The sequence below is a fragment of the Monodon monoceros genome, unplaced genomic scaffold (assembly GCF_005190385.1).
Source record: "Monodon monoceros isolate NGI ecotype Baffin Bay Population unplaced genomic scaffold, NGI_Narwhal_1 Super_Scaffold_12, whole genome shotgun sequence".
In the NCBI taxonomy this organism is placed as follows: domain Eukaryota; kingdom Metazoa; phylum Chordata; class Mammalia; order Artiodactyla; family Monodontidae; genus Monodon; species Monodon monoceros.
The window spans coordinates 97,658,619-97,802,797 of NW_021703768.1; positions in this window are offsets into that span (position 1 = coordinate 97,658,619).

Genomic DNA, 144,179 nt, shown 5'->3' on the forward strand with positions numbered 1-144,179 from the left:
CAAGAACAAATTCTTCCTCCTCCAAGCTTAATGGTTTTAGCAGATATGCTTCCCCTGTCCTGAGGTTTTTATCCTTAATCTTCACCCTCATCAGCGTTATCATTCACTTTCTGTCACTGCTAGTGACCTCTTCAAAGTTGGAGCAAAGGCCAACATGTACTTGGCCTGGAAATAATCATCACTGTACCCAGTATTTATGAAGCGCTTCACAATTTTTTCAAAGCACTTTCCCAAGCTTTATCATTTTTAATCCTCATAACCCTGTATGGTACATACTTCAGCTGCCCAAGTTTTTTTTCCAGGATTGCATGCTGAGATCAAAAAAAGGCCTCTGCCACATTTGTACTAATAGGAAGAAGAAAGATTAAAATTTACTAAAGAACATGAAAACATCACGATATATCTGTGAACATATCCCCCCTTGACCACACCTTTGTATTGCAAACATAAGTGATGTGGTGTATTCATGCTCTGCTAAGAAATGAATCCTGCTTCAATAAAGTGTTCCATTTTATCCATTATCTTAAATGATGGGCTCGTGAAAGCGGTCAGTGAAGTCGGCTCAACATTCCAGCCTTCAATGAACAGAATAAAAAGTGACATCCTCTTGATTAGAATTTCTTTGCCATGGAAGAACATGCAATATCCATCTCCCTAATGGTTCTAAAGTCCTTGGAATAATGGATAACACAGTGAAAGTAAATAAACAATGTTCCCAGGAGGGGACTAAATTTTTTCAAGCTAAAGTCAGAAGAGCTCTGGAGAAAAAACAACTCCTAAATACATACCAGACAGACAATGTTAGTGGCGAAAAGCACCATCTTCAGTAATCTGATCATTTTTAATGCTGTTAACCCAGGATATGGGATCCAAAAAGCTAGTGTGTACAGGCCACACATTTACCCCAAGCCCCACTGGGTGGGCTTGAATAAATCTCTCTTTAAAAAAGACATCTAAAAGATCACCTTCTTTTAAAGGTTACTAGTAAATTTCAACTGCAGGGTACCATGTGGAAGCTTAATGACCTTAAGAGTTAATGTATCTCTCTAACCATCCATCACCTTAATCACACAGAATAGTTCGCTCACCTTACCTGACCTATCAATCACATATTAACCTTTCCAACCACAAATTACTGTTTGAGGGGGGAAATTCTTAATGGTTCTCGAGTAGTTATGTAAGAAAATCCAGTAAATTCTTTGCCTCCGTTATATGAGTTCAAATATACAAATGTCAACTCTGGTCTTCAACCACTTCTCTTCATTCCTCTATTCTCCCATGTCCAGCACATTCCTTGGCTTCTTTTCCCAAATGCTGAGTCACTGTGCCCACCCATTTTAAGGTTATCCTAAGTAAAATGTAGAAAACAAAACCTTCTGGGAAATGCCCCTTTCTGAATCACAAAATGATATTTTAATATATATGACAAAAAGATGTGTTGATATTATTAATATATAAAGAGGTCTTAAAATCAATGTGAATAAAGCAAATATCCTATAGGAAAGACTTGAGCAGATGACAGAAGCAGACAGTACACTGAATAAGATGTGTACATTGCTGATAAGCATGCGAAAATCATTCAACATTTTAAGCAATCAAATGTGAATTTTTTACAGTGAAATAGCATTGACTGTCTATTAATTGGCCATTCTTTTTTAAAAAAATAAGAATTCTCAGTGTTGGCTATAGTATGGGGACACAAATTCTCATGATATGTTTGTGAGAATGAAAATGGGTATGACCTTTATGGAAGGCGACTTGGCAATATATATAAGAATCACTGTAATGAGCTACTCAGTTGTTAGAATACTTCTACTCTTAAAAATCACCCTGAAGCAGTAGATTGCACAAAAGTTGCTATAAATGGTTATTCATATTACAGCATTATTTATTATGCTATAAATTTGGAAACAATCTAAATGTCTATAATTAATGAATTGGTTAAATAAATCGAGTTATATCAACATGGAATGTGATCAAACAAAAACAGTAGTGCAGAAATATACTCATTAATAACTAAAACATAAAAATGGAAGGAAAATAAGAATTTTAAATATATAAATTATATCATAATATATAACATATATTTCTGATATATATATAAGCTGTAAGAGTTTTCCCTTTGTACTTTTCCCACGGATTCCAAATTTCTATAATAAACATATACAGTTTTCATAATTAGATTCAAGGCATATATAGCATGTTACTGGAGCAGCATCAATGCCCCAGACACACATGCATTAATCAACTGTTTAGTACCATAGCTATTTTTAAAATGCTATATCATAGGAATGCCAAACCAAATTAATGCACTCCTGTGTTAGATTATCAGAATTGTACTCATTTCATCCCTAAGAATGGTCCACCTAAGCTAATGATGAGTACTATAGATGTAAGGTAAGCCCACAAGTGCTAACCTGACACACCAAAGCTGACTGCCCAAAGCAGCGAAAGAGTATGAGAATAATCTCTATGGAAGATTCTGATACTTAAAGGATTCAAGCATCTTCATAAACGAATCAACAGGTCACTGGATGCAGATGTCCTTCGGAGTCAGAGTCGTTCATTCTACACATATAACCCATGGCTTGAATACCAGACCCCACTCCAGTCTTAAATTATTTTATTAAGGACTTACATAATCTGAAGCAGTGATTCAGATATATGGCCGTAATGGATGAGTACTGGGAGACCACGTACTCAATTTCCTTGTGCCACTTCTCCACTAAAACCATGCGCTGAGTAGTTTTCTAAAGGGGCCCAAGAGAATTGGGCAATTCATTGAATTTGCTCTGCTTCATTAAAATAGCAGTCCATTGGGTACTACTTATATTTCCTTGCAGAGATCAATAGAGCACGCCATTCAACTCAGAAGAAATCCAAAGTCATCTTTCTTTTGCACCGGACTTTGAGTCAGAGGTCAGTTTAAATTTTATTCCCAAGTATATGGAGAATTCTTCATAGGATCACCTAGTCTTTGGACACTGATCAGACTGTGCCACAGAAAGGAAGGAAAGGAAAGGGCTGCTACGGTCCTGCTGTCCTTTCCGGAAAGGCAAGTACGGTTTAGAAGATTGAAACACACCACGCACACAAAAATAATCTGCTGTCCTCTTGTTCTTCAAAATGATTAAATTTACAAATTTCTATATGTGATGACTTTGTTAAAGAAAGAGTTGGGGATATAAGTAAAAGTCAATAAATGCCTTTAATATTAGTAGGACTCTTTTTGAGCTTGAAGCTGATTAGCCAACTGAATTTGTTCGGGCCTAACGGTGCCAATTTTACTTGTCCAGAATAACTGGTCATGCCTGCAAGAACGGATGGTACATTCATTCTTAAATGTGGTTGTAAATGGTGGCCAAGTATATGTGCTGAAATCTGTGTCTATTTAAAGTAACATTCTTGATGATTCATAATCTCTAAACATGTCTCATCTTTCCTCTTCAATACTAGTCTGGTTTAGAAAACAAGACCAAATGTGAAGCAAAATTGAGACCTAAAACCAAGAAAACCATGTCTTAGGGAATCAGCTAGTTCTCAAACACTGTATTCTTTCATTTCAGCTAGTGCTGATCTTGGTTTTGACATTCAGATAGGATGTTTTACAATGATGGAGATCTGAGGCATGAATACTTGAGCAGCGACAACCCCCCAAATACACGTACACTATGCTATCAATTGTATATTTTGCTTTCAGGCAGCAGCTCTCAGCAGCCCATCTTTATTTCAGGGGAAATGGCCGAACCCAATTTCACAGGTAAAACAAAGTCAGTTTTCACCACACTGTACCTATTTATAAACAGGATGACCAACCTTGAAATAGAAAGTGCTTTATTCTTACACAAAAGGTCAGAGACATCTGGCATCAATATAGTTTCATGTTCTGTTGGCAATAAAACATTTTCTCTCTTTGAAAACTTAAATGTTGAGTACAAGTTAGGAAAATTGCCAATCTTGTCCTAGTTAACTGAGCTGAAATTTATTCCTAATATTTGTTCTCTTATAATTTAATAGCAGTCTAACAATATCCAACTTCCTCTTAGCATTTTGTATCAAAGTATAATAAAAAGATATGGTAAAAGGCTTTTAGCAGGGGATAAAAACTTTATGAGCATGAAGTCTCTAGTTAAATGCTTGTGGTTGCTTATTTAGCTGTTTTTCTTCATTAAATATGAATTATAGCTCTTTAAATGCTGATTTGGAAATCAGGAAGGTTTAGTTTTACTCTACTGCTTTATATCCACAGGCGACATAAATCTATTTACAGGCTGATTTAAGAAAGCAACTTGGGGAAGCGAATTGCTGGTGATTTGATCCCTTGAATTTTGAATGCTGCATAATCAGAATCAGGTTGTACTGAGTACCAAAAATATTTATTTGAATGTGACTGAAAAAGACAATTATTTCCTAAAAGGCATAAAATGGGTAGTAGTGAGGTTCAGGGCCTCCTTGCAAAACTAAACACGTGTGGAGTATTTAGACTCAAGCAATGCCCCATCAAGGACACACAGAGTTAAGCAGAAAGCCTAATGTGAGACAATCTACCTGAAGGCAGGTTTTTTAAAATATCCCTATGCTGGCTCCTTTATTAGAAAATATTGATAGCTCGTAAAATTACAACCACAAATGCAAAAATACATCTGAATTATAATTTTAATACTGAAAGCAAACCGTTTTTGTTGTTGTTAATACAGCATTAAACTAATAGTTTAAAATAGGACAAGATTTTATCACATACCATATTTAGCAATGTGGTATCGTGGAGATCAAGGTTAGCCTAACTCACCAAGCCACTACTTTCAAATCTTCCACAGGCCAAAGTAAAGAAATGAGGACAGACATCACATTGAGACTACCCTACGATAACATACTATCCAAAGTGACATCAAGAATTGATGGAATTGAGGACTTCCCTGGTAACACAGTAGTTGGGAATCCACCTGCCAGTGCAGGGGCCACAGGTTCAAGCCCTGGTCCAGGAGGATCCCACATGCTGCAGAGCAACTGGGCCCGTGCGCTACAACTACTGAGCCTGTGCTCTAGAGCCCATGAGCCACAACTGCTAAGCCTGTGCGCCAGGAGGCCATGCTCCACAGTGGGAGAGGCCACCACAATGAGAGGCCCGTGCACTGAAGCAAGGACTGGCCCCCACTTGCCACAGCTGGAGAGGGCCCGCACACAGCAGTGAAGACCCAACAGAGCCAAAATAAATAAATTAAATAAATAAATTTAGAAAAAAAGAATTGATGGAATCGGAAGGTACTCTATAGTATCCACAGTGCAGTTCTAACGGTTTTCTCAACCTAAGTGACACAAACTTATTCACTTCCCATTTGCCTGCAAAAGAAAAACTGACTTTCCATGCACAATGTACTAACAAGCAATATCTCTCCCCACTTTGCCACTACAAGCTGAAATAAACACATGAAAACAAAGGAAGAGAGATATTTTTTAACATATTTATTGGAGTATCATTGCTTTACATTCTTGTGTTAATTGCTGCTGTATAAAAAACTGAATCAGCTATACGTATACATATATCCCCATACCCCCTCGCTGTTGCGTCTCCCTCCCACCCTCCCTATCCAATCCCTCTAGGTGGTCACAAAGCACGGAGCTGATCTCCCTGCGCTATGTGGCTGCTTCCCACTAGCTATCTATTTTACATTTGGTAGTGTATATATGTCAGTGCCACCCTCTCACTTCGTCTCAGCTTACCCTTACCCCTCCCCATGTCCTCAAGACCATTCTCTACGTCTGCGTCTTTATTCCTGTCCTGTCCCCAGGTTCATCAGAACCATTTCTTTTTTTTAGATTCAACATAAATGTGTTAGCATACAGTATTTGTTTTTCTCTTTCTGACTTACTTCACTCTGTATGACGGACTCTAGGTCCATCCATCTCACTACGAATAACTCAATTTTGTTTCTTTTATGGCTGAGTAATATTCCATCACATATATGCGTCACATCTTCTTTATCCATTCATCTGTCAATGGACACTTAGGTTGCTTCCATGTCCTGGCTATTTTAAATAGTGCTGCAATGAACAATGTGGTACATGACTCCTTTTAAATTACGGTTTTCTCAGGGTATATGTCCAGAAGTGCGACTGCTGGGTCATATGGTAGTCCTATTTGCAGTTTTTTAAGGAACCTCCATACTGTTCTCCATAGTGGCTGAATCAATTTACATTCCCACAAACAGTGCAAGAGGGTTCCCTTTTCTCCACACCTTCTCCAGCATTTATTGTTTCTAGATCTTTTGATGATGGCCTTTCTGACAGGTGTAAGGTAATACCTCACTGTAGTTTTGATTTGCATTTCTCTAATGATAGTGATGTTGAGCATCCTTTCAAGTGTTTCATGCCAATCTGTGTATGTTCTTTGGAGAAATGCCTATTTAGGTCTTCTGCCCATTTTTGGATTGGGTTGTTTGTTTTTTTGATATTGAGCCACATGAGCTGCTTGATATATTGGAGAATAATCCTTTGTCATTTGCTTCATTTGCAAATATTTTCTCCCATTCTAAGGGCTGGCTTTTCGTCTTGTTTATGGTTTCCTTCGCTGTGCAAAAGATTTTACGTTTCATTAGGTCCCATTTGTTTATTTTTGTTTTTATTTCCATTTCCCTAAGACGTGGGTCAAAAAGGATCTTGCTATGATTTATGTCATAGAGTGTACTGCCTATGTTTTCCTATAAGAGTTTTATAGTGTCTGGCCTAACATTTAGGTCTTTAATCCGTTTTGAGTTTATTTTTGTGTATGATGTTAGGGAGTGTTATAATTTCATTCTTTTAAATGTAGCTGTCCAGTTTTCCCAGAACTTATTGAAGAGGCTGTCTTTTCTCCACTTTATATTCTTGTCTCCTTTATCAAAAATAAGGTGACCATATGTGCGTGGGTTTATCTCTGGGCTTTCTATCCTGTTCCATTGATCTATATTTCTGTTTTTGTTCCAGTACCATACTGTCTTGATTACTGTAACTTTGTAGTATAGTCTGAAGTCAGGGAGCCAGATTCCTCCAGCTCCACTTTTCTTTCTCAAGATTGCTTTGGCTATTCAGGGTCTTTTGTGTTTCCATACAAATTGTGAAATTTTTTGTTCTAGTTCTGTGAAAAATACCAGTGGTAGTTTGATAGGGATTGCACTGAATCTGTAGATTGCTTTGGGTAGTAGGGTCATTTTCACAATGCTGATTCTTCCAATCCACAAACATGGTATCTCTCTCCATCTGTTTGTACCATCTTTAATTTCTTTCATCAGTGTCTTACAGTTTTCTGCATACAGGTCTTTTGTCTCCTTAGGTAGGTTTATTCCAAGGTATTTTATTCTTTTTGTTGCAATGGTAAATAGTAGTGTTTCCTTAATTTTCTTCCAGATTTTTCATCATTAGTGTATAGGAATGCAAGATATTTCTGCACATTAATTTTCCTACTTTACCAAATTTCCTCCTACTTTACCAAATTCATTGATTAGCTCTAGTAGTTTTCTGGTAGCATCTTTAGGATTCTCTATGTAGAGTATCATGTCATCTGCAAACACTGACAGCTTTACTTCTTCTTTTCAGATTTGGATTCCTTTCTTTTTCATCTGACAGCTGTGGCTAAAACTTCCAAAACTATGTTGAATAACAGTGGTGAGAGTGGGCAAGCTTGTCTTGCTCCTGATCTTAGAGGAAATGGTTTCAGTTTTTCACCATTGAGAATGATGTTGGCTGTGGGTTTGTCATATATGGCCTGTATTACATTGAGGTAAGTTCCCTCTATGCCTACATTCTGGAGAGTTTTTTCATAAATGGGTGTTGCATTTTGTCAAAAGATTTTTTGCATCAGTTGAGATGATCATATGATTTTTATCCTTCAGTTTGTTAATATGGTGTATCACATTGATTGATATGCGTATATTGAGGAATCCTTGCATTCCTGGGATAAACGCCACTTGATCAAGGTGTATGATCCTATTAATGTGCTGCTGGATTCTGTTTGCTAGTATTTTGTTGAGGATTTTTGCACCTATGTTCATCAGCGATGTTGGCCAGTAGTTTTCTTTTTTTGTGACATCTTTGTCTCATTTTGGTATCATGGTGATTGTGGCCTTGTACAATGAGTTTGGAAGCGTTCCTCCCTCTGTTATATTTTGGAAGAGTTTGAGAAGGATAGGTGTTAGCTCTTCTCTAAATGTTGGATAGAATTCGCCTGTGAAGCCATCTGGTCCTGGGTCGTTGTTTGTTGGAAGATTTTTAATCAGTTTCAATTTCAGTGCTTGTGATTGGTCTATTTCAATTTTGTATTTCTTCCTGGTTCCGTCTCAGAACGTAGTGCTTTTCTAAGCATTTGTCCTTTTCTTCCAGTTTGTCTATTTTATTAATATAGAGCTGCTTGTAGTAATCTCTCATGATTCTTTGTATTTCTACAGTGTAAGTTGTTACTTCTTTTTTTTCATTTCTAATTCTGTTGATTTGAATCTTCTTACTTTTTTTCTTGATGAGTCTGGCTAATGGTTTATGAATTTTGTTTATCGTCTCAAAGAACGAGCTTTTAGTTTTAGTAATCTTTGCAATTGTTTCCTTCATTATTTTTCTTTTTTTCTGATCTGATCATTATGATTTCTTTCCTTCTGCTAACTTTGGGGTTTTTTTTGTTCTTCTTTCTCTATTTGCTTTAGGTGTAAGGTTAGGTTGTTTATTTGAGATGTTTCATGTTTCTTGAGGTAGGATTGTATTGCTATAAACTCTCTTAGAACTGCTTTCACTGCATCCCATAGGTTTTGGGCGTCGTGTTTTCATTGTCATTTGTTTCTAGGGATTTTTTGATTTCCTCTTTGATTTCTTCAGTGATCTCTTGCATACTTAGTAGCGTATTGTTTAGCCTCCATGTGTTTGTATTTTTTACAGTTATTTTCCTGTAATTCATATCTAGTATCACAGCGTTGTGTTCAGAAAAGATACTTGATACGTTTTCAATTTTCTTAAATTTACCAAAGCTTGATTTGTGCCCCAAGATATGATCTATCCTGGAGATTGTTCCATGAGCACTCAAGAAGAAAGTGTATTCTGTTGTTTTTGGATGCAATATCCTGTAAATATCAAGTAAGTCCATCTTGTTTAATGTATCATTTAAAGCTTGTGTTTCCTTATTTATTTTCATTTTGGATGATCTGTCCATTGGTGAAAGTGGGTTGTCAAACTCCCTTACTATTATTGTGTTACTGTCAATTTCCCCTTTTATGGCTGTTAGTGTTTGCCTTATGTATTGAGGTGCTCCTATGTTGGGTGCATAAATATTTACAGTTGTTATATCTTCTTCTTGGATTAATCCCTTGATCATTATGTAGTGTCCTTCTCTGTCTACTGTAATAGTCTTTATTTTAAAGTCTATTTTGTCTGATATGAGAATTGCTACTCCAGGTTTCTTTTAATTTCCATTTGCATGGAATATTTTTTTCCATCCCCTCACTTTCAGTCTGTATGTGTCCCTAGGTCTGAAGTGGGTCTCTTGTAGACAGCATATATACAGGTCTTGTTTTTGTATCCATTCAGCCAGTCTGTCTTTTGGTGGGAGCATTTAATCCATTTACATTTAAGGTAGTTATCAACATGTATGCTCCTATTACTATTTTCTTAATTGTTTTGGGTTTGTTATTGTAGGTCTTTTCCTTCTCTTGCGTTTCCTTGGTGGTGCTGAGTTCTCTTAGCTAATGCTTGTTTGTAAAGGTTTTAATTTTTCTGTCAAATCTGAATGAGATCCTTGCTGGGTAGAGTAATCTTGGTTGTAGATTTTTCCCTTTCATCACTTTAAATATATCCTGCCACTCCCTTCTGGCTTGCAGAGTTTCTGTTGAAAGATCAGCTGTTAAACTTACGGGGATTCCCTTGTATGTTATTTGTTGCTTCTCCCTTGCCACTTTAAATATTTTTTCTTTGCATTTAATTTTTGATAGTTTGATTAATATGTGTCTTGGCATGTTTCTCCTTGGATTTATCCTCTATGGGACTCTCTGCACTTCTTTTCCCATGTTAGGGAAGCTTTCATCTATAATCTCTTCAAATATTTTCACAGTCCCTTTATTTTCTCTTCTACTTCTGGGACCCCTATAATTCGAATGTTGCTGTGTTTTATGTTTCCCAGAGATCTCTGAGACTGTCCTCAATTCTTTTCATTCTTTTTTCTTTATTCTGCTCTGTGGTAGTTATTTCCACTATTTAATCTTCCAGGTCACTTATGCATTCTTCTGCCTCAGTTATTCTGCTATTGATTCCTTCTAGAGAATTTTTAATTTCATTTATTGTGTTGTTCATCATTATTTGTTTGCTCTTTAGTTCTTCTAAAAGTTTCTTGTATTTTCTCCATTTTATTTCCAAGATTTTGGATCAACTTTACTGTCATTACTCTGAATTCTTTTTCAGGTAGACTGCCTATTTCTTCTTAAATTGTTTGGTCTGTTGTGTTTTTACCTTTCTCCTTCATCTGCTGAGTATTTCTCTGTCTTCTCATTTTGCTTAACTTACTGTGTTTGGGGTCTCCTTTACACAGGCTGCAGGTTCGTAGTTCCCATGGTTTTTGGTGTCTGTCCCCAGTGGGTGAGGTTGGTTCAGTGGGTTGGGTAGGCTTCCTGGTGGAGGGGACTGGTGCCTGTGTTCTGGTGGTTGAAGCAGGATCTTGTCTTTCTGGTGTGCAGTACCACGTCCGGTGGTGTGTTTTGGGGAGCCTGTGAACTTATTATGATTTTAGGCAGCCTCTCTGCTAATGGGTGGGGTTGTTTTCCTGTCTTGCTATTTGTTTGGCATGGGGTGTCCAGCACTGGAACTTGCTCATTGTTGAGTGGAGCTGGGTCTTACCCTTGAGACAGAGATCTCTGGGAGAGCTCTCCCCAATTGATATTATGTGGGGCCAGGAGGTCTCTGGTGGTCCAATGTTCTGAACTCAGCTCTTCCACCTCAGAAGCTCAGGCCTGACACCCAGCTAGAGCACCAAGACCCTGTCAGCCACACGGACAGGTACATGGGGAGTTTCTTGCCTTTTGGGAAGTCTGAGGTCTTCTGCCAGCATTCAGTAGGTGTTCTACAGGAGTTGTTCCACATGTAGATGTATTTTTGATGTATTTGTGGTGAGGAAGGTGATCTCCACGTCTTACTCCTCTGCCATCTTGAAGGTCCTCCTCAAGAGAGATTTTTAAAATTTGTTTTCTTTAAATTATCATTCCAGGATGATCAGAGACAGAGTCTAATTGATTAAACAGTCATGTGTCCAGTTGTGGGTCTTATGAGACCCTGTCAATTTCAACTATTTAGAAGAAGAATATTCTATGACAGCAATTTCTGACAGCTTTGCATTTGGCTTACACATAAATCACCTTTGCCAAACCACAATATAATACAGAGACATCAGGTACATCTTTTCGGAAATAAGCAAAAGATAGAGGAGGCACATTTTCAGAGCCTTCCATTTTTTACTAGTAAAAAAGAGTCAATCATTCACCATTAAATCAATTCTATTTTGCTTCAATTTTTTTATTTCTTTGAAGGGGAAGGAGAAATTATATTACCCAGTTGTTCATTCACCAAAGAACTAAATTTTTAGGAATGGCCACCTGTTCAGAAATCAAGCTGGAAAAAAACTGTTTGCAAGGAAAACATGCAGACTTATGAATCCAATTTTGTAACTTATGAATCCAATTTTGTAACTGGAAACCAAGGTAATCTTAAAGTGAAAGTTGTGTTTGTATATAAGTGATTCTGCTGAATAGAAAGCCATTCAATTGGTGGGTATGATGGTTGAAGTTATTTCAGTAAAAAAAATAAATTTCTCCTTTCTGTTCAATCTAAATCACTCTGCTCATGTTTCAGAAGAAAATTCAGACTGATTTACATGTCAAAATTAGATACATACTGACTAAATTACTACTAAGTTTAAGACAAAGAACAGAGAAACCAAGTTTCAGGGAACACAGAAACTAAGACACGAAAAGAAATGGGCTATAAGCCACTACTTTATAAATCACTGAAAAAGAACTACTATTTAATAATGATTATTATTATAATATAATCACTAAATACTGATGCCAATTACCCAGGTTAACTAAATAACTGGTTCTTTGACCGTTCAGTCCATTCCCCAAATCCTCCCAGCAAAGAGTGGTTTTTATGGAGAGCCAAAGATAAAAGAAGGCACTGAGTAGATTCGCAAAGGTTATGTCAGTCATACTGGAGTCATTTGGTTAACTCTGTAACAGTAGTGAGAGATTTTTCGTAAGTTACTCACTGGTAGGGGCAATAGATTGTTGAGGAAGAGGGAGGGGAACAAAGACAGAGACAGAGAGAGACATAGAATTATCTCAGGCCAATCATTTAATGCACTGTTCTACATTAGGAAAAAAGAAAAAATTATTTTTCTTTTCAGGTAGCTATCCCACCTTCCTTCAGATCAGCAGAGGTGTCTCCTGAACCAGTTCCCACTCTATCTACTGAATTCTGTCTCTCATTATGCTGAATCAGACTCCCTGTTCTTATGGAGGCATCTCTACCTAACGCCACTTTCGACTGTGATTCTTTGGTCCAAATCTGGTTTCTTTTTTATTTCTGTTTAAAAAAAAATAAGCCTCTGATCCGAATATCCAGCTTCCATTAAGGCACAGCTCACAGTTCATTCCATCAGTGTATTCATTTACAGATCTAAGAGCTTCATCTGATTTACTCATATTCTTGCTTTACTCCACAAAAAACCTGAGGTAACTATGAAAGTTTACTATAAGCTGGTATTTCCTAAATTTTAAAAACATTCAACAGAGCCTGAAATGTGCTTATTACTGTACACAGATTATGTATATATCATACATAATAAAATATGTCCTATTATTTTGGGGGAGTTAACTGAGGCCAGAAAAAAAGAAGCAATAAGGTGGAAATCAGTAGAGAATGAGAATATATCCAGGCCCATGCTGCTGAGGACAGTGAATCAAGTGTAGTGCTGAATTTCACTTCCTTCTCCAACTTGCTCCATTCCTTCCAAGTGAAGAATGCTGACAGTAGAGTGTTAGATTGGTTGGGGGACCAGAACATTATTAAGGATAGGACTTAAGTGGAAATGGTAAAGGCTTAGCCAATCCATATCAGCACTTGCACATTTCACAGTATCTTTGAGCCATTTTGGTACGTAAAGAAAGCTCACTGGACCTATTATGCTTATTTCTTCTTGCATCTTCCTGGTCACATTATGCACTGCATACTACGAGAGTAAATTGCAAAGAAAAGAATGTTGTATAGCAAAGAATTTTGCTTATTTCTGGATCTATAGCCTCAATTTTTTAAAGTGATTCAGAGTGCCCTCAATTTATTTATTTACTTATTTATTTTAACATTTATTGGAGTATAATTTCTTTACAATGGTGTGTTAGTTTGTGCTGTATAACAAAGTGAATCAGCTATGTGTATACATATATCCCCATACCTCCTCCCTCTTGCGTCTCCCTCCTTCCCACCCTCCCTATCCCACCCCTCTAGGTGGTCACAAAGCACCGAGCTGATCTCCCTGTGCTATGCTACTGCTTCCCACTAGCTATCTATTTTACATTTGGTAGTATATATATGTCCATGCCACTCTCTCACTTTGTCCCAGATTATCCTTCCCCCTCCCCATGTCCAGAGTGCCCTCAATTTAATTCATCAAGTTTAATGAATATCTAGAATATACTGTGTAAAGTCAAGTCCCTTGTTGAGAATAGAGTTTCAACAAGCATAGCATTTAATGTAGATAGAACACTACAAAAAGACCCAGATCCTGTCAAAGATATATAAAGTCTAAAATAGTATACATAAGTCAAGAACAAAAATGTTAATTCCTATATCATGAGAACAGGTTAAGTCTTGTAGATGAATATTAATAATGATTTGCAATAATGTAGGGAAGAGAATCATTTGACTGGAGCAAAAGGCAAATCTACATGTCAAAGACTTCTTCATGGAGACAATATTTGAAAAAGGAGAAAAGGATGAGCTGATGAGGGGACATGAGATAAGAGGACTTAAAAAAGATCCATGAAAGCAGGATGCCTATGTTTTGTGTGGCAGTCGTTAGGGCCACTGACTGAACATTGCAGTGACCTTTCTTAAGATGTACGATAGGACTGCATTCAGAAGTTGGGCTTAACCACATGACTGTCTTTGACCAGTGAAATATGCACAGAAGTGATATGAATCTCTTACTAGGTAGAAGCTTTAAGCACCATTTTATGATTTATCACATTCTCTTGTCCTTGCCCTGGAGATTTTGAATGTATGTGTTGAGGTGGATCCCCCGCCCATCAGCTTGTGTTCATGAGTGACCATGAGAAACAGAAACTCCAGCTAATCTGTGATGGGCATATAGGTTGAATGAGACATAAAATTTTGTTGTTACAAGCAAAAAAAAAAAAAAAGTCCATGGAAAGGTAAACATATGAAAGGCCTAAGAAGGAAAGAGAAGCCAGTAAATAAATGAGCAAAAATGATGATTTAGGGCTTCCCTGGTGGCGCAGTGGTTGAGAGTCCGCCTGCCGATGCAGGGGACACGGGTTCATGCCCCGGTCCGGGAAGATCCCACATGCCGGGCAGCGGCTGGGCCCGTGAGCCATGGCCGCTGAGCCTGCACGTCCGGAGCCTGTGCTCCGCAATGGGAGAGGCCACAACAATGAGAGGCCTGCATACCGCAAAAAAAGAAAAAAAAAATGATGATTTATAAAGACAGAGGAAAACCAATATGAAAGGCACAAGGGAGAATTTAAAAAGAAGGAAGTTTCAAACATTCCAGAACTGCTGGCAGAGAGAGAGGAGGAAGAGGAGATAGAAGAGGACTGAAATAAACCAGAAAGTTGTGTCTAAAAGGTCATCTATGATCAGTGAGAGAGGAGATTGTGTGGCATGGGAGTCACAGTGGCAGGACACAGCATGTCACAAAGGGGAGATGGAGAGTTAGGAAGACCAGAACATGGGGACTACCTTTTAAGGTAAAGGCATAAAATAGAAATAGTTTGAGGGAGAAGGAAGCACTTTTTATTTATTGTGTTTATAAAACATAGAAAAATATAAGCATATTTTGAAGTAGAAGGGAAATTATTAAGAAGAGAGAGAGAGATTAAAGGTGAAAGATGAGAAAGGAGCAAGGTCCCAGAGAATTGAAAGCAGACAAAGTAAAAAAAAATAGGTTGCAGTGTTCATCTCAGAAGATTTGTGGAGAAATGGAGACAAGCATGATGGAGAGGAAAGACTTTGAGGGAAGCCAACTCAGGTGATCTGATCTTCTCATTAAAGTAGGAAGTCAGACTGTTCAGAAAAAGGCAGGAGGGAATGGGCTTGAATGAGAAGGGTTAGAAAAGCCATTGCAGAGAACGTGGCAGGGAGTCCATCAGTGGTGGGAAGACAATATAAATGCATAGTCAATCGACTGAGTGCTGGTTTTACAATTGTCCTTCATACTGGGATAATATAATTCTTTGCAGTAACTGATCAATGACTCAGTGCTCTACCCGTTCAGCCCCAGTGACTGATCTGGTTTACATATCAACTGAAGTATAATTCAGGATTTATTCATAACTCCAAGTCATTTCTCAGTTAACTTGCCACTCTCCAGTAAGGATTCTCAGACTCCACATGTCTAGTTAACAATTAACATTTGTTCCCCACGTGGCAAATTTGAATTCTTAAGAAAACACTGAATTATATGATATGTAACAGTTGAACAAAGGGAGGCTGCCTGACTTAATCAAGGTTTCACGGTAATAAGTCATACAGCTAAAAATGGAACTCAGTCTATATTCCCCGAGTCCAGAATAAGAAGCAATATTTCTCCTCAATAAACATAGAAATTGATGATGACTATGAGCCATTTATTTAAAATATAAAAAAAGGAATGAGCCCCTTTAGGAAAATTCATATAATAATTTCTGATGAAAAATCCTTCCATGCTGAGGATCTGTATGAGTCAGAATGGCAAGGGGTGAGGGTCTGCCTTAGACCTGAGTATATCTCTTGGGCCACAGTAGTTCAGACTCTAACTCCTTGATCTGACTGAGGTGAAACTGAAATGCCTTGTGTGATGGAGCCGTGGTGGGATGGCACGGGGGAATGGTGAACTTTTCTAACCTCTTTTTAGTTCTTAGCTGAAGAACACAATTGAAACAAAAGCAAAAACAAAAGAAGAAATACAATACCTAATAGAAAAGTCCCACCCTTCCCACCCAACTCTGCTGGTCTCATGTTTGCTTCATTAGGATTATGAAGAAAAATGAAATCTCTTGGAGCCTAATGCAAAATTGTGTGCCAGACTTGTTTATCCCTTTGTAGCTGTATCAGGCACTGCTCAAAGGAGGCGAGCAAAACAGCATTTTGGAGTTTATGAGGAAAATCATTCTCCAATTTTCTCAGAATTCAAATGAAAGCTGTGGTTTGAAGCCACTGAAACAGAATTAAATGTGAAGTTTAGAAGGGATTAATTTCATAAATTTCTTAAGTTGTTGATGGAACCATCTGGCAGTTTGAGAGATAAACCATTAAAGTCAGTACAAGAAAATTTCTTTCTGTAAAATTATAATGACTGAATATTATAACAGCAGGAGAAAAGGAGCTAATGCATATTTTATCATTGAAAACAAATGCTTTGGACTTTAAAGTCATGGGGGATTTCTGCTCACTTCTAAAGGAAAGCAACTAATGTGTGATGCCCACCTTCAAGTACCACAGAGGTACCCCTTCCTTTGATCTTTGTGGAGGGCTGCAGAAGAATTTCCACCTGCACTTTTCTGAGGAAAAACTGTGACCCAAAGCATTTAGGTGATATTCAACGCACTATAGAGTGTAACCTGCACACAGCTTTGAACTAAGATCATCCTTGCTCAAACCCTGTATGCTTCCCAACTGCACTGCCTTCTTTATCAAACGATACTGTTTATCAAGTAGTTACAGGTGAGCACCAGGGACTTCATTGTAATTAACTACCTAGGTGTTTCTGGCCAGTCTGAGAGTTCGTGATTTGCCAAGTGTTTTCATGTGTGTTCTCCCATTAGTTTCTCAATCCAGTCCTGACTAAACTTCATTATCATTACTATTTTATGGAAAGGAGTATGTTTCATTACAAGGCAGTTGCCTCACAGGCAAAAGCAATGGTCCTTAATTGGATATTCAGCAAAATCCCGAGAACCAGGGACACCTGCAGATACTGGGCAAAGAAAAATGGTTCCTTGAGGTTGGGCCCACGTAACTATTTTAATCAAGTCCCCAAGTGTTTCTGATGCCTATTAAAATTTGAGATCTGCTGAAATAGTGTGGTCTCAACGTAGAGCAGTGGTCAAGCAGCCTACTCAGACTATCATGCCTGGGATTGAATTCCAGCTCCAGCAAATGTGGGTTGTGTAACCTCACACAAGCTATTTAATCTCTTCCTAGATTAGTTTTCTCACCTGCAAAATGGGAGGAGTTAATAATACCTATGTCATAAGATTCTTGTGAGGACAAATGAATTCATACATTCTGGGAGGAGCATCCGGTGCTCCTAAATGCCTCATAAAAAATACAGTCATTCATCCAATACTTCATTTAAGGAGGCTCAGTTTAAGGGTTTTGTGATGCTGCCAGAGTCAGGTAGCCACTACAAGCTCTCAGCCCCTCTTCCAAAGCAAGGCCACTTCCCACAGATGTGTCCACCAGGACTCAAGAGATACATGAGCTACCAGGCAGGAAGAGGGTTTTTAATTACCTTAGTTATGCAAATAAGGCCAAAATGTTATCTGCTACTGAGGATGACCCCAGCCATGATTTTCCTTGTGCGGTCCCCTTTATACCTTCATCTCAGCTTTTCTGCAAGTGCCTACTCTAATATCTCAGCCAACTTCCTCCACAGCTCATTCACAACACAGCTCTAGCAAGCAATGTCAATATTTTCTTTACACAGCTATCATGAGTGATTTAAAATGGCAATGTAGCATATGACTCATATCTTAGGCATTTCTCTAACACAACCTCTATAAAATGTACAAACGGTGATACCAGGAACCAGTCTCAGTCACTCTTGCCCTAGAAACCGGGGATCACACGAGCTAATGTGACAAAGGTCACACAGCCAGTAAGCAACACCACTGAAACTCCTGAACCGTGCACTGGAGGGCAAGTAGACCACAGGAAGGGGCAGCCCACTCCAAGTTGGTTGCTGGTGGCCGTTTTCATAAGCAAGGGAAGTTACTCACCAGGTTTGTCTTGGGCAGTCGAAAGACAGGATCTCCGAACCTTTTACCAAACCAAGTTGCTCTTGCCTGACATCCCCTAAGCCAAAACAGGCAGGGAATGAAACGGGAGAATGAATCTCGAATCTGCCTCCCTGAAGGCAAGGTATTTGCGTCATAAAGAATGAAAAAGCAGCGTGGTGGGAGGATCTCAGGAAATGTAACTGGGAAAAGGTGCAGTAATCGTCCTTCTGCGCAGGCGTAACTAGGCTCCAGGCGTCCGCACGTTCTGAGGGCGGAGTTTTCAGCCCTCTGAAGTCAAAAGGGCCTCAAAGACCCTCGTGCATACCCAGTTGAAAGGTCAGGGGTCCTAATCTAGTCTTAACCAGCGCAGCCACTCCAAGTTCTTGGAAAATAACTCAAGCAAACATCTTATTGTTTCGGCAACAGGCTGCTTGGAGGGCATGCGAGTCTTAAGACGACCTTGATTAGCGAAAGCAGGTGAAATGGATTTAACCCATGGTTTCAAACCCACATGCCAGAATCTTTAAAGTTTATGTGGGGGCCTTACCTGGGTTCAGTCACATATACCATCCAGATGGCCTCAACAACACATTGTTCTCTCAAGCCTTCATCCTTGAAATGGCTGCTAGCATGGGAATAGTAGAACAGACAGTCCAAGGACAGGGGAAGGGGTCCAGCTCTCAGGTCAACCACTTTCATATCCTCTGGATGACCTCCTCCAACAAATGCATATGCTATACTTTGCCCAGTCCAGGACAAATCCCCTCAGCTGTTCAAAGAACTTCTCTGTAATGCTTTGACAAGTTTCACCCATGCTCTGTACATCTCATCCTCACTTCCACCTCTGATCTGCACAACCCTGCCCTGGCCACCAGAGTTCTGTAACATTGGTATTTGTTATGAAATTGGATGCCAAGTTTGTGATTGGTACTAACAGACTCTCCAAATTACTTCCTCTCCATCTTTCCAAACTCATCACCACTCCACAGCCATTCTCAGATCAGACACCCTCAGATTCCTGAAATCTCCAAACTGCACCCTTTTGTCTCTCCTCTTCCTGCATTATCTGCCTGGAACTACTGCCCACGTTGACCTTTGATCTGCAGTGCTAACTCCTATTCTTCAAGACCTTTGATCAGCCGTGCTAACTCCTATTCGTAAAGACATTTCCAAGAACAATTAACAATTGTCTACGGAGGCAAAAGGCAGGGTCTCCATATTCCTTTGGGCGTTAAATTATGAATTTATGTTGAATGAATAAATAAATGAACCACTCATTTTGGTTTTCAGTAAGATTTTCCTAATATAAACCAAGAAATGACTTTGGGCTTTTTTAGACAAATGATATCTAGGGCACACCAGAGTTAGTGACTGGCACAAGGAAAACTCTGTACTACTCACAGAATGTGGTTACTAAAAATCACTACATTTATTTATTCATAATGGAGTTACTCAGTTACATACTTAGCAAACATCTATCGAGTGCCTTCTGTATGTCAGGCACTGTCCTTGATGCTAGGGTACCACCTTGAAAGCCAGACATGTACTCTACTCACATGGGGTATACATTCTTGCCAAAGAAACCTGAAAAGAAAAAGGAAACAAGTAAATCAAAATGTAATGCCTGTTACTTGTAAGGGATATGGAGAAAATAAAAGTATAATAATAGTGAATAAGAGATGCTAATTTAAAATGAGTAGATCAGGAAGGCATATCTAAGAAAGAGGTGTTTGAGCTGAGGTTTGAATTCTGAAGAACCACCAAAGCAAAGAACTTTTGTGGGGGTATGGCGGAGCAGGGGGGAAGGCAGGTTACTTCAGGGATGGGAAAAACAAGTCTGAGGTAGAAACAAGTTTGAATTCTTGGAGAAAAATATAATAGGAGGCCAGGATATCTAGATGATAATGAACAGGTCTCAGAGTTGTACAAGATGATGTCAGAGAAATCAGAAGGAGGCAGACACTTCAGGGCCTTGAGGCCAGGATAACAATTTAAAATTCTACAGAGTTTACAGCGACAATGATCAGGCAGATTAAAAAACAACAACAAAAAAGAATATTAGGTCTACTATGTATGTGGGGAAAGAATCACAAACATGAGCGTGATAACACAGAGGAGGCTGCTGCAATAGTTTATGAGAGAGATGATAGCATTAATCCTGAACAAACTACATTCCCTCTACAGAACCAATTAACAACAACAACAACAAAAAAAACAGAAACAGAGCATGATTTGCAGGAGTACATGTTGCTATGGCTTCCACTTGCTTTGCCCATTACTTGAGTGTGAGGACACTCTGTACAAGAGCTCTCACAAAGCCCTTATCCTTTTCCACCAATTTTTCTGAATCTTTTCAAGGAGAAACAACAATTGGATTAGATCAACCAGGTGCACTCCTAAGTGGCATTAATTCCCCACGGGTAAATCAGCTCACCCTTGAACTTGGGACCCTCCTTGTATTTTGTCATCTCATTGGCCTCAGTACACCTGCTCCACTGTTTCCATAAAGTACTTATTTCAAGAAGGGGAGAGCCGTTACAGTGCGTTCTCTGTGCGGGGAACTCTGTGAGTGACATCTGAGACATGGTGTCATGAGCAAAGCCCCTTGTGAGTGCTGACGTTTTGCAGCTGTACCCATTCCATAACAGGTTTGAAGAAAAAGTGTTTCTTAGCGAATTTCTTTGAAAAAATTCCTTCCCTCCTGGCAGCAATGATCTATTTCTTAACTGTCATCAACTTATCAACATTTTAGCTAAATGGGAGTACAAACTTCTAAGTTTTTTTTTTGTTTTTTTTTTGTTTTTTTTTGCGGTACGTGGGCCTCTCACTGTTGTGGCCTCTCCCGTTGCGGAGCACAGGCTCCGGACGCGCAGGCTCCGCGGCCATGGCTCACGGGCCCAGCCGCTCCACGGCACGTGGGATCTTCCCGGACCGGGGCACGAACCCGTGTCCCCTGCATCGGCAGACGGACCTTCTAAGTTTTATTAATGCCTACATGTAGGGTAAACATATCAACTTATTAACACTCTGTGGTAAATAATGAGGACTAATAAGATGAGAGCTAAAAGTGATATTATATAAAAATTAGGGTTCTCTTTTGCCTACTTACTACTACTGACTACTTAGTAGCCAAAGAAAGAATACAATTAGCATTTATTTTTTTTATTCACAGAATTCCAGAACTGGACAGCATGCTATGAAAATCTGGCTACATTAAGAGTCATGTTTGAAACCTGCAATGCAGTAATGCTGATACTCCAGAGTTCTAAAGAAGATGATGCATAAATTAAAACCCAGATTTTACCGAAAACTATTCTGCCTGCTTAATTCAAATGAAGGCAAGTGAGATGTTTGTGAAAGAAGCTAAATAGCAGAGCAAAAAGAGACTAAGACAGAAAAAGTTACTTAAATATTAATATAGGACTTTTAGATCATTTGTTTACCTGCTTAAGAGATTCATTTTTACCTGAAGGTGAAAACTATTTTAAGTAATAAGATAATTGTCTGTAATTGAGAATAAACTCTTACAGAATTCCTAACAGGAAGTAAAGCAGTCTTTACCAAAAATGAAGAGAATTTAATATCAAAACAACATCAGAATGTCATGTAAACATTGAAAAATTTGTTGTTGTATTATATTCATTCATTCATTCATTTTTTATGCTGAAAGTCTGAACAAAGTACGTTAGTAGAACTGATTAGCCATCGACTATTTGGTAAAGGTAAATAATTACACTATTTATTATTACCAGAGAAGAAAAGAGAACTAACTGGAGGCAGGGGAATCTCAGAAACATGTTTACAAATACACTTCTCAAAGGTTTAAAAATATTCTCAAGTCAAGAATATAAATTAGAAAATGCTTTAAGATACAGTGAAAGAACAATATTTATGACTTGAAGCCGTTGTAATACTGAGAGATATATTAACAATCTCTCTCATGAGCTATTCATTTCTTTTTTTCTTTCTTCCTCCCCTCCCTCTCTCTCTCTCTCTCTCTCTCTCTCCCCCTCCCTCTCTCTCTCTCTTTCTTTCTTTCTTTCTTTCTTATGCACCTTGGTTAAGGAATACTCTTGGAGACTGAGAATACAAAAGGGAATGAGATGAGAAATTTCCCATCAAGGATCTTTCTGTCCATGGTCGTTTTCCTTAACATATGCACGCATACACATACACAAAATCTGTAATTACTTTCAGAGCGCTCTCAAAAAGTCCAAAACCCATCCATGGACTAACATACAGTTGTATCCTGGTTTAAGAAATGACAAACTTGAAGAGGAAAAAGGCAAAATGCCACCATCCCAACAACTCTACATTCCAATGCTCCAGAGTACTCCACTGATCTTTGATGGATAGTTGTCTTTGAACTAGGCTAGAGTTTCAAACAAACACAACCTGGCCAACCTTGTTTGTCTACCGGTTACAAGAAGGAATAAATACTATCAAGCAAAGAAACCATCCTCCCAGCCAAAGACCCTGAGGGCCCACAGAGCTGTCCAAGATTTTGACTTCCTCTGGGTCAGCTTGGTGCCTGGGCTACAAAACTTATACACACCTATATTTTGAAAGCCAGCTAGCTTCTCCCAAGCTAAGCTTACACTACCCTAAATGTCTTAGAGCATTTTTGGTCTAAAGATAAAATATGATCATATTTCTAAAATGAACCATCCCATGCTGTGGGTATGTCTGAGTGTGATGTATTGTCTCTTCACTCCTTTTCAACTCTTTAAACTGTACATGCATAGTGTGTGAGTGTGTGTGTGTGTGTGTGTGCGTGCCTGGCCCATATTTTTTAAATAAATGAAAGTAATCTCAATGACAAACTTATAAATCCATCATGTGTTTTCATTTTCACCTTTAAACAATACAGAAAATAATTTTCTAGACTATCGTTGATGCTAGATTCTTTAGTACATACATTCCTGTTTTAGTCTGTCCAGGCTGCTATCACAAAATACTACAGACCGGGAGGCTTATAAGCAACAGAAGTTTATTTCACTCACTTCTGGGGTCTGGAAATTCAAGGTCAAGATGCCAGTAAGGTCAGGTGAGGACTTTCTTCTGAGTTGTATACTTATTGTATTCTCACATGGTGGAAGGGCTAGGGGGCTCTGTGGTATGTCTTTTATAAAAGCACTAATCCCACTCATGAGGGATCCATCCTCATGACATAAGCACTTCCCAAAGGTTTCACCCATTACTACCATCACCTTAGGGGACTAGGATTTCAACATATCAATTTGGGGGGTGGGGCCCACAAAAATTCAGACATAGCATTTTCTCATATCTCCCAAGTATAGAGCCTTATGAATTTATAGTATAACTGAAAATTTTTCAATTTTATTTCTAATTTTAAAATATCTCTGTAAACTAATAATAGACATATAGTTGGATAACATAAAAATGAAAAATATCCTTCAGCAAATAATTAACTTCAAAAGAGATGGTCACTAACTCTATTATTATGTTAACAAATGTTGAAATTTCTAGCTAATGCAACAGAACAAGAAAATAAAATATGAAAATAAAACATTTAAAAAATTAAAAAGGAGGAAGAACATCATCATTATTAATAAATGTTATGATACTCTTTCTGGACACAGAAGGGACAACAGAAAAAAAATTAATAGGATAGTTCAATAAGACAGCCTGTTACTAAAATTATATGTAAAAATCAATCACTTGGAAATGTGCAAATAATAATCAATTAGAAGATATACTGAAAACTGGATCATATTCACAAATGACATAAGGCTTAAGATTAAACAAAGTAAGAATTATAAAGTCTAGCAAATATGAAGAAAACTACAAAAATATACTGAAGAACACAAAAATTATGACAACCAGTGCTATTCTGTGATCCTAAATAGCAAAAGTATTTCTATTTTGTAGAAATGTAAATTCCCCAAATGTTAATCTATAGCTGTAATGTAATTTCAGTAAAACTTTTAACAGTACTGTAATTTGATGACATTTCCCCTAAAGAAAATAAAACGAATTATCAAACTCTTTAGAAAACTAAATAAGGAAGAAATTGCCCTATCAAATATTAAAAGCCACCATAAAGATAGGATAATGTAAACCTACTGGCTTATATATAGAAAGTAGGTTAAAAGATTTTTTTAAATGCCATATGTGAAATATCACATAGATTAAAGAGTAAAATAGAAAGTGAGGAAGCATAAAGAAATTAAAAGAATAGTAATAATATAACATATTACAATAATAATAAGAAAATGTTGATGAATATGTATCTAATCTCAGGAAGGGGGAAGATTTTCTAAATCAACATACAGAGTCAAAATTTACACACGGTCATTAATAATTTTGATGGCCCAAATTTAAATTTGTCATCATAAAGAAAGCATGAACAATATTAAATGGCAGAAGCCAAAACAGAAAATATGCCTTCCAAACATATGGCAGACAAAAGTTAATATTCTCAATAAGCATATTAATCCCTAACATGGTTTTTAAAATGTTCTTTAGACCTCTAACTGGAACATTTCTTGTAGATGCTGTTACACTGCTATGACATTTTGGACTCACTGAATGGCACTGAAAATCAACTTTTCTTGAATTATAATAAAGCTTACGTGAAAAATATATATAAATATTTATATTAATAAAAAATAATAAACATCCTAATAACAAAGTGATAGTGAAAACAAATAAGAAATTTATAAAAGAAAAACAGAAAATTATCACATTAGAAGTATTGAATATCAACAGTACTCACATATACAAATTAAAATGAGATACTTTATTAATTCATTTAACAGCTATTTATTAGGCACTTATGATACTCCAGGAATTTTCTAGTTCAGTGGTTCTCAAAGTACGGTCCCTGGACTAGCAGCCTTAGTACCATTACGAACTTGTTAGAAATACAGATTTTTGGATCCTACAATATACTTATGAATCAGAAACTCTGGTAGTGGGGTCCAGCAATGTGTGATTTAATAAGCCCTCCAGGTGATTCTGCTGCATACTAAAGTGTGAGACCCTCTGGTTTAGGTGAAATAAACAGACAAATATCTCTTTCCCTGGGGAGCTGGTAAAACAGACAATAAACAAGAAGCAAAATGAGTGAATAATATATTTTCACCAGAGTAATGGAAAAAGCAGAGCAGGAGAAGGAAATTGGGAGTATCAGGCAAGGACCAACTTACAATTTAAAATAGGGTGCACAGGGTAGATGTCATTGAGAAGGTAGCATTTGAGCCAGTGACTTGATAAAGATGAGGGATCTAGCCACATAAGCATCTGGGAAAAGGAACATTCCAGACAAAGGCACAACCTATGCAAAGGCCCTTGTGTATTTGAGGATTAATAAAGAAATTCATGAAGAGTAGAGTGAGAAAGGAGAAGAGAACTGGAGATGAGATCAGAAAGATCATGGTCTAGAGGCCAAACCATGTAGAAGCTTACAACTGATTGACAGGCCTGGCTTTACTCTCAGTAAGACCAGATATCACTTTAGGTTTGTGAGCAGAAGTGGTATAACTTGTCTTGTATTCTTAAAAATCCCTCCAGTTACTATGTTGAAAGTAGACTATAGGGGTTGGCAGGTGTCAAATTAGAAGACCAGGCTGCAGACCAGAGGAGTAACCAGGTGAGAAGGGCTGATGGCTTAGATCAGGATGGTAACAGTGTGGTGGTGATTGGATGTGACATAAAAAAAAAAAAAAAAAACCCACAAGGAAAAAAGTGACCTCAAGGTTTTAAGCATAAGCAATTGAAAAGACAATTGTCATCAACTGAGATGAAAGATTCTATAGGTCAAAAAGGATTTGGAGAATTAGTTCAGTTTCAGACATCTAGAGCTTGAGATATTTACATATCAAGATATATAACAGGAAGGTGTAAAGTTCATTAGAGGGGTCTGTACTAGAACTATGTATTGGGGAGGCTTAAGTACATATGATGGTTCTTAAATTCATGAGAATGAATGAGATCACCAAGGGATACCTTAGATAGAGAAAAACATAAAGGAATCTGAGCCCAAAGGCATTCCAACAATAAAAGATTAGGGAGAAAAAGCTGTTTTTTCTTTTTTTGCAAGGGAGAAATGACTTCCAGACAGTGGTAGCCTCCAAGTACACCACTAGGCAGCTATTCCAAAGGTCATGAAACAGAATGGCTCACAAACCATATAAAGATATTCAAAGCATTGCTTTATTCAATCAATTAAAACATATAATGAAAAGCAAGGTGGAAAACAAGGCCTATTAATGGTTAGGATAGGATGCAAACACGCTATAAACACCACACTACCCAAATCTAATATTATGTAATGTTTACACTACTTTCTCCCGGCCATGTCAGCCTTCCTGCGGACTGTGGATATGAGGACTAAAGCTAAAAGAAAGCAAGAAGCTCAGTAGATGGAAGATTCCCAGAGCAAACACACATTTCCTCTATTCAAAGGTTTAGAGGCTTTTACTCCTGGCCATTATCTTGCAAAGAGAGTTATCCTTGTTTGTTTTTTCTCTAGTTTTTTTTTTTTTTAATGCTAGTATTAGATATTCTTAAATAGCAAAGGAAAAACATACTGCAACCAGCAAAGGAGACTAACAAGAGTGTTACAGGAGCAAAACCAAACATGTATCAATATGTTACCCTGGAAGCCAAGTAAAGAAGGTGTATCAAAGAGGAATGATCCATTGTGTCAAATGCTGCTGATAAGACAGGTAAGAGAGGACTGAGAATTAACTACTGGACTTTTCTTTGTGTGGTCTCTGGTGAGTTGACAAAAGCAATTTTTAGGAAAAGGCAGAGGTGAGAAACTGAGTGGAATGAACTGAAGGGGAATGGGAGGAGTGAAATTGTAGACCACGTGTATAAGCCTGCTTAAGGAATTTTGCTATAAAGGGGAGCAAAGAAATCGAGTGTTAACTGATGGAGAAAATGGAGTAAGTAAAGAGGTTTTTTTAAATATTGGCAAAATTACAAATTAGTGTACTCAGGAATGATCACATAGAGAGGGGGAAATTTATGATGTAGGAGGGGGGAGAACTGTATGATGTTCTTGAGTGAATGAGATGGGATAGATTTTGTGCACAAATTTAAGGGACGTGCTTTACAAAGCACTTCAGACAGTTCTTACTTTGAAAAGTGAGAAGGCAGAGCATGGTGCTGGGAGGCTGTGAAATATCTCTTCTGACTATTTCCATTTTCTTAGGGAAATAGGATGCAAGGACATCATCTGAGAAGGGAGTAGAATTGGGAGGTTTGAGGAGAAGGGAGATAGTATAAAACATGAGGGAAAGTGGGACAAGTGCTAGACCCAGGCACGAGCCTTTAAAGTTTGCGGTCATTGAGAAAGGCAGCAGAGTTGTGGCTTTTGTTTTGTTTTGAGTTTTCTGAAGCCACATTCATCTACGCAGTTGCAGGTACACAGCAGAGTGAGAGATTTTGCCTGGATTGTAGTTGTACCAAATGAGTCTGACAAAGCAAGAGAGATTGATGGGAATCAGGGATGTTTGCAAAGGGATCATTCTAATGATTGACTATGAAGTTTACATGAAAGGAAAGACATGGAGAGAAGTACACGTACATAAATATATGCTATAGGAATAACTTGAACTCTGACTCTACTTCTATATGAGATATCTTTTAAGAACAAATATTTATTCATTTTTTTCCAACATAGAACTAATACTAGATTATTCCTATATTATAACCTTCACAGAATCCATTTGGAAATGCCACTCTTGGTTTGTGATACGCATTTATTTCCATTGAAACTCCTCCATGCAATCAAAGAGGTCAGCCTACAAGTATTACAATAAAAGAATTGCTCCTTTTAAAAACAGCCATGCTCAATTTCTGGAAGACACTATATTTTCCTTCTCTTCATTTAGAATGGAGTAATATTTACCAATGTTTTCTCCCTAGAGATAACTTTGTACATTTCTTTGCCATGCTTCCAATCTTTTTCTTTTCATTTTTTTGACTGCAAAGTTGTTAACAGAAGTTTCAATAACTTTTTTTTCTTCATTGCACACTGAGAAGAGATCACAGAAAAATGGTCTCATCACATAAATACACCTCATAGTATCTAATCTTGTCAGTTCTCAGTTACCGAGACCACAGACCTGGCTACACATAATATGGCTGCTGCTCACATACATCCACCTGTGTAGTAAAAGCAGCTTATCTCCCCAAGGGGGGATCTGATTCAGAGTAATGGGGCCATGTTCACATGACGCCAATGCGTTATCAGAAATATCTTATGGGACTTAAAAATATTTTAACACATTATACTTCAGAAAGTTATGATATTCATGTCAGATAGGTAGATAGACAAAAGAGAATTTCTTGCATTCTAGAATTGCAGTTCAGTCCTTTTGAAGTTTTGATGTTGGCTTCTTTTTCTCTTTCCTTCTAAACAATCCCTTATGCCCATATGTGTTTACGGCACAAATCTATTTGCGTGTAATGTCTCCCTCTGCTCTACTATAAAACTGCATATGTTAGATAACAATGCCTGTGTGCAGGAAAGATCTCTGTGGACTGGACTAGAACTGAAATGAACTTTCACGCTGAGTCCATGATGGGAAAAGATCCTCATTGTTTAACAGGAAACAATCAGCTCTAGACTGCACTTTATCTGTTTTAACCTAGAAAATCTTTGGTGCTGGAGCCTGTTCAAAGAGAAAACTAAGAAATTGTTTGGCTAGTTCTTTTTAGACTATGGATGTTACCTAGTTCGCTCATGGTACTGGGACTAAACATACCTAAAATAAATAAAATCAAAACATTATAAAGTCAACTAAGGTTTAAAGAAAAATCAAACTGGCCTCTCCTTTTTCGACTTAAGGAAAGATGGATGTTTGGTGACAAGGCTGAGACCTGGGGGGTGAGGAGTGACTGGAGTGCACTTAGCAAAACAAGCACCGTGATGAACATTCTCCACACTGTTACTACGCCGCTGATCAGGTTGTAAGCTAATTTCAAGTGTAAAATGTAGGTTTGGGATTTATGCCTTGTATAAAACATAATCAACTTTCATTATTTCTGTGAGTCATAGCATTTTAATCTTTTCTAATTAGATGTAATTACTATTCTTTCTCACAGCAGGATAGCATAGAGGCATAAAAAATTCGAGGTGCCACATACATAAGGGGGAAAAAAACGACAAAAAGGAAAAATATAGGCATCATTATTAAATAAGAGAGTTTTTTGTTTTCAGGTGACACTGGTCATTCCCTTGGTGGGAAAAATGGACACCGTGACAAAGCGTGTAGGTAATTATGATCTTTTTATAATATCCTTTTGTAACAAGTGGGGCAAGTTCCAAGGACAGAAATAATTTCCATGTGGAGAACAAAATTTTAATGTCAGAGTTTGTGCATTTTAATTAGGGCAATTTAGCTGATCAGAATAAATTGTCTTTTAAATATTATGACTCATGTACTTTTCCATCTCATAATTTTTCATTCCTTCTATTTTTACCTTCTGGTAAACTAAAACAAGATTTTTATATAGAAATCAAATAAGATATCTTCCAAATCTAAAAGGATCAAAGGTGCATGGTTCTAACTGCAATGTTGAGAACTGTTCCCCAAAAGAGCCATCACAGAAGCAGAAGTGTACATGGAAGATTCCAGATAGCCTTATTCTCCATTTAGGAAAAATTTTAATCAAAATTATTTACTCACATAAAGAAATCATTTACACATTTTGTGAGTTCTTCAGTGAGCACTTTTTCCCCATGAAGATTCTGCAAAATTAGTTGTTACGTGGGCAATTGGTGAAATTAGGCTCAAACAACAGAAATTTAACAAGTTATTTTACAATTATACAGTCTGTTCATCATACAGATCATACAATTCTTTGAGGGAAAACAATCTGTTTTTGAGACCTGGAATAACTACTTAAGCTGTCTACATTAATCAAATCAACTGGTTAAGTGTTAATTTTAATTTTCCTCTTTACCTTATATTGCACAGAAAGAAAAAAGTTAATAAACCAATATAATGAGTTTTACTAATTAAAATGATAAAGATTCACCTTTCAAATGCTGAGTTTTATGTTGCTTCAATCTGTAACACATGAAATTGAAAATTTTACACAAATATATTAGACAACATAAGGGAATATCCCCAGGTCATTATTCTATTTCCAAATTTATGGCTGCCAAACTCAGATAAATCCTGGACAAGCAACATAGATTACAGATTACCAAAGTTTTCCTAATTGGCAATTCATAACTTCCAGCTGCTCTGAACAAAACCTATCACCCAATGAAATGTTGACATTTTTCTGCCTCATTAAAATCTTCTGCAATATTCTGTGTGAAAATATTGTTCAATTAGCCATTATTCCTGAAGATATGCAAGGAGGTGATAAATGATTAGGATACCAAATGTAATTTGTGGCATCAAAGCAAGCCTGTGCTCACCTGCACATTTAGACAATATTGGACTCAATATCATACTGGGCAGGAAGAGAGTTTTATCCCATGGAGCACATTACATTTTGTACCTTAACATGTAACTGTGTTATGGTTTCAGTGTTTCCATGAATTCATCATTATTCTGTCTCATATATTTTCATAATTACTAATTCATTTTAAGGATTTTCTAAAACAAAGTTGAGAGATCTTGTTACAAATCCCTTGATAAAATATTTATGAGTTAAAAATAACTTTAATTGGTCAAAATTTTTATAATGACAATCCACGGTTTTATCCTTTGTGCATCCACTGTGTGAATCTCAGCTGTGTAGAATCTCTGCATAGATTTGCGCAGAAAATATGGATCACTAATAAGTAATTTCTGGATTCTTGGTCTATACCATAAAATTTAACAGAGAATTTCAAAAAAGGAATTACAATTAAAGAAAGTCTTACTCATGCAAACCCAATCTGTTTTTCTCTATTAAAAACAAATATTTCATCACATATCAAAATTAGTAAAATCAAGACAAGTGAGTTATATTTTAGACAGAAGTGTCTGCTCTCAGTTACCATAAACCCACAGCCCATAGCCTGACACATATGGTACCAAGGTGAAATATGTCCGCAATATTTAAGGTGTGTACATGGTAGTTGTTTTTTTCCTGAGGAGTGAAATATTGCAATTGTTATAATGTCTTAGAACAAATTGAACCATAACATATTCCATAATTACATAGTATGCTTAGGGCAGTTATAAACATTCCCCATAGCCTTGGAGAATGTTCTACACTTGTTCACTTCTATGCTAATGTTTTAATAGCAATAGTAACCACAGTAATTTTTGTCGTCATACATTATTGACAAGTTTATTTTTTCTACCATGTTTCTGGGGGCCCTTTATCCAATCCCCTTTGGAAGGAGTTAATGTAGGACTCTGAAGACTCTGAAAACATGGAACATAGATAATAATACAACAAACAATAATATTTAAGTCTCAATTGCTGAGTTCAGCTTGTCCCTCCTTAAGTTTTAGTTCTACTAATAAAGTCAAACAAACTCTAAAGGCTTACCTTTCCCCTCAGCATCTTTTTCAAGGTATGTACAGGGACATTAACATATTTCTTAGAACAATACAATACAGATATTATAACATGGATATTTTAAAATCATCTTTTTGTTTATAGCTACTCTATTCATAATTGCTAAAACTTGGAAGCAATCAAAATATCCCTCAATAGACGAATGGATAAACTGTGCCACATCCATAAAATGGAATGTTACTGTTCAATAAAAAGAAATGACTTATTAAGCCATGAAAAGACATGGAGGAAGCTTAACTGCACATTGCTAAGTAAAAGAAGCCAATCTGAAAAAGCAGCATACTGTATGATTCTAAACATAACAACATTCTGGAAGAGATATAACTACAGAGACAGTGAAAAGATCACTGGTTGCCAGGGCCTCAATCGAAGGGAAGGAAAGATGATTGGTAAATTACAGGGAATTTTTAGGGCAATTAAATTATTCTGTATTATCCTGTGGATACAGGTAACAGGATACATATGTTTGTCAAAACCAATAGAATGTACAACACAAAGCGTGAACCTGATATAACCATGGACACTACTGGTAATGTATTGGCTCATCACTTGTAACAGATGTACTACACTAATGAAAGGTATCAATAATAAAGCAAAAAAAATAAAAATAAAATTTTGCTGAAACTTTTAGATAAAATTAATCTATTTCACACAAAATATTTATACTTTACACCACCTTAATGTTAACCACATTGTAATGGTATAGGGGCATATTTGGATATTGAATGATGAAGTGACTTTTTATATGTGGCTCTAGAAAACCATTCTTCATGATTTTTAGTCCCAGATCATTTCCCACACATTTTTATTATCTATGTTTTGGCTCTAAGTCATAACTATCAAAGCTAGTGCCTGGTAGCTATATTGTGTTACCTTGCTATTTAACCCAGGGGTCCCCAACCCCCGGTACCAGTCCATGGCCTGTTAGGAACCAGGCCGCACAGCAGGAGGTGAGCAGTGGGCAAGCCAGTGAAGCTTCATCTGTATTTACATCCACTCCCCATCACTCGCATTACTGCCTGAGCCCCGCCTCCTGTCAGATCAGCGGCGGCATTAGATTCTCATAGGAGTGCAAACCCTACTGCAAATACAGATTATCTGCAAATAATCTGTGGCTGCAAATACAGATTATCATTAGCAGAGAGGTTTGACTGAACAGAGACCATAATAAATCAATTGCTTGAAGACTCGTATCATAACCCTATCAGTGAGTGGCAAATGAAAACAAGCTCAGGGCTCCCACTGACTCTGCATTTTGGTGAGTCATATAATTATTTCATTATATATTACAATGTAATAATAACAGAAATAAAGTGCACAATAAATGTAATGAGCTTGAATCATCCCCAAACCATGCCCCCACCCCCTCACCCCTGGTCAGTGGAAAATCTGTCTTCCATGAAACCGGTCCCTGGTGTCTAAAAGGTTGGGGACCTCTGATTTAATCTGCCTACAAATAATCTGCCTTTCCTCTTTCCATTGATCTATATTGCAATGCAATGGGACATAAACCTTATTAAACTAAACAGTACAATAGATAGCTCCAAAAAGCCAAACCCTGAGGACTCATAAAGAAGCTCTCTCACTAGGCAGCTCTTTGTTATCAACCTGGAAGCCCCAACCCACTGTAGAGGCTAACCAGCATCCAGAGAGTTATACTCTGGTTTCAGGTAGCTGTATTCTCAGGCCCTTCCCACTCAACAAACATCTCATCTGGAATCTTCAAAAAAAATTACAGCTTTATTGCGGTATAACTGGCATATACAAAACTGCACATATTTAAAGACTACAGTTTGATTAGTTTTGACATATGTACACATTCGTGAGAGAATCACCACAATTAAGATGAGGAACATAACTCTTATCTCCACAGTCTCTTTGTTCCCCTTTGTTATGCATCTCCCCCCAACCTTCCATGACTTACCCTCCTCCCAGGCAACCACTGATCTGTCTTATTTCATATAGATTAATTTTCATTCTCTAAAATTTTATATAAATGGAATCATATAATATGTATTCATTTTTGTTGGGGGGGGCAACTGGCTTCTTTAATGCAGCATAATTATTTTGAGACTCATCCGTGTTGTTGTGTTTGTTAAAAGTTCATTCTTTTTTTTTTTAATCAGTTTTCCATTATATGGATATACCACAAAGTGTATATCCATTCATCTCTTGATGGATATTTGAGTTATTTCCAATTTTTAGCTATTACAAATAAAGCTGCTATGAACATTTATGTAAATCTTTCTGTAAACAAAAGCTTTGATTTCTCTCGGATAAATGCTTAGGAGTAAAATATCTTGGTCATTTGGTAGGTGTATGTTTTCCTTTTGAAGAAATGGGCAAACAGTTTTCTAAAATGTTTACTATTTTACATTCCCACCAGGGTGTATGAGAGTTCCAGTTCTTCCAAGTCCTTGCCCACTCTTAAAATAATTAGTGTTTTAGTATTACTGACTCTAGAGGCTATGTGTGAGTAGTTCTTTGTGGTTTTAATTTACATTTCCATAAAGGACTATTGATATTGAGCAACTTGTAAAATGTCAATATGATATCCACGTATCTTCTTTAGTAAAGTGTCTGTTCAAATCTTTTGGCCCTTTTTAAATTGGGTTCTTTGTCTTATTAATATTGAATTATATAATATTTAGCTCTTTGTATAGTCTAAAAACAAATCCTTTGTCAGCTATATATTTTGAAGATATTTCTCCCAGTCAATGACTTCTCATTTCATTTCTGTAACAATGTCTTTTAAAAAGCAAACTTTTCAATTTCATGAAGTGCTATTTAATCGCTTTCTTTTTTCTGTGAAGTACTATTCAATCACTTTTAGTTCACGCATTTGCTGTTCAATTTAACATACCTTAGCTAAACCCAAGCCACTCTAGCTTTCTGTTGATTAATGCTTGCATGTCATATATTATTTCATCCTTTTACTTTTAACCTATTTGTGCCTTTATACTTAAAATATGTATCCTGTAAGCAGTTTATAGTGGGAACTTGCTTTTTGAAGCATATGACTCTGCCTTTTGAGTGGAGCATTAAGTCATATACATATTATGTAGTTATTAGTACAGCTGTGTTTAACTCTACCACCTTGCTTGTTATTTTCTACTTGCTCCACTTATTTTTTGTCCCATTTTCTCTCCTATTCAACTTTCTTTTGGATAAAATATTTTTATGATTCCTTTTTATCTTCCTTATTGTCCTACAGGCTATGCCCCTTTGTAGATGGTTTTTGTTGGTTTTCTTTTGTTGTGTGGTTTCATTAGAGATTTTTGCATACTTCTTTAACTTATCATAGTCTCCCTTCAATTAATGTTAACCTACTTCCCATGCAATAAAAGAGCCTTACCACATTATACTTACATTTCTCCTCTCCCAGCCTTCGCTCTATTGTGGTCATTCATTTTACGTCTACATACATTATAAATTCCACAATTCAGCCTTGTTAATTTTAAACACTCAATTATATATATATTTTTAACATCTTTATTGGAGTATAATTGCTTTACATGGTGTGTTAGTTTCTGCTTTATAACAAAGTGAATCAGCTATATGTATACATATATCCCCATATCTCTTCCCTCTTGCGTCTCCCTCCCACCCTCCCTATCCCACCCCTCTAGGTGGTCACAAAGCACCGAGCTGATCTCCCTGTGCTATGCAGCTGCTTCCCACTAGCTATCTAGTTTACATTTGGTAGTGTATATATGCCAGTGCCACTCTCTCACTTCATCCCAGCTTACCCTTCCCCCTCCCCATATCCTCAAGTCCATTCTCTACATCTGCATCTTTATTCCTGTCCTGCCCCTAGGTTCTTCAGAACCATTTTTTGTTTTGTAGATTCCACATATGTGTTAGCATACGGTATTTGTTTTTCTCTTTCTGACTTACTTCACTCTGTATGACAGTCTCTAGGTCCATCCACCTCACTACAAATATCTCGATTTCGTTTCTTTTTATGGCTGAGTAAATTTGCAAATGAAGCAACTGATAAAGGATTAATCTCCAAAATATACAAGCAGCGCATGCAGCTCAATATCAAAAAAACAAACAACCCAATCCAAAAATGGCCAGAAGACCTAAACAGACATTTCTCCAAAGAAGATATACAGATGGCCAACAAACACATGAAAGGATGCTCACCATCACTAATCATTAGAGAAATGCAGATGAAAACACTCAATTATATATATATATATATATATATATTTTTTTTTTTTTTTTGCGGTACGCGGGCCTCTCACTGCTGTGGTCTCTCCCGTTGCGGAGCACAGGCTCCTGACGTGCAGGCTCAGCTGCCATGGCTCACGGGCCCAGCAGCTCCACGGCATGTGGGATCTTCCCGGACCGGGGCACGAACCAGTGTCCCCTGCATCGGCAGGTGGACTCTCAACCACTGCGCCACCAGGGAAGCCCTCAATTATATTTTAAAGAGATTTTTTTAAGATAAAGTAAGAACACAGGCCTTTTTAAGCATTTTCCTATTTCCAATTCTCTTCCTTTGTTTATGCTCCGATTTGTATCTGGTAACATTTTTTTCTTCTGTCCAAAGGACTTCCTTTGTCATTTCTGTAAGTACAAATCTAGTGATCAATTCTTTTAGCTTTTGTATATCTGAAGGCAGCTATCTTTTATCTTCCTTCTAAAAGATATTCTCATTGGACATAGAATTTGAGGTTGACCAGTTTTTGTTTCCCTCAATATTTTAAATAAGTTGCTCCACTTTTTTCTGGCTTCTATTACTGCTGAGAAAATGTCTGCTACTGCTCTTATCTTTGTGCCTCTGTACATAATGCATTTCTTTTAGTGCTTTTAAGATTTTCTCCCTATCACTAGTTATAAATAATTTGACTAGGATTTTTGTGGTACAGTTTTCTTTGTTTATTTTTTTAATATTTATTCCCTGTTGAATTTTGTGGACCTCTGTCTTTATCATTTTTAACAAATTTGGAAAAATTCTGGCCGCTGTGTTTTAGTTAACAAACTTCACTTTTTGGAGAAGTTTTAAGTTCACAGTGAAATTCAGCAAAAAGTACAAAGAATTTACACTGACACATCATTATCATCCAAAGTCCATAGTTAACATTAGAGTTAACTCTGGGTGTTGTATATTCTATGGGTTTTGATGAATATATAATGACATGCATCCACTGTTGTAGTATCATAGAGAACAGTTCACTGCCCTTAATATCCCCTGTGCTCCACCTATTCATCCCTTCCTCCCCACAACCACTGGCAACCACTAATCCTTTTACTAACTCTATAGTTTTGCCTTTTTCATAATGTCATATGGTTGGAATTATACAGTATGTACCCTTTTCAGATTGGCTTTTTTCACTTAGTAATATGCATTTAAGTTTCTGCCATGTTTTTTCATGGCTTGATAGCTCATTTGTTTTTAGTGCAGAATAACATTCCATAGTCTGGACCTATCACAGTTTACTTATTCATTCACCTAATGAAGGACATCTTGGTTGCTTCCAGTTTGGGGCAATTATAAATAAAGCTACTGTAAACATTCATGCAGGACTTCCCTGGTGGCACAGTGGTTAAGAATCCACCTGCCAAGGCAGGGAACACAGGTTCGATCCTTGGCCCAGGAGGATCCCACATGCCACGGAGCAACTAAGCCCATGAGCCACAACTACTGAGCCTGCACTCTAGAGAGTACACCAGCCACAACTACTGAGTCTGTGTGCCCTAGAGCCCACGCGCTGCAACTACTAAGGCCCGTGTGCTCCAACTACTGAAGCCCATGCGCCTAGAGCCCGTGCTCTGCAACAAGAGAAGCCACCGCAATGAGAAGCCCATGCACCTTAATGAAGAGTAGCCCCCGCTCACTGCAACTAGAGAAAGCCCGCACGCAGCAACAAAGACCCAACACAGCCAAAAAATAATAATAATAATAATAATAAATTTTTAAAAATATATATATAAAAAAATTCATGCAAGGTTTCTGTGTGGAAATAAATTTTCAGTTCATTTAGGTAAATACCAAGGTTGAAACTGCTGGATTTCATGGTAAAAAGTATGTTTAGTTTTGTAAGAAACTGCCAAACTATCTCTTAACGTAGCTGTACCATGTTTCATTCCCACCAGCAATGACTGAGAGTTCCTACTACTCCACATCCTCACCAGGATTTGGTGTTACCAGTGTATTGGATTTTGGCCATTCTAACGTGTGTAGTGGTATCTCATTATAGTTTTAATCTATATTTCCCCACTGACATGATGTCAAACATCTTTTCATATGCTTGCTTGCCATCTGTACATCTTCTTTGATGAGTGTCTGTTCAGATCTTTCGCCCATTTTTTAATCAGGTTGTTCATTTTCTTATTGTTGAGTTTTAAGAATTTAAAACTAATTAATTTAAAATTAATATTTTGGATAACAATCCTTTATCAGATTCATCTTTTATAAATATTTTCTCCCAGTTGGTGGCTTGTCTTCTCATTTTCTTGAGCCATTATTTTTTAAATAGTTTCTCTGCACCACCCTCCTTTCTTTTGGGGACTCTGCATTACACATATATTAGGACACTTGGAGTCATCCCAGAGCTTACATAGTTTGGGGGAGTTTTTTTTGTCTTTTGTCTTTTCTCCTCTATGTTAAATTTTGGTTAGTTTGTTTTATTATGTCCTCGTATTCGCTTATCTTTTCTTCTGCAATGTTTAATCTGCAGTTAATCTGCTATTAATCTCATCTAGTGTATTTTTCATCTCAAACATTGTATCCTTTTATCTCTAAAAGTTTAAATATGGCCTTTTTCATATCTTCCATATTCCTCCTTAATATGCTCATTCTTTCCTCTACTTTCTTGAATATATGGAATATATTTATAACTTACTTTCCTTTTCTATCAATTCTACCATCTGTGTCATTTCTGTTTCTTTCTATTGACTAATTTTCTCCTCATTATAGGTTGCATTTTCTTGCTTCTTTGCATGACTAGTAATTTTAGATGAGAGGCCAGACTTTGAAAATTTTACCCTGTGTGTTGTATATATTTATATTCCTTTAAATATCCTTGAGCTTTGTTCTCAGGTACAGTTAATTTATTGAGAAACAGTTTAATCCTGTCAAGGATATAGTTCAAGCTTTGTTTGGTGGAACCAGAGCAGTTTTAGTCTAGGCCCCGCTTGGCCAAGCACCCTTTTGAGTGCTCTGTCTGGTGTCCCACGCTTTACAAGTTTTGCCCATGCTGTCTGGAAGAACATGAACCCTTCCTGTCCCTTCCTGTGCAAGCTGTGTGGATTATTTTTGTCTGCCCTTACGAGCAGTTCTTTCACAGGGCTTAAACAGTTTCCTCATGAACTGATCAGTATCAGCTGGAGACTCGAGAGAAGCTCTGAGAGGATCTCCAGAGCTCTCTCTCTTTGTGCAGAAATCTCTAGAGTATTCTGCCCTGCAAATTGTAGCCTCCTTGGCTTAAAAATTTTCAGCCTTGTAGTTAGGGAGAAGCAGGACTGGAGGCCTGTTTGCCTCTTCATCTATCAGCAAACCAAATGCTGATGTTGTCATAGCACATATAGGTCAATTTCTTTCATTACCATCACATTTGTCTATCAAGTATTTTTTAAATAATACAAGTAAATTGTCCAAACTTCAAAGAAATATAAAGCTGAACATTAAAGGCATCCTCAGAAACACAGAAACATTGCTCAGGTATCATTTTATAGACTTCCTATCTTATATAGTATAATATGTAGGATATATATGTGTGTGTTCATGTGTGTGCACACACATTTATACACACTTATTGAATTTTTTTTCACTTAACCTTGTTTTGTGACTATTTAAATAGTTGCATAATATAACATTCATTGATGGGCATAACAAAATATAGTCAAACATTCCTCAACAGTGAAATATTTCTGTTGTCAAAATTTTTTGTGTATCACCGGATTATGCCAAATTAAAATTTGTATGCCAAATTAAATTGGATAAAATCTTCTACACGTGCTTTGTTATACTATTTGAATTCATATCTTTTCATTGCTATGCTTTTAGTCAGTCAGTCCACAAGTCTGTTAATGTTTATACACCCTGCAGATGTGAGAGAGGATTGGCTGGCAGGTTGTGCATCTGTGTGTGTGTGTGTGTGTGTGTGTGTGTGTGCGTGCATGTGCACACTACTTGTGGCACAATGGCCAGTTCACTGTTACCTGAATCAATATGCACTCCAAGAGTTGTAGGGAGCCACTCTCTACTTAGCTGGCATAAGTTGTAGAGTTATAAAAGGACTCACTAACCAAAATATCTCCTCTTGACTGGTCTGTCAGAAATTTCTAATTTTTCTGTCACTCCTTGAAGACCTTCTAAAGGTGCTGGGCATTTTAACTAGCCTAAAATTGACTTTTACTTGAGAAGAGTAAAATTATCAGAGATTTGTCTATCAAATTATTCCATTAGCACCCATCATCATTTAAAAGAATACACGGTCCTAAGGGAATGACACTTAAGATAGACAAGCTTTGGGCTTCCCTGGTGGCGCGGTGGTTGAGAGTCCGCCTGTCGATGCAGGGGACACGGGTTCGTGCCCCGGTCCGGGAAGATCCCACATGCCGTGGAGCGGCTGGGCCCGTGAGCCATGGCCGCTGAGCCTGCGCGTCCGGAGCCTGTGCTCCGCAACGGGAAAGGCCACAACAGTGAGAAGCCCGCTGTAGACAGACAAGCTTTGACTGCAGCAGAAGGGCTGAGACACATGGTGGTGATGATGCAATGTTAGGTGCAGGTATGTGGTGGGGTGCTGGTGGGTTTCAGGCTGACCATCTGTGAGAAGCATTAAGGACAAATATCAAATTAGCCACATCACGTCCACAGCCATGTCAAAGGGTTGTCCAAAGGCCATGTGCCATATGTGTCTGCAGCTGTACAGACATTAAAAACACATCTTGAAAGTGATCTGGCCAGGAGAAGACTTAGAATAGATAGAACCAGGGATTCTACCTTTTTCTTTTCTGGAGCTTCCTATAGTGCATATATCCTGGCGCTGAAAATTAAACTGTTGAGACTTCTCTCGCTTGGCCATAGAGCCAAGCGAATTCTCAAGTGGTGTCAGAACATACCAGGAAATACATGACTCGGTGTGAAGGGCAAAGTTTCGTATTAAATTCAAGAGGGAGGATACAGTCATTGTTTGTGTATTACAACATGAGCTCTATTGTTACATAAGCAAAGAATAGTAACAATTAGTAATACAATCTCATAAATGCTTTCATAAATGATTATCAGATATTTTTCTAATGCTGAATGCACACTGAGATGGCCCAATACATGAATAGTTTCTTTTCCATGTAGAGAAGAAACAAATGAAGCAGGGGTCAAACATAGATATACCCAGAGTCAGAAAACCTATTCATCCCATCAATAATTGATTCAGAGCAGCAAAATTACAGAAAGCAATTTCCTTACCACTGAGGACTTTCCTCTTTTCCCCTAAGTTTTTCTCACAAAACTATTCAATATTTCTTGCTTGTCTGTTAAAGTGCCAGTTGCACACATAAAATTACCAGACTGGTGAACTTAACTGATATTACATTTAATTTTGAACAGAGAGTTAGACCAAAATCACCTAGCTATTTTGATACCTTATGGGTATGACTGTGTTAATTAACTCTACTATTCCATTTCTTACTAGGATCAAAAATGGACAAAAAACAGGGAATAGGAATGGGAATAAAACAGAATGGTGGTTCAGCCTGCCATCTTAAGACTGATTAACTCTATAGTAAACATTTTGGTACATTTAGCTGGAGTTAATTTTGTTAAATAGTTGTAGCATAGAGGCTAAGCGAACAGGTTATAGAATCAGAATGGCGAGGTTTACTGGCTTCACCCTTCACCAGCTGTGTGACCTGGACTAGTCACTTAAGTTTGCTGTACCTCAGTTTTCTAATCAGTAAAATGGGATGATGGTAGTGTCTCCCTCACAAGATTGCTCTAAGTAACACATGTAAAAGCTAATAGAAATATGTCAGAATCATGGAAAGACCTTCATGAATGTTAGCTACTCCTATTCCTTCTACTACTACTACTACTATTATTATTATCATCATTATCAACTGAGTACTTAAAAATGCTGCCGCTATTAGGAGAATGGAAGCAACATAATACATGGTCTCTGTTCCCAAAGACCTTCAGTCTCTTGAAGAATAAAAACACCACTGAGGAAATAGTGAGATGGCAAAGGTGCTATAGTTTTTAATTCTGATAATTAGTTCAATAAAAGCCCCCAGAAAGTCAGGATTAGCTTGGGCCTCCTCTGCTCTAATAGGATTCTTGGGAAAACAGGCATACAATGCTGGCCTTGAAGAATTAGTAGGATTTTAAAAGTTGTTTTAGGGTCGCCCTTGGACATGTGGTCCACAGATGTGCTTTGTTTGGCTTACACAGCATTTTTATAACATTTTAATTAGTTGCCAACATTTAACATTAGATCATCATCCACCCTGCTTCACCCATTTAATTACCTGCCTGGTTCCTGTCATTGTTTGAGTTTGTAACCCCTAATCTATGGACTTAACTCTCGTTCTCATTGTCACTGGTATCTATAAGCTTTGGTAAATATATTAGAATGATTTATTTTCTTCATACAGTGCCACAAGTTCTGCACCATGCATACTAACCAGGGTTCATAAAAATTATGTTTTTAAAGAATAGTGTTTCTTCTTAGAAAGTGATTTCTAACCAGTCCAGTTTGAACTGGATTCAAGGAATAGTCATAAAAAGCATTATAGTTTCTTCCACTGTTATGTCTCTATTGTTCCCTTTCTATTGGACTATCGGATTTGAACTTGATGAACTATCTTTTACAGGTAGAGAAAGAATAGTAAATTGCACTGCATTGGGAGAAGTCCCACAAATCACTGCAAAAACTGGCAATAAAACGAAAACTTCCTAAGAGACTAACTCCTGATTTGACCTTGGTTTAAAGCTGAGAGGAGAAGGATAAGGGCAGCACAGGAGTTTATATCTACATGCTATTCTCATCATCCACCCACACCCCCCTTACTCTTTTGGGGAAGGAGGGATCTCAGGCCCTGAAAGATCTGAGATGGCCAAATACAAAACACCTTACACCGGACAGATAACATCAGCACTTTGTCACACACTCAGCCTCGGGGGGCAGAATATCGCCTGCCGTGCTGGGTCACATAGGGCTGCACTTGAGAGCAGAGTGAACCAGCAGGGCCTGTGGGAGACAGGCTTTGTAGTGGCAAGAGGGTGAGGTGACCCTGGTTCCCACGGGGGGATGGGACTGGCCTGTCTGAGTAATTTCTCTGGCTGGCAGGGAAGGGAAGTGCAATCTATTATGTTGAGGTCCCGGTGGGGTGCAGCTGGTCCAGGTGACAGGAGAACTAGCTGAGTGGGAGCCTTTCTCCCTAGGTAGGGGCAGAATTGACGAGAGCAGGGAACTCACAACTAGGCATTGGGGGGCCTGTGAGGCTCAAAAATGTCAAGGCAGTGCATGGAATTTCAGGCCTTCCAGTGCACGTGAGTACATTTTTTTTTTTTTTTTTTTTTACTGTTTATCCTGATACTGATAAATAGTACGGAACACTGTAAGTTTCTGATGAACGGTTTTTATGTATGACTATATCTCTTTTAACATTAAGGTGTTGGATTTTCAAATACACTTTTTTGATGGACTACTATCATGTAGAGTTCTTTCCCATTTAAAATATTGTACTATGAAAGTATCCTTTCTGTAACTCTGTATCAAGTCAACTCAGACCATGCCTCTCCATGACATCTATTTTGTTTTTTCAATAAATTCCCAAAGGCCATACTTGATAAGTTCAAAGATACTGTTTCTGTGGCCCAAACCTCAATTCGCTTTATTATTTTCTGGTTCCTTATACAATTTCTGTCAAAACCACCTTGGTTCCACTATTTCAAATTGCCTTTTATGATGTATAGGAGTTGATTTACACTCACATTGTGTCTATCTGAGAGTTGGACACCCTCCACAGAGAGGTGGCCAGGTGTCCACAAAGCCATCCCAAAGGGAAGGTGTAAAGGAACACAGCATCAAGAGGGGTAGATGATAAAATGGTTTTCTTACGAAAACCTTATGAACTACTTCCCTGAAGCCCTGAGAACCTGAGGATGCTTACTGGATAGATTTGTACATTGGTCCTTTTTAAGGTGAATTAGGTAATTGAGATCTCTTAAAATTTAATTAAGAACAAGTTTTCTGGAAAAGGTACTTCAGAAAAGCAAAGATAATACTATTCAAAGGAACAAATTTGATGTCAGGAAGATCCTGTGTGATTAAAAAGTGAATAATTTACAACTGTGGCTATATATTCTCTGAACTTTTCATTTGATGTCAGAATTTCTTCTGTCCTGTATTTGCCTCAGCCTTGACTACTTCAAATATACAATTGCGTGGTACAGTATATATTTCCTCAAAATGAATTCTTATCCTAGATATGAAAAGTAAGACATTGATTTCTCAAGAAATATTTCTACAAATTTTCATAGAATTTTTTTGACTGGCTCTTTAAAACTATTGTTTTTTCACACTATATAAAAAGTAAACAGTGACACGTATTTGTTGTTTTTTTAAAGAGGCACGAATAGTGTTAACCATCACAATAACAATAACTACGCTTTCTGATCTACAAGATAGTTTAGATATCCTATTCTTTCACATGCAATCTTTGCCTAAATGTTATCTTTTAGAACACATTTTCTTAGAAGTTCTGATTGTCACAAATAATGAATATGCTGATCCTTGAAGAAAAATTCTTCCTCAGATAGCTGTCTCACTTATCTACAGGAACCACGGTACACTCACTGCAGGGTCAGGGCAGAAGCCTTTCTTTAAAAGACTCTTAAAAATTCTGAATATAAATTTAAAATCAAGAAAAGGATTTCTGACTTTCCTAATAGGGCTCTTAAACTGATTGCAAATAAGAAACTAAAGGCAGCAACCTAATGGAGGATTTTTTTTGACAATGATGTAAGCTTCGCTACACATCCATCATAATATTTCCTAAGACCTTTTTTAATCAACTAAAGGAACCTGAAACACGTTTCTCCTGAATTAAAGATTTTTCTGAAGAAAAGTTTCTATGCTATGCTCTAATATATCTGAAAAAGATTATTTATTATTCTGTCAGAATTGTCAGCCTGAATGAAAAGAGAGTATCTTCTATAATCACATAAACATTGATAGATCTCTTAATTAACCTCCTGTCAAAAATCAGTCAATAGATTTTTATAATTGTCTATATTAGATGTTCTTCCTTTAATACTCTTTTATTGACCATTACAAAATAAATAGGTTCTCTGAATGGTACATCAGATTTTCTGAAAATAACCAAGAATCCAGGAACTGTATTCTATTGTTGCACTGAAAACTAGATGACAAAGTTTTCTTTACTAGTATTTGTAATTGCATAAGTAATTTGTCTAAAATTATTTATCTAACCCATATATTTTTTTCTATTTTTATAAATCCAAACAGTGAGAAAGTTCTGGATCTTATTTCTTTCTGCTTTTGTTTTAGGATGCTCAGAACAAATGAATGAATTGTATACATTTTATAAATGTGTGCACTTCAAGATGTGCCTCCAGTCTGCCTCAGGCCAACAATATCTATAGCAATAAGTTGATAATATATCCTAAATTACAGACATTGAAAAATTATTAATGTTTTCACTTTCTGTAAGTATACGAGTCAACAGACACTATACTGTATCGTAACTATGGGATAAATATGGTCCTATCATTTCTTTTTTTTTCACATTATATCATTTATGAAAAAAATTTAAACACAAGTTTATTACATATTGTTTATGGATAACCCAGCAGCACATTTACCCACCTAATAGACTTCTTGACTGATGCTAGGGATGACATATCCATGTTTTATTTTAAGCCAATCCTCCCATAAGTATAAAAGATCCTAGCCCTTTTCCCTACTCAGGGACTTTGCTCCAGTAATTCTCCCCTCTCTCTTCTGCATCATCAATTTTTCCCTCTTTTCTGGAGCAGTTCCATCATTTTAAAAAAATCTGTTTGGGCTTCCCTGGTGGCGCAGTGGTTGAGAGTCCACCTGCCGAAGCAGGGTACACGGGTTCGTGCCCCGGTCCGGGAAGATCCCACATGCCGCGGGGCAGCTGGGCCCGTGAGCCATGGCCGCTGAGCCTGCGCGTCCGGAGCCTGTGCTCCGCAATGGGAGAGGCCACGACAGTGAGAGGCCCGCGTACCGAAAAAAAAAAAAAAAAAAATCTGTTTATCCTACTCCTCCCACTGCTAGCTAACATTTCATTTTCCTGCTCCCCCTTGCAGCAAAATCCATAGAAATCTCCAATGCTCTTCCCTCATCCTTTTTTTTTTTAATATATTTATTGGAGTATAATTGCTTTACAATGGTGTGTTAGTTTCTGCTTTATAACAAAGTGAATCAGTTATACATATACATATGTCCCCATATCTCTTCCCTCTTGCATCTCCCTCCCTCCCACCCTCCCTATCCCACCCCTATAGGTGGTCACAAAGCACCGAGCTGATCTCCCTGTGCTATGCGGCTGCTTCCCACTAGCTATCTATTTTACATTTGGTAGTGTATATATGTCCATGCCACTCTCTCACTTTGTCCCAGCTTACCCTTCCCCCTCCCCATATCCTCAAGTCCATTCTCTAGTAGGTCTGTATCTTTATTCCCGTCTTTCCCCTAGGTTCTTCTGATCATTTTTTTTTAAGATTCTATATATATGTGTTAGCATACGGTATTTGTTTTTTTCTTTCTGACTTACTTCACTCTGTATGACAAACACAAGGTCCCTCCATCTCATTACAAATAACTCAATTTCGTTCATTTTTTATGGCTGTGTAATATTCCATTGTATATATATGTCACATCTTCTTTATCCATTCATCTGTTGATGGACACTTAGGTTGCTTCCATGTCCTGGCTATTGTAAAAAGAGCTGCAATGAATATTTTGGTACATGACACTTTTTTTTTTTTTTTTTGCGGTATGCGGGCCTCTCACTGTTGTGGCCTCTCCCGTTGCAAAGCACAGGCTCCAGACGTGCAGGCTCAGCGGCCATGGCTCACGGGCCTAGCCGCTCCGCGGCATGTGGGATCTTCCCGGACCAGGGCACGAACCCGTGTCCCCTGCATCGGCAGGTGGACTCTCAAGCACTGCGCCACCAGGGAAGCCCCAGTACATGACTCTTTTTGAATTATGGTTTTCTCAGGGTATATGCCCAGTAGTCGGACTGCTGGGTCATATGGTAGTTCTAGTTTTTTAAGGAACCTCCATACTGTTCTCCATAGTGGCTGTATCAATTTACATTCCCACCAACAGTGCAAGAGGGTTCCCTTTTCTCCTCACCCTCTCCAGCATTTACTGTTTGTAGATTTTTTGATGATGGCCACTCTGACCTGTATGAGGGGATACCTCACTGTAGTTTTGATTTGCATTTCTCTAATGATTAATGATGTTGAGCATTCTTTCATGTGTTTGTTGGCATTCTGTATATCTTCTTTGGAGAAATATCTATTTAGGTCTTCTGCCCATTTTTGGATTAGGTTGTTTGTTTTTTTGATATTGAGCTGCATGAGTTGCTTGTACGTTTTGGAGATTAATGCTTTGTCAGTTGCTTCATTTGCAAATATTTTCTCCCATTCTGAGGGCTGTCTTTTGGTCTTGTTTATGGTTTCCTTTGCTGTGCAAAAGTTTTGAAGTTTCATTAGGTCCCATTTGTTTATTTTTGTTTTTATTTCCGTTTCTCTAGGAGGTGGGTCAAAAAGGATCTTGCTGTGATTTATGTCATAGAGTGTTCTGCCTATGTTTTCCTCTAAGAGTTTGATGGTGGTTCCTATCATTTCTAATTAAATTAATATTTTGAAGTTGCAAATTTTAAAGTATGCATACTGATTTTTATAAGAATAACAATAAATGGAGACTGGCCTTTAAGAGATTAAAATATGCTATAAGAGTGCAACAATTAAGTGTGTGATACTAATACAAGTATAAACAATTACATCAATGGAAGAAAATTAGGAAAATCTATAAAATTAGGGAGGTATTACAAGTTGATAGAATACCGGAAGATAATTTCAACAAAATATTCTGGTAAGCTTTTAGGGCTATCTGGGAAAAAAGACTCCATTTAATTCCTCGGGACATACTTTATATCAAAGAATACAGATGGATTAAAGATTTAGTATTAAAAAGGTAACAAATTAGAAGAAAATGTGAATAAATATCTGATTACAAGTTGGAATAACCTTTCTAAGCACATGTGGAAAGGCAGAGTGCTCAAAGAAAAGGTTAAATAAAAATTCAAAACTTTGCCACAAATATAGGAAGAAAAGGTTACTACCTAAATAATATATTTAAAAATTTAGCCTTCCTTTTCCATTCTAATGGGGTCCATTATTTGTACCAACTTTTCTCCTAAGGTAAATTAAATAATGTATTTAAAAATATACTTTAAGAGCTTTGAAGAGCCGCCCAGATAGCAAAGAGCTATCAGGCCAAATTCTGGGAGAAAGCATAAACCGAGAGGGGTAGGCAGAATTCTAAGAGAACCAAAGCGGCTTGTGCCCTGAAGGCATTTTCATAAATCTTCCAATTTGTGCTGAAGTTAGGCAGCATCATCAAGTTACAAGGGCAGAAATAATGACCTAGAGTCTGCTCAAGGTGGTGAGTGTCAGGATATCCACCCTGCCTCAAGCTGGGACCCCCAAAGGGCTGGACACTGGATGAAATGGTCCTTGTATTTTCCAGAAAGAGAATAAAGATATAGATTAACCTTAGGTGTTAATGTTAAGAATGTGTGTTGTAAATTTAGGATCTGCTAAAATAATAAAAACTGAGTATGTAACATCTAAACTAGTGCAGAAAAAAAGTGAATGAATAGTCATTCTACAAGCAGGAAAACAATGAAAGAAAAAAAAAAATATATATGTATAATTGAGGAACACAAAATAAGACACTAGATTAAACTCCAAATACATCAGTAATTATAGTCAATATAAATGGCCTAAAAGTTCCAGTTAAATAACAAAGATTAATAAACTGGATGAAAAAAATGGGTGTGCCTGTATTAATAATTATAAAAGGTTTAATTGACCAGGAAGATATAACAGTTATAAATGTGCTTATTCTTAAATAAAGAGCCTCAAAATATACAAAGAGAAACAGAAAGATCCATCATCATGGATTATGGAATTTAACACATAATTTAACACATAATTCTCAGTAACTCATAGGAAAGAGAGGGGGAAAAAAGGATATAAAGGAACAAAAATAACAAACATAATTGACCTACTGGATATACATAGAAACTTGCAGAATAAACATTAGTTATAATATAACTAATATATAATATAAGCAGATGTAAAACAGTTTTTTAAACTGATAATTGAAAATATTAAGTTTAAAGCAAAATTCAGCAAATTCCAAAGTACTGAAATCATACAAATAGCTAGAAAATCTCTTGGAAATTAAGAAAACTATTCATAAATAAGCCATAAGTAAAAAAATAAATTAAAACAGTAAACAGAAAATAATTTGAACTGAATTTTGGGAAGAAACAAAGTTTGAAAATTAATGAGTTTTTATCTCAAGAAGGTATTGTAAATCAAAGAACAGCAAAAGAACTTCAAAGAACATAGAGTAAAGGAAATACTGACTATAACAAAAGATAATAAACTAATAGAAAACAAATATACAATAGAGGGGAATAGCAAAGAAAGAGGTTAATTTAAAATATAAATAAATATTGAAGGGAGTGGTTATGAAAAAAGACATACATAAACCAATATCAGGAATGAAAAAGAGATTATCACCCTTTATATTACAGACATTAAAATGATGTGGGATATTTTTAAACTTTATGATAATAAGTTTGCAATTTTAAGTGAAATGGACAAGTTTCTTTAAAAAAAATAGTTTACCAAAATGAGAGAGAGAGAGAAGGGAAGAGAGATTCTGAATTATCCTATAACCATTAAAGAAATAGAATCAGTAATATTTAAAAATAAGGCCTTTTTACAAAGAAATCTTTAGTCTCACATGGCTTCACTGAAAATTTTCCAAAAGTTAATAGATAAAAAAATTTCCTGTCTTACATAACCTACCAGAAAACAAAAATTGAGGTAATACTCCCAGCTCATTTTACAAGACCATAATAACCTTGAAATCAAAATCCAACAACGAAAAAATGAGAAAGTAAAAGTACTTGTCATTTTCACTTATGAACGCACATGTGAAAAATCTTAAAAACAAAAAATAGCAAATGATATTCAACAATATAGAAAAAGCTTAATATATTATAACCAAATTGATCGTGTGACAAGAAGACAAGGTATTTAAATATGAGAAAAATCAATTAATAGTTATTTGATTAAAGAGAAAATTATCCTATCATCTCAACAGATGTGATAAAAAGTGGTAAAATTCAAAATTATAATGAATATGCTATTAAAAGAATAAACAAAAAACCTCTTATCAAACTAAGAATAGAGCCAATTCCTTCATCTGATAAAAGCTAACTATTTTTTAAACTATATATCATACTTAATCATTAAATAGTAAAAATATTTTCCTTGAATGCACCACATGAGGATCTCATACTGGACATTCTATGCAGTTTGGTAATGGAATGAAAATTATAGGGATTAGATAAGAAGGAACAACAGCCTCATTACTTCTGGATGATGTGATTGTATATGTAGGATTTCTAAAATATACACATAAGTATTTTTATTTAATAAAAGAGTTTATTGAGATTGCTAGATTCAAAGTAAGTTTACAAAAATAAATTTTATTTCTATATACAAGTAATAAAAACGAAATGTAAGAGATACTATTTATAATGGTATAAAATATATAATATCTAGTAATAAATACAACAAAACATATATAAACCTCTGCAAGGAAACTTATAAAAAGTTTACTGAGAAACATTAAAGCAGGCCTTAATAAATTGTGAGAGGTACCATATTTACAGATTGAAAGACTCACTATTTTAAAGATTTCCATTCTTTCCAAATCAATTTATAGCTTGAATTTATTCCCAACCAAATCCCAGCCAATTTTTATTGTTATTGTCATATTACTCATCTTGACGAGTTAGCTTTAAAATGTATATAAAAGTGCAATGTCTTCGAGACATCCTTGAAGAAAAAGAACAAGATGGGAATTTCTGTAATACCAAATATCAAGATTTATTTTAAAGCCCAAATATTTAAGACAATGTGGCATTAACACAAGAATAGACATAAAGAGAAGCAGAACAGAAACAGACACACACATGCATGGACTTAATATACAACAGAGGAAGTGCTGCAGATCAGTGGGAAAGAATAGACTTTCCAATAAAATTCTGATTCCTTATCATGGTCTACAGCATCTTACACCCAGCTACTCCTCTAAAGGAATTTCCTACTGTTACCCATACCCCTCACTCTCTACCCTCTATGCCATCCTCCTCACAACTGCTCAAATGTACCAGACGTATGCCTCCCTCAAAGCCACTGTCCAACTGGTCCTTCTGCATGGCATGATTTGCCCCCAGATGTTCCCATGGCTTATCCATTCACCGCATTTATATTTTGTTCAACTATCATCTTTTCAGAGTGGTTTTCCTTGACCTGTCTTTCAAAAATAGGCATCTACCTTATATTTTATCTCATTACCCTGCTTCATTTTCCTTTGTCATCTACACTCTCTAGATGAGATGAAGGACTTTTTTTGTCCCCTCGTGTCCCTAGCTCCTGGTTCATTACCTGAGACACAGTATTTCCTCATAAATATATGCTGGATATATGAATAAAATATACGAAAAATGTTCACCCTTACTGGTATTCAAAGAAAACACTTCAAAGAAGATACCATTTTTCTTCTCTTAAATAACGAAGAGTTTGAAATTTAAATACTCAACATCATTAAGCAAGGAAGGAGACAGGCCCTCCTGTAAACAGCTGTATAGGAAGACTCCTGGTACAAAAACTGTCAGATAAATTAAGAGCCTTTACAATAAATTCCTGGCTTAATATTCTATAACTAGAAATCACACCCAAGAAAATAATTTTAAGATGTAGTTGTTACATGAACAATGTATTTATCATGGCATTAATGATAAAAACAAAATAGAAATAATGTAAACATCAACAAGCAGGATAATAGCTAAGTTAATCTTATACATTCATAGGATGCAATGTAATGCGTCATTTAAAATGAAGTTTACCAATAGTTTAAGTTATGTGGGAAAATCATATGATAATATTAAGTGAAAAGGGTAGATATAAAATTACTTGCATAATAGAATATGAAGAAAAGAACTAAGGTATACATAGAAAAACAGAGGAAGTAAATATATCAAAATGTTAATAGTAATTATATATACTATGAGTGATTTAATTTTAAAATAATTTTCTGTGTTTTCCTGGGAGGGAAAACACAGAGAATAAAGTCCTTGATCACAGCATGTTCTTCAGCATGAGATCTTTTGTTTTTCTCCAGTATTTTTTCATAAATTGGTCAAGCACATGTCAGTTGTCTTATGAGGGTTCAATGCTCTCTATTAGTGGTATTATGCCACTCACATCTCCTTGTTGGACCACTTGACACTCTTTAAGCAATTCATTTTACCAAAGAATTCTTTTCCTATCCTATTTTGCTTTGACCTGCTTCAACCTGGATATCTTTCCTTACTGTCTTACAGCCATACACACTTTCTTCTCTGAAGCAGTTGTGATTCCAGAGATATGCCTCTGACTGAGTTTTCCCTGTCATGTATGATCTCATCCCACCTTCCCTGCCTCCTGTTTCTATCCACCTCCTCAGTCACCTGCCCTGCTGGCCCTGCTGTCGTCTTGTCCAGCATCTCCAGGTGTTGCAGCTTCTGCTTCTGAGGGGCAGCCTTCACTATTCTTGGAGGATAAAGCATATTTACTCAGCTCACAGACTGTGGGACTGGGAGATCAGGGGCTGGTACAGCCTCAGGGCGTCCAGGCAGTGCACTGCTTCACAGCCAGGAATTCAGGAGAAGCTGAAAGGAGACTCAGCATGTGCAAGTTTGCTTCAACAACTCTGGAGTCCACTTCCCCAGACTCACAGGATTCTGCGTACTCTGAAAATTCCAGAACCACTTTTATATCACTGTTGGATTTCTACTTACTTTATTGGTCTACAGAGGAATCCAGAGGCAAAAGTTATACCCATCCTCCAAGTCAGTGTGAGAAAGGAGAGAGAACCCACAGGCTGGACTCACCAACAATAGGCAATCAAATTTGGGTAAAGGAAGGAAGAGTCTATTTTCTATTTCTCAGTTTAAGGTGGTTCCATTTCCCCAGTGTGTGACCTTATACACTTGGATAGCTTCTTTCTGCAAAACACCATGATGTACTTCATCTGTGTACCTGATATGTCACTATGGAAGCTTAGCTGAAGCAGTACAGCAATTTTGTATGTCTTCTGTCATCTTCTGTATTTCTCTTTTGCTTTGCCCATCAGTTTATTTTCCTCTTGAGCAGCTGAGAGCACAAGGAAACTCCTCAACAAACTGTGCTAGGGAAGCAGAAGCTATGTCTCTCCCACTCTTACCAATGTGTTACCCTGTCATGAACACTTCATGGGAGATCTCTGCTTGCTATTAAGATCTACACTTACAGCAAGCAAGACATGGAATAATTTCTCTATTGTTCTGTATCAGTGCCTTTGCTTTCCCAATAACTAATAACTGTGGAATGTACTAAAATTAGGCATTTTAACCTAGCCTTAACCTAACCATGACACATTCCACTGCCAAATGTCTCTCAAGATCATCTACCCAGAGTAGAGATTAATAAGCCTTCAATCAGGTGAACTATATATCTAAAGACAAGTTTTTGCCAATATAACACAACCAAACCATCAATATTTTCAAAGCTGAAAATACTTATATCACTCCTTCCTATATCAGTACCCTAGTGGCTAAGACACTGAAAAGAGTAAGTCAAGTATGTCTGGTACATAAACTATTGATCATATTAATCATATTTTCAAATTGTATTCAAAATTATAATTGTTGATGGCCTTTTTTTCTGATTTAACCAGGCCAATTTACTTTAATTCATGTGGTATTTCTCAAAGAACTGATAATCCTGATATAGTTTCAAAAATAGAAACTCACCCAAGTAAACTTCAGGAGTTCATCTCCTGATCTCTTTATCAGTCCCTTCTCAATAGTCTGTCAAAAGAATTTTCATGCCCATAAATCAAGAATGACTATCAGCAGAAACAGTCACTCACATTACCAAATAAATTTATTTTTAAACATATTTCTACATATTCTAATACAGTCTTTATTGTTTGTCAGTAGATGATAACATACATGGCTTTCACAAGTTCATGAAAATTGCACAGTTGGTAAATTTTAGAGTAAGACTTTAATACTGGGAGATAAAAGTTTTTTAGAGTAAGGGATCAGGATTTTATATGCTAAGAATGACCTTTCATCCCATAGTGGGACTAAGACTAGGACTCTGTAGTCACACTTTGTAGATCAGGTTTGAGGAGTGAGAGAAGACCGAAGGACCAAGGGCAATGACATCATTCTTGCATGGTTTGAAAGACCCAAAGACCAAGACTAACAGTCCAAATATAAACCTCATGAGAACCTGATGAGAAAAAAAAATAGGAGCATAGAGGAAATAAGAGGGTGGCGATACAAGTACCCAAGGCCCTACTTTCAATCCCCTTAGCAGCCTGCTGGCACATTAAAGGCCACTGAGGAGCTACACAAGAATCCCCTCTTAGGAAGTTTTCCAGGTTTGTATGGTAGCAGGAGATCTGTGATCTGAGAGGAAAAAACAAAGTCCTTTGATACGACTGGAGCCCTTCCCCAAGGCCCAGTAGAAGGCCCAAGGCAAACAAGGTACAGGCACCCCAATGTTCACTGCAGCACCACTTACAATAGCCAATATATATATATATATATATATGTATATATACACACAGTAGAATATTACTCAGCCACAAAAAATAATGAAATAATGCTATTTGTAGCAACATGGATGGACCTAGAGATTATCATACTAAGTGAAGTAAGTCAGAGAAAGACAAATATCATATAATATCACTTATATGTGGAATCTTTAAAAAAATGATACAAATGAACTTATATACAAAACAGAAACAGACCCACAGACATAGAAAAAACAAATTTATGAAGGTCGGAGTGGGATGAATTGGGAGATTGGGATTGACATATACACACTATTGATACTATGTATAAAATAGAAAACCAATGAGAACCTACTGTATAGCACAGGGAACTCTACTCATTGCTCTGTGGTGACCTAAATGGGAAGGAAATCCAAAAAAGAGGGGATATATGTATACATATAACTGATTCACTTTGCTGTACAGTAGAAACTAACACAATATTGTAAAGCAACTATGCTCCAATAAAAATTAGAAAAGAATAAAAGACAACAAACTTATGGTTACCAAAAGGGAAAGGCGGGGAAGGAATAAATTCGGAGTTTGGGATTAACATATACACACTACTGTATAAAAAATAGATAAACAACAATGTCCTACTGTACAGCACAGGGAACTCTACTCAGTATTTTGTAAAAACCTATAATGGAAAACAATCTGAAAAAGAATCTATGTATAATATATATTATATTTTATATGTATAATATATATTTTATATATATAATATACATCCAAATCATTTTGCTGTATACCTGAAACTAACACAACATTGTAAATCAACTACACTTCAATAAAAAAATAAAAAAATAAAAATGAGAAGTAAAAAAAAAGAAGGCACTTCTCTGCAGCCCACACTGCACTCACCTCCCTGCATTTTCTGCAGGAGAGTGACTGCCCTCCAGGCTAAGATTTCTCTCATAGCCTGCCACAGGCAGGCTCTCTAAAAGGTAAAATTAACATCTCCAACAACTTTTCCCATTTTTTTAAATTATTGCTCTTTTATGGAATTGCATTGTTTTCTTGTGAGTTAAAGACACTTCTAAACCAAACTGGACAAACCATAGTTTACTTAAACACATGTTTTCCAAGCAGTTTTATTCCATTATCTAAGAATTTAGCACCACTCTGCAGTCCTAAGTGGCATCAGAATACACTTTCACTACAGAATTGTCAAAATATAATACAGCCTGCAATAAAACCTAGTAAGTAAATAAAGTAACAAAACCAACTTCCTTTTCAAAGGGCCAGTGCAGTAATATTTTAACATGTATTTCTGATGCAAGATACTAATATCTTACTAAATACATTTATTTGCAGTTTATATATCTTATTGCCAGGCCCATAAATTATTCGGTTTTAGTTGTGATTTTTGTTAACAGTATTATCAAACTCAAAAATAAAAGGAGAAATTTGGCCAGTTGGGAAGGAGCTGAAGTAGAATCATACGCCTAGCACATCGTAGTGATTTTTCTGGAACATACTAAAATATTGCCAAAGAACTGTGGATTACTGCAAGTAGACTGTTATCAATTTCTCTATACTATGGGGGTGACTTTCAAGATGGGGATTTTTCTTTTTTTGTCTTCTACTATAAATGTATATCCTTTTCTTTTTTTTCTGTTTTTTCTTTTTTTTTTTTTTGCGGTACGCGGGCCTCTCACTGTCGTGGCCTCTCCCGTTGCGGAGCACAGGCTCCGGACGCGCAGGCTCAGCGGCCATGGCTCAAGGGCCCAGCCGCTCCGCGGCATGTGGGATCCTCCCGGACCGGGACACGAACCCCTGTCCCCTGCATCGGCAGGCGGACTCTCAACCACTGCGCCACCAGGGAAGCCCTATCTTTTTCTTTTATTCCCGCTTTCTTGACCCAGCTTTTCTGAAACAACATAATCAACAATTTATTTTTCCTTGGGTTGCTTTCTGTTTGTATATCTTTCAACTCAGTGTATTTCTTGAGGTAACTACATGTGTCTCTTGCTTTGTTCAAGGCACACAACTGAATTCATTTTATACACGAAACAAACAAACAAAACATGGGATGGACATTTCTAAAAGGTGACATTCCATCTTGGTTCAATAAAATAAAAATAATTCTCTTTTTAAAGAATAATCTTTCTCTGTGTATTAGATTTGGGACATGCATACAAATAATAAGAAAAAAGAAAATATAGCAATGAGAATGTGAACTTCTAGAATACTTTAAAATGTTGGTGGAAGCCTTGTCATTTTTTTCCCACATATACCAGCATAAGAAAGGCATTGAACTCATAGGGCTCCTCTTCTAAGCCATCGGTGGGAACTGTATGGCCTCCATGTAGCTAAAGGGATACCTACTAAGATCCAGATCAACTTGCCATCCTTGTATTTGTTCCACTTCAAAGATACTCTTCAAAATTTCTGAGTTAACAGCTACTGCTTAGACAATTTTTTAATCACTTTGACAGTCACAGTTTCCGTCATTAGTAGGGCAAACTGACAAATTATCAATGACATATTTACACTAGCAATGGCATCCCCTGGCAGCCAAGATGCTGGAAAACATACTTGAATAGCAACATGTATAGAAAGTACTAGCTTACCATCTGGTTGTTTGGGTTGAGAGCTGGAGAGAGTTCTTTTGTTTGAACAAGGCAGTGTTGAGAGTGTGACTGGTTCAGTGAAATTCACGAAATGAAAGTTTCTGTTGCTTGTCAAAGTAATATTTTCCCCATGGAAGGCTATGTTGCTTCTCAACAAGAAGCAAGTGAATCCTGTTTATATGGCAGTTCTTATCCTTCCTGGGATGAGTAAGCCTAAGTTACCAGGAAAATTATGTGTATTTTCCCAAATGTCCATTCCCTGAAAGCTATGAATGTCTCCAAAAATGTCAACCAAGCATATGATCCACATCATCTTTGCATTCTTACACAGGTGTATTCTTTCCTTAGACTAAGGTCATTTGTCAGCAGTAATAACTTTACTAATATTCAGACAAGTTATAGATCAAGTAAAATGATTTGCATGTTCTACAGAATCACTTAATGTATGGGCCTTTAGCTTGCCTCATATGAAGTCTGATACGTCACATCAGAAGAATATGGAAAATATTGTCCACTTATGCATATAATGGTTATCAGCATAGACAATTGTCAAAATTTCCGGGTTTGAATCTCAGCTCTGACACTATCTGTGTGTCCTTGGGCAAGTAACTTAACCTCTCTGTCCCTTACTTTTATAATCTAGAAAATGGTTATGTTAATAAAGCTTCCCTGAATGGGTTGTTTTGAGGATTAAATGAGGATACATATGTACAGCACAATTTTCTGGCATTTTATAAGTAATCCATACATGTTAGATTTTATTATTACTATTGTTATTATTATCACTACAAATAAAAAACTGATTCACTTTGCTGTACACCTGAAACTAACACAACATTGTAAATCAACTATACTCCAATAAAAATTTTTAAAAAAGAAAGGAAATGTTACCCACATATCACTTTGCTGTTCTGCACAGAGCTTATTTGCATGAATGACACTGTTCATATGAACCACTTCCCCTCTTCTAGATTGGACCTTCTTGAGGATGAACGTCTGTGAGCTCTTCTCTTCTTAATTCAACACCAATCACATGTGTTAATCATGGGCCCTGCCACATGCACCACCTCTTCTGAGGGAAGCTGCCCTGTCTCCTCGGGTCCCATAAGCTTTGCTCTACGAAGCTGTAAAGCCAAACATAGACCTCTCCTAGGAATGCAAACCCTGTGATATGGAAAGAATCAGTGGGTCTGCAGTAGCTGAGGGTTTGTATCAAAGGGAGGACACAGCTACAACAGGGCCATGAGGGATCAGAGTGGAAATTTATATGAATTATGAGAAGAAAGAAACACAAGTAGGAAAAAGCTGCAAGGAAGAAAAAAATCTAGAGTAAGACGGTGAGGCAGTCCATGAGAAGTGGGAAGAAGTGGGCAGAGAGAGAAGGGGGCAGACAGAGCAAGAGATGGAGGATCTGAGAGTGTCTTTCAACAATCTTCCAGTCTCAGCCCCCTCAGCCCTCTTATCATCCAGGCCTGACATTGTGATTTTACCTAAAGTTTCATATACCAAGGACCCTCATTCTTGATCTTCCCAATAAACACCTCTGTTAATGGAGTTATTTAAGGGGGATTTTGAACAAAGGAAGGTATATTAACTATACTCCTTTGTATTCTGTAATTTTGATGCTCTGCTATCTGGAGCCTCAATGACCCCAGAGGGACTACCCCTCCCAGTACTAGCTACTTCCTAGAGATAGTAAAACAACTTGCCTGGGAACCCGTAGAGCCCCTAGAGCCCAGAGCCCACAGCAACCGTGCAAACTACCCCAAATCCTACCTCTGCTTCCCCTACTTCTCCTCTTTCCTCCTGAGGAAACCACAGGAAGAGTTCAGCCTACTACCCGCTCTCTCTCTGCCTGCTCATCTCTCCTCTCTGCTTCCCATGAGACCCTGCATGCTGTGCTATGCCTGTCTCCAGGGGACTGTGAGTGTAATAACAACTTCTGTCTTCATGACAATCATTTCTATGTCTGTGTGTCTTACCATATCTGATTAAAACAAATCCAGCTACCGTTAAAAGAGAAGGCCAGACTCACATGTGAGCAAGAGTAATACATACTTGAAAATGGTAGGAACCTCAAGGGGACAGATTCAAGAGGCCAGGGACACCAGAGTGTAAATAAATGATTTCTGGTTGTAAGCAGCAGAAAATGCTTAGAAGGAGTAGCATTTGAGATGTATGCTGAATGACAGACAGAATTTAGACATGAATGATGGAGCAGGGGAAAAGACCATCAGAGGGACTGGTCTGAGCACAGGTGGAGATGGGTAGAATGTATAGTGGAAAGGAAGCCTGATGAGACCCGAGGAGGCCAGGCCTGGAGGAAAGCTCAGAGCAGAGTTCACATTTATGTTTCCTTGAACTATTAGCCTTCTATTATAGCTGTAATAGTTAGAGTAGGTGCTATGGACTAAATTGTGCCCACCCCCCTGCACACGCGCGCGCGCACACACACACACACACACACACACACGCCAAATTCATATGTTGAAGCCCTATCCCCTAATGTGTTGGTATTTGGAGATGGGGCTTTGGGAGATAATTAAGTTTAGATGAGGCCCTCATGATGGGATTAGTGCCCTTATAAGAAAAGATACCAGAGTGTTTGTGCGCTCTCGCTCTCTCTCTCTCTCTCTCTCTCTCTCTTCCACGTGAGGACACAGCAAGAAGGTGAACCTTTGCATAGCAGAAAGTTAGTCTTCACCAGGAAACCAAACTAGCTGGTACCTTGATCTTAGACTTCCCAGCCTCCAAAATGTGAGAAATAAATTCCCGTTGTTGAGGCCAGCCAGTCCATGATATTTTGTATGGCAGCCCAAACTGACTAACACAGGAGGGAAGGGCTCAAGCAAAATGCCAACTCCCAAAATGAACTTTTGAAAACCTAATTTTGTCATTGCCTTGTCGTGTAGTTGCTAACTTGATGAAAGCTGGTGTCTGGCAGGAGAGGACGTACATACAGATAAGGTAACGATAATGACGCAGCTTCTGAGGCTGCTTGCCTTTATGGCCTTAACACCATTTCCAGGAGTAAATGTTTCCATCACAGTGTGACAAATGTAATAGGTTTTGGAAGGCGCATTTTCAAAAATTAATAGTACATATGCTGCGTGAAAACATTATGTTCAGAGGCATGTTTTCACAGTTTCTAATAGAGTATCTTAAAGAAATCATCCTAAAATGAAGTCATAAACTTTCACAATGTGCGATTCTAGGAACAGTGCATGGGAAATAGATTTATAACTGAAGGGCATGAGAAGGTAACAAAAACCTGGGGTATCGTCAGTGTTTCTGTTCCATTATTTTTTTTAAATTACTTTAATCATATGCTTTCCCCAGAGTACAATGGGGAATCAGTTAGTAGGTGTTTATGAAGAACTGAGAGGGAAAAAAATACTCAAACAACATAAGTTATAAACCAGAGAGGAAAAGCTAGCTTCTATTCCCACCAGGTCTCATTCAGAAAACCTGGTAAAAAATAATCTACTTCTGTATACTGAATTCAAGGGAATATTTATATTCATTCACTTCACAGAGGTTGTTTAGAAGTTACTAGGATTGGCAGTTGTTTGCTCATTTGTTTATTTCTAACCTCTAGAAAGGTCAAGAAAGAGAACCAGGTACAAACACATGAAGCCAAATGTGAGTGTGCCATCTTTAACATATAAAGATGAAGCCATAAACAGACAAAATACTTGGAGTTTTTCCCAGTGGTGACAAATGCTCCTGATACATTTAGTTTTACTCTTACCCATGTCTCCCTGTGACCAGGTAGACATTTGCAAAGTAATCACTGGTTAAAAGCACAAGCTTTGGAGTGAGATAGCTCTGATCTTACTTCCTAGCTTGGTTACTTACTACGTATGGGAACTTGGCCAAATCGTTTGCCCTCCATGAGTCCAGGTGTCCTGACGAGTGAAGGGTATGTGAAGGGTACACTCAGCTCAAAGGGAAACTGTGAGGATTCATTTAGACGAGGCATGTGAAGCACCTGATATTTAGTAGGTACTGACAACAACAACAAAATCCACTATTCTTGCAAAAAAGCCTGACAGCTGGCTCCAGCCATGGAAACACATCGCCAAAGGACGAATGACCCTCCCTGCTGCCTCCAGAACTGACCGATGGCCTCATTACCACCGGCTGAGCTAACTGGCCAACAAGCATGGAAAACAGGAAGCGCTGAAGGCAAATCACTACCTATGTGACTAAAGAAACATCAAAAAAGAAGGAATGGGGAAATTGGCTAGAAGAGGTCAGATCGATCAAGGAGAAAACAGACCCCCACTCTAAGGTCATGTGGAGACTGACCTGTAGATGACTTTGCTGAAAATGCTCATTCATAAGCAGACGCCTACATGCTATTTTCTCTGTCCGTATTTTAGTCCCTTATCCACCTGCAGCCTCACTTCTGTATTTCAGTGTTGCAACACTTCCAACGCCCTCCTCCCTCCTTCCTCATTAAGGAGGATGCATTGAACAGGCCACATGGAGAGATTTACACTGCCATGGCTGTCAGTAGGAATTCTAGCCCAGTGATTTACTTCAACATCAAATTCAAAACTAGGCCCAGAAATCCTTCATTATCATTTAATATGAATCTATTTCATTAACTAATTTAAAATCATGCATAATTCATCACATGCATTGTTCACTTATAGTTTAGAATTTATTTCCCTAGATGTGGTCTCTATATTAGCTTTGCCTCATTTTTCTTGCATAAAATGATTGAGATATATGACATTTCTTTATCAGTGGAAATAAGATGGCTCTTTATTCTTTGTCAAATTGGGTCACAGATTTCCCTATGTAACATAACATTTCCCAACTTGTATTTTCAAAACACTTTATTTTATTCTTCAAATAGTCAATTTTTATCAACCTGATTGTGTTATCTATTTATTTTTAAAACAAGGACTCTGTGACATTTTATTTATTTATTTTAAAAGCAAAGACTGTCACATCAAGAAGCTGACAAGGGCTCTGTGACATTTTATTATGTATTTTAAAAGCAAAGACTCTGTCACATCAAGAAGCTGAGAAATTTGTTCAAGTAAAATGTTGTGATGGGGTTTTTTTTGTTGTTTATTTTTTTGCGGTACGCGGGCCTCTCACTGTTGTGGCCTCTCCCGTTGCGGAGCACAGGCTCCGGATGTGCAGGCTCAGCGGCCATGGCTCACGGGCCCAGCTGCTCCGCGGCACGTGGGATCTTCCCAGACCGGGGCACGAACCCGTGTCCCCTGCCTTGGCAGGTGGACTCTCAACCACTGCGCCACCAGGGAAGCCCCCTTGCTGTGATGTTTTTAACTCTAGAATTCAAATCCCCTGCCTTCTAAGTCCTCCAATTTTCTAAGCAAAACTTCAAAATTTGGTGTTTTTATATCTTGATAAATTATCTGTATGAAAACATTAGTGAATAAGCAGCAGCTATAGGGTTAATGAATCAGTTTAAGCCCTCTCTATTAAAATCATCATCACCATAAATAAAGTACTGTCTTAAGATGTAGATTTTATTATTATACAGGTATAGTGAGGCCAATAGATCAGCAGACAATTGCTATGGAACAATTACTTTGTTACTCATAGTTCCCAAAAGGAAGGGGCATGCCACTGCCACACAGGGGCCAACACAGAAGCACCAGTCACTCAGGAGGCAGAAGGAGCAGGGGGAAAATGCAGGCAAGAGCCTTTATGGTGGCTTCCATGGGAAGGAATGGGTAAGGCAGAGAAAGCAGGTTAGGATTGGTAGTCTGAAGAGTGTCAGCACACCCTGGGGCATAAGGATTGTGCCTAGTTGTCTGATGCCTGGTCCTGGGATGATTAAGGCAGAGGAATACTGGTTCTGAGTGTACGAAACCAAGAGAGGAGGTGGTGGAGGTGTGGGTTCTGGATTGATGAGTTCACATATATGAAAGGCACCCTTGCAAGTGAGTCACTTACTATGTCTAGGAATTGGCCAGCCCCCTGGGAGGAGTAGTCTCTCCAGGGTCAGCAAGGCTCTGGATGTCATAGCATCAGAAACACAGGGTTAATACAAATATCTGGTCCTTCGTAAGTGCCAGACACGGTGCTAAATTCCCAACATGCGCTATCTTACAAATACCTCCTAACAACCCTGCAAAGTAAATGCATCATCTTCACCATCAGCATCATCACCTCTGTTTTAAAGATGGGGAATCTGAGATTTAGAGACAATAGGAACTTAGCGTGAATCACACAGCTAGTAAGTGGGGGGATAAGAACTGGACCCTCTCCAGCCTAGCTACACTACAGAATCTACTCAGAAAATTCAGGAAATATCATTGATGACTTTAATTTTTCCAGGATGTTTCCATTAGCCCCCAAATCAAATCCAGGTTATCATGCTCCTAAGCCAATCAGTTAGAACAGTTTGTGTTCAGGTAACACAGGTGAGAATCTGCTGCGTGACTGGGAGTGGAAATGGGAGTTAAGAATAAACTGAGAAATCTGAGAAAAGTCTCTTGACTTAGGAGTTGTGCAAACTTCAAAGTAAGTCTTCCGATAACTGTAATTTTATTACATTCTGTCTCTTTTCAAACTTACCTTGAGTTTTTGTCTCCAACTCAGCCTGCATAGCACTGTCACAGAGTAGTCAAGAGAAAGAGCATTATCTCCAAATCTCAAAGATGAGGTATGAGCTCACAAGGGCATTGGAAGGATAAGTGAGTTTAAAATATTATGGTATAGAGCTCAGAAAAACAAATGGGTATGTGAATCCTGTTGTTTATAATGTAATCTAAGCAAGGCCAGAGAGAGATTCACCTAAAAGGGAACATCCAGAGCTCTTAGTTGAATTCAGGGATCTCTCAGGAGGCAAACACTTCCTAAAGATGCCCATTCTGCCACAGTAATTAGTTCAGGCACGTCCCACTGTCACCAAGGCTGGCTAGCAAAGCCTTTGGGTTCCCTGTTACCACAGTTAACTGTGCCAACCCCACTATAACAGAAAATCAATGACTCTGTATATTACCAGTAGGAGCACCCACCTCTACATCCTCACCACATCCATCCCCCCCCAACCCCGACACACAGACATTGCCAGAGCACTGCGGAGTCATCAGAAACATCTTAAGAAGATAAGGAATCACTCTAAATTGCAGGATCTTAGTAAATGTACTGAACTCAGAAAGAAAAAGATCCCAGCTCTAAGGAGTAAGTCTTCTCTTCATTCCAATTTAGTTACCGATTCCCTCTTGATTCACAGGTCTCCAACAGTGTACTGACATTTCATAATAAGTAAGCTACTTTATGAGTAGAGGGACTATATACTTTATTATCTAAACTGAGACACTTTTTGAGGGTGCAAGGGGTCACTATTAATCTTTACACAGGAACGAGCACAACTGGGTTCTGTTCCAGCTAAACAGGAGTGTGTGAGCACCTGATTTGTGGCAAAGCTCTCCCTGACAGTCAAGTGGCGTCTGAGATTCTTGTCCTCACTTATCATCTGTGAGCCCTTAGACACCAGAGCGTCGGCATCTGAAAGCCACTTTGTGTTTAGGTTATTCTATAAGGGTTCTCCCATAGGCCTAAGCAAAGTGAATTTCAAGGTTTACACAGCCTTCTGTGGGAAATTATGGCAATATTAAAGAATGGTAGGCTTCACAATCTGAATTTACCCCGATCCCAAAAGGGATCTCCAAAACATTCTAGGATACCTACGAACTTAAGATATCACTAAGAATATGGAATGTTACAGAGCCAAGAAAAGGTACTATCTGTAAGAACAAAATTAAGAGAAAATGGCTTTTCCCCATATCACTTGAGCTCAAATGTGAATGAAAGAAAATTTATGAGGTGCTACTACAACCACTGGCTATAGAAAGGTTTAACATCTGAAAGTTAAAAGGGGACCAAGAGCCAAGATCTCTAAGCCAGGGTACAGGGACATTCCTCCTTTAATTATATGTGTAATATTGCTTCAGAAAATGTTGATTATCTACATATTCTCATGAAGCAGAAAATCTAGTAAGGTGCTATAAAAAGTATACATACACACATAAGAAGAACTTGGTGAGTACCTTAAAAGAGACAACAATAGGGCTTCCGTGGTGGCACAGTGGTTGGGAGTCCGCCTGCCAATGCAGGGGACGCGGGTTCGTGCCCCGGTCTGGGAGGATCCCGCGTGCCGCGGAGCAGCTGGGCCCGTGAGCCATGGCTGCTGAGCATGCGCGTCCAGAACCTGTACCCCGCAGTGGGAGAGGTCACAACAGTGAGAGGCCCGCGTACCGCAAAAAAAAAAAAAAAAAAAAAAGAGACAACAATAAACAGCTAAGAGGTCTCAAAGGAAGAAAATGTCAGGGCTGGTGCAAGGTGATTTTAGTATTGAAGGAGCAAGAAGGTTTCCTGGAAGAGGCAGAATTTGAAACTAGCACTGAAAGATGGGAAAGATTTTGACAATCGAAGGTAAGATAAGAGGCATTCTGGGCACAGATAATGCTGTAAGCAAAGGAAGAAAGTGAAATACTCCTCATTGTTGGAGTGCAAGACTAGAAAGGTAGGTCAGGGGCCAGAATGTGAGAGGATCATTAAGTTAAGTAGCTTCTAATACAGACTTTCTTCACAGCAATTGCAGGAGAATGATCCAGTTACAATCTCTGAAAATTTGCCATGATTGTAGTGATTATTCATGAGAATTAGCAGACCTTTGGGAAATCGAATATTGATGGATGTATTTGTACTCTCAGATCCAAAGGTAAAATCCGCCAAGTCAGTCCCAGCTGTGGGTAACCTAGATAAATAATGAAACTGTAAATTTTAATCTAAAAGCAAAAATAGCAAAAGTGAGGTTGCAAACTAGCAAAGGCTCTCTCTGGGTTTTTGCCCATTAAAGCCTTACATAATAAGGTATAGCTATTTCTGAATATCATAAAAACTTTAAAGATGCTTTAAAATGCTTTTGAATTTCATGAAGGTGAAAGATGGTCTTTCTTCAGAACAACATGGTAGAATAATTAGGACAATACCTCATGATTCCTATAAAACGTCTTACAAACTATTTACTAATGATAGTAATAGTAGCTAACAGTTAAATAGTTCTTGCTAAGTGCCCAGTACAGTTTCAAACACTTTACATATATTTATGGAAACAACCCTTAGTTCAAATGAAATTTTAGGCCAAGTCAAAATAATAGTAAAACAACTATACATAAGGAGCCCTGAGGATCTCCTGGACTCTGAGGAAACAGAGTTTTTAAACCACTGTCACAGACTTTGCACAGAGGTGGACACCGTGAACCCAGTGCCAGGGAATGCCCGCATAGCTCCTACTTTGAGAAACATGGGAATGTTAAAGAGTAATGGTGGGTATGTTTATTTGCCCTATACAAAATTTTAAAAAAACCAAACTGTTATTGGTTGCCAGCATTTTAAAAAATAGGAGATTTGATATTAAAATTTGGATGTCTGGCTTCTCTTAGAAAATCTGGAACCATGGATCCTATCCTCTTTCATGACAGCCATGTCATATAGGGCAGAATCCTGGGGGGACGCTTTAGACAGTCTACGAGCTCTGGTCTTCAGCTCATCACTGCCCCCACTCAGCCCTTTTCCTGGCCTAGAGGTATTGGGTTTGAAAATTTGGCTTAGAGTGTGAATTTCAAATGCTGAATATAGATTACCTGGAGGTATGGCTCGGATATAGTTGCTGGATCAGAAAGAGGTTCACTTAGAATTTTTCAACTCAGCTAGGATAAAGTGGAGGTTCAGATAATGTGGAAAACCAGCTAGTTTTCCAACTATCATTTTTTTGTTTTTTTTTTTACCTTTTGTTATAGAATTCTTCCATGACAGAATTAGAGATGATCTAGCCCAACACCCTCCTTTTATAGATACGGACACTTAAGCCCAGTTCGCTGTGGAATCAACCCTAGGACTCTAGTCGTGGGGTTTTCTCATATATTACTGGCTCTCAACACCACAACTTCTGATAGACTATTAAGGGTTGTCTTCATTCCCTGAAAAAAGTGTTCTTCTGGTCCATTCTTAAACATTTTAATTTATTGCTATTGAAGTTTATATCTATATATGTGTATATATGTATGTATACATATTGTGTATAAATATTATATATTTATTATATATTAATATATTTATATTACATATGTATACATATTATATGTGTGTGTGTGTTTAAGAGAAAAGAGGATAGATGTGGTTTAACCTGAAATTAAGTCAAAGAACTGGGAAGACAAATAAATGGTTCCAATCATTAAATGTACATTATGGAAATTAGCCAGCTTTCTGTTTTTAAGAAAGGCATAGTCCATCATTCAAGGATGACATCGAGTTGATTTCTTTTCTCCTGTATGTAATAACAGCAGGGACTGAGCATGGCCTCGAACTTAAAGAACACTGAACCAACCCATTAAAATTTACAGTCCTATTCCAAAAGCAAAGAGAAACCTCTAGAGATGTTCCTTGGCTTGGCCTCAAATTCTAATTATGCCTCATAAAGGGATTTCTTAATCCAAGAATAGCTTCTTTGAAGTTAAAAAATAAAATGATAAACTAAGTGTTCATGTGTGAGCATCTCAGAAGGGTCATAGGCAGGGCTAGAAAGGGAAATTTTTTCATGTACTAAGACATTTCCAGCATAGTGTTGGCTATATGATCAGCTATATTTGTTTGCTAGGGCTGCCATAACAAATACCAGACTGGTGGCTTGAATAACGGAAATTTATTTTCTCACAGTTTCGGAGGCTGGAAGTCTGAGGTCAAGGTGTTGACAAGTTTGGTTTCTCCCGAGGCCTCTCTCCTTGGATGCAGATGGTTACCTTCTTGCTATGGCCTCACATGACCTTTCCTCTGGGCACACACATTCCTGGTATCTCTGCCTCTTCTAATGAGGACACCAGCAACACTGGATTAGGACCCACCTATATGAGCTCACTTAACCTTAATTACTTCTTTAAAGGCCTTATGTCCACAAACAGTCATATCCTGATATATCGATGGTTAGTACTTCAAAACGTGAATTTTGGGAGAACACAGTTCAGTCTGTAACATCAGAACAAGGCAAAAGAGAAGGAAAAAAATCAGAGGGACCAGAATACAGATCTCGGTTTAGTCATAGTTTGCTGATACAAAGATCCCTCTACTGGATCCACAGAATTCGTATTCCACTGATACATGGGTCAAACTGCCATAGAATTGCAGCAAAAGTGTGATCTCCTCTCCCAGCCATATTCTAATACGTCCGTATGCCGCTGGCATACCTCACTGGGACAAAGTCTGCAGAGCCAGGGCTAGGAGGCACTCAGAGTTGGCACTTGCAGAACTCTGAGAGTCAGCACTCCCTTGAAGGCTGCACCTTGGATAGCTCTCTTGGTTCATCCTAGTCTTGGCCCAAGGACATCCAATGATTAGGACAATAGCACCAGAAAGAGCTGAAGCTGAGAAGTCATATAGCTTCTGATTCAAATTTCAAGTCAGCTTCGTGTTTCCTTCAGGGAAGTGTGGGACCACCACAATAATTTCCCATTTTAAGATTTCGATAGCAGTCAGAAGAGGAAGTAATAGAGATGGTCAAAGAGACTGATGGACATAAAGTTATTTGGAGCATACATTTTGTCTAAGATATGTAGAGAATATGTTAAAATCTATCTATGTTAAAGGTAAGAAATGGGTAGTTTTAAAAAAAAAAGTGCAGAACAATTATGGCCAAAGAGTCACTGTAGTCCCCCTTTATCCATGATTTCACTGTCCATGGTTTCAGTTACCCGTGGTCAACTTCAGTCTGAAAATATTACATGGAAAATTCCAGAAATAAACAATTCATAAGTTTAAACTTTGCACTGTTTTGAGTAGCATGATGAAATCTCAAGCCAACCGGCTCTGTCTCTCCAGGACATGAATCATCCCTTTATCCAGTAGTCCTCTCAGTTATCTAACGGACCGTCACAGTATCGCAGCACAAGTAACTCTTACTTTACTTAATAATGGCCCTCTTTAAAGTGCAAGAGTAGCGATTCTGGCAATTTGAATCTGCCAGAGAAGCTGTACACTTAAAGCTATACTTCCTTTAAGTGAAAAGATGAAAGTTCTCGACTTAATAAGAAAAAAATTGTATGCTGACATTGCTAAGATCTACACTAAGAACAAATCTTCTATCCATGAAATTGTGAAAAAGGAAAAAGAAATGTGTGCTAGCTTTCCTGTCACGCCTCAAACTGCAAAAGTTATGGCCACAGTGCATGATAAGTGCTTAGTTAAAAGACATTAACTTTGTACAATAAGATATTGTAAGAGTGACAAAGACCACATTCACATAAACTTTATTTTAGTATATTGTAATAATCGTTCTATTTTATTATTAGCTATTGTTGCTAACTTCTTACTGAGTCTCATTTATAAATTAAACTTTATCATAGGTATATATGTACAGGAAAAAACATAGCATATACAGGGTACTATCCACAGGGGTTTCAGGCATCCCCTGGGAAACTTGAAGTGTATCCCCCAAGAACAAGGGGGGACCGCTGTACTAATGGCAAAAACATACCTTGATTCATGGCAAGATGGCAAGGTCATACAGCAATGCCCCACTATTGTCCCCAGCAGAGGGCAGAAGACATGTGATATTATCTTGAAATTATCTAGAATTATCACTTAGCCTGATAATTCTAAGGTGGTTCTACACTTTCACTGGGCAGATATCAGATTCAAACTTGTTTAATTTGAAAGCTGATTTTCTAGCATATTATTGCAAAAACACTGAGTATCCTGTACTTGGGATCTTTTTAATCAATGGGGCATGATTCAGACCTGTTTTAGATAGTTTACTCAAGTGTCAAGCCCCACTGAGAGCTAACAGTTGTGACTGATTTTTGTTTGTTTGTTTGTTTCCCCCAGGTCTTTGCCAGATGGAAGTTTACAGCACAGAATAGCACATAATTGGAAACCTCTTTAGCTTTACAAGGCCACTAACTACAGTTCTCCTCGCCAGACACCTGCTTTGACTGGAGGATATTTCACTAATGTGATTAAACCCTTCTAAAGCAATCTTTAGTTTAATTATGATATAAAGGTTGACATAATTAGATTACTTAGCCTGAAGAGGAAAAAAGCTGAAAAGTGACTCAGTAACTGCCTTAACTATATAAAGGATTTTTCATTAACACTATCAACTAAATGAAGGATTATCGTAAGGAATCAGCTATTCTATAGATGCAATGATGTGGGAGAGGGCAGAAATGGATTTTAGGAGAAGAATTAAGGTTAGTTAGTAAGAAAATCTTTTGAAATCTTATGAAGTTAAATACTAGACTATATTTGGGAACTGTCAATAAGGGCAGTTGTTTTGCAGAACCACAATCTCTTAAACGTCTTTAAAACTTCATGGATCCCTATCTGTCTGAAATGACATTTTCCCTCAAGTCTTTTAAGCTTCTCTCTACCAAAACTAATCATTTTGGTCATACAAAAATGTGCTAGAATGCAGCTCCATTAGGCCATAGCACAGTGTGTTATATATAGTATATACTCTTTAAATGTTTATTGAATGACAATGAGTGAATAGAAAAAAAAGAGTAGTTCAGTAGCCAAAATCCGGAAGCTTCTTTCACTAAATTCACTCTACTGTGGAGGAACAGTAACCAGATCCAGTTTTTCAGTTAAAAGTATACTAAGAACCGTTTACTTCAGTGATAGACCATGTATTAACAAATTAGAATAAAAGCACTATTTCCATAAGGGACATTGTCAGGTCCTATAAACACATCTGATTGTACACATCTCCATCAGCCCACAACTGATTGTACACATCTCTATCAGCCCACAAACACATTGCCAAGCCACACCTCATTTCACTAGGTGGACCTTCCTGGCAGCAAGAGATTAATACTCCTCAACCTTGAGGCTCCAGCTCTGCCTGGATTTGGTATCTCATGGACTCAACACAGGTATTTTGCCTCAGAAAAATGAAGACCTAGGACACTCTGAGAACACAGATAGGAAAATTAGTGACCGTTTCTTCAGGGCTTAGCAGCTGGGAAAACCAGTTCCTGGCTGATATTTCTACTCTAGATTTAAGGTCCCAGGTGTAAATCTGATTGGAACAGCAAATGTCACAGGCCCAGGCCATGGCCAGGGAAAGACAGATCCTTAATGGGAAATCCAGGTGCTTTACAAGAAAAGGAACGAATGCCATGCAGACTAAAACCAAACAGGACCACTTCAGTACCCCCTACTTTACAGAGAGAAAATGAGCATTTCAACACATGCAACAAAGGCTATCTGATTTAGGAAAATTTGTGATATTGACATTAATATTACAAGATGTATTAGAAGCATCAGGTCTAGAATCTTTGGAAATGGGTACTCACTTTCAGTTACCAGACCCATATCATGACTGGTTTTTTGAGAGCCCCCTGACTTCTTCCCTCTACTTCCTCCCATGTCAGTTTCCACCAACAGCAGACAGTGTTGTAGGACAATGGAAGGATAACTACAAGTTGCTCAGAACACGGAGACAAATTCAAGGACATGCAGAAAAACAGTAGATACTTCTTATCAGTTACTACAATAGATAATATTTTTACCTCCTAAATTAATTTTCATTACCCCTATTCTTTCTATTTATAAGTCAAGCTTGTGTCTATTCCACTTCATTCTTTGGAGAATTCTGGTCCTGGTTTACTAACTCTGCAATTTAAAATGTGGGTCAAGAGCAAGTTAAAAAATTCTTTAATTAATTATCCTCTTCACAGCTTTAGAATTCTCCTTCCAGTGACAGCTCATCACTTACTTCCTCATTTTATTTTCTTTATTCCCCCCCCCCAGCTTTGCTGAGGTATAAATGACAATTAAAAACATTATATATTGAAGGTGTACAACTTGATGATTTATCATATGTATCCACTGTGAAATAATCATCACAAGCTAATTAAGGCCATATCCATGGCCTCACTTATTTATCATCCTATATTTGTTATGGTGGTGGTGAGAATATGTAATATCTACCCTGTTAACCACTATAAGGTATACAATACATTATTGCTAACTATAGTCACAATATTGTATAGTAGATCTCCAGAACATTGTTTTCTTCAAGGCAATCTCTATCAAAATCCCAAATTTTTATAGAAATAGAAAAAAAAATCCTAAAATCCATATAGAACAATAAAAGACCCCAAACAGTCAAAGCACTCTTGAGCAAGAACATCAAAGCTGGAGGCATTGCACTACCTCATTTCAAAATATATTACAAAACTACAGTAATCAAAAGAGTATGATACAAGAACAAAAGCAGACATATATGCCAATGAAACAGAATACAGAACCCAGAAATAAACCCACACATCTACAGTCAACTGATCTTTGAACAAGAACACACAATGGAGAAAGGATAGTATCTTCAATAAATGTTCTTGGGGAAATGATATCCACATCCAGAAGAATGAGATTGAACTCATTTTAAACCATATATGAAAAATCATCTCAAAATGGATTAGACTTAAACATATGAGTTGAAACTGTAAAACTACTAGTATGAAACATAGATATAAAACTTCTTGACATTGGTCTAGAAAATAATTTTTTGAATATGACACCAAAATCACAGGCAACAAAAGCAAAAATAGAAAAGAAGGATTCCATCAAACTAAAAAGCTTCTGCACAGCAAAGAAAACAATCATCAGAGTGAAAAGGCAACCTAAAGAATGAGATAAAATTTTGCAAACCATCTATCTGACATGGGGTTAATTTCCAATATATATAGGAAATTTATACAACTTGAGAGCAAAAAATGAAAAAACAACAAATAACCCAATTTTTTAAATAGGCAAAGGACCTAAACAGACATTTCTCAACAGAAGACATACAAATCACCAAAAGTATATGAAAAGATGCTATCATTAATTTTCACTAATTATTGGAGAAATGCAAAGCAAAATCACAGTGAGATATCACCTCTGTTATCACATCTGTTAGAATGGCTACCATCAAAAAGATAAGAGATAACAAATGCTGGGGAAAATGTGGAAAAAAGGGAACACTGTACACTGTTGGTGGGTATGTAACTGGTATAGCTATTATGGAAAACAATATGGAGTTTTCTCAAAAAATTAAAAATAAAACCACCATATGATCCAGCAATCCTACTTCTGGGTACTATCCAAAAGTATTGAAATTGGGATCCTAAAAAGATAATAACGCTCCGATGTTCACTGCCGCATTATTCACAAAATTCAAGATAAAGAAACAAGTGTCCACTGACAGATAAATAAAGAAAATGTGGGACAGATAATAGGTAGACAGACACATAGGTATATAGCTACATGGATAGATAGAGATTGACATGGATATGCATATAAAATATATTCAGCTTTTAAAAAGAAAGAAACCCTGCCAATGCAACAGCATAGATGACTCTGGAGGATTTTATGCTAAATGAAATAAGCAGAACACAGAAAGATAAATACTGCATGATCTCGCTTATATATGGAATCTAAAATAGACTCATAGAAGCAGAGTGTAGAACAGTGGTTAAAAGGGGCTGGGGGCAGAGTGAAATGGGGAGATATTGGTCAAAGGGTATAAAGTTTCAGTTATGCCTGATGAATAAGTCCTAGAGATCTAATATACAATACTGTCACTTTGTTTTCATAAGCCAACCTGAAAAATTGCATTGTTTTGTCTCTCCCTTATGTCCCCAAAATTCTCTATATTAAATTTAACCATTATTGTAGAAATTCTATACAAATGTGACAAGCAAATATTAACTCAGAGAACTGAGTGAAAACAGTTATTAGAATTACTAGTTATTACCACAAATCTGTAAAGCCAGGTGAAATCTTGGTGACTCTTTGCAGTTTTTGAATGTCTTTTTTTCCTTCCAGTTTTACTGAGCTATAATTGACATGGAGCACTGTATAAGTTTAAGGTGTACAGCATCATGATTTGACTCACAAACATCATGAAATGATTACCACGATAAGTTTGTGAATATCCATCATCCCATATAGATACAAAACGAAACAGAAAAAAATATTTTTCCTTGTGATGAGAACTCTCAGGGTTTACTCAATAACTTTCACATATAATGTACAGCAGTGTTAATTATATTTATCATGTTGTACATTACATCCCTAGTACATACTTACTTATAACTGGAAGTTTGTACATTTTGACTACCTACATCCAATTCCCCCTTCCCTCCACCTTTCGCCTCTGGGAAGCACAAATCTGGTCCCTTTTTCTATGAGTCTGTTTGTTTTTCAGGTATAATTGATCTACAACTCTATGTTACTTCCTGGTACACAACATAGTGATTCTACGTTTCTATACATTTGAAAATGATATCATGATAAGTCTAATTATTATCTTTCACCATACAAAGGTATTACATAATTATTGACTATATTCCCCACACTGTACATTTCATGACTTATTTATTTTGTAACTGCAAGTTTGTACCTCTTAAACTCCCTCACCTCCTATTTCTCTCCTCCCCCACCCCTCCCCCTCTGGCAACAACCTGTTTGTTCTCTGTATCTATGACTGTTTCTGTTTTACTGTGTTTGTTACTTTGTTTTGTTTTGTAGATTCCACATAAAAGTGAAATCATACAGTATCTGTTTTTCTCTGCCTGACTTATCTCACTTAGCCTAAAATGCTCTAGGTCCATCCATGTATTTGCAAATGGCAAGATTTTACTTTTTAAGGCTAAGTAATATTCTAGTGTGTGTTGCGTGTGTGTGTGCATCATATCCTCTATATCCATTCATCTATTGATGGGCACTTAGGTTTCTTCCATAATTTGGCTATTGTAAATAATTCTATAATTAACAGAAGAGTGCATATATCTTTACGAATTAGTGTTTTCATTTTCTTCAGATAGATACCCAGCAGTGGAATTGCTGGATTTGTATGGTAGTTCTATTTTAAGTTTTTTTGAGGAATCTCCATAGTGTTGTCCATAAAGACTGCACCAACTTACATTCCCAACAGTGTATGAGGATTCCCTTATCTCCTCATCCTTGCCAAAACTTATTTCTATTCTTCTTCTTTTTTTTTTTTTTTTGCGGTATGTGGGCCTCTCACTGTTATGGTCTTTCCCGTTTCTGAGCACAGGCTCCGGACACGCAGGCTCAGTGGCTATGGCTCACAGGCCTAGCCGCTCCGCGGCATGTGGGATCTTCCCAGACCGGGGCACGAACCCGTGTCCCCTGCAACGGCAGGCAGACTCTCAACCACTGCGCCACCAGGGAAGCCCTCTATTCTTTTTGATAATAGCCATTCAGAAACGTGTGAGTTGACATCTCCTTGTGGTTTTGATTTGCAGTTCCCTGATGATTAGCGATATTAAGCATCTTTTCATGTGCCTGTTGGCCATCTTTATGTCTTCTTTGGAAAAATATCTATTCAGGTCCTCTGTCCATTTTTCAATTGAATTTTTTTTTATGTTGAGTTGTATGAGTTTTTTGTATATTTTGGATACTAACCCCTTGTCAGATATATCATTTGCAAATATCTTCTCCCACTAAGTGGCCTTTTCATTTTGCTGATAGCTTCCTTTGCTGTATGAAAACATTTTACTTTGATGTAGTTCGGCTTGTTTATTGTTACTTTTGTTTCCCTTGCCTGAGGAGGCATATGCAAAAAAATATTGCTAAGACTAATATGAAAGACCATACTGCCTATATTTTCTTCTAGAAGTTTCATGATTTCAGGTTTTCCATTTAAGTCTTTAAACCATTCTGGGTTTATTTTTGTATATGCTATGAGAAGGTAGTTCATTTTATTCTTTTGTATATAGTTGTCCAGTTTTCCCAAACCATTTATTGAACAGACTATCTTTTCCCATTGTATTTTCTTGCCTTCTTTGTCATAAATTAAATGCCAATATAAGTGTGGGTTCATTGCTGGTCTCTCTATTCTGTGCCACTGATATATGTGTCTGTTTTTGTACGTGTAGCATACTGTTCGGATGGCTGTAGCCTTGTAGTATAATTTGAAATCAGGGAGCATGATACCTCCAACTTTGTTCTTAAGACTTTTTTGGCTCTTTGAGGTCTTTTGAATTTCCAGACAAATTTTAGAACTATTAGTTCTAGTTCTGTGAAAAATTCCAATGGTATTTTGATAGGGATCGCATTGAGTCTTTATTTTAAGGAGTATGGTAATTTTAACAATACTATTCTCCAGTCAATGAGCACAGCATATCTTTCCATCCATTTGTATCATCCTCAATTTTTTTTGAATTTTATTTATTTTTTATACAGCAGGTTCTTATTAGTTATCTATTTTATACATATTAGTGTATATATGTCAACCTCAACCTCCCAGTTCATCCCACAATCATGCCTGCCCCTCCACTATCCCCCCTTGGTGTCCATACATTTGTTCTCTACATCTGTGTCTCCATTTCTACCTTGCAAACCAGTTCATCTATACCATTTTTCTAGATTCCACACACATGCGTTAATATAGGAAATTTGTTTTTCTCTTTCTGACTTACTTCACTCTGTATGACAGTCTCTAGATCCACCCACATCTCTACAAATGACCCAACTTTATTCCTTTTTATGGCTGAGTAATACTCTATTGTATATATGTATCACATCTTCTTTATACATTCATCTGTCAATGGGCATTTAGGTGGATTCCATGACCTGGCTATTGTAAATACTGCTGCAGTAAACATTGGGGTGCATGTGTCATTTTGAATTGTGGTTTTCTCAGGGTATATTTTCAGTAGTGGGATTGCTGTGTCATATGGTAATTCTATTTTTAGTTTTTTAAGGAACCTCTATAATGTTCTCCATAATGGCTGTATCAATTTACATTCCAACCAACAGTGCAAGATGGTCCCTTTTCTCCACACCCTCTCCAGCATATGTTGTTTGTAGATTTTCTGATGATGCTCATTCTAACTGGTGTGAGGTGATACCTCATTGTAGCTATGATTTGCATTTCTCTAATAATTAGTGATGTTGAGCAGCTTTTCATGTGTCTCCTGGTCATCTGTATGTCTTTTTTGGAGAGATGTCTATTTAGGTCTTCTGCCCATACTTTGATCGGATTGTTTGTTTTTTTAATATTGAGCTGCATGAGCTGTTTATATATTTTGGAGAATACTCCTTTGTCTGTCGATTTGTTTGTAAATATTTTCTTCCATTCTGAGGGTTGTCTTTTCATCTTGTTTATAGTTTCATTTGCTGTGCAAAAGCTTTTAAGTTTCACTGGGTCCCATCTGTTTATTTTTGTTTTTATTTCCATTACTCTAGGTGGGTCAAAAAAGATCTTGCTGTGATTTATGTCAAAGACTGTTCTTCCTATGTTTTCCTCTAAGAGTTTTATAGTGTCCAGTCTTACATTTAGGTCTTTAATCCATTTTTAGTTTATTTTTGTGTATGGTGTTAGGGACTGATCTAATTTCATTCTTTTACATGTAGCTGTTCAGTTTTCCCAGCACCACTTATTGAAGAGACTGTCTTTTCTCCAGTGTATACCCTTGCCTCTTTTGCCACAGATTAGTTGACCACAGGTGTGTGGGTTTACCTCTGGGCTTTCTAACCTGTTCCATTGAAATATATTTCTGTTTTTGTATCAGTACCATATTGTCTTGATGACTGTAGCTTTGTAGTATAGTCTGAAGATAGGGAGTCTGATTCCTCCAGCTCCGTTTCTTTCCCTCAAGATCACTTTGGCTATTCAGGGTCTTTTGTGTCTCCAGACAAATTTTAAGATATTATGTTCTAGTTCTGTAAAAAATGCCATTGGTAATTTGATAGGGATTGCAATGAATCTGTAGATTGATCTAGGTAGTATAGTCATTTTCACAATATTGATTCTTCCAAGCCAAGAACATGGTATATCTCTCCACCTGTTTATGTCATTTTTTATTTCTTTCATCAGTGTCTTATTGTTTTATGAGTATAGGTCTTTTACCTCCTTAGGTAGGTTTATTCCTAGGAATTTTATTCTTTCTGTTGCAATGGTGAATGGGATTGTTTCCTTAATTTCTCTTTCTGATCTTTCATTGTTAGTGTATAGGAATGCAAGAGATTTCTGTGCATTAATTTTGTATCCTGCTACTTTACCAAATTCATTGATTAGCTCTAGTAGTTTTCTGGTAGCATACATGTATAGTATCATGTCATCTACAAACACTGACACCTTTACTTCTTCTTTTCCGATTTGGATTCCTTTTATTTCTTTTTCTTCTCTGATTGCTGTGGCTAGGACTTCAAAAACTATGTCGAATAATAGTGGCAGAGTGGACTTCCTTGCCTTTTTCCTGATCTTAGAGGAAATGCTTTCAGTTTTTCACCATTGAGAATGATGTTTGCTGTGGGTTTGTCATATATGCTGAGGTGGTTCCCTCTATGCCCACATTCTGGAGAGTTTTTATCATAAATTGGTGCTGAATTTTGCCAAAAGCTTTTTCTGCATCTATTGAGATGATCATATTGTTTTTATTCTTCAATTTGTTAGTATGGTGTAGCACATTGATTGATTTGCATATATTGAAGAATCCTTGCATCCCTGGGATAAATCCCACTTGATCATGGTATATGATCCTTTTAATGTGTTGTTAGATTCTGTTTGCTAGTATTTTGTTGAGGATTTTTGTACCTATATTCATCAGTGATATTGGTCTGAAATTTTCTTTTTTTAAAGTATCTCTGTCTGGTTTTGGTATCAGGTTGATTCTGGCTTCACAGAATGAGTTTGGGAGTGTTCCTTCCTCTGCAATTTTTTGGAAGAGTTGGAGAAGGATGGGTGTTAGCTCTGCTCTAAATTTTTGATAGAATTCACCTGTGAAGCCATCTGTTCCTGGGCTTTTGTTTGTTGGAAGATTTTTAATCACAGTTTCAACTTCATTACTTGTGATTGGTCTGTTCATATTTTCTATTTCTTCCTGATTCAGTCTTGGCAGGTTGTGCATTTCTAAAAATTTGTCCATTTCTTCCAGGTTGTCCGTTTTATTGGCATAGAGTTGCTTGTAGTAGTCTCTTATGATGCTTTGTATTTCTGGAGTGCCCATTGTAACTTCTCCTTTTTCATTTCTAATTTTAATGATTTAAGTCCTCTCCCTCGTTTTCTTGATGAGTTTAGCTAAAGGTTTATCAATTTTGTTTATCTTCTGAAAGAACCACCTTTTAGTTTTATTGATCTTTGCTATTGTTTTCTTTGTTTTTATTTCATTTATTTCTGCTCTGATTTTATGACTTCTTTCCTTTTACTAACTTTGGATTTTGCTTCTTCTTCTTTCTCTAGCTGCTTTAGGTGTAAGGTTAGATTGTTTATTTGAGATTTTTCTTGTTTCTTGAGGTAGGCTTGTATAGCTATAAACTTCCCTCTTAGAACTGCTTTTGCTGCATCCCATAGGTTTTGGATCGTTGGGTTGTTGTTGTCATTTATCTCTAGGTATTTTTTGATTTCCTCTTTGATTTCTTCAGTTACCTCTTGGTTATTTAGTAATGTATTGTTTAGCCTCCATGTGTTTGTGTTTTTTACATTTTTTTCCCCTGGAACTTATTTCTAACCTCATAGTGTTGCAGTTGGAAAACATCCTTGATATGATTTCAATTTTCTTAAATTTACCAAGGCTTGATTTGTGACCCAAGATGTGATCTATCCTGGAGAATGTTCCATGAGCACTTGAGAAGAAAGTGTAGTCTGCTGTTTTTGAATGGAATGTGCTATAAATATCAATTAAATCTATCTGGTCTATTGTGTCATTTAAAGCTTGTGTTTCCTTATTAATTTTCTGTCTGGATGATCTGTCCATTGGTGTGAGGTGTTAAAATCCTCCACTCTTATTGTGTTACTGTTGATTTCCTCTTTTATAACTATTAGCATTTGCCTTACATATTGAGGTGCTCCTATGCTGGGTGCACATATATTTATAATTGTTATATCTTCTTCTTGGATTGATCCCTTGATCATTATGTAGTGTCCTTCCTTGTCTCTCGTAACATTCTTTATTTTAAAATCTGTTTTATCTGATATAAGTATTGCTACTCCCACTTTATTTTGATTTCCATTTGAGTGGAATATATTTTTCCATCCACTCACTTTCAGTATGTATGTGTCCTTAGGTGTGAAGTGGGTCTCTTGTAGGCAGCATATATATGGGTCTTACTTTTGTATCCATTCAGCAAGCCTGTGTCTCTTGGTTGGAGCATTTAATCCATTCACATTTAAGGTAATTATTGATGTGTATGTCCCTATTACCATTTTCTTAATTATTTTTGGCTTTGTTTTTGTAGGTCCTTTTCTTCTCTTGTGTTTCCCGTTTAGAGAAGTTCCTTTAGCATTTGTTGGAGAGCTGGTTTGGTGGTGCTGAATTCTCTTAGCTTTGTTTTTCTGTAATGTTTTTGATTTCTCCATCAAATCTGAATGAGATCCTTGCTGGGTAGAGTAATCTTGGTTGTACGTTCTTCCCTTTCATCACTTTAAATATATCATGCCACTCCCTTCTGCCTTATATAGTTTCTGCTGAGAAGTCAGCTGTTAACCTTATGGGAGTTCCCTTGTATTTTATTTGTGGTTTTTCCCTTGTTGCTTTTAATAATTTTTCCTTGTCTTTAATTTTTGTCAGTTTGATTACTATGTGTCTCAGTGTGTTTCTACTTGGGTTTATCCTTCCTGAGACCCTCTACGCTTCCTGGACTTGGATGGCTATTTCCTTTGCCCTGTTAGGGAAGTTTTCGAATATAATCTCTTCAAATATTTTCTCAGGTCTTTCTCTCTCTCTTCTCCTTCTGGGACCCCTATAAGCCAAATGTTGGTGCATTTAATGTTGTCCCAGAGGTCTCTTAGGCTGTGTTCATTTCTTTTCATTCTTTTTTCTTTATCCTGTTCTGTGGCAGTGAATTCCACCATTCTGTCTTCCAGGTCACTTATCCGTTTTTCTGCCTCAGTTATTCTGCTATTGATTCCTCCTATATTTTCATTTCAGTTATGGTATTGTTCATCTCTGTTTGTTCTTCTAGGTGTTTGTTCTTTAATTCTTCTAGGTCTTTATTAAACATTTCTTGCATCTTCTCGAACTTTGTCTCCTTTCTTTTTCTGAGGTCTTGGATCACCTTCACTACCATTATTCTGAATTCTTTTTCTGGAAGGTTGCTGATCTCCACTTCATTTAGTTGTTTTTCTGGGGTTTTATCTTGTTGCTTCATCTGGTACATAGTCCTCTGCCTTTTCATTTTGTCTATCTTTCTGCGAATCTGCTTTTTGTTCCACAGGCTGCAGGATAGTCATTCTTCTTGCTTCTGCTGTCTGCCCTCTCGTGGATGAGGCTATCTAAGAGGCTGTGCAAGCTTCCTGATGGGAGGGACTGGTGGTGGGTAGAGCTGGGTGTTGCTCTGGTGGGCAGAGCTCAGTAAAACTTTAATCTGTTTTTCTGCTGATGAATGGGGCTTGGTTCCTTCCCTGTTGGTTGTTTGGTCTGAGGCCACCCAGCACTGGAGCCTACCTGGCTCTTTGGTGGGGCTAATGGTGGACTCTGGGAGGGCTCATGCCAAAGAGTACCTCCCAGAACTTCTGCTGTCAGTACCCTTGTGCCCGTGGTGAGACACAGCCACCCCCCCATCTGTGCAGGAGACCCTCCAACACTAGCAGGTAGGTCTGGTTCAGTCTCCCATGGGGTCACCGCTCCCTCCCCTGGGTCCTGATGCACACACTACTTTGTGCGTGCCCTCCAAGAGTGGAGTTTCTGCTCTCCCCAGTCCTGTCAAAGTCCCACAATCAAATCCCACCAGCCTTCAAAGTCTGATTCTCTAGAAATTCCTTCTCCCGTTTCTGGACCCTGAGGTTGGGAAGCCTGATGTGGGCTCAGAACCTTTACTCCAGTGGGTCATCTTCTGTTGTATAAGTGTTCTCCAGTTTGTGAGTCACCCACCCAGCAGCCATGGGATTTGATTTTATTGTGATTGCACCCCTCCTACCATCTCACTGCGGCTCCTACCATCTCACTGCGGCTTCTCCCCTGTTCTTGGATGTGGGGCATCTTTTTTGGTTAGTTTCAGTGCCCTCCTGTCGATGATTGCTCAGCAGTTAGTTGTGATTCCAGTGATTTCGCAAGAGGGAGTGAGTACACATCCTTCTACTCCACCATCTTGAACCAATCTCTCATCTCAACTTCTTTCATCAGTGTCTTATAGTTTTACAAGTAAAGGTCTTTTAACTCCTTAATTAGATTTATTCCTAGGTATTTTATTGTTTTTGATGTGATTGTAAAGGGGATTGTTTTCTTAATTTCTATTTCTGATAGTTTGTCATTAGTATATAGAAACGCAGATTTCTGCATGCTAATTTTGTATCCTGCTAATTTACTGAATTCATTCATCAGTTCTAGTAGTTCTTTGGTGGTATCTTCAGGATTTTCTATGCATTCTACCATGTCATTTGCAAACAGTGATAGTTTTACTTCTTCCTTTCCAATTTGTATTCATTTCTTTTTCTTCTCTTCTTCTTTTACTGTGGCTAGGATTTCTGATACTATATTGAATAAAAGTGATGACAGTGGACATCCTTGTCTTATTCCTGATATTAGAGGAAATGCTTTCAGCTTTTCACCATTGAGTATGATGTTGGCTGTGGTCTGTCATATATGGCCTTTATAATGTTGAGGTATGTATCCTCTATGCCTACTTTGTTGAGGTCTTTTGTCATAAATGGATGGTGACTTTTGCCAAAAAGCTTTCTGCATCTATTGATATAATCATGTGATTTTTATCCTTCCTTTTGTTAATATGGTGTTTCACAGTGATTGATTTGCAAATATTGAACCATCCTTGCATCCCTGGGATACATCCCACTTGATCATGGTGTATGATCCTTTTAATATATTGTTGAATTTGGTTTGATAATATCTTATTGATGATTTTTACACCTATGTTCATCAGTGATATTGATCTGTAATTTTCTCTCTCTTTTTTTTTTTTTGGAATATCTTTGGTTTTGGTATCAGGGTGATACTGGCCTTGTAGAATGAGTTTGGAAGTGTTCCCTCCTCCACATTTTTTTGGAAACGTTTGAGAAGAATTGGTGTTAACTCTGCTCTAAACTTTTGGTAGAATTGTGAGAAACCATCGGTCCTGGACTTTTGTTTGTTGGTAGATTTTCTTCTATTACTTATTCAATTTTGTTACTGGTAAATTGTTTATATTTTCTATTTCTTCCTAATTCAGTCTTGGGAGATTGTACATTTCTAGAAATTTTCCCATTTCTTCTATGTTGCCTATTTTATTGGTGTATAATTGTTCATAATAATCTCTTACAATCATTTGTATTTCTGTGGTGTCATTTATAATTTATTTTTCATTTCTGTTTTACTGATTTGGGCTCTCTTTTTTTTTTTTTTGATGTGTCTGGCTAATGGTTTATCAATTTGTTTATCTTTTCAAAGAACCAGCTCTTATTAGCATTGACCTTTTCTAGTGTTTTTCTTATCTCTATTTCATTTAGTTCTGCTCTGATATTTATGATTTCTTTCCTTTTACTAACTTTGGGTTTGTTCTTTTTCTAGTTCCTTTAGGTGTAAGGTTGGATTGCTTATTTGAGATTTTTCTTGTTTCCTGAGGTAAGCTTGTACCACTATAAACTTCCCTCTTAGAACTGCTTTTATTGTATACCATAGATTTTGGATCATTTTGCTCTCATTTTCATTTGTATCCAGGTATTTTTTTATTTCTTTTTTCATTTCTTTAGTGACTCATTCGTCGTTTAGTAGCATATTGTTTAGCCTCCACATGTTTGTGTTCTTTGCACTTTTTTCTTGTAGCTGATTCCTAGTCTCATACTGTTGTGATCAGAAATGTTGCTTGATATTATTTCAATCTTCTTAAATTTACTGAGACTTATTTTGTGGCCCAGCGTGTGATCTGTCCTAGAGAATGTTCCATGTGCACTTGAAAACAATGTGTATTCTGCTGCATTCAGATGGAATGCCCTATAGGTATCAGTTAGGTCCCTCTGGTCTAATGTGTTACTTAAGGTCACTGTTTCCTTATTGATTTCTTGTCTGGATAATCTGTCCACTGATATAAGTGGGGTGTTAAAGTCCCCTATTATTGTGTTACTGTCAATTTCTTCCTTTACGTTTTTTAATAGTTGCTTTATGTATTTAGGTGCTCCTATGTTGCGTGCATACATATTTACATAGGTTATATCTTCTTCTTTGACTGATCCCTTGATCATTATGTAATGTCCTTCTTTGTCTCTTATTTCAATCTTTGTTCTAAAGTCTATTTTGTCTGATACGAGTATTACTACTCCAGCTTTTTTTTTGTTTCCATTTACATGGAATACCTTTCTCTAGCCCCTCACTTTTAGTCTCTGTGCATCTTTGGATCAGAAGTGAGTCTCTTGTGGGTAGCATATATATGGGTCTTATTTTTGGATCCATTCAGCCACTCTATGTCTTTTGATTGTAACATTTAGTCCATTTACGTCTAAAGAAATTCTATGTACTTACTGTCATTTTGCTAATTGTTTTGGTGTTGTTTTTGTAGCTCTTTTTTGTTCCTTTATTCTTCTACTGTTCTCTTCCCTTGTGATTTGATGACTATCTAATGTTATGTTTGGATTCCTTTCTCTTTTTTGCTTATCTTTTATATATTTTTGGTTTGTGGTTACCATGAGGTAAGTAGATATACACATATGTACATGATCATTTTAAGTTGCAGATCTCTTCATTTCAAATGACTTTTAACAACCATGCATTTTTACTGCCTCCCCAAATTTATTGTTCTGACATCATATTTTACATCTTTTTGTGGTGTGTATCCCTTAACTATTTATTGTGGATATAGGTGATTTGCTACTTTTCTGTTTTAACCTTTCTACTAGTTTTACAAATAGTTGATCTATTACCTTTACTGTGTATTTGCCTTTAACAATGAGATTTTTTCCTTTGTAAATTTCTTTTTCTAGTCGTGGCCTTTTTAGTGACTTTCTGTTTCCAATTATATACTAATTATTGGGGTAGTAAATCTAAATCATAATATTTAAAGGTTAAAATCAAATTGAAGGACAACATTACCATATCTTATTTAAACTTCTTTAGAGCTATTTAAAATTTTGTTTTCACCCAATACTATAAATATACTTTGCATTCCACAGATATTTATTGAGTACCTACTGTGCTATGCCAAGAATAAGGTAAACTGAAAGAAAGAAAATAATGCACTTCCTAATTTCCAGTAGAATGTGTAGAAATCAAGAAAAATAATTAAATAAACAATTATATATAATGATAAATGGATATCATTGTTTTGAAGGAAAAAAACAAGATATTGAGTTCCTATTATTTTCAGTCCTGATGATTCTCTAGAAAAACTCACAGTACTCAGGAGAGCAGTTATGCTCACAGTTATAGTTTATTACAGAGAAAGAACACAATTAAAATCAGCAAAGGGAAAAGGCAGATGGGGCAAAATCTAGGAGAAACCAGGTGCAAGCTTCCAGGAGATCCCTCCCAGTGTAGTTGCATGGGAGTGCACTTCACTCTTCCAGCAACAATGTGACACAACACATTTAAAGCACTGCCAACCACAGAAACTCACTGAGCATTGATGTTCAGGGTTTTAACTGAGATCCAGTCACACAGATATGTAACTCCTGTATGACTGAACTCAACTACTCAGATTTTATTCCCCATGGCAAAAACAGACATTCATCATCAATAGCATTGTTTAGATAAGCTATCTAACCAAAATGGCACTGTGTAAGTTTAAGGCCTCAAGCATACAAAAATTTCTTATCAGGTAGAATATCCCCAAAGGCCTAGTATTCATCTTTTATGAGACAGTCCTATAACAGACTTTTCTTTGGAATGTGCAGGGTTTTAGCACCCTGGCTTGCAGAATTCACACTTTACAGCACACTATGAAAGAGAATAACAGGGTATATCTAGTTTAAATTGGTCCTCCAGGGATCCCCTCAATGAGGAAGTAGCATTTAATCTGAGACTTGAAGAATGAGTAGGCACAGTCTGTAGTACTGGAAGTAGTGGAAGAAGTGTTTCAACCAGAGGGAGCATCAAGTCTGCAAGTTCTCAGGTGGGAAAGAGCTTTGTCCCTTTGGAAAACTAAATTAAGGCCAGTGTATTTGAAATAGCAATGAATCAAAGGAGAGAATGGCTCAAGATGAACACAGAACAGTAGATAGGGACCAGATTGTGCAGAGCCTAAAAAACTCTCTTAAGGATATTCTACTTTATGTATCTCAAATACACCAGAAAGTCACTGGGGCATTTTAAGGTTTTTTATTGTTTAAAAAAACCCCCAAGAAACAAAAACTATCCTGGCTGCTTCATAACAAATGAATTGGAAGAAATTAAGAGCAAGATGGAGGGACCAGTTACAAGGCTACTGAAATAGTCTAAATAAAAGTGACTGTGGCTTGGATTAGGGGTACAGTGAAGATGAAGAGAAGTAGATGGATTCAATATGTATATTGGGGCTAAGAGAGTCCAGGATCACTCCCATGTTTCTGGTTTGTACAGTTGGGTCAAAAGAAGTTATATTTATTCAAGCAAGGAAGCTTGGAGGAGGATGAGATACACAGGAAAAATATCAAGAGTTTAATACACATTGAATAATTTTGTAACAGATCCCCCACACAAACGGCAAAAGGATCATAATGAAAGATAGCAATTTCATCCAAGACAATCACTGCTTCATTAACTACTTACTAAACAGCATAATTTTTCCCTTCATATTTATTCCCCACTCAGCAATCTTGGGAGAGGGGAGTCACTAACCACTTTCTTTAACTATGTTAATAGGGAAAACTAGCATTCAAGCCTTGGTTATGCCTCTTTGCCTTACAACTGAGAAATGTTGATTGTTTGCAAAAAAGGAAAGCAGAAAACTCATTTATTTTAAGAATTCAAAGTAAATTCACAGTAAGTCTAAGATTCTTGATGTGTAGAGACTTCTAGGTTGTGGTCTACCACCTGTATAAATATACAAGTACAAATAGTAGAGTCAGGCCAATTAAGTACATAATAAACTGATTTCAAGAAAGCAGTCACAAAGACCTATAGGTTTAAAACCCAACATTAAAGCAATAAACCATAAAGGAACAATGGCAGATAACAAATAAAGGGGTCTCAATGAGGTTTCCACTGTTCCATCATATATCATTTCTAACACCTTTACTTTTATCCCTTTTCTTGACTATTTTTAGCTTTTATGCATTCATGGGGTAACTAAAATAAAATAAAATATATTTTCCTTAAACTCTAACTAAGATGATAAAAACCTAGATAAAGATAGCAAAATTAAGCATAATTTTAAAAAGGAGAAGTCTCCAATAGTTAATTTGTGTCCACAATCAAAGTTCTCAATTTATGGCTAATGCTTGAGAAATGCATATACTTCTTTTGACTACCTTAACAATAAAGTTGATTTTCAAGTAAACAATTTTAAGATCAAGTGATATAGATCTTAACTTGTAGTTAAGCTGCACATCACTACTTTATCAATTTAGGTAATCCTCACACTATATCATATAGAACTCATCATCATTATTATTCCCCAATGTGTTGTCCCTTAAGTCTATGGCTTAGAAATAGTATTTAGCATTTTTTTGCTACAGACCCTTTAGAGTTGGAGAATGTAATGAGTTTTTATGTATTATATTGCTTTTTCCAAAGTAAAACTGATATGAAAATTGCATAATTAAAAAATCAGTTTATAAATATGGAACATTTTCAAGTCATATTGAAAGTTGTTTTAGTAAACAATCTTAGGGGAAGCAAACTATAGAACTTCCATCAATAAAGCACATTGGAGTCATAGAAAGTAACTTTGTTTTTCTATTAGAATCTGTTGCTCCATTTGTTTAAATAGAAGATGCTTTGATGCCCTCTTCAAGCATGAATGACATCACTTGATTGTCTGTCTTCAGGCACAAGAGACGTTATTCCATCCCAATGTGTTTCCACCAAAGGGCAAGTCTGTTCCAATAACTTTTTAGATGGCCAATACAGAGCTTTACCTTCAGAGCTCTGGGTCACTTGTGTGATCTACACTGATTTATGTTGACATGTATATAGGGGCCAGCCACTTAGAAAAATGTATCTTTGTGAACTTTAAAGATCAATTGAAATGAACTATGGATTAGTTAGCTGTTGAACCGCTTTGGCAATTGCAAACTTTGATTTTTCAAAAAAGAATTTAAAAATAAACAGACAAGGGAAGAAAGGCCTGCTTCTGGACTCTGAGACTGCACTTCAGTGACCCAGAGTCACACTTGCTTCTCTGGCAACACAGATGGCTTAACTCTGTGCTTCCAGCAAGTTTAGGGTTAGGTTATGCTACAGAAGCCAGGACATTCATAAGCTTGTCAGGGATGATGGAAGAAATGTGGAAAAGAAGATGGGTATTTAGTGATTAATATTCTGGACTAGCAAATATTTCAAAGCCCTCTTTGTTCTTAACTTTTAAATAAAGTCATCTTCAAGCTGTTAATAAGGTAATATTCAAACACGTGTGAATGGATATTTAGACCCAAGTGTGTGTGCTGCGTTGTATGTGTGAGTACATTTAAAAATTCAACCTATTACATGGGACCTAATTAAACTTATAAACTTTTGCACAGCAAAAGAAACCATAAACAAAATGAAAAGACAACCAATGGACTGGGAGAAAATATTTTCAAATGATGCGACTGACAAAGGCTTCATTTCCAAAATATACAAACAGCGCATACAACTCAATAACAAAAAAGCAAACAACCGATTCAAAAAATGGGCAGAAGACCTAAATACACATTTCTCCAAAGAAGACCTACAGATAACCAAGAGGCACATGAAAAGATACTCATCATCACTAATTATTAAAGAATTGCAAATCAAAACTACAATGTGGTACCACCTCACACTGGTCAGAATGGCCATGATTAGAAAGTATACAAGTAACAAATGTTGGAGAGGGTGTGGTGAAAGGGAACCCTCCTACACTGTTTGCAGGAATGTAAATTGGTGCAGCCACTATGGAAAACAGTATGGCGTTTCATCAAAAAACTAAAAATAGCGTTGCCATATGATCCAGCAATCCCACTTCTGGGCATATATGACAAAACTATAATTCAAAAAGATACATGCACCTCAGTGTTCATAGCAGTACTATTTACAATAGCCAAGACATAGAAACAACCTAAATGTCCATGGACAGATGAATGGATCAAGACGATGTGGTATATATATAATGTATACAATAGAATATTAGTCATGAAAAAGAATGAAATAATGCCATTTGCAGTAACATGGATGGACCTAGAGATTATTATACTAAGTAAAGTAAGTCAGAAAGAGAAAGACAAATACCATATGATATCACTTACATGTGGAATCTAAAATATAACACAAATGAACTTATCTATGAAGCAGAAACAGGCTCACAGACATAGAGAACAGACTTGTGATTGCCAAGGGGGAGGGGGGACAGGGGAGGGTTGGATTGAGAGTTTAGGACTAGCATATGCAAACTATTATATAAATAAGGGATAAACAACAAGGTCCTATTGTATAGCACAGGGAACTATATTCAATATCCTGTAATAAACCATAATGGAAAGGAAAAAAATTCAACCTATTGCAAATCTTAATAGTTTTGAGGCTGTCAAGAGTCTGACTTTTCAATAATGAAGTGTTACAGTAACTCAATCATTATTTTGGTAACTAGCATGATGCTATATATGCTAAATAAAGAACTAAAATTAATCAGTGGTGTCCAAAGTTCAAAAAATGTCTGAATATTAAAACTTGTCTAATTAAAACTCCAAAAATGATTAAATACCTTGGAAACTGTGTAGCTAACAAAAATGAAGTAACTCGTGCTTTTATTCTGTTCCAATTGTCCTGTAGTGAGGCCACTTAAAATGTTGACTAAACTGGTTTCCTAACATGTATTCAAAAGTATTTATTAAATTAATTATTCATTCATTAACTTTACCTTTTAAACTTTCACCAACTACTCAAATCAACATAGTTACTTTAACTGAAAATCAGTGGTCTCCGAATGAGCACTTAAACTGGATCTAGAACTAATATAGGATCCTTTTAAATGTCTAAACTTTGTCTCTCTCTCAGCTTTGTCAGATACATTTGTAGACCTCTGGAAATCTCTTATTTTGCTCTAATTACTTCTGGTAAATACTTCTTGGGATTTTCTTTCCTATGATTTATATTATATTCTCAATTCAATTTTAGGTGTTTAGTTTATATATTGAGTATGCAATCCCATAGATGGCACAAGGTTTCCTGGTCCTTAGGCAGTCTGTATGTTTTAAATAAGCCAAACGGTAACTTCAAAGAAAAAAATCAAAAGAGCTGTTGTGACGGATATCAGCAAGAAAACATGTGCAACTATAGGTCATGCAAGAAGGAACAGAAAGTTTGGGTTCAGAGGTTAGGAATCAAGGATCCACAAATAACCCATATCCACATTTTACTAATATTTCCTGGATATTTCACTGCTTCTTTAGTTATCAATTTATTCTCAGGACTTTATAAAAATGTCTGTGCGCCCATTGTTTATCATAAAACAAAACTGTCCTTTTCCAATGATAAACCCCATTAGGGCAGAAATAGTTCTCTTTAATTTTCTATAAACAACTCCCAGAACAGTTCTGTGCCAAAAGCAGGCTTGCTGCTTGTTGGTGACAATGATTCTTTTGTTATACATCTTCTTGCTTCTTCAGAAAATTCTTTCACTTAAAAAAGTAGTTCTACAACCTTTGCAATATTGGATTCAGACCCTGCAAGGACCTCATTGTAACTCCTCTCCAAGGTCCCCTGGTTTTTGTTTCAAGGAAACACACCAGAGCCCAAAAGACAAAGAGCTCATTTGAATCAACTTGAAGGGGAGCTTCTAACGTGTTGAGTTCATATGGTTACTGAATGGAGAGAGAAATGTACCCTGCTTGTTTCTGAAGTGTTTGGGTAATTTTGTTTGTGATGCCATATGGCACCACACCCCTCTGCCCATATTTCAAATCTTTTTTTTTTTTTTCAGGGTAGGCATAGTTATAAAAAAAGAGGAGAAATTCAAACTTGGAGGTTTAAATATCATCATACATTGAGGACCCAAGACATCCATGCCCCTTTCCCATATTTTATCACATGGACTCACTTGGGGTACCTCTTTTTACTGCTGCATCAAATCATTGCTGTTGAGGCTCATACCGAGAATGTGACCTCCTCCAGACAGGAAGTGTGTAATCTTGGGACGATTCCCAGATGTGGGGATTCAAATTGGCAGCTAAATACATGCTATGATTCATTTAAAATAGCATTTTACATTTAAAAAGGAGGAAGAGACCTGTGCAATTATTAGAGATATAACTTTTCAGATATCACCTGGTAATTTTAATAATGGAACTTAATGGGGTGAAAATCAAAGTCTTGAGAATTTAATGAAATGGATCTGTTTAGGACTCAATATTAAACATTTTAAACTGCACATAAAAACATTCTCTTCCAAACACTAGGTCAGTGACACTATTAAACAAATAAATACAACCTTCAAAATGTTGTTTTCTTCCTTGTTAAATGTCAATTGCTTCAAGAAAAAAAAGATCAATGTGCAGAGTTAAAAGACTATCCTATCCCAGATGGGATAGTTTTTCAGGCATAAAAATCTTTATCTCCACCATCACCCATCCCCAAATTATGAAAACCTTCTAGTCTAAGTAATGGTTTTCTGAACAGGCCATACTCTCTATCCCGGCTAGCTGGAAACAGACATTTGTCCCTTTGGTTTTCTCCTTGCTGTTAAGAGCCCCTTTGGAGGCTAGACAGCACTCTCTTTCTTCCCCTACCCCTCACCAAGGAGTTTAAGCAGACCTATGAGGGAACCAGAACCTGAGACCAGGCAACTTCAGCACTTCAAAACCTAGTGGAAAGCCAAGCTCAAGGTACCATAAGAGCAACACTTGGAAATAACAAATTCTTCACCTCCAGAGCTTTTCTGCCAAACCTAGACTTTTCTCAATGTTTCATTGGTTAGAATGTTTTTAAACTAAGAATCATGGACAACCTGTGTGCATAGAAGCAAGGTTGTCAACTTCTGTTTACATTTCAGTCTCTCTGCCAGTTTAAGGTATAGACTGGCAATTTTTGATTTTGAGAGCAGTGAATGATAATGGCGTAATTAATATTAATAGAGCCATTACATCTCCGCAAATCATTCTCATATTTAAATGAACTCTCCACCTCTTCCTCTCTCTGCGCTACTTTTGCATTGATATTATTATAACCTTTAGATCTCTATTTTAACTTCTGAAAGCAGATTACCTCATCAGTTTAATATCAAAGACAAAACTGGAAAACTTCATTTAAATATAATTTTCATATTTTATTTCTTTCAGGATTTCAAGCTTTTCCTTTTAACAGGTACCCTACTGCCACATTACTCAACTTCTGAGCAACTTCTCACATACTACCCCCACCTACATATACCCCCAGCTACACAGGGATCTCATGAAATTTAGAGATTTCTTCATAAGAAACAAGGCAGAATAAGGAAGTCAGATATGGTGGACCAGATGACCAAAAGGACAATACCAGCTCAAGACAATATATTTCACACACTTCACTTGGAATCCACTAAGCAAAGAGAGGTTGCATGTATTTGTCAGATGCAATATTATACAGCATTTCAGAATGAAACTACAATGAAGGAAAATGATTCAAGCTCACCACCGAAACAAAGCTCTGTATCTGGGCTGAATCTTCTTCAGACTGCACGATGATTCCTTCAATGGGTTGAAATCCTTGCATATGGCTTGTAATCCCAATGAAAGACACAGCCTAAAGACAGAGGACAATTTGATCTATAAAATTTGGGAACTCATTGAATAGTAGAGTTGAACTTTAACTTTTAAATGAGGAACAAAAGTAAGGAAAAATATTAAGTTCATATCATATATATGGTTCTTTAGATTTCTTATTCATTTTCATTAAAGGTCATTCTTCTTTTATATCTAAGTTAAAGGAATGCCATTTTCACTAAAGAATTCAGAACACTTGTAATATAGGGCGAAATTGCCCCAACTTTGAATAAAATCTCTTTCAAAACATAACTAAGAATTTTGTAATTTGAATGGATTGTTTAAATGATTCAATTTAGAATTATTTCAGATTCCTTTTGAGACTTGTAATATGGGTGATTACCAGCAAACCCAACAATGAATTCTCTGATAGAGAATCAGAGAACAAATTGATACAACTTTCTTGTCTAAGATTTGCAATTGGCTCTAAATATCTATTCAGGTCCTTTCACACAGTCGCATAGTTGCCTTTGTGCTAAATAACTTGCATTTGTAACACAGTGTGCAGTATTTGTAATTTCAGTCCAATGTCATAGAGTCAGGGGACTAAACTACAAATGTAGTAAAATCCAGGTTTGAATTTAGGCTTCACTGCTTACTTTCTGACTTAGTAGAGGTTACTTCACATTTTGAGGTTCAGATTCTCACCTTGCAAAACAGTCATAAGGCGAGGCTCTCCTGAGATAATTTACAAAAATAAAATACCTTAGGCAATGACTGGCATATAATAGATAATTGACTGATAAATTTTAATTGTGTCCTCATGGGTGACCAGTTCAAAGAGAAATTAAATCTTTAACCTTGTTTCTTTGGTATTTTACCCCAACCAAATAAATTCATGTCCCAGTGTTCATATTGCATGTGTTCTCTGTAACGGGATCTAGGACTAAATTAGATAATGTATCTAAGCAGATCTGAGATCTCTTTTAATGAACTCTTCAGTATGAGTTCAATACAGTAGTCACCTAAGGACCTAAAAGCGATAGAAAGAACTTCCTGAAATAGGCAATTGAGACCACAGAAGTAAGACTAACCAAACTTACCTTCTGCTAAGCACTTTATTAAGTTTAACTTTTTCAATCCTCTTAACAACACTATAAGCTAAGTATTATTATCCCCATTTTCCAGATAAGAAAATAGAAATGTAAATCAAATGAATGATCTGCTCTAGATAATAGTTATCTTAATACAATATGGCTATTGTATATACCACTATATGATAGAGATTGAAGTATAACAGGGGATACTCACTTCTAAGTCAACCCCAAATTCGTCGAATTCCACAGCCTAATAAAATTAATTTTGTCAATATTAAAAGAAGCAGATATCCTCAGTTTCCATGGGAAGAAACTCTTCAACACCACAAGATATGCAATAATTTCAATTCAAATAACTCCATTTCTGATGATGGGGAGGTAAGGGAGGAGTCGATGTATGTGTGAATATTTGCTATTTTATTTCTGTAGCTTGTTGAGCTACTACTTATTCATATAATTCAATTTGTATTGAAAATGTGAAGTCTATGCTAGAAATTGCCCACCAGAAATTCAAAGATTCCGTTTGTCTTCAAACTGCCTTAGATCTACTAAATATGATTTTTAAAAATCAAGCCAGACTTTTATCTATCTTGACGTCTGACTGGAAAAATTTAGAAAGTATCCAGATAACACAACACATAAGCAAAAGTGCATCCGAACCCTGTCATTTTCTGTTATCTGTGTCACTGAAATGTGCTTGTTTTTTGATTTAACATCACGATAGCATGTGGTTAGGCTTGACAGAAATTGAACTGGCCAGCTTACATGAAGAGATCTCTTTAGTTTTAAAATATGTCATGACTTCCATCTTTATGTTCAGATTATTTTTAATTCCTGAAAGCATCTTCATAAAATCCACAGGACCATACTCCAACGTGGCTAAACTGAATCAGTATATCTTCTTTGTTAGCTTGAAATCAGATTATGCAGTATAGTAATCAGAAACAGGAGATGATTTTATTTCTTCTAGAAAGATCTACTGCCCAGCAGGACTTGGGGAAAAAAATAGTCATCATCACAATTACAGCTGCATAAATATACTTCACATGCTGTCTTGTATGTTTAGCAATTCAAGGCAAATGGTAAAACATGGGCCAGAAGAAATACCTATGTTGATAGTATTTAGCCAGGATCTGCTCTTTCATGCTATTATGAATATGCAGTCTTTCCTGCTGTGTCTCTAAACATCTGTGGGGGAAAAGACTTGTACTGTATGGGATAAATTAAACCTACTTTAGGAATCTAGTGATTTTTCACTTTTAAGTACACAAGAGACAAGATGTGCTAGGATCAGAGTTAGAGTTTAAAGGAGAAGCCCATGACTCACATGAAAGATCATGTGAATGTGTACTCAAAATGGTATTTCACTAACTGTACAGCCATCTTTACTATTCTGACCTAACCCACAGATTATCAATCAAAAATCCGTTACTACCTGATTGAACTATTAACTGAACTGTCAAGACAGATTGGTTAATACAGAAGAACCAATCGATTACCAGTTAAGAGGTCACATATCCTGAAATAAGCATTAGGGAAATTTCAAGAGGGAATTAGGATATTAAAAATAAGGAAAGGCATCCCTTTTGATCATTTTTACATAGCTCCCAAACCCTGAAACTTATATCTCCCAAGCCTGCTCTCCAATTTGATTCTCAGGGCCTGCCAAGGCTAGTCAACAAGACTTACTAGATTTCTTGTGCTAAAATGAACACAGATGAAGTGTTAAAAATGGAACAGAGATCACATAAACATTGCACTGGACTTTCTGTGTCATCAGCGGCCACCGGTTTGTCAATCATCAAGTGTGTACTGGACATCCACATGTTATATGCAAAATATTCAACTAAAATATCATTTGATTCATTGTTAGGGTGACCCATCATGCTGTTGAATCAATGGTAAACTTCAGTGCTTAAATTCCCAACTGTATCCATCCTTTTTGTGTGATCACGCACAAGGACTAAAAGTGATTAAGAGCTTCCCTGGTGGCGCAGTGGTTGAGAGTCCGCCTGCCGATGCAGGGGACACGGGTTCGTGCCCTGGTCCGGGAAGATCCCACATGCCGGGGAGTGGCTGGGCCCGTGACCCATGGCTGCTGAGCCTGCGCGTCCGGAGCCTGTGCTCCGCAACGGGAGAGGCCACAACAGTGAGAGGCCAGTGTACCGCAAAAAGAAAAAGAAGAAAAAAAAAGTGATTAAGTACATAAAGCACATGTGCCTTATAGTAAGCACTAAACAAATATTAAATATAAGGATGGGAGAGCTACTCCTAAAAGGTTAGATGGTTCAAAGAGGATTAAAAAGTGAGATATCAAGATAAAAAAATTTGGAGACTGACAAAGCATAATACCATTTCAACATAGTTTAAAAATTTATAAAGCTTTTCTTGATACACTTTTACTCAGAAAATATGTTTTACCCCCCCTAAAAGATGTCAGTAGTGTGCAAACCCTTTTAGACATCTATAGAATTCGGATATAGAATAAATTTCCTAGAGACTGAAATAAAGTAAAAATTAGCCTCAACTTAGTGAAGTTAGACAATTTACTTGTACATAGATTTATTTATTTATTTGTTTTATGTTAGTAGCAACTTCATTTTTGTCGTCTCACTTTGTATGTGTCTATGTTTCATTTATTCTCTATAGAATGTTAGCCCATAAAGGCACAGGTTTGGTTTTTAATATCTTTGTTTTTAACTCCTACAACAGGGCCTTTCCCAAAGGACACACCCAACAAATATTTGTTTATAAGAATATTACAGTTTTCTTTTCCAGTACTCCAAAATATTTTTCTATAATATCATTGAGTATGAACTCCCTTCACATATTAATTCTTTGGCAGAATTTCTTTATAAGTTTTCAAATACATAGTTAAAAGATAATAAGCAATAAAAGATGAACATACAGAAAAGCACATATCTGAAGCGTACAGAATCATCCTGATGCAATATTTTCTAATACTGAAAATCAGAGAAAAGAAAAATTAATTAAAAGTTTCATATTATGATTAAAAAACATTCTAAAGTGACAGCTAATCTTACAGTATTGTTTTCTCAGAAATATAGAAATAAAAATTTCATTGTTCATCTATGTCACTCCTTGCAATCTGATATACAATAAAAAAAGAGAAAATTTGAACATTCCAAACCAATGGATAATTCAGCTTTATGTTTCTATAGCTATTTCTCTATTGCTACCTGATATATATTAAGGAATTAGATTATAGAAAACACATTTTCACAGATCTAGTGAAAGACTGAAAACAGAGTAGCTAGGTCTCAGGTAAATTAAAAATGCCAGTTATCACTGGATACACTGAGCAGATTGCCAGGGCACATGACACTTAATCCTGGGCAAACAGGGTTGGTTGGTAAGGGACACCTCACCCCAAAAAAAGGCCTAAATAGAATATTAAATAGGATTAAATAGGATGAATTCTACAATAATTTAAGTTCAACATACAATGGGTTTTTTTTTTAATTTAAAGACTACTAAATCAACCCTAACAAAATACCACACTTTTTGACTCCAGACTGATTGCTGACTGCTGATCTAGAATGTGTATTTCTGCTGACCCAAAATGGAAATGGCATCTGTATTTCTGTGGCTGTTTACCTCATGACATGCCAATTCAGTGTGATGTATACTCAGAGAAATTCATAAAAAGGAGAAATAAACAGAATGCAAGTGACTCAGAAGACAATTGGCCACCTGGTCTCTCCTTCAGTTTTATTTTTTCACTGGACCACCTCTTCCTTAGAGAAGTGAAAATAATGTGGATAATTCTTCTTCTAATCAGACTGGAGAAAGATGCCAAATATATACAAAATAAAATAAGACAATAATAGCAGTTGTGTATATGAGAGCACTTGCATACTATTGGAAATAGAAACCTATTTTTATGCCCAAATTATTTCCATCCAGAGAAACAAAATCCATTTTATCTGCAGGAGAGGAGTAAAGTAATGGACTGAGCACATTCATGTTTCTCTCCTTCTCACCAGATTCTCTAGAAATGACATTAAATTATACATAAATTAAGTCTATAACAGCCCCCCCAAATCAACAAGTGTCAGAGGGACCTCAAAATGTTGAGGAATCCCTGAAAACTAGCTAACATATGAAATAGGGAACCACAACTCAAAGAGTGTGCAAGTCTTTCTGCTGAAAAGATGGGGATCATACATGCTTGCAGTGGGATATATAGGAATAAAAGAAGCCCACTGGCATCCACCTGACTGACTGGTTAGATGCAAATGGCTCTCAAGTTACCTCCTCCACCCTCAATACACTAAACTACAAGAGGGATTGGAAGACTTGCATTTGAATGACTGAGCAGTATCCCAGGGAGCTGGTGATGATCAGCAAGTACAGGAAACCGCCTGGCAGAAGGTGAAAACCCCCTTTCTATCACCCCACAGAATCTACCACCCTTTCCTCGCAGAAATACACTTTTGTTAGAAAAATGTATGTTCCACATTAGAAGCTCTAACTGATTATTTACAGAAAAAGACATAATTGATCACATCATCTTGATTCACTTAGCACAATAGGAGATAGGTAATAACTAGACCAAAAAATGGCATTATATCAATATGTGGTTATAGAATATTCAATGAGAATTCATGTGAATACAAAAAAAAATGATTCAACAAACTTGTCAGCCAGCTTTTGTGGAAGAATTTGTCTTAAATTCAGTATTAAAAACACAAAACTACAATAAAGTCTTTAAAAATAAATGAAAATGCCTTCTGGTCAAAGTTAAAATGCTCTATCTGAATGAAACCTACTGGTTCTGCTCATTAGATTTCAATTAGGTCTGAAAGTCCTATCACATATAAGAATAAGAGAACCAAGCTATAAGAGAGTTTCATATCTATTCCATATCCTAGAATTAGATCCTTTAAATGCTCCCAGCATCTCCCTAACACCGGCCACCTGGTATCTGTCAGCCTGTGGTACCTGAACTCTTACGAGGAAGCAGCCATAACTCAGCTGTCACATCCTAAAGCAATCATAAACCATTTTCATCATTCCACTGGTTCTGTAAGGAGTGTTGGGAGCCTTCTAGTGGGAGGAGGAACTTGCCTGGCTCTCTCAGTTTGGTCACATCCTCCACAATCCCAAACTTGCTAAGCCAGGTTTCTTCCAACTTTCCAACATGACACACTTTCACATGCATTGGCTCCATCATCTCACAGATCCTGTCTCCTTGCTTAACTCGTCACGGGTTTCTCCATCTCCAAAATCAACATATTCTTGGACACCTCTTTCCCTCCAATATATTCACTAACTTCTGAGGTTTTTCTCTATAGTTCTCCTTATCCTCTTCCAATCTCAGCGTCTCCTGAAATTGCAGACATCTACAACAAGCACTGTTCATCTTTGCTGTCAGATGTTTCTCACGGGTATTCTGTCCTCTAGTTTCCCACAGTAAATGGAGTTTGGATGATTTGGCTAGTTTCCATATCTGACAATTGTGCCTGAAGTCTCTGAACTGGAAGATGTCAAGAGAACTGTGTGTGTGAAAAGGTAGGGGAGGGGCTTCCTTCCAGGTTTACAGAAGACACTTATGACTTTGTGGAAAGATGGGCCTACAGACAGAGCCATACACTTAGACTGTGTCAGCTCTTCCTGGAGACTTAATCAAGGAAATTATTTGGCTGAAGGCAAGAAAACTCGGAATCAAAGTGACTATGGGGCTATTTATTTCTTAACATATTTACTGAGGTACAATGGCATGTTAGTTTCTGTTTTTTTAACAAAGTGAATCAGCTATATGTATACATATATCCCCATATCTCCTCCCTCGTGTATCTCCATCACACCCTCCCTATTACACCCCTCTATGTGGTCACAAAGCACCAAGCTGATCTCCCTGTGCTATGCAGCTGTTTCCCACTAGCTAGCTATTCTACATTTGGTAGTGTATATAAGTCCATGCCACGCTCTCACTACTTCCCTGCTTACACTTCCCCCTCCCCGTGTCCTCAAGTCCATTCTCTACATCTGCGTCTTAATTCCTGTCCTGCCACTATGTTCTTAAGAACCCTTTTTTTTTTTTTAGATTCCATATATATGTGCTAGCATATGGCACTTATTTTTCTCTTTCTAACTTACTTCACTCTGTATGATGGTCTCTAGGTCCATCCACCTCACTACAAATAACTCAATTTCATTTCGTTTTATGGCTGAGTAATATTCCATTGTACCATTGTATATATGTGGCACATCCTCTTTACCCATTCATCTGTCGATGGACACTTAGGATGCTTCCATGTCCTGGCTATTGTAAATAGAGCTGCAAGGAACATTGTGGTACATGACTGTTTTTGAATTATGGTTTTCTCAGGGTATATGCCCAGTAGTTGGATTGCTAGGTTATATGGTAGTTCTATTTTTAGTTTATTAAGGAACCTCCATACTGTTCTCCATAGTGGCGGTATCTATTTATATTCCCACCAACAGTGCAAGAGGGTTCCCTTTTCTCCACACCCTCTCCAGAATTTATTGTTTGTAGATGTTTTGATGATGGCCATTCTGATCAGTGTGAGGTGATACTTCATTGTAGTTTTCATTTTCATTTCCCTAATGATTAGTGATGTTGAGCTCGCTTTCATGTGTTTGTTGGCAGTCTGTATATCTTCTTTGGAGAAATGTCTATTTAGGTCTTCTGCCCATGTTTGCATTGGGTTGTTTGTTTTTTGGATATTGAGCTGCATGAGGTGCTTGTAAATTTTGGAGATTAATATTTTGCCAGTTGCTTCATTTGAAAATATTTTCTCCAATTTTGAGGGTTTTCTTTTCATATTGTTTACGGTTTCCTTTGCTGTGCAAAAGCTTTTAAATTTCATTAGCTCCCATTTGTTTATTTTTGGTTTTATATCCATTTCTCTAGGAGGTGGGTCAAAAAGAACCTTGCTGTGATTTATGTCATAAAGTGTTCTGCCTATGTTTTCCTCTAAGAGTTTTATAGTGTCTGGCCTTACATTGAAGTCTTTAATCCATTTTGAGCTTACTTTTGTGTATGGTGTTAGGGAGTGTTCTAATTTCATTCTTTTACAAGTCGCTGCTCAGTTTCCCCAGCACCACTTACTGAAGAGGCTGCCTTTTCTCCATTGTATGTTCTTGCCTCCTTTATCAAAAACAAGGTGACCATATGTGTGTGGGGTTATCTCTGAGCTTTCTATCCTGTTCCATTAATCTATATTTCTGTTTTTGTGCCAGTACCATACTGTCTTCATTACTGTAGCTTTGTAGTATAGCCTGAGGTCTGGGCGCCTGATGCCTCTAGCTCCATTTTTCTTTCTCAAGATTGCTTTGGCTATTTGGGGTCTTTTGTGTTCCCACACAAATTGTGAAATTGTTTGTTCTAGTTCTGGGAAAAATGCCATTGGTAGTTTGATAGGGACTGCACTGAATCTGTAGATGGCTTTGGGTACTATAGTCATTTTCACAATGTTGCTTCTTCCAAACCAAGAACATGGAATATCTCTCCATCTCTTTGTACCATCTTTAATTTCTTTCATCAGTGTCTTATAGTTTTCTGCATACAGGTTTTTTGTCTCCTTAAGGTAGGTTTACTCCTAGGTATTTTATTCTTTTTGTTGCAATGGTAAATGGGAGTGTTTCCTTAATTTTTCTTTCAGATTTTTCATCATTAGTGTATAGGAATGCAAGAGATTTCTGTGCATTAATTTTGAATCCTGCTACTTTACCAAATTCATTGATTAGCTCTAGTAGTTTTCTGGTAGCATCTTTAGGATTCTCTATTTAGAGTATCATGTCATCTGCAAACACTGACAGCTTTACTTCTGTTTTTCAGATTTGGATTCCTTTTATTTCTTTTTCTTCTTTGATTGCTGTGGCTAAAACTTCCACAACTATGTTGAATAATAGTGGTGAGAGTGTAAAACCCTGTCTTGTTCCTGATCTTAGAGGAAAAGATTTCAATTATTCACCATTGAGACCAATGTTGGCTGTGGGTTTGGCATATATGGCCTCTATTATGTTGAGGTAAGTTCCCTCTATGCTTACTTTCTGGTGGTTTTTATCATAAATGTTGTTGAAATTTGTTGAAAGATTTTTCTGCATCTATTGAGATGATCATATGATTTTTATCCTTCAATTTGCTCTTATGGTTTAGCACATCGATTGATTTGCGTATATTGAAGAATCCTTGCGTTCCTGGTTTAAACCCCACTTGATCATGGTGCGTGATCCTTTTAATGTGCTCTTGTATTCTGTTTGTTAGTATTTTGTTGAGGATTTTTGCATCTATGTTCATCAGTGATGTTGGCCTGTAGTTTTCTTTCTTTGTGACATCTTTGGTTTTGGTATCAGGGTCATGGTGGCCTCATAGAATGAGTTCGGGAGTGTTCCTCCCTCTGCTGTATTTTGGAAGAATTTGAGAAGGATAGGTGTTAGCTCTTCTCTAAACGTTTGATAGAATTCGCCTGTGAAGCCATCTGGTCCTAGGCTTTTGTTTGTTGGAAGATTTTTAATCACAGTCTCAATTTCAGTGCTTGTGATTGGTCCATTTATATTTTCTATTTCTTCCTGGTTCAGTCTCAGAAGGTTGTGCTTTTCTAATAATTTGTCCATTTCTTCCAGGTCGTCCATTTTATTGGCATATAGTTGCTTGTATTAATCTCTCATGATCCTTTGTATTTCTGCAGTGTCAGTTGTTACTTCCCCTTTTTCATTTCTAATTCTGTTGATCTGAGTCTTCTCCCTGTTTTTCTTGATGAGTCTGGCTAATGGTTTATCTATTTTGTTTATCGTCTCAAAGAACCAGGTTTTAGTTTTATTGATCTTTGCTATCATTTCCTTCATTGTTTTTTCATTTATTTCTGATCTGATCTTTATGATTTCTTTCCTTCTGCTAACTTTGAGGGTGTTTTGTTCTTCTTTCTCTAATTTCTTTAGGTGTAAGTTTAGGTTGTTTATTTGAGATGTTTCTTATTTCTTGAGGTAGGATTGTACTGCTATAAACTTCCCTCTTAGATCTGCTTGTGCTGCATCTCATAGGTTTTGGGTTGCCGTGTTTACATTGTCATTTGTTTGTAGATATTTCCTGATTTCTGCTTTGATTCCTTCAGTGATCTCTTGATTATTAAGTAGTGCATTATTTAGCATCCATGTGTTTGTATTCTTTACAGATTTTTTCTGTAACTGATATCTAGTCTCATAGCATTGTGGTTGGAAAAGATACTTGATACAATTTCAATTTTCTTAAATTTACCAAGGCTTGATTTGTGACCCAAGATATGATCTACTCTGGAGAATGCTCCATGAGCACTTGAGAAGAAAATGTATTGTGTTGTTTTTTGGATGGAATGTCCTATAAATATCAATTAAGTCCATCTTGTTTAATGTATCATTTATAGCTGTGTTTCCTTATTTATTTTCAATTTGGATAATCTGTCCATTGGTTAAAGTGGGGTGTTACAGTCCCCTACTACGATTGTGTTACTCTCAATTTCTTCTTTTATGGCTGTTAGCATTTGCCTTATGTACTAAGGTGCTCCTATGCTGGGTGCATAAATATTTACAATCGTTATATCTTCTTCTTGGTTTGATCCCTTGATCATTATGTAGTGTCCTTCTCAGTCTCTTCTAATAGTCTTTAAAGTCTATTTTGTCTGATATGAGAATTGCTACTCCAGCTTTCTTTTGATTTCCATTTGCATGGAATATCTTTTTGGATCCCGACACTTTCAGTCTGTATGCATCCCTATGTCTGAAGTGGGTTTCTTGTAGACAGGATATATACGGGTCTTGTTTTTGTATCCATTCAGCCAGTCTATGTCTTTTGGTGGAAGCATTTAATCCATTTACATTTAAGGTAACTATTGATATGTATATTCCTATTACCATTTTATAAATTATTTTGGGCTTGTTTATTGTAGGTCTTTTCCTTCTCTTGTGTTTCCTGCCTAGAGAAGTTCCTTTAGCATTTGTTGTAAACTTGTTTGGTGGTGGTGAATTCTCTTAGCTTTTGTTTGTCTATAAAGGTTTTAATTTGTCTGTCAAATCTGTATGAGATCCTTGCTGGGTAGAGTAATCATGATTGTAATTTTTTCCCTTTCATCACTTTAAATATGTCTTGCCACTCCCTTTTGGCTTGCAGAGTTTCTGCTGAAAGATCAGCTGTTAACCTTATGGGGATTCCCTTGTATGTTATTTGTTTTCTTTCCCTTGCTGCTTTTAATATTTTTTCTTTGTATTTAATTTTTGATAGTTTGATTAGTATGTGTATTGGCGTGTTTCTCCTTGGATTTATCCTGTATGGGACTCTCTGCACTTCCTGGACTTGACTATTTCCTTTCCCATATTAGGGAAGTTTTCAACTATAATCTTTTCAAGTATTTTCTCAGTCCCTTTCTTTTTTTCTTCTTCTTCTGGGAGCTCTATAATTCAAATGTTGATGCACTTAATGTTTCCCAGAGGTCTCTGAGACTGTCTTCAATTCTTTTCATTCTTTTTTCTTTATTCTGCTCTGCAGTAGTTATTTCCACGATTTTATCTTCCAGGTCCCTTATCCGTTCTTCTGCCTCGGTTATTCTGCTATTGATTCCTTCTAGAGAATTTTAATTTCATTTATTGTGTTGTTTATCATTTTGCTCTTTAGTTCTTCAAGGTTTTTGTTAAACATTTCTTGTACTTTCTCCGTTCTAATTCCAAGATTTTGGATCGTCTTTACCATCATTACTCTGAATTCATTTTCGGGTAGACTGCCTATTTCCCCTTCATTTGTTTAGTCTGGAGGGTTTTTACCTTGCTCCTTCATCTGCTGTGTTTTTCTCTGTCTTCTCATTTTGCTTAACTTACTCTGTTTGGGGTCTCCTTTTCGCAGGCTGCAGTTTCGTAGTTTCCGTTGTTTTTGGTGTCTTCCCCCAGTGGCTAAGGTTTGTTCAATGGGTTCTGTAGGCTTCCTGGTGGAGGGGACTAGTGCCTGTGTTCTGGTGGATGAGGCTGGATCTTGTCTTTCTGGTAGGCAGGTCGTGTCCGTTGGTATGTATTAGGGTGTCTGTGACCTCATTACGATTTTAGGCATCCTCTCTGCTAATGAGTGGGGTTGTGTTCCTGTCTTACTGGTTGTTTTGAACAGGGTGTCCAGCACTGTAGCTTGCTGGTTGTTGAGTGGAGCCTTGAGATGGAGACGTCTGGGAGAGCTTTTGCCTTTTCATATTATGTGGAGCCGGGAGGTGTCTGGTGGACCAATGTCCTGAACTTGGCTCTCCCACCTCAGAGGCACGGGCCTGACACCTGGCCAGAGCATCACGACCCTGTCAGCCACACAGCTCAGCAGAAAAGAGAGAGAGAGAGAGAGAAAGAAAGAGAAAAAGAGAGAGAGAGAAAGAAAGAGAGAACAAGAGAAAGAAAGAAATAGAGAAAGAAAGGAGAGAATTATTAAAATTAAAAAATTATTGAAAATAAAAAATAATTTAAAAAAAGAAAAAAGAGAACAACCAAACCAAAAAATAAATCCACAAATGATAACAAGTGCTAAAAACTATATTAAAAAAAAAAACAATGGACAGACAGAACACTAGGACAAATAGTAAAAGCAAAGCTATACAGACAAAATCACACAAAGAAGCATACACATATATACTCACGAAAAGTGAAAAAGGAAAAGAAATATATATCTATATATAAAAAAAAGGAAGAGAGCAACCAAATCAATAAACAAATCCAGCAATGATAATAAACTCTAAATACTAAACTAAGATAAACCAGAAACCAGTCAGTCACATACAGCAAACCCCAAGTCTACATTTGCTCCCGAAGTCCACTGCCTCAATTTTGGGATGATTCGTTGTCTATTCAGGTATTACACAGATGCAGGCTACATCAAGTTGACTGTGGAGATTTAATCCGCTGCTCCTGAGGCTGCTGGGAGAAATTTCCCTTTGTCTTCTTTGTTTGCACAACTCCTGAGGTTCAGCTTTGGATTGGCCCTGCTTCTGCATGTAGGTTGCCTGAGGACGTCTCTTCCCCACCCAGACAGGAGGGGGTTAAAGGAGCAGCTGATTAGGGGGCTCTGGCTCACTCAGGTAGGGGGGGAAGGGCCGGGTACGGAATGCGGGGCGAGACTGCAGCGTCAGAGGCCGGAGTGATGTTGCAACAGCCTGAGGCGCGCCGTGTGTTCTCCCAGGGAAGCTGTCCCTGGATCACGGGACGCTGGCAGTGGCAGGCTACACAGGCTCCTGGGAGGGGAGGTGTGGATAGTGACCTGTCTGTGCTCGCACACAGGCATCTTGGTGGATGCAGCAGCAGCCTTAGCATCTCATGCCCGTCTCTGGGGTCCGCGCTGATAGCCGCGGCTCGTGCCAGTCTCTGGAGCTCCTTTAAGCGGCCCTCTGAATCCCCTCTCCTCGCACACCAGGAAACAAAGAGGGAAGAAAGTTTCTTGTCTCTTCGGCACCTCCAGACTTTACCCGGACTCCCTCCTGGCTAGCTGTGGCACACTAACCCCTTCAGGCTGTGTTCACGCCACCAACCCCAGTCCTCTCCCTGGGATCTAAGCTCCGAAGCCCGAGCCTCAGCTCCCAACCCCGCCTGCCCCGGCGGGTGAGCAGACAAGTTTCTCGGGCTGGTGAGTGCCGGTCGGCACCGATACTCTGTGTGGGAATCTCTCCACTTTGCCCTCCGCACCCTAGTGGCTGTGCTCTCTTCCGTGGCTCCGAAGCTCCCCCCGTCCGCCACCTGCAGTCTCTGCCCGCGAAGGGGCTTCCTAGTGTGTGGAAACCTTTCCTCCTTCACAGCTTCCTCCCACTGGTGCAGGTCCCGTCCCTATTCTTTTGTCTCTGTTTTTTTCTTTTTTCTTTTGCCCCACCCAGGTACGTGGGGAGTTTCTTGCCTTTTGGGAGGTCTGAGGTCTTCTGCCAGCGTTCAGTGGGTGTTCTGTAGGAGTTGTTCCACGTGTAGATGTATTTCTGATGCATCTGTGGGGAGGAAGATGATCTCCGCGTCCTACTCCTCCACCATCTTGAAGGTCTCCCCCTAAGGGGCTGTTTTAATTAAAGAATCTTGTACAGTGCAGAGCTTTCGCATACAAATCTCTCTGTGTAAACCCTAATCACACAACCTCAGTCTCACTAGCATTTAAATGGGACATACACTATATTCTTCCTGAAAATAGGCAGGTATGTATCAAAATATAAACATTTAAGCTCTTTCTCTCTTTCTCAATTTTATTTTCACCAATCTACCACAACACACGCAAACACACACACACACACAGTATGTTTCTCAGGATAGTCACTTCACTGTCAATTTGGGTATTTTCACATAAAGCAGATAAAGGCAAATGGGGAGGATGTTTGCTTTCAAGTCTCAGTCATCTTGATCTTGCAAGTGCAAACTTTAGAATTCACTCTACCCTTAGACTATCTGGATTGAAACACAGGCCTGCAATTTGTGATAGGTTTTCTCCCAATCCTTCTCTGCATTTCATGGCATCAGTCTCTGTTCTGGTTACAGGTTTTGACCAAGAGATACATTTAAACTGAATTTAAGAACATGGTTTACCAATAAAACATCAGTAGAGAAGGTAGGTAAAAACTGAGGCTCTGAAAGTCTAGGTTGCATTAGTGCAGAAAAAGATGCAGAAGTTCTGTGCAGCTTCCTAGCATTGTCCACACTGTTTTGCTTCTTTACCATTCTGATGTGTCTAAGGAGAACTCTACTGGTTTCTTTCATTCTGCTTTGTTTCTCTTCTGTACGAACTCTCTGCAAACTGCCAATGAGGGATACCAATCTCAATTTCATTCCTTTCATAAAATTTTCCATTATACCAAATTCCATAACTTGCTTTTACCCATTTCACTCATGCAGAGAAAAACCATTTTTCCTTTTGATCCACTATTAAAGTTAGATGTACACAGTAAGTCCATTTTTTGAAAAAAAGATTAAACTTTTATCCACAGGTTACTTTGGAAATTCATGAGCTTAGCTATTAAATCTTGATAGATTTTGGTTCCACTATGTCTGCTTTCATGTGTTCTTTAGGACTTAATTTCAATTAATAAATCAGGCTTTTCACCCACACAGAGCAGCCTCTGACAATACCACCAACTCTGTCTTCCTGAACAGTTCAGTCCTTGATTTCAGCAGAGTAAAACAAAACATCATTTTTTCTATACCAAAGGTGTTCATATGGATTCTTAACTACAAACAGTTAACATGACAGAAATATCATGTTATGGTTACAATCCAATTTTATGTCCTTGTGTTCTGGTCCACCTATTTTTCTAAAATGACACAAACCTAAGGAACACAAATATAGCACTGTTCAGGTAAGGAACAGTGAAATCAAGATTGAGCACAAAAAACTGAAATAATGACAGAATGTTCCTAAGATTGATTTTCACTGCAGCTCTCCAAGCCTTAGTTAATGTGCATTTTCTTAAGTTAATATTTATTTCCAGGTTCTAATACTAGCCAGGATATTCATACAACAAGTTGGATTACATCTGTCCTATATGCAAGAGCCTGGTCATATCAAAGATCTACACAGACGTAGAAAACAAACTTATGGTTACCAAGGGGAAAGTGGTGGGGAGCAATAAATTGGGAGTTTGGGATTAATATATACACACTACTATATATAAAATAGATAACCAACAGGGGCCTACTGTATAACCCAGAGACCTGTATTCAATATCTTGTAATAACCTATAATGGAAAAGAAACTGTAATAGATATATATTATATATATATATTTACATATATATTCACTTTGCTGTATACCTGAAACTAATACAACATTATAAATCAACTATATTTCAATAAAAATTTTAAAAAACCCAAATATCCTATATATATATGTAGTTTCTGGCATGAATGTATGGAAAGGAATAAACTATGAATTATAATCCATGTATTAAAATGTTCCATTTGCAAATACTTTATCAGAATACTTGCATACCTGAAGTTCACTACAGGGAGCATTCTATCCATTTATCTAAAACTCAAAGACAAAACTAAATTAAAAATACCAAAGTAATTCAAAATAAATTAAAATTACAATTCTATTTGAAAGAGATTTATTGTGAATTAAGTGTAAAATTACTAGCACTTTTGAAATAATGCAAAAAAAGTTAAAGTTTATTATGTGTACTTGGTATGTATAGTAAGGTTCCATCCCTCCTCAAAAAAAAAAAAACAAAATCTAGAAAATAGGAATGAGAATGCCCTACTGAGAGTTCAACTTCTGTTTAAAGCCAACTAATAACAAAAAAATCAAAACAAATTCAGATACAAATTTAATGAAGAAAATTGGTCCCAAAGCCAGTAAGACTGGGTTACCACCTGATTTGATATTTAAAGAAAGAGTTTCTGCATTTGAGAGGATTGATCTCCATTTGAGAGATTTCTCCATTTGAGAGGATTGAGAGGATTGATTGAGAGGATTGTGACAATGATTATTCTCACATTCTTGTTCAAAAACCAAAAAAGGAAAAAAGAGCAATTTATAGGACAATCCCTGTTGTAATACTCATCCACTGGAAAAGTCCGTCTTCTGAATCCATGCACACCAGCTACCTGCTGATGACACTGATATGCCCACAGGGAGGGAGAATATGAGAACCTTAAAGACTTTATAATTCTTATTCCTGTGTAGTAAATATTCATACTAAATTAACAAAAGTTGAAATTCAAAGTCTGAATCTCATAGGGTATTAACTCGGTTTCTTAGGCATATGTCTTTAAAAAGGCAGGAATCGTTGGACTTATTTATCATTAAATCTTCCACTACCAGGGCAAAGTCTGACACATGGCATATTCTCAGTAAATATTTTCTGACTGAAAGAATTTTAAGAATCTGCAATCCAAACACTTTTAGGGTAACTTAGTCTCTCTGGCGGTAATATTTGCTTAATAAACAGACATAACAGAAAACTCGGTTTAAAATATCAGTTGTGAGATAAGGTAATAAAATGAGTTCACTCTAGACAAAGGTGTCTTAAAGGGCAGACAAAATCATATTTTAGGATCCACAGGGTTGAGTACCAGATAATGAAAAGTGGAAAATTCAACAAAGTAATGGAGGTCAACACCTCAATATTGTCATGATATTGAAAAAAGCCCATGCCAGTGCTTACTAAATGTGTTACAGAACTGGTGAACAAAAATGACCTAAGAAGGGCTGTGAATCTAAACTATACCAATGGTCTTGAGTAACTGTAAATATTTCTCCAAATGGTGAGAGTTGATAGGAATTCCTATATCCAAATTGGCGTATCTCTCCAACATTTGAAATAAAGATCAGCTATTTTAAAAATTATGAGGAAATAAATTTTAAACTTTAACCTTAAAAAAAAAGTTTACAATAAAGTTTAACACCCACCCCCTTCAACAAGAAGAAAAAGTTAGACAACTTGTACCCTCTATCCAAAGTGCCTCATGTAAAGCAAAACACAAAATATACTGGTTATAATTCCAATTTTACTTAACTGTGGCACAAATAACCTCAGGGAATCAGCTATGCAAGAGTACACAAATTAGAAGTAAAAAAGCTATATAATACATACCAACTCTAAAAAACAGGGTTTCAATTCTGATAAGATGTAAATCTAGTAAAACTGTTGGATCCTTTGGCCAAGATCATCAACCCTGAAAGAAACAGAGATTGAAGTTCAAAAAAAAACCCTGAAATCTCCAGAATAACAAAGTTTATTTTTAACTATTGTTTATGTGTATATATGTAGAAGGCTTGGGGTGGGTCTTAGAGAGGGGAGGAGAGGCACTGATTTGGGTTTAGGGGTGGAAAATCCATTGATAGAGAAAGTGCTAAACTCCTGTCTTACTTGGAGAGAGGTTTAAATATCAACTCAAATCATAAAAGTAATAGAGTGAAAAAGACACAGGAAAAGGAACAAACTTAAATAATAAATTGGTAAAGTAGGTAAAAATAGGCCCAAGTATATCAACAATTAAAATCAATAAAAATATACTAAATTGGAAAATTAAAGGTTGAAGACAGATAAATGCTGCTTGTAAGTAACACACCAAAAGCAAAAGGACATACAAATATTGGGGGGAAACAATAGAAAAAGACCTATCAGGGAAATAGTAACCAAAATAAAACCGGACTACCTATATTAATATCAAATGAAATACACTTTAAGAGAAACAGCGCTATTAAGAACGGAGAGGGAGAGAGGGGGAAGACGGCAGAAGAGTAAGATGCAGAGATCACCTTCCTCCCCACAGATACACCAGAAATACATCTACACATGGAACAGCTCCTACAGCACACCGACTGAACGCTGGCAGAAGACCTCAGACCTCCAAAAATGCAAGAAACCCCCCCACGTACCTGGGTAGGGCAAAAGAAAAAAGAATAAACACAGACAAAAGAATAGGGACGGTACCTGCACCTCTGGGAGGGAGCTCTGAAGGAGGAAAGGTTTCCACACACTAGGAAGCCCCTTAGCGGGCTGACACTGCGGGTGGCGAAGGGGGGAAGCTTCGAAGCCGCGGAGGAGAGCGCAGCAACAGGGGAACGGAGGGCAAAGGAGAGAGATTCCCGCACAGAGGATCGGGGCCGACCGGCACTCACCAGCGCGAGAGGCTTGTCTGCTCACCCGCCGGGGCGGGTGGGGCTGGGAGCTGAGGCTCCGGCTTCAATCAGAGCTCAGGGAGAGGAATGGGGTTGGCAACATGAACACAGCCTGCAGGGGGTTGGCGGATCACGGCTAGCCTGGAGGGAGTCCGGGGAAAAGTCTGGACCTGCCGAAGAGGCAAGAGACTTTTTCTTCCCTCTTTGTTTCTTGGTGCCGAGGAGAGGGGATTCAGAAAGCCGCTTAAAGGAGCTGCAGAGATTGGCGCGAGCCGCGGCTAACAGCGCGGACCCCAGAGACGGGTATGAGATGCTAAGGCTGCTGCTGCAGCCACCAAGAAGCCTGTGTGCCAGCACAGGTCACTATCCACACCCCCTTCAGCCCGCCACTGCCAGGGTCCCGGGATCCAGGGACAACTTTCCCGGGAGGACGCACAGCGCGCCTCAGGCTGGTGCAACGTCCCACCGGCCTTTGCTGCCGCACGCTCGCCCCGCATCTGCACACCTCCTTCCCCGCAGCTTGAGTGAGCCAGAGCCCCCGAATCAGCTGCTCCTTTAACCCCGTCCTGTCTGAGCGAAGAACAGACACCCTCTGGCGACCTACACGCAGAGGCGGGCCCAAATCCAAAGCTGAGCCCCGGGAGCTGTGCGAACAAAGAGGAGAAAGGGAAATCTCTCCCAGCAGCCTTAGGAGCAGCGGATTAAATCCCCACAATCAACTTGATGTACCCTGCATCTGTGGAATACATGAATAGACAACGAATCATCCCAAATTAAGGAGGGGGACTTTGAGAGCAAGATTTAGTATTTTTTCCCCTTTTCCTCTTTTTGTGAGTGTGTATGTGTATGCTTCTGTGTGAGATTTTGTCTGTATAGCTTTGCTTTCACCATTTGTCCTAGGCTTCTATCCGTCCGTTTTTTGTTGGTTTTTTTTGCTTTTGAAAAATTTTTTTCTTAATAATGTTTTATTTTAATAACTTTGTATTATCTTTGTTTTATTTTATTTTACCCTCTTTCTTCTTTCTTTCTTTCTACTTTTTCTCCCTTTTATTCTGAGCGATGTGGATGAAAGGCTCTTGGTGCTTCAACCAGGAGTCAGTGCTGTGCCTCTGAGGTGGGAGAGCCAACTTCAGGACACTGGTCCACAAGAGACCTCCCAGCTCCACATAATATCAAACGGCGAAAATCTACCAGAGATCTCCACCTCAACACCAGCACCCAGCTTCACTCAATGACCAGAAAGCTACAGTGCTGAACATCCTATGCCAAACAACTAGCAAGACAGGAACACAACCCCACCCATTAGCAGAGAGGCTGCCTAAAATCATAATAAGTCCACAGACACCCCAAAACACACCACCAGACGTGGACCTGCCCACCAGAAAGACAAGATCCAGCCTCATCCACCAGAACACAGGCACTAGTCCCCTCCATCAGGAAGCATACACAACCCACTGAACCAACTTTAGCCACTGGGGACAGAAACAAAAAACAAGGGGAACTATGAACCTGCAGCCTGCAAAAAGGAGACACCAAACACAGTAAGACAAGCAAAATGAGAAGACAGAAAAACACACAGCAGATGAAGGAGCAAGATAAAAACCCACCAGACCTAAAAAATGAAGAGGAAACAGGCAGTCAACCTGAAAAAGAATTCAGAATAATGACAGTTAAGATGATCCAAAATCTTGGAAACAGAATAGAGAAAATGCAAGAAACATTTAACATGGAACTAGAAAAACTAAAGATGAAACAAACAATGATGAACAACACAATAAATGAAAAAAAAATACTCTAGATTGGATCAATAGCAGAATAACTGAGGCAGAAGAACGGATAAGGGACCTGGAAGATAAAATAGTGGAAATAACTACTGCAGAGCAGAATAAAGAGAAAAGAATGAAAAGAACTGAGGACAGTCTCAGAGACCTCTGGGACAACATTAAACACAACAACATTCAAATTATAGGGGTTCCAGAAGAAGAAGAGAAAAAGAAAGGGACTGAGAAAATATTTGAAGAGATTATAGTTGAAAACTTCCCTAATATGGGAAAGGAAATAGTTAATCAAGTCCAGGAAGCACAGAGAGTCCCATACAGGATAAATCCAAGGAGAAACATGCCAAGACACATATTAATCAAACTGTCAAAAATTAAATACAAAGAAAATATATTAAAAGAAGCAAGGGAAAAACAACAAATAACACACAAGGGAATCCCCATAAGGTTAACAGCTGATCTTTCAGAAGAAACTCTGCAAGCCAGAAGGGACTGGCAGGACATATTTAAAGTGATGAAGAAGAAAAACCTACAACCAAGATTACTCTACCCAGCAAGGATCTCATTCAGATTTGATGGAGAAATTAAAACCTTTAGAGACAAGCAAAAGCTGAGAGAGTTCAGCATCACCAAACCAGCTTTACAACAAATGCTAAAGGAACTTCTCTAGACAAGAAACACAAGAGAAGGAAAAGACCTATAATAATGAACCCAAAACAATTTAGAAAATGGGAATAGGAAAATACATATCGATAGTTACCTAAAATGTAAATGGACTAAATGCTCCCACCAAAAGACACAGATTGGCTGAATGGATACAAAAACAAGACCCATATATATGCTGTCTACAAGAGACCCACTTCAGACCTAGAGATACATACAGACTGAAAGTAAGGGGATGGAAAAAGATATTCCATGCAAATGGAAACCAAAAGAAAGGTGGAGTAGCAATTCTCATATCAGACAAAATAGACTTTAAAATAAACACTATTAGAAGAGACAAAGAAGGACACTACATAATGATCAAGGGATCGATCCAAGAAGATATAACAATTGTAAATATTTATGCACCCAACATAGGAGCACCTCAATACATAAGGCAAAAACTAACAGCCATAAAAGGGGAAATTGACAGTAACACATTCATAGTAGGGGACTTCAACACCCCACTTTCACCAATGGACAGATCATCCAAAATGAAAATAAATAAGGAAACACAAGCTTTAAATGATACATTAAACAAGATGGACTTAATTGACATTTATAGGACACTCCATCCAAAAACAACAGAATACACATTTTTCTCAAGTGCTCATCGAACATTCTCCAGGATAGATCATATCTTGGGTCAAAAATCAATCCTTGGTAAATTTAAGAAAATTGAAATTGTATCAAGTATCTTTTCCGACCACAACACCATGAGACTAGATATCAATTACAGGAAAAGATCTGTAAAAAATACAAACACATGGAGGCTAAACAACACACTACTTAATAACGAAGTTATCACTGAAGAAATCAAAGAGGAAATTTAAAAAACCTAGAAACAAATGACAGTGGAGACACAACGACCCAAAACCTATGGGATGCAGCAAAAGCAGTTCTAAAAAGGAAGTTTATAGCAATACAAGCCCACCATAAGAAGCAGGAAATATCTCGAATAAACAACCTAACCTTGCACCTAAAGCAATTAGAGAAAGAAGAACAAAAAAACCCCAAAGTTAGCAAAAGGAAAGAAATCATAAAAATCAGATCAGAAATAAATGAAAAAGAAATGAAGGAAACAATAGCAAAGATCAATAAAACTAAAAGCTGCTTCTTTGAGAAGATAAACAAAATAGATAAACCATTAGCCAGACTCATCAAGAAAAAAAGGGAGAAGACTCAAATCAATAGAATTAGAAATGAAAAAGGAGAAGTAACAACTGACACTGCAGAAATAAAAAATATCATGAGAGATTACTACAAGCAACTCTATGCCAATAAAATGGACAACCTGGAAGAAATACACAAATTCTTAGAAATGCACAACCTGCCAAGACTGAATCAGGAAGAAATAGAAAATATGAACAGACCAGTCACAAGCACTGAAATTGAAACTGTGATTAAAAATCTTCCAACAAACAAAAGCCCAGGAACACATGGCTTCACAGGCGAATTCTATCAAACATTTAGAGAAGAGCTAACACCTATCCTTCTCAAATTCTTCCAAAATATAGCAGAGGGAGGAACACTCCCAAATTCCTTCTACAAGGCCACCATCACCTTGATACCAAAACCAGACAAGGATGTCACAAAGAAAGAAAACTACAGGCCAACATCGCTGATGAACATAGATGCAAAAATCCTCAACAAAATACTAGCAAACAGAATCCAACAGCACATTAAAAGGATCATACACCATGATCAAGTGGGGTTTATTCCAGGAATGCAAGGATTCTTCAATATACGCAAATCTATCAATGTGATAAACCACATTAACAAATTGAAGGAGAAAAGCCATATGATCATCTCCATAGATGCAGAGAAAGCTTTTGACAAAATTCAACACCCATTTATGATAAAAACCCTGCAGAAAGTAGGCATAGAGGGAATTTTCCTCAACATAATAAAGGCCATATATGACAAGCCCACAGCAAACATCATCCTCAATGGTGAAAAACTGAAAGCATTTCCACTAACATCAGGAACAAGACAAGGTTGCCCACTCTCACCACTCTTATTCAACATAGGTTTGGAAGTTTTAGCCACAGCAATCAGAGAAGAAAAGGAAATAAAAGGAATCCAAATCGGAAAAGAAGAAGTAAAGCTGTCACTGTTTGCAGATGACATGATACTATACATAGAGAATCCTAAAGATGCTACCAGAAAACTACTAGAGCTAATCAATGAATTTGGTAAAGTAGCAGGATACAAAATTAATGCACAGAAATCTCTGGCATTCCTATATACCAATGATGAAAAATCTGAAAGTGAAATCAAGAAAACACTCCCATTTACCACTGCAACAAAAAGAATAAAATATCTAGGAATAAACCTACCTAAGGAGACAAAAGACCTGTATGCAGAAAATTATAAGACAATGATGAAAGGAATTAAAGGTGATACAAATAGATGGAGAGATATACCATGTTCTTGGATTGGAAGAATCAACATTGTGAAAATGACTCTACTACCCAAAGCAATCTATAGATTCAATGCAATCCCTATCAAACTACCAATGGCATTTTTCACAGAACTACAACAAAAAATTTCACAATTTGTATGGAAACACAAAAGACCCCGAATAGCCAAAGCAATCTTGAGAACGAAAAACGGAGCTGGAGGAATCAGGCTCCCTGACTTCAGACTATACTACAAAGCTACAGTATTCAAGACAGTATGGTGCTGGCACAAAAACAGAAAGATAGATCAACGGAACTGGATAGAAAGCCCAGAGATAAACCCACGCACATATCGACACCTTATCTTTGATAAAGATGGCAGGGATGTACAGTGGAGAAAGGACAGCCTCTTCAATAAGTGGTGCTGGGAAAACTGGACAGGTACATATAAAAGTATGAGATTAGATCACTCCCTAACACCATACACAAAAATAAGCTCAAAATGGATTAAAGACCTAAATGTAAGGCCAGAAACTATCAAACTCTTAGAGGAAAACCTAGGCAGAACACTCTATGACATAAATCACAGCAAGATCCTTTTTGACCCACCTCCTAGAGAAATGGAAATAAAAACAAAAATAAACAAATGGGACCTAATGAAACTTCAAAGCTTTTGCACAGCAAAGGAAACCATAAAAAAGACCAAAAGACAACCCTCAGAATGGGAGAAAATATTTGCAAATGAAGCAACTGACAAAGGATTAATTTCCAAAATTTACAAGCAGCTCATGCAGCTCAATAACAAAAAACAAACAACCCAATCCAAAAATGGGCAGAAGACCTAAATAGACATTTCTCCAAAGAAGATATACAGATTGCCAACAAACACATGGAAGAATGCTCAACATCATTAATCATTAGAGAAATGCAAATCAAAACTACAATGAGATATCATCTCACACCAGTCAGAATGGCCATCATCAAAAAATCTAGAAACAATAAATGCTGGAGAGGGTGTGGAGAAAAGGGAACACTCTTGCATTGCTGGTGGGAATGTAAATTGATTCACCCACTATGGAGAACAGTATGGAGGTTCCTTAAAAAACTACAAATAGAACTACCATATGACCCAGTAATCCCACTACTGGGCATATACCCTGAGAAAACCAAAATTCAAAAAGAGTCATGTACCAAAACGTTCATTGCAGCTCTACTTACAATAGCCCAGAGATGGAAACAACCTAAGTGTCCATCAACAGATGAATGGATAAAGAAGATGTGGCACATATATACAATGGAATATCACTCAGCCATAAAAAGAAACGAAATTGAGCTATTTGTAATGAGGTGGATAGACCTAGAGTCTGTCATACAGAGTGAAGTAAGTCAGAAAGAGAAAGACAAATACCATATGCTAACACATATATATGGAATTTAAGAAAAAAAATGTCATGGAGAACCTAGGGGTAAGACAGGAATAAAGACACAGACCTACTGGAGAACGGACTTGAGGATATGGGGAGGGGGAAGGGTGAGCTGTGACAGGGCGAGAGAGAGGCATGGACATATATACACTAACAAACGTAAGGTAGATAGCTAGTGGGAAGCAGCCCCATGGTACAGGGATATCGGCTTGGTGCTCTGTGACCGCCTGGAGGGGTGGGATAGGCAGGGTGGGAGGGAGGGAGATGCAGGAGGGAAGAGATATGGGAACATATGTATATGTATAACTGATTCACTTTGTTATAAAGCAGAAACTAACACACCATTGTAAAGCAATTATACCCCAATAAAGATGTCAAAAAAAAAAAAAGAAAGAAAAAAGAAAGGGTTCAAATAGACAACCTAACTTTATGCCTCAGGAAACTAGAAAAAGAGGAACAAACAAAGCCCAAAGTTGTTAGAAGGAAGGAAATAACAAAGATCAGAATGGAAATAAATTAAACAGAAACTAAAAAGACAAAAAAAAAGATTAAAGCAAGAGCTAATTTTTTTTAAAAGATAACCAAAATACACAAATCTTTACTTATATTTAAACTAAGAAAAAAGAGAACTCAAAATTATAAATGAAAGAGGAGACATTACAACAAATAATACAAAAATACAAAGACTACTATGAAAAATTATGCACTAAATTATACAACGTAAAGAAATGAATTTTTAGAAACATACAACCTAACAAGACTGAATCATGATGAAACAGAAAATCTGAAAAGACCAATTACTAGTAAAGAGATTGAATCAGTAATTGAAAACCTCCCCAAAGCAAAGCCCAGGACCAGATGGCTTCACTGGTGAATTTTACCAAACATTTAAAGAACTAATGCCAAACCTTCTCAAACTCCTCAAAAATGTTGAAAAGAAAAAGGGAATGCTCCCAAACTTATTTTATGAGAATAGAATTACCCTGACACTAAAGCCCAATAAAGATACCATAAAAAAAGAAAACTACTGGCCAATACCCATGATGAATATAGATGCAAAAAATCTCAACAAAATACTAGGAAGCTGAATTCAACACCAAATTAAAAGACTATTACACATTAACCCTGAGATGCAAGGATGGTTGAACATATGAAAATCAGTTGGCATGATACACATTAACAGAATAAAAGATAAAAATCATGTATCATCTCAAAAGAGGTAGAAAAAGCATTTGGCAAATTCAACACCCTTTCAAGATAAAAGCTTTCAACAAACTAGGAATAGAAGGAGGTCACCTCAACGTATTAAAGGCTATATACGAGAAGGCCACAACCGACATTGCAGTTGAGAGTAAAAAAACTGAATGCTTTTCCTCTAAGATCAGGGATAAAGCAAGGATTCTCATTCTCACCACTTCTAGTCAATATAGTCCTGGCCAGAAAAATTAGGCAAGAAAAAGAAATAAAAGCCATTTAATGAGAAAAGAAAAGTAATACTGTCCTGTTTGCATATGACATGATCTTACATATAGAAAATAAAGACTCCATAAAAAACTGCTACAAATAATAAGCAAATTTAGTAAAGTTGCAGGATACAAAAACTAGTTACATTTCTATACACTAACAATGAACTACCTGAAAAGGAAATTAGGGAACGAATCTCATTACAATAGCACTAAAAAGAACAAGACACTTAAGAATAAATTTAACTAAGGATATGAAAGACTTACACACTGAAAACTATAAAACATTGATGAAAGAAATTAAAGATAAAAACAAATTTTTTAAAAATCCCATGTTAATGGACTGGAAGAAATACTATTGTTAAAATGTTCACGTATCAAATGTATCAAAATCCCACTGGCATTTTTTTTAGAGAAATAGAGAAATCAATTCTAAAATTGTAACCACAAAAGACTCTGAATAGCCAAGTCAATCTTGATCAAGAAGAACAAAGCTGAAGGCATCACACTTCCTGATTTCAAAATATGTTACAAAGCTATAGTAATGAAAACAGTAAGATATTGGCATAAAAACAGAAACACAGCTCAATGGAACAGAATAGAGAGCCCAGAAATAAATCCATGCATATATGGTCAATTAATTTTCAACAAAGTAGCCAAGAATATAGAGTGGGGAAAAAAAATAGTCTCTTCAACAAATGATGTTGGGAAAACTGGACAGCCACATGCAAAAGAATGAAACTGGATCCTCATCTTCCATCATATACAAAGTAGATTTAAAAGCTTAAAATGTATTAAGGACTTTAAATGAAGACCTGAAACTATAAAACTTGCAGAAGACAACACAGGGGAAAGCTTGTCCCAGGGAGACTTTGGTCTAGTTAGTGATTTCATGGATATGATACTAAAAGCACAAGCAACAAAAGCAAAAATAGAAAAGTGGGACTACATCAAACTGGAAAGCTTCTGCACAGCAAAGGAAACAATAAACAGTGAAATTCAACCTATGGAACGGGTAAAAATATTTGCAAACCATGTATCTGATGAGGGGTTCATTTTCAAAATATATAAAGAACTCTGATAACTCAGTAACAAAAAACTAAAAACCAATTTAAGAATGGGCTGAATGTTTAAGCAGACATTTCTCCAAAAAAAGTCATACAAATGGCCAATAGGTATATGTAAAGATGCACAATATCATTAAGAAAATACAAATCAAGACCACAATGAGATTTCACCTCACACTTAGGATGTCTACTATTAAAAAAAAAAAAAAAAAACCAGATAACAACTGTTGGGGTGGATGTGGAGAAATTGGAACCTTTATACACTGCTGGTAGGAATGCAAACTTATCCAGCAGCTATGGAAAACAGTATGGTGGTTCCTCAGAAAATTAAAAGTAGGACTACCATATGATCCACTTCTGGGTACTTATTCAAAAGTATTGAAATAAAGATCTCAAAGACATGGTAGTAAGCTCATGTTTGTTGCAGCACTATTCACAATAGCCAAAATGAGAAAACAATCGAAATGCCCATGGACAGATAAATGAATAAAGAAAATGTGGTATATACATATAATGAAATATTATTCAGCCTTCAAAAGGAAGGAAATTATGCAATAAGTAACAAAATGGATGAAAATTGACTTCCATGCTAGGGAAATGAGCCAGTCACAGAAGGACAAATATTTGCATAATTCCATTTATATAAGGTATCTAAAATAGTCAAACTCATAGAATCAGAGAGTGGAATGATGGTTGTCAGGGACCAGTGGGAAGAGAAAATGGGAAGTTGTTAATCAATGGGCATAAAGTTTCAGTTAAGCAATGTGAATAAGTAGTAGACATCTGCTATACAGCATTGTGTCCATAGTTAACAATACTGCATTGTACACTTAAAAATTTGTTAAGAGGGTAGATCTCAGGTTAAATGTTCTTACCACAATAAAATAAAATTTTAAAAATAATTTAAAAGTCAGGAATACTCATTAGTACTATTTCAATTCAATACTGAATTACAGGCCCTAACTAGCACAATAGAAAGATCAGAAACGTACAGGTTACAATTAAGGAAATAAAGCTGTTATTATTTGCAAATGATTTTATCAACTACATTTTAAAAATACAAAATTATTGGATCTCTGGACAAGGTGGCTAGATATATGAAAGTCAGACGCATGTCTATACAAGAGCAGGAAACTAGAAAACTTAAAAGGAAAAGATATTATTTTACAATTGCATCAAAGAAGACAAAGCACTGAAGAATAAGTATACCAAAAGGTATTCAGGCTCTCCACAGGGAAATTGTAGAATTTTACTGAAATGGATTAAGTTTTATCTAACATAGACTAACTCTTTTCTAATCTCCAGAACACTCTGCTCCATGGTCAGGGAAGTTCTAGAACTCAGGTTTTCAAAGAAGATACTGTCATTCCTGGCCATTAATGGCTATAATTCTTTCTATCAAGACAAAACTGCTTTTCTGACCTTCCTTTGGCACCCTCAGAATGGTGTTCTATTTCCCCTTGTTATCCTCAGTTTTCCAATGTTATTCCTTTAGAAGAAAGTCTGTTTCCAGAAACTCAGCTAAATCAAATTTGACCAAATACTCTCAATATTTCCTCTTTTTGTGGTCAGTTTTTCATTTACCTCTATATAATCCTCCCTTATCTCAATGCACACTTCCTACTCTTTGGCAAAGTTGGTTCTAGTTCATCTATTCTCCCATTACCTGTGCTCAAATATTAATTATTGGCTCTTTATACAATATGAATTCCAAAAACACACATTTGAATTGCATGTTTGTAAATACATACATATGTATTTGTATATATCTTCTACAGCATAATGGCATAAATCTATTATGTGAACAACTATAGGGCCTATTCAGAAGCTTGTACACAAACTCCCCATTATTCATATTAATGTGAGAGGCAGAGGCAGATGTTAAAAATAATGAAACATGTAAGTAATCAAGTAGTTTCTCACCAGCTCTTTTAAAAAGCCATTTAAAATATTATGCTGCTAATTGTTTTGTCTATGGCTTCTCTTCCTCCAGTAGTGTATATACTCAGAAATAGGTAAAATTAAATATATATATATATATATATATATACACACACACACATATATACACACCCCCCCAAAGACATAGAACACACAAAACAATTTTTTAAAGAGGTTAGGAAAGTACTTCATTTGATGTGTCAAAGTCTTCAGGCTTGATATGACTCAAAATGCTTAAGATATATCTAAAAACCAATGAAATGACGAATGAAGTGAAAACTGATATGATGAAAATTATTTTAAGCCATGAAAAAGTAAGTTTGACATTATACTTCTATTTGATTAAAATCTTCAAACTATAAGCCAACCGGGTGACAACTGAATTTGTCTTCTCATGCGTAGCTATTCAAACATCTCCTACTGATTTCCCCTGAAAAACTACAGACAAGTATTTACCAAAGTCCACAGGAGTCTGTTCTCTGAAAAAAAAATCTCAAAGTAATAAAACACTTACTCTGCCTTCTGCTACAACACACTTTCTCCTTGAATAAAACCTATGATTCAATTTCAAGGGCTCAGCTTTTCCTCTCTGCTGCTTAGGAAGAGTGGGTAAACATGCCATTAAAGGAGAAGTCCTGGAGAGTCATTATACTTACTCACCCATAACCTCATTAACTTGCACATCTAACGCACCTTCACTTGCTCGTCACCTCCGCGGTTCTCTTCGTCTCCATTCATTTTCACCCAGCCTAATTGCCATCTCAGTAGCTGTACCAAAGGTCCTGCTGTCGCCTCACAGATTTTCACCATGTATCAACACCCAGTATTGTAATTCACCCCTGGTTTACTATTCATTCTGCCTTTAGGTCATCCTTTCACAGCCCCCACGTACCAGACACTGAGAGTCTCTTCCCACCCAACGAGCACACTTTTAATAAGAACCGAGCAACTTAAGGTATTTTTTTTTCTCTTGGAGACTTAAGATGCTTTAACAAATATAAACCCATAAACAAATTCATGAATAGTAGTTCTACAGCTAAAGCAAGCTTTCAAAACTCAGCTGATTCAAACATATCCAAAGAATCCCTGTTTCTTTTACTACTTAAAACCCTTCCCAACTTCATCCTAAGCTCCCTGTCCAGACCTGTCTCCAGTCAGTCCTTATACACATAAGTTCTTCATGCAAACCATTCTAAACTCATGACAGTCACTTTATGACTCTGCACCTTGGTCCATATCATTCTCTCTGCTGGTGAAATCTCTCTCCTTTTTTCTTTTATTGTTTGATTGATTTTTGAATTTTATTATATAGTTTTATATAGCAGGTTCTTATTAGTTATCTATTTTACACATATTAGTGTATATATGTCAATCCCAATCTCCCAATTCATCCCACCACCACCACCGCCCCCCTTACCCCCTTGGTGTCCGTACATTTGTTCTCTACATCTGTGTCTCTATTTCTGCCCTGCAAACCGGTTCATCTGTACCATTTTTCTAGATTCCAGATATATGCATTAATAGACGATATTTGTTTTTCTCTTTCTTACTTCACTCTGTATGACAGTCTCTAGGTCCATCCACGTCTCTACAAATGAACCAATTTCGTTCCTTTTTATGGCTGAGTAATATTCCATTGTATATATATACCACATCTTCTTTATCCATTTGTCTGTCGATGGGCATTTAGGTTGCTTCCATGACCTGGCTATTGTAAATGGTGCTGCAATGAACATTGGGGTGTATGTGTCTTTTTGAATTATGGTTTTCTCTGGGTATACACCCTCCTTCTTTTTTCTTACTTGGCCAACTTGTACTCATTTTGAGGCCCAGCTCAAAATTCACCCCCAATCTGCAGCTTTGGCCAAATGTCCAGCCAACTTGTAGTCAGAAAAAAAAAAATCGCTTTCTCAGATGTTCTCCCACAGATCTTTGTATACACTCCTTTTACAGCACTTCTTACTCTGTACTATGATTCTGGTTTTGTGTAATGGTCTTCCTAGAATCTTCACATTTAACTGATTTTAATTGACATTTTTCATTTTGGAACGGCTCGGCATCCAAACACCTTTCCTCTTTGGCGTAGGGTTGTCAGAATTAGCAAAAACAAATAAAGGACACAATTAAATTTGAATTTATACCAAAAAGTTAACTATTTATCTAAAATTCAAATCTAACTAGTTATCCTGTATTTTACCTGGCATCCCCAATTTGGGGAAAGCCCAAGATTGTTGGGTGACAGAGTCAGACTTCCACTAGAAATGGCGACAAGGAGTATCTCAATATGGATGCAAGATCTCCACTCTGCCATCAGAGGTCCCTGCCCTGTGTCAGACTCTGGAGTGAGGTACACAAGCAAGGTCATGGTACAGAAGCCAATGCCCAGAATCCTAGTGCTCACAATTCCCAAGGCAGAGTTAGCAGCATCTTTCCCAGACGATTTTGGCTGTGGCCATAACTGCTAAGCCTTCCTTATTCACGTTTTTCTGAGACTAATTCATGTACTTCTCATCAATTCCAGTGTCCAAATCCTGCTTTATTGTTCTTTCCATCAATTTTCAACATTCAAAATATTACATATGTTTAGAGTCCATCTTCTGAAGTAGAAATATAAGCCTCCTGAGAGTGGAACTTAGCTTTGTCCCCTGCTCTATCTCCTAAGCCCAGAGTGGAGCTTAGCCTTTGGTAGGTGCTCAGTGCGTATTTGATGAATAAGGCAAGTGATGAATTAATTCTTCTGAACAAATACCTTTTGCATTTAAATTTAACCAGAATTGATTTGTTTTGAAACCAAAATACTTGTTTATTACATTCTACATTTTTAGGGAATGGATACACAGATAATTTAATGTAGTACCATAACCACCATATCAAAAATAAATTGTACAGATCTTGGGTCTAACAACAAAACAACTCTGGCTAAGTCTATAAATTTTGGTACCATATAGAGCAGGCTCAGTAATTAAGAATCCAGACAAATGATCTTCCGATTTGTACCTCTAATACCTAGATGATACTGCTTCTATGATATAAGCTTTATGTTTCAAAAAAGTGTTGATTAGGAAGCCAAGTTTTTTAATTAGTAGAGAAAAACTTTCTAATGAATTAGAATGGTCCATTTCCCCCACCGTTTCTTTCTTTTGTAATATTAATATCATTTTTTTAAATATGATACAATATTAAGTAAATCCTTATTCACATAGGTAGGAAAATGGTCAAACAAGAGAAGGTTCTTCTTTATTTTCCATGTAATATTTTTGCAGGAATGGGCTTTTAACAGGTATTTTTTCTAAAAATAAACATCTTCATGAAATCAGATCTCAGTGTAGTTGTTTATAATTTTAGAATAAAATTAAACACTTTCTTTGTCAAATCACCAGGTTTATTATTCATCTATGACAAGGACTTTAAAATTTGCTTTTGAATTCAGTTATGCCATTACACTGTCCCATAGAATAACTTGGATACATGTCTTCACTTCTTTCCTAAGTCCATATTTCAATATTAAAACTAACCCATGAGCCCTTGAACTGTGCGCACACACGTGCACCTGCACGCACACGCACACACACACACCTCTTAAAGAGAAAAGTGACATTCAGGAGCAGATGTGTGAAAACAAAAGGGAAGAGGAACAATGTGGAATTTTCCCTCCTTTTTCTTTTTTTTTTTAAGTAAAAGTACTCTTTTAATTTTTTTATTGAAGTATAGTTTATGTACAAGTTAGAGTTATACAATATAGTGATTCACAATTTTTAAAGTTTATCCTCCATTTATAGTTATTATAAAATATTGGCTATATTCCCAGTGTTGTACAATATAGCCTTGTAGTTTATTTTATACATAATAGTTGGTACCTCTTTCTCTCCTGCCCTTATATTTTCCCTTCCCCCTTCCCTCTCCCCACTAGTAATCACTAGTTTCTTCTCTATATCTGTGAGTCTGCTTCTTTTTTGTTATATTCACTAGTTTGTTGTATTTTTTAGATTCCACATATAAGTCAAAGCATACAGTATGTCTTTCTCTCTCTGACTTATTTTCACTTAGCATAATGCCCTCCAAGTCCATCCATGTTGCTGCAAAGGGCAAAATTTCCTTCTTTTTTATGGCTGAGTAGTATTCCATTGTATATATATACCACATCTTCTTTACCCATTTATCTGTTGATGGATACTGAGGTTGCTTCCATATCTTGACTACCGTAAACAGTGCTGCTATGAACACTGACCTCCTTATTTTTCTTGACTTCTCAGCAGAATTCCACATATTTGGCCATTCTCATACATTCTCTTCCTTTCAATTCTGTGATACCACGCTGCACCAGTTTTCCTCTTATCTTACTAATTGTTCTTTCTTGGTCTTCTCTAACTTCTTCTCTTCTATCTAATTTTTAAATATCAAGATTATACCTAACTTTTAAATATCAAGTATAATTTTCTAGACTCTCTTCTCTTTTCACCCTCAACTTTTTCCTTAGGTAAATTCATATTGATTCCAGGATTTACATGTAATACAGTGACACCTCGTTTGTTATCTCTAGCTCAGACAGCTCCTCTCAACCACAGACCTTTATATCCAACTGCATAAATGATATCCCAGGCAGATATCACATAGACCCTTGGTTTTACACACACAAAATCCAACTCATGATATTTCTCCAAAAAATGGGTTTTGTTCTGGTTGTATTATTCAGTCAATGGCAGTCACCAAAGGTCCAGAGCACTGGTTATGACTCAGACAGACACAGGCTCTAGTCTTACCTCAGACACCTTACTCATTTTTATATCAACTAACTACTTAACCTCTCCAGCTTCAGAAAATATTCTATTCATAACTGGATGAATGAATAAAAGAATCAACACCAAAGTGTGTTGCTTCCTCCATTATTTCTTATTTCCCAATTCCCAGTGGTATTTCACCAGTGTATTTTCTTAGTCACATGTGTCCTCATGAACAGAACTCTGTTTTATAGAATTATCTGAGCATCTAACTCACACCTTCTCTTATTTCACTTTTGGTATTAGAAACCATGGGATTTCCATTGCTAATTGTCCTTCCATTCCACACCTCCAAACCCTTGAGTTTCTCATCTAGCATTTTCTAAAATATTCTACATTGATGTTTCTCAAACATTTCATCTATAAACTATTCATCAAACATCCATATCACTGTTTTATGTAAGCTTTCAGTATTACAATTTTAAGTTACAAAAATAAAATGTATATTGAAATTAATATTTTCATTAATTTCCTATCACCAGTAGGGAAAATATTTTTTCTAATCTTTCACCAAATCTCTGCATAATGTCAGTGATGAGCAGTAAAATTAGTTATATGTTAGGTACACAACTGGGTTGATTTATTTTCTTAGTCTTATAAGTGATCCAGAATAGCAGCAAATTTAGATAGTTCTAAGGAAAAAGGTAAACAATGATCCAAAAACTATGAAGAAATTTCACATAAAACACAATTTTCAATGCTCCTTCAGAATATAAATTGGCAACCACACCACATTAAAATGTTTTAATTTGGAAGACTGTAGCAAATAGATTTGTTTCCATTGGCTACACTGTATTAAGCCCCAGAAAATAATTTTGTCATAGAATTTAGTTATCGATGTCAAATATAATCATCTTATATTATCAATGTTTTTTCTCTGATGAGTGCAGAAAATCATCAAGCACTAGTAAGATTCAAATTCATGGTTTGAGCCATTTGCTCCATAATTTAGTCTTATTTTAGATCTTGGTATACATTAATTTAAAAAATAAAATCACGTTTTTTCTGTTTTTAAGCACTGAGTTTAGACTTTAAGATTCAAACATATCACTAAGATTCATCATTTGAAGAAGCCATTGAAATTACTGGCATAATAAATATCAAGAAGAAATATTCTGTATCATCTTCATTTCAAAAACTGGTGGGAGTACCTGTTTCCCATTGACAGCCAGAATACTCCAGTGAAAAGCCAGTCCTATAGAATCTGTCCACTTCTTCTCAAACACACTGGAAAGAAGTATGAACACTGACAGTAATGTCACTGTATAAATAATTTTCACTATTTAATTTTGTTGAATGAAGAGAAAGAAATTGTGTCCAACCAAACATTTACTGTGGATAAAGCTGTTTGTTCTGTGGTGTTCAAGGCAAGCTTTTACCCACCCAGGAATGCTATTCCTTCCTGTACAAATGACTTATACTCTGCCATACCAATCTCAGAGCACTTTTACTACTCTGCAGCATAGCTCAAATACATAATCATTTACAATTTTAAAATATCTTTCTGTGGCATTACATTTAATGATGATCAAAACAGTGTGTCACTGAGTACTTTTCTCCATAAACTCACTGGATATTTACCAAGAGTGTATCCATGGTCAGCACATCACTGGTGTTACTTACCTGAATTGCTTAGTATTTAGTAAGCGTATGATAATTGCCTTTCTAAATCATTTACCCTTGATATTATGCAACATCCAACAGTGTTATTTGATTTTAAAATTATAAGTTGTAAGCTAAAAAGAAATTGTAAATTTCTTTCTGAACATTAATTATACTAGTTTATCATCTTTTTGGCAGTATCAGGACTCATGCCTTTTTTTTTTTTTTTTTTGAGGAATGTAGTATCAAAAAATCTCACAGTGGGCTTCCCTGGTGGTGCAGCGGTTCAGAGTCTGCCTGCCGATGCAGGGGACACGGGTTTGTGCCCCAGTCCGGGAAGATCCCACATGCCGCGGAGCGGCTGGGCCCGTGAGCCATGGCCGCTGAGCCTGTGCTTCCGGAGCCTGTGCTCCGCAACGGGAGAGGCCACAACAGTGAGAGGCCTGCGTACTGCAAAAAAAAAAAAAAAAAAATTTAAAAAAATCTCACAGTATAGGTTTCTTAAAAAACTAAAAGTAGGACTACCATATGATCCAACAATTCCACTCCTGGGTAAATATCCAGAAAAAAACAAAAACTGTAATTCAAAAAGATACATGCAACCCCAATATTCAGTACTATTTACAATAGTCAAGACATGGAAGCAACCCAAGTGCCCATCAACAGACGATTGTATTAAAAAGGAATGGTGGGCTTCCCTGGTGGCACAGTGGATGGGAGTCCGCCTGCCGATGCAGGGGACGTGGGTTCGTGCCCCGGTCCAGGAGGGTCCCGTGTGCCGCGGAGCAGCTGGGCCCATGAGCCGTGGCCGCTGGGCCTGCGCGTCCGGAGCCTGTGCTCCACGGCGGGAGGGGCCACAGCAGTGAGAGGCCCGCGTACCGCAAAAAAAAAAAAAAAGAAAAGAAATGGTATATATATATACAATGGATTAGTATTCAGCTTTAAAAAGGAATGAAATACTGTCACTTGCAGTAATGTGGATAGACCTAGACAATATTATGCTTGATGAAATGTCAGAGAAAGACAAATACTAATATGATATCACTTATATGTGGAATCTAAATCTAATTCAAATGAATGTATATACAAAACAGAAACAGACTCACAGACATAGAAAGCAAACTTGTGGTTACCAAAGGGGAGAAGGACAAATTAGGGGTATGGAACTAACAGATAAAAACTACTATATATAAAACAGAAGCAACAAGGATTTACTGTATAACACAGGGTATTATACACATTATCTTGTAATAACGTGTAATAGGATAATAATCTGCAAAATACTGAATCACTATGCTGTACACCTGAAACTAACACAATATTGTAAAGTAACTATACTTCAATTAAAACAAAAAAAAACTCACAGTAAATTTACTATCTCCTTCGACTGAATAACAAGACTTAATAATTTCTTATGTAAACTTTTTTTTTTAAAGCTCCCAAGGATTTGGAATTTCTCCAGCTTTCCAGTTTCATCAATTTCCTTTTGCTTCCTTTTCTTGTCCCCAAAGCTGTGATCACTGTGCTCTGACAGCTTGGAGATCTCAGCAGTTCTCCAAATAGGCTTTATTTTATTTTTATTCTTGTTCTAGAATGATCTGGATTGATTTGACGGATTTACCAGTGCTTTGAAAATAGCATCATAAAAAATATGCCTTTTTGTCGATATTTCACAGAATTCTAGCAATAAATAAGTTGCAGATCCTATGAAATAATATTCTCACATATCCATCTGAATGTTCATTCTATCTCTTACCTGCAGTTTTTTCTTTTGGCTGCTTCTGTGAACTTATTGCACTTGATCAATTTTTCTGAGAACATATAGATATATGTTCTATATCCACATGACTTTGAGATGATACATTTACTTTATAATTTTTAGCATGACATTTATGCTTTTAAAAAGCATTTTAATCAATTTTTCATGAATTGGGGCTAAAATGCACAACTGTAAAAATAAAATGTGAACTTGACTTTAAGCAATAAGCAAATGATGTACAAATACTTTAACCAAAACTATTCCCTGATAACTGAATTCAAATCAAGATGAACTGATCAATTTAGTGCATGTAGCACATATAAGACAAAAGAAAATACTGGAATTTCTGAAAATCTAGTGATTAATCTTCTATTTCAAGACACTGAAATATATGTAAACAAAATTATGTCTTTACTTTGTTCTTCTAAACTATCAAATCACTTGACTGCCAACGAATATCACCAGGTATACAAGTACTGCATGTTGAAAAACTTTGTTCCATACAGTAATACATATGTTACAGAAAAAGTGTTCCATGGTCAAATCTCTCCAGAAAATTCTGGCTAAACAAAGTATATCAGGTTTCTTTCCTGACACTGTCCAAGAGCAAAGTTTTTTTTTTTTTTTTTAATATTTATTTACTTAGCCTGCGCCAGGTCTTAACTGCAGCATGCAGGACAGGGGTCCCCAACCCCCAGGCTGTGGACCGCTACCGAGCCGCACAGCAGGAGGTTAGCGCTGGGCCAGCGAGCAAAACTTCATCTGCTGCTCCCCGTCACTCACATTACTTCCTGAACCATCCCCTCCATCGCTTGCATTACCACCTGAACCATCACTCGCATTACAGCCTGAACCAACCCTACCCCCACCCCCTGTCCGTGGAAAAACTGTCTTCCATGAAAGAGGAAAGTTTGGGGACCACTGATGCAGGCTCTTTAGTTGCAGCATGTGGACTCTTAGTTGTAGCACGCATGCGGGATCTAGTTCCCCAACCAGGGATTGAACCCAGACCCTCCGAATTGGGAGTGTGGAATCTTACCCACCGGACCACCCGGGAATTCCGCTGAGTATATTGCCTAAGCTTACTTCAGCACAAAGCCTCTCTTCCCTTCTTATTGAAGTTTCCTTTGGAACATAGTTTGGAAACAAATGTTTTGTTTGTTCCTTCAATCCCAGCTGGAGTTAATTGCTTAGTGGTTACAGTAAGTCTAAGCAGGTCTCATTTATGGCTTAGATTTATACCTCAGTACCAGGGGAGGCATGTCAATTTACTTTTTTCTGGAGTCCTCAGCTGAAAGATACTAACCACTCGTAACTCTTAAGAGTTGTAGTTCTATGTGCTTCTTGCATCATTAGGATTTCACGTAGTCTAGTTTTCTGTATTTTCCAGTAAAGGTACAGCTTAATTTTCTAGGCTCTCAGATCTTTACATGGCTCCCAAAGTAGTGAATTTACTTTCCTTCTCTTACTCTGCTTTATCACATTCATGCACTTACCAGTTTCTCCATCCTAGCACTGATATTACTTCATCTTCATAGAATTTTTTTTTTCTTCCTGTCTCCCTTCTTGGATTATTTCTTCCACCTCATCTAATCATATTCAACAGTTTCACAGCAAATCATAGTACATAAGAGAAAGAAACCAATGCTTTAGAATCAAGGTGAATTTCTTCACCACAATTAATTCTGCTCCTGAGGAGATACTCTCACATAGTGGAAAGGTGAGGTCATTCTGAGTTCAGTTCCTGCAAATTATCAGCCAATGAATTTTATGAAAGTTTCTTATTTTTATTGAACCTCAATTTTCTCATCTGTGAAATAGATATAATACCCAAATGTAGCTTTATGGTATAGAATATACTGAAAAATAGCAAGTATATAATAATTGTTAATAACCCCCACCTGTTTCCTTGGGGCAGTAAGTATTTGTGGAATTCAGACAAATACTTTGATCTCATTCACCTCATCCACCAAAAGAGAAGTTTAAACCAGATGATGTCAACGGCCCTCAGATTTCTAGCACTCTGTGATTGTGAACTAAAGGAACGCTCCTTTCACCTTCTACAGCATCCAGCCACATGCCATTGCACATAACTGGGAGCTGCAGAAAGGTAAACACAGCACCTTGGAGGTCACTAGAGCAACTTCCCGGGTGCCCTTACTTGGTAGCTCATGATGAATTATAGACTTCCGTGGGCTTCTCTAAAAACTCCCCTTATAAAGAGTCACAGAAATAGTTTACTTGTATATCTCTTATTCTCCTTGGCCACATATGCTTCCCTGAAACCTGGGGATTTCCAGAAGCTTTAATAATAATTCACATATTCCAGCAATGAATTTTGGTCACTAGTTTCTCTGAATACTGGTCAAAGATATTCGGATCACTAGACTTATAAATGATGAGTGGCTTCTCCGTTTCCAACCAAGGGAGTTTCAACAGTCTTCTTTAGCAGAATGAGTCACTACCATTCTCTCTTCATTATAGTATGAAGAATGAAAGTTTTATGTGTAAATCATTGAAATAAAACTGACTTCATTAGGGTTGTTGACGTGCATTTTCTTTTCTTTCCTTTTGAAGCTCTTCCAATGGAATGGATAAATATAAATCTAACAGTGCATTTATTGCTACACTTTTCTCTAAAACCATTGCCCCAAATGACAACTCTTTAGTGTAAAGTAACGGCAATGTTCTCTAATATCCCATATGATAGCTATTGGCTGTTCAATGCGGCCTTGAAAATTACATGGAAAATTAAACCAATCCAACTAGCAAAGGTATATTAATATAACCATTATATGTCTGACAAACTCACTCAAGCTAAAAATAATTAGCATCAATAAATTCAAGCTATTTACATAATTGTCCCAATATTTTAGAAGTCTGCTTTGCCACTCCCTGTTCACTCTTTTTTCCACTACACATATCATAGCTAATAGGTTCTTAATCAACTTGCAAGCAGGCAACGTTTCTACAAAAAAGGTTGGACACTACCTATTATAAATGATATCCAACACCTTTACACACCTTCTATGTTTATATAGACTTGCATCATCTCATTAGGATCCTCTGAATAACCATTCCTAATTTATAAATCACAGAAGGTAATGTTCAAAGAGACTGGATGACTTGCCCAAGATCCCCCAGCAAATAAAAGATAGGACTGGGTAAAAGCCTAGGTCATCTGATTCCAGGGTCTATGTTTAGACACTGTCTCTCAGTTTACTACATCATAGCCACAAAAATTAACATTGAAAATGTTGGGTTGGCCAAAAAGTTCATTCAGGTTGTTCCATAAGATATTACGGAAAAGCCCGAATGAACTTTTTGGCCAATCCAATATTTTCATTTACTTTTAATCATTCGGGTCTCTCTTTGTTTTAAGAAGCAGCCATGTTTTCTTTATCCTGTGTCCTTCTTTTAATCTCCAACCATCTTTGATTGTCTAATATTGCCATTCCTTCAAATAGAGAAAGTAACCCTGTTTATGACAATATTTGAAAGGACCCCCAGCCCAGAATATTTTCTCCAGTGTCTATTACATCTTCATGTGACATACAAGCTTGTGTAAGGCAGCCACACTGAGAAATGGGTCACACATCTAACTATCATCAGGGAACATTTTAGAGAAGGGAGGTAATCAACAGCAGCTAGCAAACCTGGTGAGATCTCCAACTGCAAACAGAAACAGGGGTTGAGGGCTGTCTTCTTGTGTTTCTGTGTGTTGCAGATGGCAGGTAAAGGTACACAGCAGTATTTGGAGGTTGGAGGAAGGAAAAAAAATAGCTATGAGGAATTAAGATGGAATGCTCCCATCCAAGTAATAACCGGGCCCAATGCTGCTATACACCTGAAACTAACACAACGTAGTTAAGCAACTGTACCCCAATATAAAATTAAAAGTTAAAAACTAAATAAATAAATAACATCAAACTTCTAAGTAGCAAAGAGCACCTATTGAGTAGATGCTATTTCTGAGAGGAAAGGAGGAAAAGACACAGACTTGAAGGTTCTTTTCATATGCATATAAATAAACTTTCATACATTAAAAAAAATGGAATGCTCAGTATAAAGGTCCCTACTTCATTATATGCCTGGAGTCTAGTTGCTCAATACTGAGTTATTTTTACAGGGCATTAATGCTATTAGGTGACCGTGAGAAATCTTGAGGCTGCTTGCCCTCTAACCTCCATACCACCAAATGCACTAATTCAATACCCTTAGCTCTCTTTTTGACCCCTGCCTTTCTGTGCAAAGTGTGGTCCCTCATATGGACAGAGGCACAGGGTATTAGGGAAAAACTTTGTAACAGATAAAAACATTTTTCTGTATAAGTTTGACATGCTTGCAGATTTCTGAGATCAGAGCAACCTCCCTATTGCAACAGTCATTCTAATCAAAGTGTCTCCTTGTCTATGTCTTACAAAGATTGCGACAACACTGGCACTTTTTTTTTTTTTTTTTTTGCAGTACGCGGGCCTCTCACTGTTGTGGCCTCTCCCGTTGCAGAGCGCAGGCTCCGGACGCGCAGGTTCAGCGGCCATGGCTCACGGGCCCAGCCGCTCTGCTGCATGTGGGATCTTCCCAGACCAGGGCACGAACCCGTGTCCCCTGCATCGGCAGGTGGACTCTCAGCCACTGCGCTACCAGGGAAGCCCTGCTGGCACTTTTAAGGCTGCAATGTCAGAAAAGAGGGAGGCCACTTGGAAAGCTAACTCTCACACAGAATGGTTTCTAGGCTTCCAGAGTGTACACAGGACAATTGCTGAACCAGAGAAGAGCCCAGGCCTTTGCATGTGCTCTTTGAATGGCCCACTGCACAGCGTAATTTCAGCTATGTTTAAAGTTTGGAGTATTGCACAAATTCAAGGTTTTTCTCCTTTTTTTAGCCACTGATATGTGACAAATGATGACATTTTCAACATAAAATTTGCTATTGAGGCTTCCATCTTTCTTTATGATTTGTTATCAGGGCTTGCTATCCTTCAAGCCATAAATAAAAATGCAACTTTCATCTGCATTTCAAACTGAGGTGAAAGTATAAAAATCAAACATTTTCATTTTTTCCTGAGTATGTCACTCTCTGTGTGCTCCAAGAACAGCAAGACAGACTTCCTGCTGCCTCTCCTCCAGAATGATTTCTTGGAAAAGCTATAAGAAAAGAATAACTTGTTATCAGCATATCTATAACACATATAACTTATAACTCTACCTACCTCTTCAGCATTGAAATGGAGTTCCCATGCAGCTTGAAAAAACAGGACAAAGGGGTTTTCTAACTGTGTCAGCTACAAACCAACATGTAAAATAAAATGTAACACCTGCCCACCCTCAACATATAAACAACCTCTTAATTTCCATTAGAATCTGGAGGGTTCAATTATTGAGAAATAAAGGGTCAGTAAGAACAAAGTCATAGAAATATCTATTTAACATATCATAGCTCATCCGAGGTAAAAATGGACCAAAGTTTAAGACATACTTTTAAAAATTAATTAGGACCTCCCTGGTGGCGCAGTGGTTAAGAATCTGCCTGCCAGTGCAGGAGACACGGGTTCGATCCCTGGTCCAGGAAGATCCCACATGCTGCGGAGCAACTTAGCCCGTGCGCCACAACTCCTGAGCCCACGCACCTAGAGCCCGTGTTCCACAACAACAGAAGCCACCGCAATGAGAAGCCCACGCACTGCAACGAAGAGTAGCCACTGCTCACTGCAAGTAGAGAAAGCCCACGCGCAGCAACAAAGACCCAACGCAGCCATAAATAAATAAATGATTAATTAATTAAAACCCAATCAATTTCCATGTAAGAAAGCACCTCTTGTTTGGTCTGGACGTCACTACCACACTGTGTATACATATTTGTGTGGTATGTGCTTGTGTATGTGGATGGGGCTGTCTGTTAGATTTTCTTCTTCAGAATTTAATTTTAGAAAAAGCAATCAGATCTTGCTGGGTAGCTAAATGAATCAACCTGTCTAAACTATTTTTTTTTTAACAAGAACTATATCTGCATTCCAGCATCTTGAAACTATTGTAAAAACACACACCAAAAAAATTAAATTAATCCCCAGTGGACTCTAAACGTTGCTGTTAATAATACTGAAGGCTTCAAGGGTTCACATCTGTCAAAGAAAGAAGACGGACTTTGAGGAGGGGAGGCAAGGACTTCCAGCTTCAACAGGTACAAACTGCAGATGGGAAATAGATTGTTAGCAAAATAAATTATTTCCTGCCCTCCTGTAATTTTTCACAATCTGTGTGGCAAAGATTTCACCATTGACACCATCAACATATTCTCAGCATCTGTAGTCATTTACTGTGACCTAGCAGGTAAAGCCGCCTTCTCCAAATAACCAAATACCAGATTCTGCATAATGCAAAACGCCTTCTGCTTTCCCAAGTGTACCATGGAATTAGAAAAACGAAATTGGTCCAAATGCTGCATTGATTTAACAAGGTGTTTATACAGGGAGCGAGCATTTATGAAGTCGCTTCTTATTTTCAAACTTCTGGCTCAATTTACACCAAAACAAATCTGAAACTGCTCCTCCAGGAAAACATCTCGCAAATGCTTTTCCCCCCTGAAGCTCCCCCCACACACACAAACACACCCACACACATCCTTAGCCTTCTCTCTGCCCCCTCCTTCCCTTTACAAATGAAGCTCTCATCAATTTGTTGTTGTTGTTCTTATTCAAACCAGAGACAAAGAGAGTAAGGCCATTCTCTAGGAAAAAAATAGAGTCAATGGACAAACACTTGAGAGCAGCCTGAAAAAAAAAAAAAAAAAAAAGAAGAGTCTGTGTTTTGAACCCAGCCTATTTATAAGTGGACCATTCTGAGTAACACAACACTTCAGAGCTTGACAGAGTGCCACAGATAGCATGCTTGGAAGATAACTGCCTCTAGACTCAACTGAAAAATGGCCTATATGAGTGTATCTTTTGAAAGTGAATGTTGTGCAGACACAGCACAATCCCTATACAAGGCAAAACCAAAACAAGGGCCTGAAGGGCAGGTCACTTAACGCTCATGATCATGAGAAGCCCTTTGACGAAAAGGTCACCTGACATCTCTCAACTGTTGGTTTGGAGGACCCTTTAAGGAACATTCAGTTGACTCCTCTTGTCTGGTAATGATGACAAACTTCAGAGTTAAGTTTCTTCAGGAATAAAGAGTAAATGTGTGGCAGCACTACCACAAGAAACCCAGTCTCCAGTCGTGAATGTTCTGTCCTTTACTGTGGTGTACCTCACAACTGCAAGGCAGCTCAGCTGGTAGGCTTGAATGTGGGCTTCCTAAGGATGGTGCCAGTAAAAACTGGAAAATTCAGGTTAGAACTAACATTGTGGTTTGCACAAAATAATCACTCAAATAAATACGTTAAGAAGGATGATGATTCCAGGCAGAAAGGTTCATATACTTTCCCAAAGAAGAAAAGGATCCACAAACATTTGAATGGCAGTACACTTCTGTCCACAAATGAAATCAATAGACTACTGGCCATGATAATGGCTCTTTCTTTCAGCTACTCACCTCTACTTCCCTCACCCTTGCTAGATTAGGAAGACCTCTTAGGTCTTCGATATGTGAGGAAATGAGATGGAAACGTTACTCACCCAGGTGTCCAGCATAAGGTAACCTTGTGAGAAGGAATTTGAGAATAACTAAAATCGAAGAATACTCTGCTTGCCATTACCTCAGCTGATTTGAACAAAAGTGTGTTGTCATGAACTGTCTGGTCCCTGAGGAGTGCCTGAATATACCCTACTCTCACTATTAACTGAGCCAGTCACATATGAGAGCCTTAAAGAACCAGTGACGTCTCTCCTCTGCTACACTCCACCAAGAGGCCACATGTTGTCCCACTGTAGGCAGACTGTCACTTCCAGTGTAGAAGCTGTTACAGGATGGAAAAAGTTATCTGAGTGTCTGACAGCCAGACAGCCTATTTGGAGGAAAGTGCACAGGGTCAAAGCCCTTGCCTAGAGGTCAAATATTTTTCTGTTAGAATAACAATCCTGACTGAACTGTCAGTGTTCTGAACATATTTTTCTTAGTTCAAGTTTTCTCAGTAAGTGGTTAGCCATTTTCTGGAGCCAAAAAGGAGACTCAGTTTTCTAAGAAGTTTCTTCTTCCATCAACAATGTTTTCTTTTTCAACATAGAGTTATAGATGATTTCAGTATCTGGATCAATGATATTCTTGATGGGAAGTATGTAAGGCAGGAGAAAAAAGCCTGCCTGGTACCCAGCCCCCTAGATGGAATTAAGAGTACTGAAGTTTGGTCAGAAAGAGAAAGATAAATATCATATGATATCTCTTATATGTGGAATCTAAAAAAAATGATACAAATGAACCTATTTACAAACCAGAAGTAGACTCACATACATAGAAAACAAATTTATGGTTACCAATGGGGAAAGGGGGGATTGGGATAAATTAGGAATTTGGGATTAACACATACACATTACTATATATAAAATAGATAAACAACAGGGACCTATTGTATAGCACGGGGACTATATTCAATATCTTGTAATAACCTATAATGGAAAAGAATCTTAAATAACTTGTAATAACCTATAACGGAAAAGAATGTATGTGTGTGTGCTCATCTTACGTGCTCTATTTGCATTTCTGGATCAAAGCTCAGACAAACAACACTTTGTTTTAGCCACAGAAAGATGCACACTATGAATCACTAAAAAAGTGAGTGAAATAAGATCCACCAAATGAAATTACACTTTTCTTTTTAATATCAAGACTACTTTTAGTTTATTTTTTCAATAGATTAGGCCCAAACTGGAGAAACTGAAAAAGCTTGGAAAATTTGTAAAAGTATCCTATTTAAACAAACAACAGTTAAATTAAATAGACTTCACCTTAATTCTTATCCCTGATGAAGGGACTATCGCTCTCATTAATATGTATTTAAGAGGGAAAGGGTGTATTTATCATGGTTTTAATAATACTATTGTTTACATAAATTAGAAAGGGATTGGCTTGGCAATTTAGGGTTCGTAGCAAAGACCCATTCCCATGATAGAGGTCAATGCAATTACAGAAAAAACCATGATAAACCCAGTCAACAACATTTTTCAAATAGGATTTTCTCAACTATATATATATATTTTAATCTAACGTCCCAAACAGAATCTAAACACTTTTTCGGCACTTGCTGTGATAGGATTACAGCATTTTGATTTGTGTAATAATTTTTTAATATCTACAAGTTCCAAAACATTGTGCTGAGTATTGGGGATGAGTTTGAGGAGTGGATTATGTAAGCATGCTTCCTCCACAGTGTTTGATGGCTGCTGCAGAATCTACCTGTATTGGGCAAGGATGGACAAAAGGCAGGACAGGAAGAAAGCAGGGGAGCAAGGGGAAGGAAGTGCACTGGATACAGAATTTTCCAGCAGCAGTATGGTGTCTGGGCTGCTTTCACATCCTGTGTAACAGGGCTATCAATAAAGAAGGCTGATCCAGTCTGAGAGTGGCAGAACTGAGCCAGTGGGGTAGCTGTGCTTCTATGATAAGGCTTAGGGGCCTCCGCTCCCAGCCTGCTAGCCTGTCTCCAGGACAGATTTAGCATGGGGGGGAGGGGTGATTTTATTGTTCTCCCTTATGGGTCTTAAGTGGACAAAATTGAATTAATCACAGTCTTTGCATGGGCCTCTTTTATGTATTTATTTATCTGATTATTTTCACAATGGCTTTAAATCCCATTTGGGGGTCAATTTGACTTTTAGAAATGATAAAATTCTTAGCTCTAAATAGAACTAGGGTGGAACTAGGGCAGGTTTGCCAAATTTAGCAAATAAAAATACAGGGCACCCTGCTATATAATAAAATTTTTTAAAGTATAAGCATGTCCCATGTGATATTTGGTAAATACTTATAGTTTTAAAAATATTCACTGTTTACCTCAAATTCAAATGTAACTAGGTGTCCTATATTTATTTGGTAACCCCAGTTTACATCCTCAGAAAGTCTAAAAGAGCAAGATATTATTTATCTCTCATTGCTTCCCACTGATTTTATATATAAAACATGAAAGAATTACATTCTATTATATTCAGCTTAATCAGGTCAAATATAGCATAATTCCAGAGTATCCAAAGCACAAGAGAGAATTAGAAAATTTGACAAAGTTGAACATTTCCCATTCTTAAACATTTTTCTACTTAACTAAAAATATGATTATTACAATAGTTCAAAATCAGCATTGAAAAAAAATTTACCATTCTATTAACCACATCTGTAGGATTTTGCTTTGAGACTCAAAATCTACTCAAATTTAGGCTGAGAAATTCTTAAAGCTATTTGCTAAATTTGAAATAGACAAACATATATATATGAAACAGCTCCCTGGCCTACACAGCAAAGATTATTCACAGGTAATTTAATCTTGTCATCCTAAAAGTCAGATCAAATCATTAGTTCTGAGACTTGTATCCTCAAAATCACCTTAAGGAAATAATGGAGATTAATAAATATACTCTGGCTATTATGTCAGAAGAGCTATCTAAGGCCTCAACACCTAAACTGAATCCCTTGCCATATGTAAGAAGGAAGAAGAAGGCAGAAAAAAAAAATCTACGAAAAGGAAAATATTTCTGCATGAGGTAGAATGTTCTGGAAAAAAAATCTTCTATGTACAACATGCCAACACCAAGAGACTCTTATTAGGGATAACATCTCATCTCTAAGCAAGGTAGCTCCATAGCTTGCCTGATTTACTACCTAAAACAAGGCTAAAAAGGAACAAATGGCATAATCCAGATTTCCCAATGTCAGGATGATAAACGTTATTTCTCTATTTCAAAGGACAAATCATTGATGCAGAGAATAACAAAATTTCAAAAGCACTCTGGCATGGTATCCTGAAAAAAACTAAAGTAGAGCAGTAAATCCTATCTTGAAGTAAGAACCTGTAGCACAGCACTGACCTGAGATACAAAGTGAAACCAGTGGGACACTCCAGTGGGACGCTCAAATGGAAAATGGAGAAAAGAATTTTTCTTCCTAGCAGTTAAACATCAGACATGTAGTACATGCCTTATGGGTGAAGGGTAAGTTAGAAAGGTGGAGTTTTAGCTAAGATGTGGAATTTCCTAGAATGAGGCCATTATTTTCCAGATATAAGCCACTGCTTCCTAGTTATGAGATTTTAATCTCTGGCAAGATATTTAACTTCCTTTTACCTCAGTTTCTTAATCTATAAATCAGGGTTATCATAATATTATTTATTTCATGGTAAAGTTGACACAAGGATTAAATGAATTAATAGTTATAAGGTACTTGGAATTGTTTAGCACATAGAACTCATTAAAAACTGTTTGCCATTTCAAAAAGTCTTGGACATAAGGAATCCCAAGAAGTCAGGAGGCCAGGTTAATTACAATAATAAAAAAAATTTTCATATGAGCTAACTGTGTGGTACAAGGTTCAACAGAGCATTCACATATATTACCTCGTTTAATCCTTCCTGCCATATATTATTTTTCTATTCAAGTATAGTTGATTTACAATGTTTCAGGTGTATAGCATAAATGATTCATTTATATATATGTATATATATAGCATAAATGATTCATTTATATATATGTATATATGTATACATATGTATATGTATATATACACACATATACTTTTTCAGATTCTTTTCCATTACAGTTTAAGATATTGTATATAGTTCCTGTGCTATACAGTAGGTCCTTGTTGGTTATTTTATATATAGTAGTGTGTATATGTTAATCCCAAACTTCTAAGTTATCCCTCTCCCCCTTTCCCCTTTGGTAACCATAAGTTTGTTTCCTATGTCTGTGAGTCTGTTTCTGTTTTGTAAATAAGTTCATTTGTATCATTTTTTTAGATTCCACATATAAGTGATATATCTGTCCTTCTCTTTTTGACTTACTTCACTTAGTATGATAATCTCTAGGTCCATCCATGCTGCTGCAAATGGAATTATTTCATTCTTTTTTATGGTTGAGTAATATTCCATTATGTATATGTACATATATACATTCACATCTTCTTTGTCCATTCATCTGTCGATGGACATTTAGGCTGCCTCCATGTTTTAGCTATTGTGAACAGTCCTGCCATATATTACTGATCCCATTTTATTAGGAAGTAAAGAGGTCTTCTCAAGATCATGTGGCCAATGCATGTCACCTATGGATAATCGCAGCAGGTGAGTTTTTTTAACTTTTATTAATCTTTGAATTCATTTTTAATTTGGTGGCTTATCCAGGTTCCACGCTCTTGTTTGACCCACTTTTTTCTCCACTTTACTTCTCAAAGGCACTGCAGGAAGCAGGCAGTATAAGGAAGAGGAGACAAAATATGAATTCAAACATGTCAAGTTTTAGCATCTGACTTTGGCAGAGTCACAAGACCATAACCGAACTGCATGGGCACTTTTCTAAATTACTTTAAGAAACATAAATAGTTCCATCTTCTCTGTCAGTCATCTTTCCACTTCCAGCATAATTACAAGGTTTTCTCCTATGAATATTGCTTTTTAAAATAATTTATGCAACTGTGTACATCTCAACTATGTGTTTAAATGAAAATTTTGATAAATGCAAGTAACTGATGTTAATTTACATATCCCCCAATGATTATCTTTGGTTTAGTGTTAATAATCTGACGTCCTCTGCTGCATCTTAAATAATCAGATATGACAGTGCCTACATATAACTGGTTAAAAGGTCACTTCAGGGACAAATAGTCTAGGTAGAGCCTAAGAAAAGTGTCAGCAAAGGCCCCGGCAATCCGAAGAATTCCATTATGATGAGCAAATGGGCAAAAGGTCTGGGTAATTTCTTTTCATAAAAATGAGGTAAGAAGCTATTATTTGTTCATTTATGAATATTAATGAATACCGAATATGTGCCAGGCACTGTACTAAGCATTGCTATGGGGAGAAAATAAAGACGTGGCCTTGCTCCAAGAGAGCGCAGAGTAATGGCATTAGATTTAGTCTAGGGAGGCAGGGGAAGTGTCTCTATACCAGTGAGGGTGGTGCTGGGCTATGAAATGAGATTATACCAAAGATGGAGGGAACAATATTCCAAGAATATGTGGCAAAAGGGATGGAAAGTGGCTGGAGTAGGAGGGGCAAGTGGAAGCAGTCATAGCCAGCAAGTCACACTCATGACTTTTTTTTTTTTTTTAATTCCAAGAGCACTGGGGGATTTAAACAAGAACAGGAAGTAGAGGTAGGCTAGGGTGATATGGTCAGCCTTTGGAAAGTCTGTTCCAGCAACTGTGCAGCTAGACTAGATAGAAGGTGACTGCAGTATAGTGAGAGGTGGTGACCGCTTGGAGTAGAAGGGATGAAATGGAGGCAGTAGGTTATACGTAAGAGGTAAAACTGACAGGACTGGGTGATGGATTGGATATGGACTTATTTGATAAAGTATATCTCGCACTAAAAACAGTGCCTGGCACACAATAGCATTTCATACATATTTGTGGAATAAATGTTGAATGAGTTTATAAAAAGATGGTGAGGGCTTCCCTGGTGGCGCAGTGGTTCAGAGTCCGCCT